Genomic DNA, 144,179 nt, shown 5'->3' on the forward strand with positions numbered 1-144,179 from the left:
ATACTTTGAAAAGCTTGAGTTATATATACGTTGCAGCCCTCTTTGCAACATAACTTAACACAGGACCTATAAAAGTATATCTGTGATATTTGAATTCTTTTACACATTCGCTATGAAATGGTCAATGCGATTTTTGCCAAAGCTCACTACCATTTGCAAGATGCTGTGAACAATCAAATCGCAACACTTTTTATAGTTGCTAACCTTAATAACACAAACGCAGGGTTTATCAAACTTATTCAAAAGTTGGTCTTGACATGGGTAACATTGTAGCTATTATTTTGCAATTTTCCTAAAGCAAAATGTTGCTCTAAATTGGGAGAGTATCTGCTTGCAGGTGGATTCTTTCCTACCGATTCAGCCAAAGCTCTGGTATAATGAGCTGAATTCCCACAGCAAAGACCGACGAATTGTACACCCAATTCTTTGCAGCGTTTACCGAACTTGACGATGTCAGCCCTGTTGCATTGCATACAGTCGAGGTTGATTGGGAAGAGTTTCTCACCTACAAGTAAAAGGTAAAAATAAAATCAAACATTTAACGTAAAACTATGTGCAACTTAGTAGTTCATACTTTTATTGCATTGTATTATTTGAGTCTATTGAATGACAAAAATGTGAAAAATATAATAATATTATGACAACTTTTTGATTTCTTGAGTTTGTTTTGACACATTAATGCTCCGTGTTAGTAATAATTTGGCCTTTAGCAGAGTTATTTCATTAGTTAGAATGCTGTGGCATAATATGTTGATGAATTGGAAATGTTTTAGTTTGTACGGGATGAAACAGCAGGAGACTTTGTAGTGTGTATAACAATAATAGCACTTGTGTAGTTGACCTTTTCATTAAAATTCTGCCCTTCACAAACTACCATTTGAAACACAAATAGACCTCTTCTGCAAAATGATGAAAATGCAGATACGACCTTCTTGTACATGTTGTAAGTAAATTAAATGATAATTATTCACAGAAGATACAACTCAATTCTTTGTGTTTCTGAATCTCAGTTTGGATCCTTGCAAAAAAAAAAAAATAAAAACACGTTTTTGTCTGTACACATATGTGACATGTCATGTCAAAAGGAGACACTTTTGGGCAGGATCGTAAATGGAGAAATAGCCAAAAATCTGCCCGGGTTGATTTTTTCACAATTTGGGTTTCTTGCGAATTTGTGATGTTATAAATGTTTAAAATATTGTCTGAGAGTTTCAGACCGGAATATAACTGACATCTTGTATTTTTGAGACATTTTTCAAGGTAATTCCTACTCTCAACATTGTCAATAATATTTTTAAAGGCAGATATCTCAATTTCCAAGTTTGTAATACCATAACTTACGAACTTAATATCTTCGATTAGGAATGTCGGATTTCATTGGGGAAAACGGCGTTATGGAGCAAAATATCTCTATATTTAAGATATGTAAAAACCTCGAAATTGATAACCTGCCCAAAAGTGTCTCCTTTTGACATGACACGTCACATATGAGACTTTTTATGCACATGGTCTTATAAGACATTATCAAATCTTACCAGGATATATTTTTAAATCACAAAGATGTAAAGATATGGTATTTTTTAAACATTTGTATTTATAACATTCGGTCGAAGCCAGACAAAGCCCAAGAGTGTTCAGATGCTACTAAATCAAAGGGATGCCAACCGAATATGACGAAACAGGGATATGAGAAGAGGTCCAATTTTAGAAGCAGGAGAAAAACCTGCGAGGATCGGTAACCAAACTCACATGTGGCAACACTGGGAATTGAACCCGGGTCACAATGGTGTGAAGCGAGAGAGAAGACCACTACCACTAAACGATATTTAGTTGAATATTTATTCGAGAACAAAAGCAATACCTGTCAAAGGATCCGTTAAAGCTTGGAAATTTGGTTCTTTCTCCGAAGTCCGGTATACCACAGGTAAGGCTGCTACGGGCACCTGTAGAATTATGGAGATACAAATCAATATGATCAATATATCATTAAACAGCACTATGTGAACGTGGTATGTAAACGCGCGATGGCATGGGATGACGCTGTAACCAGTGGCAAACATGTATCAAACAATTCGGTTGATTCATAATACGATGCGCCTCCAGCGGTTGCTGGGGAGAGGCCATTATATGCAGTGCGTCATGGGAAAAAAGCCCTCGTAATACGAATACAACACAGGAACTTTATGCCGTTGTGTGTTTAAATTTCAATACAATGATGTTACACGCCAAGTCAATGTTCTCTTATATAACTTCTCGTCTCGTACGTAAGTAAATTTCAAGCTTTAACTCTGTTGCCAAAGAACTGTTTTAGAATTGTTGTCCTGACCTCTTGCTTGAAACTCATATTTTCAAGCCTTTTCTATGGGGAGTTAAATGAATATTTTAATTCTAGGATTCCGTACGACCGAAGCGTATTCCAAAATCGGTCTAATAATAGATGTGTATTAAAAGTATGAAGCATGTTTTTCCTCGGTGAATTAACTGAAGTATCTTCTCAATCTCAATATTCTAGTTAATTAGAAGGATGCAGATGTTATGGATATGCTACATCATCGGCCATTTGATATGATTAGATGGTTTCATATTCTGCTGCTCAGAAATTTCCTGAAGGTAAATACTATTGCGTGAGTGAGACGCGGGCTTTCATGCGGGAAATATAAAACATAGTCTAGACTACGGCTTTTCCGAACGCAACCATGAACCATTTATTCAGAGGTAAATTTTGATGTTGTTACAATGAATTCAAAGTAATCATATTATGAAAACACCCACCGAGAGGAATACGACATTTATGCAGAGCCAATACTTATGCATTCTCTGGTTTGCAATAATTTCACGGTAATTAAGCTTAAAAGGCATCGTTAAAATGCCAAAATGCAGTCACAAAATATATGATATTGGTATATCACCAAAACGAATGGTAAAGTAGGTATGCGGAAAAGAGCTACATTAACCCTAAAAAGTACGTGCCCAAAGATTTGTCTTTGGTATGTCGCTTTCTTGAAATATCATCAAAATTCAAATTTGGATAAAACGCGCAAAAATTTAAAAAAAAAGAAAAAGAAAAAAAAAGATGAACCTTACAAAATAAATACGCATTCGCACTCGGCGGCACGGTGATTATTATCGCTGTGATGACTCGTTGCTTCCCCTCTCCAGTAACCCGTACTTTAAGTTTGCCCCTATCGGAGCCCTTAAAAGTGAAATAATAAAAAGTACCGTTACTACTTGTTTAAGTTCTTCTAACAAGGGCAACATAGTAGCCGGTCCACGGGCGCAATTGAGTCCTACGACATCTGCCCCTGCTGCCTCCAGTTGTCTCATGGCATCGGCAAATACTACGCCATCTAAAGTAGCTGGTTTGCCGTCTACAATTATACGATGTATTGCCATGTTGATTACAGCTGGCATACCTGCAATGATAATTGTGATATGTGTATCATTATGATTGAGCTGTCTTTTTTGTTTGTTTTGCAATTTATTTCTGTTAACAGTGTGCTTAGACTATATTTATAAATACGTATTTATAATACGCACGTGACCACTTCGGCGCCGCCATAACAGCTTGTACACATTAAGTCTGAAAGTAACCTTCGGCACAGCGGGTGGTAAACCTGTACATTTTGAATGCAAAGGCTGTAAACGACGCCAGATTGTGCAGCAAAATTGTCTATTTTGTTTCATTTTGTGATATTATTGTAAACGTTTCCGTCGATAATGTCCCCCCCCCAAAAAAAATGAATGTGTAATAATTTTGCTATTTAAGTTAGTATAAGCTTTGATAATATTTTTCTAAAAAGTTCCTCTCCTGTCCGAATATTGGTCAATATAGCATGAGGATTGGTGGTCGTGGTATGTCACGCCCATGGGTCACGTGCGTATTTATAAACACGTAATTAAAAATATAGTCGAAGGACACTGGTTATGATCTGTATGCCATTTCACATACAGATCATATTTTAAGCAATGATTGAACGACAGTCGATGAAGTTGGAAAGCATAAATTTCCATCGCGATATTTTCTATGCCGCTGAATAATTAACCATAATTATTTGCATTCGCAGTCTTCCTTTATTTTATGAGTGTGCTTTAATATGTAGTTGCCAGAAAGTAACACGAAAGTACAGACAATTACAGATCTACGATGCCAGGCACTATATCGTGGCCCTATATGAAGTGAAGAGGATTGGCCTATTCTTGAAGGGGTCGACATAAAACATGACAGAAGTAACTTCATACCTCCATCATTATGATGAAGTTAGAAAGTTAATCATGGCACTGCAACCACATCTTGCACATTTGACCAGATACAAAAATCTTTACCGAACGAATCTCATGAAACGCCGAGGAAACTGATCTCGTTGTGTATAATTATGTTATGTTTATATTAAACATAATTATTTTCTACCTTTTCCGTAAGTCTTGATACATTCCAATGCCACCATTGCTTCTGCTAAATCACCGTAAGTCTCTGCTATCATAAAATCAGCTCCTGCATCAACGGCCCATTCGATTTGTTCCTAGAAAAAGAACGCAGAGGAAGAGAAAAAAGATGAAGAAGAAGACGAAGAAGAAGATAATATTAGAAGACAACGACGAGAATAGTACACTTGCTGATTTTGGGCGCCATCTTGGATTTAAGGAAAAAATCGAGATGGCCCCTGGGCTTATTTTGTTTGTATTTTCCCAAGTAACATAAGATAAATTATAATAAACATAATAATTATGTGCCAAGTTTGGTTTTGGTAGAAAATTGCAGCAGTTTTTTCCTGGGATGTACCTGCCTATCATGCTTATACTATATAACTGTTCTTGAGCTGGCAGCATGAAAGAGACATGTAAAATAAATAGCACTGTACCTTAAACATTGCTGTCGCTTTCTGTTTCCATTCAGAGTCTTCGGGATTATATACCGTTGAATTAGAGATATTTCCCGCCATAAGTGTTCCCGTCTTGTCTGCAACCTCACGAGCTATCCTCAATGCTTCACGATTCATTTTCTCTACATCCTTCTCTCGATCGATCACTGCTAACTTGGCTCGGTGGGCATAATACTGTAAAAACACAAGAATCCAACAAATGTATGCTGTCAGAGAAAGACTTAGCTAAACATGAAAAAGAATAACACTTCCTTTGCGTTGTGTGGCGAATATACATTGTATTAATCATTTTTCAGCGTTATTGATAGCTAGCAATGTGTTGGAAATGCCGCCCTCTAATATAACTGTGTGCTATCATAATTTAAAACACGGTTATCTGATTAATTAATAGTGATATTGTTTTATGGGAACGAGATCTTTTGTCAAAGTCTGCCCTCAATTTGATGCAGGTATATAGCCTCCTTGAAAATTATTAAAAAAATATCGCGGGGAGTAAAAAGGTAAAGTTTTATTTTAGTAATAGGTTTATTCTGAGCCAAAAAGGAAACATTTGGTGCAAGTGTTTGGATTTTTTATCACATTCTTGTCAGCGGGACTTTCTTAAAATTCACTTGATTTTGGAAAGCTTACTATTAAAGGATTCCGTTTACCCTTCACCAGTATCCTAAATTAGAGAAATAGTGTTTATTATTAGAAGGATCATCCCAGCAAACACAAAAACGTTTTAAAAACGTTTTTAATAAGTTATATTTTGGCTTTTGGTTGACATAAAAACGTTTTAATTACATTAAAATGTCGGGACGTTTTGTATGAAAACACACTACAACAATATTTTTCAAATGTTTTCGAAATGTCTTTTTTGCAAACATTTTTGGCCAAATATTTTGTCAACACTTAAATCACATTATGTTTAAATATTTGCACTCAGCAAACACAGAAATGTTCTTAAAATGTATTTTTCAAAACGTTTTAATAACATTTAAATGTCGGGTTATGAAAACTTTTTAAAACGTTATTGCAAATATTTTGGGCAAACATTTTTCGCAAAATATTTTTTCAACCCCAAAATAACATTCTGTTTAGAATGTTTTGTATCAAATTTTCAAAAATGTTTTTGGAATGTTATTAAAACGTTTTATACCCTTTATATAACCCGACATTTAAACGTTTTCTCTAAAACATTTTTATTTGCTGAGCAGTAGATTATCAAAAAATGATTTTTAATGTTATGAAAACGTTTTATACCCTTAATATACCCTTTATATAACCCGACATTTAAACGTTTTCTGACAACCTTTCATAACCTTTTGCGAATGATGTCGAAAACGTTTTGTGTTTGCTGGGATATGTAGGGTTTTCGTGACCGCGAGACCAAAGGAAGAGTTAGAGGTTGATTTAGGTTCTTTGAGATAATAAAATACTAATAACATTAGCTATAATGCTCCTTTCAAAAGTGTGGGCCAACTCTAGAAGGGGTAAATCCATAATACAGGCGTCTAAAATGAAAAATGCTTAGATTACTGTAAAGAATTACGATTATGGTTACAGAGATTTAAGACAAAACGTGTCAAAGGTCAATCCCACAGGGCCAACAGGGCCAAAATTTTAAACTGCTTAAAACGTTTGTTTAATCATCCCCCTTAACAAGGGACTTTTGCTCATAGGACGTCATCGAAGTTCTGGTTTGTTCCCTCCCAAAGGGGCATTTTAGTAGGTTGTTAGTAGGCAGGTGTAGGAATTAGGTTTCTCCATAGCCAACTCATTGTGAATACTCTGGATATTATCACAGTTATGCATAGTATTAATCTGTGTACAATAGATTTTCACATGTGATCTTTTCTGTCACTGTACTTCCTCTGTAGTGCTAGCTTCCCAAGATTTTTACCCGAATCAGAATTGTTCAGTAAGTGAGCCCTCATTATAAGCATGTCTTTCAATAACATACGCATTCTTTACTTTTACTGCCACGATTTATATAAACACGTCACTTTTCAAGTCAAAACCTCTGACGAAAAGACCCTTATCATGCCTATATACCCTATCGAATAAACTCAATTAGAACGGTATAAATGGCAGACATGTTGGCTCTATGTTCTAACTGTGTACAGAAGAACAGGTCTATAGCTCGATTCTACAACCATTCATAACTATCTCATGTTTTATTGTAGTATCATGCGATTTGCGCCTTGGTACCTTACAGAGTGCCGAATTTTATTCAAACATCGACCATCGATGGTCTGTGATTTAAATAAGGGCGAGTGACGTAGTATTCGATAACGTCTATACTGGAATCATAAATTATAAGATCATGCTGATAGGACCTAGTGTAAATGTTCCAGGATATTATATTATCCTAGTAAGGATGTTATATTACGTATTATTAAATCGAATGAGCTTAAACTAACTTACCGTAAACGCCAGAACAATATCGCTGCCTGCGTGGACATATTCCTCATACTGTTGACGAATTAATTCTGGATGTTCAAGAACAACTTCTGGTACAAACGCACCGGCTTTTAAATACCCACGCCGTTCAAATTGAAACAAATAACCCTCTGCACAAACGAGTGTTTCTCCGCTTTTGAGACGCTCCAAAAGACCTTTGGTAGAAACAGTGATTAAAGATCATTATGAAACAACATAAACACTGATAAATGTTTACTAGTAGTCAGACTAGCCGGACATATAAAGCAGTGATATAATAGTATGACTCACAATATGGACAACTTCAAAGTTTGCGGCGTTATGTGCTAGTACACAAGATTAGACTTGACTATTTATTTACATTGTACAAAAACATAAAGACACATACCGTGTGTCAACCATAAAGTAGATCTTTTAAATAAGGAAAAAAATGTATATACAGCTCAAAGCGAAATGCAATGGAGGAATATATTATTGTTCCTGACACGCGGGTAATTTTCAGTAAAATATTAAAAAATATTAAATCGATTTCATTTAGAATGCAAATTGTTGATTTCGTGCGAATTTGCCGTTGTATTTTGGGTGAGATATTGTCCATTGAATGACGGGAAGGGAACCGCCGCCAATTTCACTCACATTATAAAATAATAAGTGCATGCACGATTATTACACGACTGCCTTAACTGTGTCAAGCAAAAGGGTAATTTCTGTATTTATCCATTTGCGGTCATAATTCTGTCTCAAATTTGTTAAAATGTTATTAAAGGTTGTAAACATACTTAAAATAAATATTAAGGATTCTTGATCATTTGATTAAATTCACATTAAACCCGAATACTTAAACAAGTGCAAACAAATTCCAAAAAACTTACGATTCTAACAAATGTCTGCACAAAGGGGTTTTGGTTAAGAAAACGGAGAATGCGCCAACATGGAAATCGAACCCGCGATTTTCCGCGCACTAGTTGACCACTGGACTATCGACAATTATGAACAGTCAGAGAACAATCATACAGCCTCGCGGTCGTTTTTCAAAAAGCTGCTAGGAACGTGAACATTGCTCTAAGACAAGCATTCGGCATGGCTGTGTATTGTCAGCATTTTGACTGGGGATGGTGATTTTTCTGTCACGCACTTCGTGCAAATCCCGGGTGCAAATCGAAACCCCCTCGACCAACACTGGCAATCTTACCTTTTGTTTTATTCAGGGCCATTTCAGCCTTCAAGTTCAATAATCGATGACGCAACCTCAATTTGTGTTAATCCCGGTGTTAATCAGCTGGAGTAGACCGAATGTGATGATAGGTAATGCATAATAATGTCAGTGTGTCGAGCCGATCCATATGATCAGCATTATAGTTATAAGCGATACGAGACTTTGTTGATATTAGGCTATTCCAGCTTATTCCAGTTCATATCCATATACCCCTATGGAAGACATGACCTAATCTCCCACACAGAGGGTGTAGATTTCAAATGGCGTCACACATTCATGTAAACCCGAATGAGATTCACATTCCCTGTGCGGAAGACGGGAGTCATGTATTCAATTTAGGGTGTATGGATTTCAGCTGGAATAGCCCATTAACATGATTAAGAGATAAATAAGACTTCAAGGTATATCGTCTGTCTACTAGCGCCTAATTGCCTAGTCATGTTTTGTAATTTTGAGAACAAAATATAAAATAAGATTCAAGCATGCATTTTTACAAACAAACAACATGTCATGTCGTGTCTCTTTATGGTTAACACAACAGCCTCGATTTCTGTTTTTTCCTTCCTGGCCTATGCAGTCAGCTACCTGCACAACCGATTCTTTTGTTCTGCAAGGCTCACTCAGTCATTTAATGAGGCAATACAAACGATCGAAATTGGTGTTGAAATGAGCAAAATTTTGAGTTACACCTTTTCAGTGTAAAAATTTTTTCTCAGCCAAATGAAAAGCAATAATTTTCATTTTTTCAGTAAATGGCTGGAAAAACTATAATGCTTGATACTGATTTTTTTAATCCTGGTGTTAAACTTAGGCCTGAAATTCAGTCATTTAGTGTAAGATATTCGATTTTTATAGGCTTCAGCTCGGCCCGCGAGCTTTTTCTTGGATCAACCTTTTAGCTTTTCAAAGTAATATAGTTCGCTAATGAAGGATTTTCCCCAACTTTCTAAAGCACATCACCGTGAGCTATATATCATAGTTTTGTCAGAATTTGCGTTTTGATTTCACCATCTTTCACTGTCGGCTGAAAAAATTTCTAAATCAACACGTGAAATCTAAAGGCTAGTACTAGCATTGTGGATCGATATCCCTGGGTTTAATAGGAATACCGGCATGGCTATAGTGTTGCCAGAACTTCAATATAGCAAAGAAATTCCCAGACCTATAGCGCTCCTACTGATCATGTTTAACCAGAACACCCAATTGGGGATTCAATCGCTGGTCGGGCAATTTGCTTTCAATGAAAAATTGACCTGGATAACAACAAAGGAAATATCGACTATTTCTGCTGGTTGCTCTCGAGATAAAAGTACTCACCATTGCCTACTTTTACTTAGTTTGACATTTTCTGAGCATGAATGGAAAAAGGGTAAAACAAAAACGGAAATTCTGACAAAACTATGAGATATAGACGCAGACGATGTGCTTTACAGAGGTGGGAAATATCTTTCTTTAGCAAACTATGTTAGTTTGAGACGCTAAAACATGAATTCCGTAAAAAGCTCGCAGGCGAATTCAAGGCCTATAAAAATCAAAAATATCACACTAAAAGACACAATTTGATGCTTAATTTTAACACCAGGATTTAAAAAAATGTATATCCAAGCACCAAGTTTTTAACTGACATTACTGAAGAAAAAAAAATATTGCTTTATATTTGACCGAGAAAATTAATTTCATAGCAAAAGGTGTATCTCTGAATTGTGCTGATTTTTACATGTATCGATCGACTTTTAGCGCGACTAAGCATTTCTAAAGAATTGGTTGTCCAGGCGGCAGACTGTATGAAGGAGAAAATAAATAAAATAAATAAATCACAATGCAATCAGTATGTAATCAGTCGATTAGCTGAACATATCATCAAGGCTATGACCCCCCGATATGACACTTCCTCATTTGCATATAGCGTTGTATTGTGCATGTTCATAATGCATGGCGAACGATTCTTGGAGGCCGTTTCTTATTCATATTTCCCCATTATAGGCATTATTAAAACCATACTTGACATGTATGTTAGCTAATATGTTAAGTAAAATAAGCCCAAGGGCCACGTCAATTTTCGTGAACGGGTCCGTTCCGATTTAAAACAGAATGGGTGTACACTAGACTCCGAAGTTTTCCGTTTTACGAAAAACGGGAAACAAACACAGAATCAGAGGAACAACACGGAAAATGAAATTTTTGTATGATGTGACAAAAATTGTTAAGAAATAAGAGTAATGATTTTTAAAAACAATCATGAGTTGTGTGTGTCAATTTTTATGATAAAAATACTGTTTAATAATACCGAAATAAATAAAGGTACATTATGAACCCGGTTACTATCCCTCCAAACATCGTAACAATCGGCCTATTATCGTGAGAATATTCCAATCAGAGCATTTTGCTCGCGACTATGATATTGAACAGTTTATTATATTGTGACAATAATCATTGTTTATAGGCTTTATTCATGAAACACGTTTACACATTTTACAACACGGATTACAACACGGAAATGGATTTTAGAAAACAATAAACTTCGGAATCTAGTGTACACCTAACAGTCGGGTATCTACCAGGTTTTAATGTGCATCCCCCCAGGACTCTACCAAAGCAACTTTTTAAGCTTCCTTTTATGGTCCTATAACACATTCAAGATGTTAACATATATTTCCTGGCACTCCGGCCATATTCAAGGTTAAAGGTCAACACAGTGGTCAATTTTCAAATCTGGTTAACAAGCACACCAAATTATTCCTCTCATTGCAAGGATTCAGAAAAAGTATAGTTTGACCTACCTGCGACGTACCGTTCTTGAGTTGTAAACAAAATGGTCAAATTTTGAGCGGTGGTCAGTTTTTTTGGCCACACAGGGGCAAAAATTAAAAATGCTCCGATTTCAACGCAAATGGTCTCAAATTGCTCGTCATGCAAAAGCAAGTCAAAAAAGGATATTTTTTTATCTTTTATTTTATTTGCTTCGTTGATTTCATGACATTATATATTTACATAACTCATTTGTTCTCACTTAACTAATTTCTGGCTTTACTGATTACTACAATATTTACTACATAAGCTTTCTGATTCTTAATTCAGAATGTAACAGACTGATCAAATCGGGATGTTTCCCGTAACGATATTTACTAATTGACAGTTTACTAACACTTATTATCTTATTGATAGTAGTATTACATTTTCCTGCATGGTAGTAACCAAAGATAACATCTGCTTGTGTGGTTTTAATTTTAACATTGTAGTGTTGCAAAATTATTTTGTCCACTCCGCTCCATATCTTTTTATTTTTTTTGCAACCAAAAAAAAAGTGTTCAATATAATCTACTTCGTTACATATTTCACATACATTACTTTGTTCTTTTCCTATTTTGTTAAGAAAGACTTTTGTTGCATAAATATTACTGGTTATTTTCCAATTCAATGTCATTAGCCTAGGTTCTTTTGTTGCCAGAATATTTTTCCAATTTTTGCTCCAATTGAAATTCATATTTTTGAATTTATTTTCCCAAAAGGTTTGACATATTGGTTTAGTCGAAATCTTTGATAACATAGCTTTCCTATATAATTGTGTGGTGCAATTCATTAATGCAACAAAAGTTTTTCCATCATAAAAGTATATGTCCTTGTTAATAACATTCTGATGTTTATTTTTGCATGTCTTTAAAATTGCTTGTTTTAGAGCTAAATATTGTATACAAACACTGGCTGGCTGTGGAAACCTACTTTTGATTTCGTCTAGTGAATGAAAGACACCGTTTTGATCATACAAGTCCGAAATACATATTATAGCTCTTTTAGCCCACTCCTTGTAATAAAATGTCTTACCCTTGCTAATTATACAAATATTGTTCCAAATAACTTCATCTCCCCAGTTTTGCACTTGGTTTTTGTCTTGAGTACTTTTTGTTGACAACCATACCTTGATTAGATTTCGGTAAAAAAAAAAGGAATTGTTTGCACTGTCTAAAATGCTTCGTTATTGACCAAATTGGCCATAAAGGTCAATCCCCCATTACAGCCTATTGACCACAACCTATGTTGTGACGTTTCCTAGGTAACGAAACATCCTACATGGTTACAACCATTCCTTATTTGACTTAGCAAGCAATTTGAGACCAATTTCGTTCAAATTGGAGCATTTTTAATTTTTGGCCATCTGTGTGGCCAAAATAACTGACCACCGCCCAAAATTTGACCTTTTTGCTTATAACTCAAGAACGGTATGTCGCAGGTAGGTCAAACTATACTTTTTCTGAATCCTTGCAATGAGAGGAATAATTTGGTGTCCTTGTTATCTATATCCAGAATTTCGGATTAATATGTCGCAGCGAAAACGCATCACCGGAAAAACACCCCCACTCATACACAGACAGGGACCGCTCATTATTTTAGTATAATAGATAGCTGCCAAGAGCAGTTCTTCACTTCTCATCACGGCACATCATTATGATTATGCCGACATATAGGCATATTTAATAGCATTTTATTATTCGTAAAACTGACTTTTTTCAGAAAAATTAAAGTTACTTTTGTCAGGACATCCCCGTTGTTTTAAGTGAACGAAACCTTCACGAACATCTAAGCCGCACGAAACGCGTTCTTAATTCTCGCACGTGTATTACGCGAACGCATTAGCGGGCGATCATTGAGAAATCTACAAGCGTGCTGCCGTTGCCTATCGGCGCGCTCACTGTTTTATATGACTATCCACTATCGTGTTATAATGTTTTGGTGAAAACCAAATTGCGTGTTTTCTTGACAAGATGCACCAACTGAATTAGAATGTATAACAATCAATACGGACTTCTATAATTGTACTTGTGGGTTAGGATAATGGATTAGCTTTATAGTTAGGAATTAGGGCTAGGTGAAGTGTTTAGGGCTGGGATTTTGGTGCGGAGGGGAGTCTTCAAGACATAAGTATCGGCAAATATTTAATCACAATAATTCTGTCTCTTTCTTTATAATGCTTATCTTTTTCCCTTTTTTCACTTTCTGTTCTCTATTTCTTTGCTTAATGTTTGACTAACAACGTTTACCAATGATACAAATCACTGCCTCTATCGCAGATTTAATCGCCGTATTCATCCAGGAATGAGGATAACTTTGTTCTCCCGCAAAGAAGAGCTCATTCGTAGGACGCACGATTGGCGCTAGGAATTTCGTTAATTGGTAAGGTAAGAAAATGGTGAATGCGCCAACACTATATGGATCCAGGCTCCATCTTTTAACAACTCCTTCTATATAAAGTTCTATGATATAATCACCATGAACTTTGGTAAGATCATCCAGAGCCTGAGACAGACATTCATCATCTGTGAGGCCAAGAAACTTATCGGAATGATCTCCTGCTGTGTAAGATGCTATGAGAACTCCGAGACCGGATTCGAACTCGTGACTTGGGTAATATATAGCGGCTGATAACAAGTCAGTTCTTGAGTGTCCTCCGCGTATACCTTCGTCTTTCCAAAAAGGCCTTTCAAAAACAAGGGCAATTTTGGTAGCTCCGACGTAATGGATATTACGGAATGCTTCACGTTTATCAGAATCTAGTTCCGGTGTGAATTTGATGAAAGCAGTCGAAGTAGCAGTTGCTGTGGTTAGCAGAAAGTCTCCTGATACTGGGACGTCTTTTCCTGAAGATCTATAATGTGCAACAACGGAGCCGTTACCGTGTTCTATATGATTTACTCTGGCATTGTAAATAATGTCGTCTTGTAATGCTGCAATAAAAGCTCTGGGAAGCAAATCAGTGCCTCCGACAATCTCATAATACCTGTGGAATAATTAAATAATAATTGTGTTGGTGTAGCAGAGAACATCACCAAGAGACAAAAATCATTCAAAAATGATCAGATAAAGGAGTCCTTCACCAACATACCTTATAGAAAACTCAACATTTTAGTGAGCAAAAGTACTTATTTGCCGAAATTTAATATGTGGCCTCTGGCCAGTGTTGAACATGTAAATGTCATAGTAGAGTTATGCTGCACAGCAAACATGATTCGACCTTTGGAGTACTTAAACTTGGTTAACAGGAAATTACTCCAGCAAAATCAATCGATAAAGTCTAGTCCATCCTCCAAATAGAATGATGGGCTGCACTTATGCCCAAATATGTCACTTGCCAATCAATATACCCACTTGAAATCCCCTGTCACTCTCCAATAACCAAAGTTATGGACAGATTTGGGAGTTGTTTTTGCTGTTATCTGTCATTTACATATCAGGGAGGTACGATCATTTGCAGATGCCCCACCTACTCAGTTTTTAGCCTACATGTAATGTATACATTATTCTTGATTGACAGCAAGTACAAAAAATATCCGTCAAGTGGTTTAGTTTAGTGGTAATGAGAGCGGTCCACAAAATGAGTGATAGTCACTAAAAGTTGCATTCGATTTACACAGGGAATTATGAAGGCCATGCCGTGCCCTTCCTTACCAAAACACAAAAGTACGAATAATTTAAAAACATCTAAATTAGCTAAAAATTTAGGACATGTTACAAAACTACATTTTCTAGAATTTCAGAGAGTACAAACAAATTTACCGGTTAGTTTTTACACACTGACGTTAACTAGGCAATGCCCTATACCTCTAACATCTCTGAGCACCGTGTATTGTGTATAGGAAAATGGACAGTAACTGCAGTATGTCCATTCATCTTCCGTCGGTTGCGGAGCAGAGGACCACAATATTGCTTCATATACAGCGATTGTTGACAAGTGCGGCTATTTGTTCGGCTTGAATACCTTCTTCATACACGTTGAATACTTATGTAACAGTTACATGGACGTTCAGATCTTCTTTTCCCATAAGTTGGACTGTAGAGAGCACGGAAGACGAAGATGTGCCCGCTCCAGGAATCTCAGTTGGCTATTCCTTATGCAATGGGTAAGAGGAGCAGTGTTGGTCATGGCATATACGGTATATGCTGGCATTTAAGACATAATGATATCTTCGTTTAATAATTAGCATAATAATGAAGCAATAGGTAGCAAAAGCGTAGAGTTTGCCTTCAATGTCCTGTGTCAATACCCCTGGTTCACAGCCATAGAAGAGAATGATCACACAGGTAGAGTATAATTCACTTTTGCAGACATGGATATTCTGGGACTTCTCTATATATGCTCCAGTTTCCAAAAAGCACATCATGCTAATGCCTTGTGTTTTTAGGTCACTTGCACCATGCAGATGCTATTTTGGAACAAAGATATTTGAAATCTGTCACATGGTTGATGAATTCACCATAGACTTGAAACGTGTTGGATTGGGATAATAGTTAGCAGTCAATATAATATGAGACCGAGATCTTCTTCTGCTAGCTGCTGCTGATCTTGTCAGCTGACCCTGTTCCGGGGGATAGTGGATTACAGTATAGGCAATGTCATCAGCAAAATTTAAGGGCTGGGGTATGAACGTTTGGACAGTATTTATTTTGGGACATTAGAGCACATCAGACATATCGAATTGCATTCTGAATACGAAGAATGTCATTCTGATATCAAATAATTTTGATTTTTGAAATTCGCAATTTAATACACATTTTATGGCAAATCATTAAAATTGATATTTTGGATATTTAACAGTACTTGAAGTAAACTTTATAAATCTGATGATTTATACTTAAAGTGTATGTAGGTGGGATGAAAAGCCGACGATCAATTGAAAATTTTGACCTTTCGTATTGAAGATATGGATTTTTTTCCCAAAACACCAAAAAAAAAGGTCTTTTGGGAAAAAATCCATATCTTCAATATGAAAGGTCAAAATTTTCAATTGACCGTCGGCTTTTCCTCCTGCTACATACACTTTAAGAATATATCATTAGATTTATATAATTTACTTCGAGGACTGTTATATATCAACAATTTGAAAAATATCAAATTTTTATAATTTGTCATAAAATTTGTATTATATTGTGATTATCAAAAAATGAAAATTATTTGGTATCAGAAAGACATGCTTCGTATTCAGAATGCAATTCGATAGGTCTGAGGTGCTCTCATGTCCCACAAAAAATACTGTCGAAACGCAATAAACGCTCATTTTAGATCCCTTAAGTCTTTTAACATTTTAGCTGTATAACGACTAGAGCGACGATGATGTGTTACATCTCCGAAGTCAAGATTGGAAGTAGTGGCCTTTGTTAGTAGACATGGTAGAAAGTACGATAAATAGGAAGGTAGTCAGAACATCACCCACAGAACTCCGGTGGAGATATTGAAAGGATCGGAGATATTTTCATCTACCATTACCGCACCTTTTGAGTTGTTGTATATGGTGCGCTTTATGGCGTTAACCACAGCTTCTGGTATTCCATAATGTCACTAAGAACATAACCTTTTGGTTAATGGAATCAAAGGCCTATGAATGTAACTGTAGGGGGAATCTGGTAATAATATTGGAAATCATCTATTATCCTTCAAAGAATGTGGAACTGCTGGGCACAATTAACATACATGATCTAAGATTCTATTTAGCAGGATCTTGTTGTAAACTTTGGCTTCACCTTGACACTGGGTTTTCTGTCTGTGCTCGAAGGATCAGGGATTTCCATGTTATATTACAAACACCCATCAAGTCGGCTAGTTTGAGATCGTCGATCTGCCTTTTTTTAGTGTAGCCGATTCATCTGATGTGTACGACTCATTCAAGCAGGCTCATCCATCTTTCTCTGGACTGTTTCGACTTAGGGACAAGATATCTTCTTTTTCAAACTTGCAAACTATTTGCAGACTGATAGTATCTCTGATGTGTAATGGGAGTAGAGTGGAGGGTTCCAAATCTGTTTCACAGTTAGATAATGTCCAATGGGCCCCATAACTAGCATTTTGTTATATACAGCCTGTCTCAAAAAGTGTGCAAGTGAAAAGCGCCCTCTTTGGCAATTAGAAAATACCGTTGTGACATAATGCTTACATCAACATCAAGGGCGTAGTCTTAGCTCTCAAATGTCGTTTGTTCTGTTCAGTTTGCTTGTTTTAATCTCGAAATATGCTTACCTAACAACGAAAGGGTAAAATTACAATTGTGCCACTTTTACTAGGGAAGAGGGCTTTACATGTAAATCAATGATAGAATCAATTTTATCAAGAGTTCCTTCGTGAAATCAAAAGAATGCATCAATTACACAGCAATGCAAAATTGTTCTTACTGTTTTTACTGTTTTTTCATGATACAGGTATAATGATTCTCTTTTTCCACTTACGACCAATTAAAAGATAAATAAATATTTCACATTCTGCTGTAAAATTTTAAAATATATGTGCATGTCAATGATTTTATCATGGTAAATACTGTTCTCTTTGTCACTCAAGACAAACCCTTTCGTGGTAAACTAAACATTGAACAAAACAAAACGGTTTTTGAGAGATAATTATATGCCCTTGACGTTGATGTATACATCATGTCACAATGGTATTTTCTAATGCCAAAGAGGACGCTTTTCACTTGCACAATTTTTTTGAGACAGGCTGTATATGGAAAATATCAGTAAGAAGACGGTGACCAATACTTACGTAATATTTGCTATGTAAGAATATATAAATTGTGAAACCCCATAATAGAAGAATGATTCTTTGCTGACCGCACTGATCATTGACATCGCTCCCCTTGAGAGATTGCCCTTTTCAACTAAGTATTCCTGCAATGTAAAAAAATCAAAGCAACTTTGCTACAGTTTTATTTTTTAAATTCACAGCATGCGAGAAAAACAAAATTAAAATGGAGATGAGAAGGTTTCAAAATGTATGTCCTTTTATAACTTCTCAAAACTTCCTGCCATTAATTATGGTCCATTTGGCTTTGGTGAGGTCAGTGTGTGCTACAGTGCTCGTAGTATTAGATCGCTCGCCTTGACTCAAATAACACTGAGCCATGTAAAGGCGGTACATCTGTATACGCGTGACGTAACTTCGAGAAAGAGCTGTGGAAGAGTCTTTCATGGGGAGCCATTCCATGTCAACTCCAGGGATGTGCACCGCAGCACCTCTTCAATTTTTTTTCTTTTTCTGTGTGGTGGTAGATATTGATGAGAAAGTAAAATCCTGAAAATTTGAGCTTCATACTCCATTTCGTTTTCCCGTGGCATCAATTTGAAATTTAGGGGTCAGCGTAAAAATGTGTCGCAACGCGAAATACGATGTTTGGAGGTCCATAAATGTATAAAGGGAACCCCCAAATCAGCAAACTTGTGACTCCTTTACTGTAAAAGATATAGGGCCCTCAAAATGCAACTTCGTCCATCCAGGACCAACTTAAGGGGTCAGAACTCCAAAAGTAAAAATAATTTTATGGTCCATTTTCAGTAGATAAGATACAATGTTTCTGAGTCAAGATTCTGCTTTTCTGGGTAAAAGTCACCCTAGGTGATACTTTTCAGCTTAATATCTTTTTCTCAAAGTCAAAATATGAGTGTTCCAAAACGCTACTAATTCAACGACGCAACTTGAGAGAGCAAAAAGTGGGGGCCTGGGCCAAATTTTGGCAAACCATATCTCCAAAACCGCTTGGAGTTGAGCATTCATTTTTTTCCATGTGTTCATTATGCTCATAGAGGTATGCTAGAAATGAGGGGATGACCACTGACCAACCAACCCATTTTGTTGATGTGGTTGGAATGACATATATGTGAGTAGGCAAACCTAACTGATGTTTTTAAAGCAAAGTCATCGAGTCCCAAAGCCAATATCTCTCAGAAATGTTGTCCAAGAACATATTTTAAACATACCTGAAGTTGATGGTGGGGCAAAATGTCTGACATTGGTTTTCAGGGGGGTCAAAATGTACAAAAAATGTACAAGTGGAGTTTTGCATGGGTAATATCTCAGCTAAAAGTATTCTAATAGGCTCAATATGGGATAAGAGTAATGTCCTATCAAAGGGCTCTGACTGGCAAAAAAATGGACCATAAAATTATTTTTACTTTTGTAGTTCTGACCCCCCGAAGTTGGTCCTGGATGGACGAAGTTGCATTTTGAGGGCCCTATATCTTTTACAGTAAAGGAGTCACAAGTTTTGTGATGCCAGATTTGAATTCTACACAAAAAAGTACCCCAGGATACATATTTTTCAAAGTTGCACAATATAAAGTAATACATGAATAATTATACAAAGTATAAGTTAAGCGAAATGTGACCGGCACATGAGGCGAGAAATAACCCAGGAGAGGAGAGGTTACTAGCACGTGCACTCTCAGCGTCTTGCTCCCATTGAATGGTAAGTTGGGCTGGGTGTTAATTGCACATTATAAAGTAACAAATAAACAATAATATAAAGCATGGGGTTTAAGCGAATGTGACCGGCACATAAGGCGAGAAATAACCCAGGAGAGGAGAGGTTACTAGATGGTAAATGGGCTGGGTTTAAATAATTGCACAAAGCGAATGGATACACAAAAATACAGCATTACTGATCCTGATGAAAATACATGGTAAAAAGATGCGTCTTGAGCTTGGACTTGAAAACGTCGACAGATGATGATTGACGGATTGCTTTTGGAATCTGGTTCCATAAATTAGCAGCAGCGAATGAGAAGGACCTAGCACCATACGATTTTGTAGATGGATTCGTTGTTACCAAACGACATTCAGAAGCAGATCTTAGCGTTCTGGTGGGTACGTAATGGTGGACAAGGTCAGTAATAAACTCAGGGGCCAATCCGTGAAGGGCTTGATGCCACGGGAAAACGAAATAGAGTATGAAGCTCAAATTTTCAGGATTTTACTTTCTCATTAATATCTACCACCACACAGAAAAAGAAAAAAAAAAAGAAAAAAAGAAAAATGTGTAGATCTTGCACGGTCCCATATTTTTTGGTGTTCAAATACATTTTTTTTCCCGATTTAATGGGCGTTGGAACAAAATCGCATGTCTGATTTGCTTTAACGCTATTTACATTCGCTTATTTTTTAAAGACAGTTGTATAAAAAGAAAAGATATGAATGTGTTTACTTAATGAATTAAAGTGATTCAATTCGTCGGCTGTATTCCATAGTGGCGTATAGTGATTTTTGGTCATTTTTTTGAAAATTGGCACATATGTTTTTAATGATGTTCTCTTTCATTTTTCTAAGTCTCATCAGTCAAAATTAGCTAATTAATTAGTAATTAATTAGTTAATTGTGGCGTACAGTTACAAAGTGAAATTTTTGTTTTCCATAGTGGCGTATCGACCATACGCCAATTTTTATACACATTTTATAATTATGAAATATAGGCAAAAATGAAAAAAATTGTATGTCATAGTGGCGTACACCTCTGTACATGTCATAGTGACGCCACTATGGAATACAAACGACGAAAAGTAACGCCATATGGATTACACGGCGACCGAGGTAGCGTAAGGTTAACGTTAGGTTAGGGTATTGTGTTTTGTTTGTTTTCCATAGTTTTTCCAACAGATAGATCGGTCTTCCTTTTACGCGCTGATTAACCTGTGTAACCAATCAAAGATCGTAATTGACAGTGACATCAGACGTGATAAATTCTTTTTATCCCTGTCTCTAATTATAGTCACACTGTAATGCTTTCCGATGCGCGCACTGTACTCCGCGCACACTCCCGTTGATACTCCGCGATAGCGCACCGCGAGCACACAATAGTGCACCACACGGACGGACACTCTGTGATTAGTATTATGATAGTTTGATTCAGGTACTACACGACAGGTACGACCGATTTTTTTTGGGGGGGGGGCACGGTGGCACAGCGATACAGGCTCTACTTCGCAATCGGAGGGTTGCGAGTTCGAGCCCGGCGCGCCGGGGCGGTGCCATCGTGTTGTGCACTTAGGCAAGGCGCTTTACCTCACTTGCCTCTCTCTACCCAGGGGTAAAATGGGGAGCTGTTAGAAATGTCCATTGAGCGCCGCCCAAAGGTATGAGCATGCCTTGGGCATTGTATGACAGCTGACATATTCTAATGACAGCGGAATAAATGTAAAGCGCTTTGATACATTTGAAAGGTGCTATATAAATGTCAACATTTTTTTTTATTGATTGTTTGGAATGGATTTATACATTACCTGGTGACTGTAACGATCGTAGTGGGTTAAACAATTAAGATCCACTTCACCACATCTGTAACAATCATCCACAATCTTCAATAGACAAAGTATATAAATTCAACGTTTAAAATCTGCAAAGCTTCCGAAAACTCAAATTAAAAGAAATTCTTAGAAATAAAAATGATGAACAACAATTTTAAAATGCTTCTTGGTTATGATAAGAAATCAAATATTTCACTCGCAGTTTGTCTTGTGGTTTCTGTGTTAGGGTAACAAAGCACCGGTATTGAAATGATGTGTTCCTAGTGTGACACATATTGCAAACACTGGCTGAGATAAAAATAAATTCTTTGCATTTCTTAGAGTCTCCCAGTAAAAATCATATGTGATGCATTCACACATACTTATACTGGTTATCGGTTGAATTCACCTTAATAATCATGCATCTCCTGCAGTCGCGAGACGTTAAATTGACGTGAATACACAGAACTGCAGACATTATAACGGCAACTCTCACTGAACATGAAAATTACCGTTCGAATCCGCATTGTAAAACAAAGGGAACGCATAAACTTCATTTCAGAAATGCTCAAAATACAATAAGTGTGATAAAACTCACAGACAGCTGGATGAGCCACGGTCCTTTTGTATAATTAATGTCAGAATACGTATAAATTTATGGGAAAGCTACTACCAAAACGTAAGTTATTTAATATCAGCAAATATAATAAACAATACAAGACATATATGACACGGACAGACTGGATAAACAGGCTTTCAAAAAGAACTCCTGGCCCACCAATGCGAGAGCATAGAAAAGGTCGGAACTGACCTGAAAATTTGATGCGGGAAAACAAATGAGGTAATAGAAGAAAGTATACACAGGGCCGGATTTACGTTTTTGGGGGTCCTGGGCCAGGCCAAAATTTGGAGGCCCCTAACGCACCGTGAGGAAGGCATGTGGCCAAATTTTACTAAGACATTTGCGCGCGAAGCGCACGAAAAATTTCAATTTTAGACTGTTTTAGCCCAAATTGAAGCTGAATTTTGCTATATAATAGGCCAGTGCGCGCGAAGTGTTACCAATTTACAATTTGTGTACCCTATTTTGGCCCAAAACATGGTGTTTTTCGGCTAAAATGGAAGATGCACACTGCACAGGGCAATTTTGGGGGCATCTGGCCCTATGGTAAATCCGGCCCTGAGTATACATGTAGGACATAAGAAATAAAGGTGGAGTAGTAATGAAGTGACACAACAAAGCTCAGATTGAGATTAAAAAGAAAATATTCAAGACACAGATCGAAAAGTAAGACGATGCGACACGTTAAAGGTGATGACGTCAGTAGAGTAGCCCTATGGCACCAGTTCTAAAATATACCAACCGCTTTCAATCCCTCAGAAGTAAGTTCGCCAGGCGTTTTTCCCTTTTCTTTAGAGCTCGTGTTGAAACCCAACACGTCAGGATTCTCATCAACTACAGCCGTCCTGATTTTCTTCCCATTTATGTAGTACCACGTATTCCCATCATGGTCAAAATAATTGTTGGTGGTAAGATTAAAGTGATTCACAAATGCGTTCACAAACCTGGAATGTGATACACGAAATTTAATATTTCATCAATGACAATAACATTTAATATGGTAAATGTTAAATAGGCTGATTTGGGAAGTATAAGTCTGACAGAAATACTACACACTAAACTGCCCTATTGCGACTTATGAATATTCATAGAAGATAACGGAATAGGCCACACCCCGTTTCCAAGACACATTCCGGCAATTTCCAATTTTACACCTGGGTGTTTCCTTTTTTTTGGCCCATTCCCTAACCTCAATATTCAATAGTGATCTTTCCCTTACTCATGTGTGTAAGATATTCTCATAGCTCCCATATCCACGTAGTATCTATCATCTTGATCTCTGTATGTATATATCCGTCCTCCAACACGATTACTTGCTTCTAGAATTGTAACCTGAAATAAGAATCATTGTTACATTATGTTAAATTGACCGGTGTTGACGCTTTTCCAATACAAATTACTTTTTCTACACTTGTTCTATTGGTGATATTGACATCTTTTTAAAAGTGCATAGCCTTTCACCAAGCGCAATTGAATTTAGGCCTTTATTAATCTACATAATATAATAAGGGCTTGTTTTGTTGTCCGAAACAGCAAATCCAGTAAGCGTTCTCAAAATTGGATTAAAGTTCAAAAAGAGTACATTATTTATCCAAATATTATGTCAACATTAATTTTTCTTGCATTAACAAGTTAGGTTAACGATAGATACTTTGCAACAAACCTTGTGTCCGGCATCTTTGAGTAGTTTTCCAGCAGTAAGTCCCGCAATTCCTGCACCAATGATGATAACATGTTTTGGGTCCGATGTTTTAGGTAATCCATTTTTTGCAATGTCAACAAGCGTCTCTGTGTAACGTGCTGAAGCGCACTTCTCTGGTATTGGTAATGTGTGATGCAACCTCCAAACGATTATTGTAACAACCAAAAACATCCCTAAACGTTTAAGAATAAAAGTACAGTATCAACTATCAAGTAACTTAAGTTCAACAGTTGACGATATAGTGTCTGTATTCAAATAGAAAGCGTATATTCCATAGTGAAATAACTTAGAGTCAAATATGCCGTATACTAGTATTCAAATAGAAAAAAGAAAGCATATATCCCATACTGAAATAACTTAAATCATCATCATCATCAGTCGGCTGCGGAGCATGCGACTACAAGCTTTCTCCAACTATTGCGATCTTGGGCAAGCGAAACACTTTTGTTTGGCTGCAGCATCCCTTCAGTATCTCACAGGAGGTGCTGGACATACAGTAAAATCGCTTGCCCCCCCTCTCGGCTTGCCAAAATTGCTTGCCCCCCCTTTCGGCTCGCCACAAATTTCTTGCCCCCCCCCATTTTACCCTCCCCCAGGGCTCATAATTATTGCACAGCCCCTAAGTACAGTGTGCGCAGCCGTCCCGGTTTCCTCTTCCCGTGTGGTGGAATATAAAGGGCATATTCTTTCACAGGCTCGTCATCTTCAAGACGCAGTATATGGCCGAGAAATTTGAGTTGATGAATCTTGACTCTGGCAACCAGTGGAGTGGTGTTGGTTAGATTGTAGATGCTTTCATTTGGAATCCGATCCACACGCTTGATGTTTAACATGACTCTTTAGCAAGATGTTGCAAAGGCGTTGATCTTGTTGTCCATGTCCTTGGTGATTACACATGACTCACATCCATACAGAAAGACAGTAACACACGGTGTCTCAAACAGCTTGATTTTTGTTTCGATTGGCAAGGATGGGCTTTCCAGTTTCCAGAAAGCTGCCCAGGCTAGTGCTTTTCTTCTTTTTAGGTTTCCAACACTAGAGCCCATCTTGGAACCCAAGTACTTGAAGTCTGCGACATGGTTGATGGTACTACCATATACTTCAAGTGCAGGTTGGGCGTTACAGTTTGCAGTTTGCAGTCTAGTCATATATTAACTTAAATATGCCGTTATGCTATGAAAGGCTTGAGAAGTCCAACAATATTGTGTCAATTTGTTGTCTCTCAGTTGAGCCCACAGAGGTCGGTATACACAAGAGTCGCATTAGTGAACATGTTCACGTAACCGCCTCAACTCATTTGCATAATTTTGGAGGTGGGCTGACCGTATTCTGATTCGTCGAACACCTAATTTGCATAGTTTTGGAGGTTTCCATATTTGGGTATACCTAATTAATTATTTATACCTCTACGTTGTTTACATAGTGACGTCATTAGAGCTGGTCACTTCGTCAAAAATCCGACGAACGAACGTTTGCAGTTTTCTTTTTATTACTGTTATATCGTGAAATACCATATAGCTGACGTGTTAGTCCAATATGATAGGAAAATATTTCTGGCGATTACCCCATGTTCACATTGGCTAAATAAGCTGTATTTTCGCTGGAAAGGGGCCGGGACTTGTCGGCCATTTTGTTTGCAAAAGGCGTGTTCTTCTCCCGCGTTACCCGGAAGTGGCAGCACCAGAACAAATGACGTCATTTCTGGATTTCAGCCGGAACGGTTACGTTCACTGCCGTGCATCAGTATACGCATCAGCGTATCTAGGTTTTACTAAAGTAAAACATCTTTGGTTGAGCCTAAGAGACACAAATTAGACATAAATAGACGCGCCACTCCTATCGCAAAACTGAGGACAGTGTGAGCTAGGGACCTTGTGTAAGAGATGGACTGTGTGCGTTAGAGTTACCTATTTAGATTTTTGTTTAAATTTTTACTACCGATTTAACCCAAGAACAACTGCATGGCGATGGTTCAAAAAATGACCACCATTCTAGATTACCTTAATGCCGCCTTGCTTATGTACCCGGGGCACTCAGCTGAAATGTTGGTAGGTGTGTGCGGCGCGGAGCGCCGAACTTTGGAAACTATGAACTGATTTTTGGCAAAATAGGGGCTTGATGAACTGAGATTTCAACATTTTTGATGGGTCTTGTGAACTAAAACTTGTGAACTCTTAACAGCCTGCCTATTGAACGCGTGTCGTCTGCGAAATTTCTTGGTGTCTGGCTGTCTGACAAGCTTTCCTGGAATCTTCACATTGATCACATATGCAGAAAAGCTCGCAAAATCATCGGCTTCATTCATAGATCTTCAGCATCCGTCGTTCTTTGTACTTGGTCTTGGTTCGCCCCATTCTGGAGTATGGTTGTACTACTTGGCATCCTCTGAACATAACCCTTACCAACCGTCTTGAGTCTACTCAAAAATTCGCCTGTCGTGTCATTCTTCAGTCTTGGAACCTCTCCCATGAGGACCTTCTCTTGGATTCCGACCTGCCTCTTCTCAGTAAGCGTCATGATGTTGCTTCTCTGTACGTGTCACTTATTTAAAATCTTTGCCAATCTTTGTTCTTCTCCCAACCCTTTCCAGCCTCATCCCAGACCCGGTCTACGAAACCTCAATTCCCGCGCTGTTCAAGTTCCTTTCCGTCGACTTTCATTGTCCCAGAGATCATTTTATCCGTTTGCCTCCTCCATCTGGAATTATTTTCCCGAGGAAATCCTTCAAATTGGCCATCCAGTCCCACCTCCTCTAACCAATTCACATAATTTATTTTTTGTTTTATTTTATTGTGTATTGATTAAAATGTATTTTCTAGTAATGTTTTAATTTAATGTAAGGGCAATCCTTCAATTTATTGTGTAATCAATATTGGATCTGCCTGGCCTTATAAATAAATAAATAAATAAATAAATAAATAAATAAATAAATAAATAAATAAACAAATAAATAAATAAATAAATAAATAAATAAATAAATGAATAAATAAATAAATAAATAAATAAATAAATAAATAAATAAATAAATAAATAAATAAATAAATAAATAAATAAATAAATAAATAAATAAATAAATAAAATAAAACACGTTTGGTTATGATGAAGTTTTAAAACACCTTCACAGTCAATAATGACATCAAGCAATTTTGGTAAGGTGATGGACCAAAATCAAGTGCAAATAGTACCTTGCTTTGTGTAAACTGGTGTAACTGCTTATCCAGAATCTCGGCCTTCACTTTACTGTCATTGAAGATAATTCCATAAAATGATATGCTGTCATTTCAAATGTGATTGAATTGAATTGTCAATTTTTGTATCAAGCTGAAGCTTGATGAAAGTACACAGCTGTTCAATTGAGGTCTCATTTCATGTTGAACGGTATTAGGTTTTAAAAAAATGTATGGAGTTATTTAAAAGGGTAGGTTTTCATTTAAAATGTAAATTCATTTGATTGAAGTGTAATTCTTTCAACCTATAAACAGCTGTTTGAAGTTCACGATCAAAAACATTAATATTACACTGTCAGAACCCTGGGTAAAGAACCGGTTGGGTAATAGGTTGTACCAAAGATTATGTAAATTTTACCCAATAATTGGGTTAGTTTCATTAATCTACCCAAATGTTGGATAACATCTTACCCAACCCATGGCGGCTGTTCATAATATTACCCAGCGCTTGGGTAAAATGGACTTTTACCCAAGTTGGGTAGATGCACCCATGTGCTATTTTACCCAATATTTTACCAAACATTTGGTAAATTACTGAATATAATCCACTGGTAGGTAAAATTTACGCAATGTTGGGTAAAATGTTTTACCCAACCGGCTTTTTACCCAGTGTCCTAACAGTGTAATCTAAAGTAAAAGTTGTAGGAGTTATTTAAAAGGGTATGTTTTTATTAAATGTAAATCTATTTTTAAAAATCGATTTACATATTTAATATATAAATCTATTTTTAAAATGCTTCCGAATGAGCAATTCATTTATGGCGACAGTATAATATAACTAAATGGGCCTTTAGAACAAAACTTGCATAAAATTGCATACAAGTACCTAGAATGTCATTAAGTATCTCACAGGTACGTAATATTCCACAAAATTGTGTAACATTTCACAAAGTGTCATAAGATTTCTGTAAAATTTAGTGAAACAAAGTTGCATAAGATATCGGGAAATTTATAAACATTTCGGGAAAGATGCTTAATGTAAATTGTTTTAATCACATAATTTGTTTTTAAAATTTCCTTCAATTTTTCCTGTTAATCCTGTTATTATGCGAACTTTCGTAAACTCCCTTGAGACATGGGCATGTAGTTATATCATACACCGAGCTATTGAAATTATTTACTAATCGTAGATCGACAAACATCGGTGTAGGTCTTTACAGTAAAGCCTGATATTAGTGGGAGCTAAAAATGGAACCATGTGCGCGGATTGAGACAACGAAGTTTTTATCATGCCTTTTTTGGGTATATTCGAAATGGCTTTCAAATGACCATTAATTGACATTTTAGAGGTCTGCAAACGAAATATATCGATTAAAGTGTGTACTTTAGAGTGTGCTGAATAATAGTTTCTGGGTCTGACGTCGGCTAAATAATTATGTGAAACTTCCGCTCGAGGTCTTTTAAGACAATTAAAATTGTTTTAAAAGTTTGTTCGGCTTTTATAAGCCGAAAATTATTCGGCTTTTGTTACTGCGCGCGTCAATAAAGTCCTAACTCACGCTCGCGTAAATTCACATAAGCGTGCGCCGGTCACACATTACGCAACGCACAACTAGCGTAATCATTGCGCCCAACTGCGTGCATACCATTTTATATCAATACACGGTGTTATGAGTCTTATTTTTTCCGCCTTATATAAACCGAACAAACTTTAATTGTCGCCAAAAACCATTTGTACTTTCGACTTTCAAGGGTACTGAATAAGAATTATTGGGTGGGTCCAACCTTGTAGAAAATACCTTATAACTCCCGCTACAGGGCGGTCTCATGTGAAATGTCCTTCTAAGCCCTATATTCTGCTTATGTGACATATTCATTGATTGAGGTCGATTTTCAAAATGGCCGTGAAAGTATAGCGAACCTTTTCTGTATTAGTAGGAACATTTTAGGTTTATATTTTAGAGAAAGCGAACCTTAGAACTGTAGAGATGAGGAACATTAGATATAGCGAGCTGGATGATGATTCGGAAAAAGTCGCTTCCTTGACAAAAAAAAATTGTTTCAATTGAAGGAAATATTATTCTGTTTTGATAGACATAAAAGATATCTCAATCCTAATCTTTAACCGAACTGGGGATAAAATGCCACATTGGTGTTTCGAAACAAGGCCCAGGTATGGCCTTTTAGGGTATTTTGTATGCTCAAACAATCAAAGCTGCGGTTTTAAAACAGGATAATATTATTTTTCAAATTATAACAAAATAAACTTATCTATTTAATCGGTAGTACTTCCTGTGTATACTCTGTGCTAATTCTTTACGTTCATCATGTACTATTTTTTAAATATATGCTGATAGTTCATTACTCTATAATAATAATAATACTACAAAAACTGTAAATAATGTTCGTTTGACTAGAACAAAGTGCTCTTTACTTACAAATGCTCTTCATAGTTGATGCTCCCGGATCTTCAAACTACTCAAAACGACCCGCAGGTTATATACACAACTATAGTACATGTAGTATTTTATCGTTTGCGACTTGTGACAGAATGTGGTATATACATGTAGAACTACAGAGTTATGTTAGAAAAGTCACGTGTATGCACTAGGTTTGCAATTATATATTCCGTTCCATCTCAGTGAATAATATGTTGCCTACCCGTAAAATGGAAGAGTAACTGGTAAATAATTATTGCAGGTTTTGACAATGGGCACAAATTACAACCACGCATCCCCTTAATATCCAAACACTCCACTTTTAAGCGAATGATCTCAGGTTTGGAAAATGGCCTAATAAGGATGTGAAGTTATGTACTCAACTAACATCACTCTTAACGTGGGTCTATTTTTCGGCGTAGTGGTAAAAGCCTAACATTTCCCGCCTATTAAGAGCTGATCAAACTATAATAACTTCCTAATTACGGTGTCTTCTCAACTGTTCCATAAATTATCGAGATTAATAACTCATGATTGATTAAAAAAATTTCACATATTTTTCACCGAGTTCGAATTTCAAATTCATAATAACCATCATCAATGCGCCGTGGTCTAAAAGAGATGGCGAGTTATAAATGCCTAATACTAATGTATATTACTAAAAAAATTATTGGGAAAATAAAGTGCATTGAGTACACTTTCATTTTTATGAGCTCTGATATTACACAGAATGTATGTTCATGAGGTAATACCGTAGAACCCAATAATCAGTATGCTTCAACTATATTTATAAATACGTATTTATAAATTCGCATGTAACCACCTTCGCGCTGCCAAGACAGCTGGTAGACAGTAAATCTCGAAGTGACCTTCCACATAGCGGGTGGTCTTCCTGTACATTTGAATGCAAAGGCGGTACACAAAACGAGATCTTGTTCAACTTAGCGAATATATTGTAAACGTTTTCGTCGATAAATATTTTTTCCATCGGCAAATACTTTCAAAATGTTGTTTTTAATAACATATTACAAATTCTGATCCCCCATGTGTAATAATATTAATTAATATTTAAATTTGATGATATTTATCTATCCTCTTTAAGGGATCCAAAATGAGCGTTTATTGCGTTTCGACAGTATTTTTTGTGGGACATGAGAGCACTTCAGACCTATCGAATTGCATTCTAAATACGAAGCATGTCTTTCTGATATCAAATAATTTTCATTTTTTAAAATCACAATATAATACAAATTTTATGACAAATTATAAAAATTTGATATTTTTCAAATTTTTGATATATGTGACCGTACAGCACGAATGAGCAGTAAATGTCCTCAATTGTATTCTGAGTTACAGTGTAAAATGGGCATGAAGGTCATATTCATAGGTATTTCAATTTGGTGCTACGTGTATCTCATTAAATGAGGTACACGTAGCACCAAATTGAGGTACCTATGAATACGACCTTCATGCCCATTTTACACTGTAACTCAGAATACAATTGAGGACATTTACGGCTCATTCGTGCTGTATCACATATTCAATCCTCGAAGTAAATTATATAAATCTAATGATATATTCTTAAAGTGTATGTAGCAGGGATGAAAAGCCGACGGTCAATTGAAAATTTTGACCTTTCATATTGAAGATATGGATTTTTTCCCAAAAAGACCTAATTTTTTTTGGTGTTTTGGGAAAAAAATCCATATCTTCAATACGAAAGGTCAAAATTTTCAATTGATCGTCGGCTTTTCATTCCACCTACATACACTTTAAGTATAAATCATCAGATTTAAAAAGTTTACTTCAAGTACTGTTAAATATCAAAAATATCAATTTTTAATGATTTGCCATAAAATGTGTATCAAATTGCGAATTTCAAAAAATCAAAATTATTTGATATCAGAATGACATTCTTCGTATTCAGAATGCAATTCGATATGTCTGATGTGCTCTAATGTCCCAAAATACATACTCTCCAAACGTTCATACCCCAGCCCTTAATGGCATGAGGATTTGGTCACGCATGCTGGTCTTGTTATGTCGTACCCAAGGGGCACGTGCGTATTTATAAAACGTATTTATAAATATAGTCGAAGGTAGCTGATAATCATTGTTTTCAACATTCTTAGCACACGAGTAATCTACAGCATGGTTAAATTAAACGTCATAATTTCAGACTTTTTAACTACAAATGAAACCAATATTATACAATCAAGATATTCTGAACAATGTTAATTTTTGTTATTCATATAATACTATTATTACAATTTGACTACAAACTTTATTAAATTACTTACTGGGCAAATTACCTTAAAAAATTAGAATAAATTGCTGTTGCCATGGAAACTGCCTCCTCTTGTAATTCTCCTAATAGCTTAAAACTAAATCAGTCTAGTATATATATCAATAATATAAAGTGTATACAAACCTTTGTAATGCAATAAATTATTAAAAATCATGAAAAGGGCAGGGGTTCTATTTTTGGCCCAAAATGCCCCAAAACAGTAAAAACATGGTCCAAATATCCATCTCAATAAATTGATATACTTGCAATGACACATATATCATTACAACAATCCCTTCCAAAAATTACATTTTTTGGTCAAAACTGGAAAAAAATCACCAAAACATTACATTTTCACTCAAACATCAAATGCATTGAAATTAGTGATGATTTTCTGGTAGATAGATAATAATATCCATGTGTCATTATCTATTCTGCACACTAAATATGAAGTTTCACTCTATATAGTTTCAGCTATTTAAAGAAATAGCTAGTTAAAAAACTTTCAATGGGGTGAATGTCAGGGCCGAATTTACCTTTTTGGGGCCCAGTGCCAGACAAAAATTGGGGTTCCTCAAACTCACCGTGAGGAAGTTTTCGTTATTAGGCATACGATTGACAGTGGCGGCGGGAGCATTACAAATTAGAAGACGAGCATAAATGTTACTATGACATTTGCGCGCGAAAAAATGTTAATTTCAGACTATTTTAGCCCAAAGTGTAAGTGAATTTTGCTATTGTACCCTATTTTGGCCCAAAAGCATAGTGTTTTTAGGCTTTAAAGGAAGACGTACATGGCAAAAATTTGGAGGCCCTGGAATCGGGCCTATCTGGCCCAATGATAACTCCGGCCCTGGTGACCGTTGCCTTGGAAATAGAATAGAGCGTGCGGGTCACACATTTGACTACATAGCAAAAAAATATTCTACAGACTTTGAATATTTTGCAATGTAATTTGTCAATTTCCAACATCTGTCTAAAGGCACAAACCTTTTCATGGGTCTGGCCTCTATTCTGGTTGTCCTGTCTATTAATCCCAATTACCATAAATTTTACATGTAAAATACCCATTTTAGTCAGACCGTTTGATGTTTGGATAACAACGTTTGGTAATCATGCAATTCACTGCATCTATCGCAGATTTAATCGACGTATTCATCCAGCCATGAGGAAAATTTGTGTGTTCACCTGCAAAGAAGAGCTCATTCGTAGGACGTACGATTGGCGTTAGGAATTTCGTTAACTGGTAAGGTGTGGCAGAAGCATAAGCTCCAATGCTGTAAGGATCCAAGGACCATCTTTTAACGACCCCTACTATATAAAGGTCCCTGATATAATCTCCATGAACTTTGGTGAGATCGTCCAGAGCCTGGGATAGACATTCATCATCTGTAAGACCAAGAAACTTATTGGAAAAATCTATTCCTGTATAAGATGCTATAAGAACTCCCAGACCGGATTCGAACTCGTGACTCGGGTAAAATATAGTAGCCGATATCGAATCAGTTATTGAGCTTCCTCCACGTATACCTTCGTCTTTCCAAAATGGCTTCTCAAAAGCAAGAGCAATTTTGTTAGCTCCGGCGTAATGAATATTGCGGAACGCTTCGCGTTTATCAGAGTCTAGTTCAGGTGTGAATTTGATGAAAGCAGTTGATGTGGCAGTCGCTGTTGTTAGCAGAAAGTCTCGATCCTGATATTTGGACATCTTTTCCTGAAGAGCGATAGTGTGCAACGACAGACCCATTGCCATGTTCTATATGATTCACTCTAGCGTTGTAAACGATGTCGTCTTGCAATAACGGTACGAAAGCTCTAGGAAGCAGATCAGTGCCTCCGACAATCTCATAATGCCTGTGGAATAATCAAATAACAAAATATTGTTGTAACAGCAAACGTAATCAACAAAAAAATAGTTATTTAAATATTGGCATTATTAACTTCTAAGTGAGTTTGGTTGGGATACGGATTTCACCCAAAGCTGAGCCTATTACAAATTAATCATACCCAATATAAAGCGTAAACACAGGCCAAAATATATTTTAAAAAAAACCCATTAAATATAATTCACAAAAGAAGACATACATTTTCTAAGAACATTAATTTTTCTTTCTTGAGAAATGTATATTGCGCAGTGTTAAAAGAGTGCCAGGGTGCGGAATTTACGGTAACAAAAAAAATCTTCTAGAACGAAAGGTACTTAAACTCATATTTTCCTGATTAACGAACAAAACTTTTTGATGTTTTTCAGAATTTACTTAAGGGCTGGGGTAGCGACGTTGGTCAGGGTAGCCCCTGTCGAAAAGTAAAGATGCCCTACACTCATTATCATGTGTGATAACTGCCATGGGTCAGTACATGCCATGTATACTCTTTTTTACTAACTTTTATATCTGGTCAGATTTTTGGGGCAAATTAGTGAAAAATCGGTTTTTGCACATTTTCATTAAAGAGAAATGTCAGAAACAATCGCTGTTGGACAGTTATTATACATACATACACACAAAATTTCAGTATGGTTTTAGCACCTGCGAGTTTTCCATTTAAATATTACACTTGAATTTGTCTTCCCATTTTGCTGTTTTCTGTCGGTTTTATGTATGTTTTCGCATTAAGAATCGTTTTTCACAATGACATGCTCAAAATTTTGGTCTGACCGTCGGCATTTCTTGCAAACATTATGCGCATTACAACCGAATTTTATTCAAGTCACTCTATGTGTATATTTTGGTTGCTACCGAAGTTTGCAAGTGATATAAACACAGTGAGACACATGTAAAAAAGCGAGAAAATTGTTTCTCGTAAATTGGCAGTCTAGATGTTTCGTGAAAAACGTCGGTTTCTGGGGTAATTCTGATATTTATACTCACATTGTTTTTCCTCAGAGTGCCTGCAGTTTAGATATTCCATTTTCTTCTGAAATAGACTATTTTTATAGTCTATTTTGAGTCAATTCTGGTAGAAAGTCGAGCTAGCTCGTATAATTAATATGGTTTTAAATGGCACGCCATTTTATTTATTCGTCCTTGACCCATGATGACACGTGATCTATTTTGAGGCAGAAAGTAATTCCTTATGACAATTCTACTTCAACTGTGCATAGTAAACCTAATTTTTATTGTTGCTTTTTGCAATATTTGCAAGAATTTAGAAAAAAAGACATTTTTCAGCCATTTTAAAGCCCAAAAGTATAAATATTTATTAGTATCATTACGTACGATCTCAGGTCACGTCCTATTAACGTCCTATTGCGCTTAGCGTGCACAAGTAATATGAATGAGACTACATAGTGGGAATTTCCCCACAGAGGTCAAACATGCGAAGAAAAGTTAGAGAGGGCGCACCACCAAAGCACTCCACGATCTATGTACCAGTGAAATTCGGTTAAAATAGTCCACCGCTTATTTCAGCTTGTTGCGGCTTTATTTTCTATAGATATTGTCAAAATTCGCTCGTTTTCAGCTCATTTGCTTCCGACAAGTGTCTGCATGAAAGAATCGGAGAAAAAATCCCAATATTTTATTTCAGAGGTGAAGTTTTGGCGCGAATTTGAACAACATCCGGTTTCAAAAATTGAGTGATTTTTAGGGTTAAATTTGCACCTTTTTCTTTGCGGCCAAATAGCAAAAAAGTAGATGGTCACCAATATATTCTGTTAAAAGAATAATATTCTACACGTGATAAGCTTTAATTTGATACCAAACTTTTGATCTATATTACGTTTTTGCAGTGACAAAACGCCATCCAAACGTGCGTATTTTCCTGTGTTATCAATGGCGCAATCATTGGTGGTGCGCTCTCTTATAAGCGGCTTTTAAAGTGTGTTGCTATGTACGCAAAAAAAAAAAAAAGAACATAGAATAAGGGCGGAAATCTTAATAAATCATTTTATTTCATTCGCAAATGCTTGAAATAACGTTTGTGATTAGTTTTAGCAATATATTTTTTTATTTATAAAAAAATACAAGTCTCTGACGTTAAGAAAAGCATCAAAAATCTACTTATATGAGCGCTTTTGCTATAGATTTATACCAAATCAGAATAACGTATAAAACTTGTATTTTTGCTTAAAATGCCAAAATAAAAGTAGGCCTAGTTTGAAGATAGAGAACGAGAGGGGGGGTAATTTGACTCAATTTTGTAAATAGGCCTATGTTTAAGGTATTCAAAATATTTGTACACACATAAAGTACTTTTCACAATTATAAAAATTAAAATTAAAGACTATCTTTTTGCATAAAACATTCAATTTTGTGTCCAACCTCTGCAAACTTCTGCATGTTGATAAACACGTTGAAATTTGGGTCGTTTGGTGATTCGGAGCTGATTTTTAGAGCCTCATTTCTTCCGAACGGAATGTCGCAGAGGGATGAAATCTTGGGAAATGACTAGAAACTGTCTCTAGTTTACTTCAAAATGTAAAAAAAAAAAGGATTTTGATAACTAATGACGTTTATAAGAGGGCGCACCACCAAAGCACTCCACGATCTATGTACCAGTGAAATTCGGTTAAAATAGTCCACCGCTTATTTCAGCTTGTTGCGGCTTTATTTTCTATAGATATTGTCAAAATTCGCTCGTTTTCAGCTCATTTGCTTCCGACAAGTGTCTGCATGAAAGAATCGGAGAAAAAATCCCAATATTTTATTTCAGAGGTGAAGTTTTGGCGCGAATTTGAACAACATCCGGTTTCAAAAATTGAGTGATTTTTAGGGTTAAATTTGCACCTTTTTTCTTTGCGGCCAAATAGCAAAAAAAGTAGATGGTCACCAATATATTCTGTTAAAAGAATAATATTCTACACGTGATAAGCTTTAATTTGATACCAAACTTTTGATCTATATTATGTTTTTGCAGTGACAAACGCCATCCAAACGTGCGTATTTTCCTGTGTTATCCAATGGCGCAATCATTGGTGGTGCGCTCTCTTATAAGCGGCTTTTAAAGTGTGTTGCTATGTACGCGCATTTTACAAAAAAACATAGAATAAGGGCGGAAATCTTAATAAATCATTTTATTTCATTCGCAAATGCTTGAAATAACGTTTGTGATTAGTTTTAGCAATAAATTTTTTTATTTATCCAAAATACAAGTCTCTGACGTTAAGAAAAGCATCAAAAATCTACTTATATGAGCGCTTTTGCTATAGATTTATACCCAATCAGAATAACGTATAAAACTTGTATTTTTGCTTAAAATGCCAAAATAAAAGTAGGCCTAGTTTGAAGATAGAGAACGAGAGGGGGGTAATTTGACTCAATTTTGTAAATAGGCCTATGTTTAAGGTATTCAAAATATTTGTACACACATAAAGTACTTTTCACAATTAAAAAATTAAAATTAAAGACTATCTTTTTGCATAAAACATTCAATTTTGTGTCCAACCTCTGCAAACTTCTGCATGTTGATAAACACGTTGAAATTTGGGTCGTTTGGTGATTCGGAGCTGATTTTAGAGCCTCATTTCTTCCGAACGGAATGTCGCAGAGGGATGAAATCTTGGGAAATGACTAGAAACTGTCTCTAGTTTACTTCAAAATGTAAAAAATGGATTTTGATAACTAATGACGTTTATAAGAGGGCGCACCACCAAAGCACTCCACGATCTATGTACCAGTGAAATTCGGTTAAAATAGTCCACCGCTTATTTCAGCTTGTTGCGGCTTTATTTTCTATAGATATTGTCAAAATTCGCTCGTTTTCAGCTCATTTGCTTCCGACAAGTGTCTGCATGAAAGAATCGGAGAAAAAATCCCAATATTTTATTTCAGAGGTGAAGTTTTGGCGCGAATTTGAACAACATCCGGTTTCAAAAATTGAGTGATTTTTAGGGTTAAATTTGCACCTTTTTTCTTTGCGGCCAATTAGCAAAAAAAAGTAGATGGTCACCAATATATTCTGTTAAAAGAATAATATTCTACACGTGATAAGCTTTAATTTGATACCAAACTTTTGATCTATATTACGTTTTTGCAGTGACAAAACGCCATCCAAACGTGCGTATTTTCCTGTGTTATCCAATGGCGCAATCATTGGTGGTGCGCTCTCTTATAAGCGGCTTTTAAAGTGTGTTGCTATGTACGCGCATTTTTACAAAAAAAACATAGAATAAGGGCGGAAATCTTAATAAATCATTTTATTTCATTCGCAAATGCTTGAAATAACGTTTGTGATTAGTTTTAGCAATAAATTTTTTTTATTTATCCAAAAATACAAGTCTCTGACGTTAAGAAAAGCATCAAAAATCTACTTATATGAGCGCTTTTGCTATAGATTTATACCAAATCAGAATAACGTATAAAACTTGTATTTTTGCTTAAAATGCCAAAATAAAAGTAGGCCTAGTTTGAAGATAGAGAACGAGAGGGGGGGGTAATTTGACTCAATTTTGTAAATAGGCCTATGTTTAAGGTATTCAAAATATTTGTACACACATAAAGTACTTTTCACAATTAAAAAATTAAAATTAAAGACTATCTTTTGCATAAAACATTCAATTTTGTGTCCAACCTCTGCAAACTTCTGCATGTTGATAAACACGTTGAAATTTGGGTCGTTTGGTGATTCGGAGCTGATTTTTAGAGCCTCATTTCTTCCGAACGGAATGTCGCAGAGGGATGAAATCTTGGGAAATGACTAGAAACTGTCTCTAGTTTACTTCAAAATGTAAAAAATGGACTTTGATAACTAATGACGTTTATAAGAGGGCGCACCACCCAATCACTCCACGATCTATGTACCAGTGAAATTCGGTTAAAATAGTCCACCGCTTATTTCAGCTTGTTGCGGCTTTATTTTCTATAGATATTGTCAAAATTCGCTCGTTTTCAGCTCATTTGCTTCCGACAAGTGTCTGCATGAAAGAATCGGAGAAAAAATCCCAATATTTTATTTCAGAGGTGAAGTTTTGGCGCGAATTTGAACAACATCCGGTTTCAAAAATTGAGTGATTTTTAGGGTTAAATTTGCACCTTTTTTCTTTGCGGCCAAATAGCAAAAAAAGTAGATGGTCACCAATATATTCTGTTAAAAGAATAATATTCTACACGTGATAAGCTTTAATTTGATACCAAACTTTTGATCTATATTACGTTTTTGCAGTGACAAAACGCCATCCAAACGTGCGTATTTTCCTGTGTTATCCAATGGCGCAATCATTGGTGGTGCGCTCTCTTATAAGCGGCTTTTAAAGTGTGTTGCTATGTACGCGCATTTTTACAAAAAAACATAGAATAAGGGCGGAAATCTTAATAAATCATTTTATTTCATTCGCAAATGCTTGAAATAACGTTTGTGATTAGTTTTAGCAATAAATTTTTTTATTTATCCAAAATACAAGTCTCTGACGTTAAGAAAAGCATCAAAAATCTACTTATATGAGCGCTTTTGCTATAGATTTATACCCAATCAGAATAACGTATAAAACTTGTATTTTTGCTTAAAATGCCAAAATAAAAGTAGGCCTAGTTTGAAGATAGAGAACGAGAGGGGGGGGGTAATTTGACTCAATTTTGTAAATAGGCCTATGTTTAAGGTATTCAAAATATTTGTACACACATAAAGTACTTTTCACAATTAAAAAAATTAAAATTAAAGACTATCTTTTTGCATAAAACATTCAATTTTGTGTCCAACCTCTGCAAACTTCTGCATGTTGATAAACACGTTGAAATTTGGGTCGTTTGGTGATTCGGAGCTGATTTTTAGAGCCTCATTTCTTCCGAACGGAATGTCGCAGAGGGATGAAATCTTGGGAAATGACTAGAAACTGTCTCTAGTTTACTTCAAAATGTAAAAAATGGATTTTGATAACTAATGACGTTTATAAGCGGCTTTTAAAGTGTGTTGCTATGTACGCGCATTTTTACAAAAAAAACATAGAATAAGGGCGGAAATCTTAATAAATCATTTTATTTCATTCGCAAATGCTTGAAATAACGTTTGTGATTAGTTTTAGCAATAAATTTTTTTTTATTTATCCAAAAATACAAGTCTCTGACGTTAAGAAAAGCATCAAAAATCTACTTATATGAGCGCTTTTGCTATAGATTTATACCCAATCAGAATAACGTATAAAACTTGTATTTTTGCTTAAAATGCCAAAATAAAAGTAGGCCTAGTTTGAAGATAGAGAACGAGAGGGGGGTAATTTGACTCAATTTTGTAAATAGGCCTATGTTTAAGGTATTCAAAATATTTGTACACACATAAAGTACTTTTCACAATTAAAAAATTAAAATTAAAGACTATCTTTTGCATAAAACATTCAATTTTGTGTCCAACCTCTGCAAACTTCTGCATGTTGATAAACACGTTGAAATTTGGGTCGTTTGGTGATTCGGAGCTGATTTTTAGAGCCTCATTTCTTCCGAACGGAATGTCGCAGAGGATGAAATCTTGGGAAATGACTAGAAACTGTCTCTAGTTTACTTCAAAATGTAAAAAAATGGATTTTGATAACTAATGACGTTTATAAGCGGCTTTTAAAGTGTGTTGCTATGTACGCGCATTTTTACAAAAAAAACATAGAATAAGGGCGGAAATCTTAATAAATCATTTTATTTCATTCGCAAATGCTTGAAATAACGTTTGTGATTAGTTTTAGCAATAAATTTTTTTTTATTTATCCAAAAATACAAGTCTCTGACGTTAAGAAAAGCATCAAAAATCTACTTATATGAGCGCTTTTGCTATAGATTTATACCCAATCAGAATAACGTATAAAACTTGTATTTTTGCTTAAAATGCCAAAATAAAAGTAGGCCTAGTTTGAAGATAGAGAACGAGAGGGGGGTAATTTGACTCAATTTTGTAAATAGGCCTATGTTTAAGGTATTCAAAATATTTGTACACACATAAAGTACTTTTCACAATTAAAAAAATTAAAATTAAAGACTATCTTTTTGCATAAAACATTCAATTTTGTGTCCAACCTCTGCAAACTTCTGCATGTTGATAAACACGTTGAAATTTGGGTCGTTTGGTGATTCGGAGCTGATTTTTAGAGCCTCATTTCTTCCGAACGGAATGTCGCAGAGGGATGAAATCTTGGGAAATGACTAGAAACTGTCTCTAGTTTACTTCAAAATGTAAAAAATGGATTTTGATAACTAATGACGTTTATAAGAGGGCGCACCACCAAAGCACTCCACGATCTATGTACCAGTGAAATTCGGTTAAAATAGTCCACCGCTTATTTCAGCTTGTTGCGGCTTTATTTTCTATAGATATTGTCAAAATTCGCTCGTTTTCAGCTCATTTGCTTCCGACAAGTGTCTGCATGAAAGAATCGGAGAAAAAATCCCAATATTTTATTTCAGAGGTGAAGTTTTGGCGCGAATTTGAACAACATCCGGTTTCAAAAATTGAGTGATTTTTTAGGGTTAAATTTGCACCTTTTTTCTTTGCGGCCAAATAGCAAAAAAGTAGATGGTCACCAATATATTCTGTTAAAAGAATAATATTCTACACGTGATAAGCTTTAATTTGATACCAAACTTTTGATCTATATTACGTTTTTGCAGTGACAAAACGCCATCCAAACGTGCGTATTTTCCTGTGTTATCCAATGGCGCAATCATTGGTGGTGCGCTCTCTTATAAGCGGCTTTTAAAGTGTGTTGCTATGTACGCGTATTTTACAAAAAAAACATAGAATAAGGGCGGAAATCTTAATAAATCATTTTATTTCATTCGCAAATGCTTGAAATAACGTTTGTGATTAGTTTTAGCAATAAATTTTTTTATTTATCCAAAATACAAGTCTCTGACGTTAAGAAAAGCATCAAAATCTACTTATATGAGCGCTTTTGCTATAGATTTATACCAAATCAGAATAACGTATAAAACTTGTATTTTTGCTTAAAATGCCAAAATAAAAGTAGGCCTAGTTTGAAGATAGAGAACGAGAGGGGGGTAATTTGACTCAATTTTGTAAATAGGCCTATGTTTAAGGTATTCAAAATATTTGTACACACATAAAGTACTTTTCACAATTAAAAAATTAAAATTAAAGACTATCTTTTTGCATAAAACATTCAATTTTGTGTCCAACCTCTGCAAACTTCTGCATGTTGATACACACGTTGAAATTTGGGTCGTTTGGTGATTCGGAGCTGATTTTAGAGCCTCATTTCTTCCGAACGGAATGTCGCAGAGGGATGAAATCTTGGGAAATGACTAGAAACTGTCTCTAGTTTACTTCAAAATGTAAAAAATGGATTTTGATAACTAATGACGTTTATAAGAGGGCGCACCACCAAAGCACTCCACGATCTATGTACCAGTGAAATTCGGTTAAAATAGTCCACCGCTTATTTCAGCTTGTTGCGGCTTTATTTTCTATAGATATTGTCAAAATTCGCTCGTTTTCAGCTCATTTGCTTCCGACAAGTGTCTGCATGAAAGAATCGGAGAAAAAATCCCAATATTTTATTTCAGAGGTGAAGTTTTGGCGCGAATTTGAACAACATCCGGTTTCAAAAATTGAGTGATTTTTTAGGGTTAAATTTGCACCTTTTTTCTTTGCGGCCAAATAGCAAAAAAAGTAGATGGTCACCAATATATTCTGTTAAAAGAATAATATTCTACACGTGATAAGCTTTAATTTGATACCAAACTTTTGATCTATATTACGTTTTTGCAGTGACAAAACGCCATCCAAACGTGCGTATTTTCCTGTGTTATCCAATGGCGCAATCATTGGTGGTGCGCTCTCTTATAAGCGGCTTTTAAAGTGTGTTGCTATGTACGCGCATTTTTACAAAAAAACATAGAATAAGGGCAGAAGTGTTAATAAATCATTTTATTTCATTCGCAAATGCTTGAAATAACGTTTGTGATTAGTTTTAGCAATAAATTTTTTTATTTATCCAAAATACAAGTCTCTGACGTTAAGAAAAGCATCAAAAATCTACTTATATGAGCGCTTTTGCTATAGATTTATACCAAATCAGAATAACGTATAAAACTTGTATTTTTGCTTAAAATGCCAAAATAAAAGTAGGCCTAGTTTGAAGATAGAGAACGAGAGGGGGGTAATTTGACTCAATTTTGTAAATAGGCCTATGTTTAAGGTATTCAAAATATTTGTACACACATAAAGTACTTTTCACAATTAAAAAAATTAAAATTAAAGACTATCTTTTTGCATAAAACATTCAATTTTGTGTCCAACCTCTGCAAACTTCTGCATGTTGATAAACACGTTGAAATTTGGGTCGTTTGGTGATTCGGAGCTGATTTTTTTTAGAGCCTCATTTCTTCCGAACGGAATGTCGCAGAGGGATGAAATCTTGGGAAATGACTAGAAACTGTCTCTAGTTTACTTCAAAATGTAAAAAATGGATTTTGATAACTAATGACGTTTATAAGAGGGCGCACCACCAAAGCACTCCACGATCTATGTACCAGTGAAATTCGGTTAAAATAGTCCACCGCTTATTTCAGCTTGTTGCGGCTTTATTTTCTATAGATATTGTCAAAATTCGCTCGTTTTCAGCTCATTTGCTTCCGACAAGTGTCTGCATGAAAGAATCGGAGAAAAAATCCCAATATTTTATTTCAGAGGTGAAGTTTTGGCGCGAATTTGAACAACATCCGGTTTCAAAAATTGAGTGATTTTTAGGGTTAAATTTGCACCTTTTTTCTTTGCGGCCAAATAGCAAAAAAAGTAGATGGTCACCAATATATTCTGTTAAAAGAATAATATTCTACACGTGATAAGCTTTAATTTGATACCAAACTTTTGATCTATATTACGTTTTTGCAGTGACAAAACGCCATCCAAACGTGCGTATTTTCCTGTGTTATCCAATGGCGCAATCATTGGTGGTGCGCTCTCTTATAAGCGGCTTTTAAAGTGTGTTGCTATGTACGCGCATTTTTACAAAAAAAACATAGAATAAGGGCGGAAATCTTAATAAATCATTTTATTTCATTCGCAAATGCTTGAAATAACGTTTGTGATTAGTTTTAGCAATAATTTTTTTTTATTTATCCAAAAATACAAGTCTCTGACGTTAAGAAAAGCATCAAAATCTACTTATATGAGCGCTTTTGCTATAGATTTATACCAAATCAGAATAACGTATAAAACTTGTATTTTTGCTTAAAATGCCAAAATAAAAGTAGGCCTAGTTTGAAGATAGAGAACGAGAGGGGGGGGTAATTTGACTCAATTTTGTAAATAGGCCTATGTTTAAGGTATTCAAAATATTTGTACACACATAAAGTACTTTTCACAATTAAAAAATTAAAATTAAAGACTATCTTTTTGCATAAAACATTCAATTTTGTGTCCAACCTCTGCAAACTTCTGCATGTTGATAAACACGTTGAAATTTGGGTCGTTTGGTGATTCGGAGCTGATTTTTAGAGCCTCATTTCTTCCGAACGGAATGTCGCAGAGGGATGAAATCTTGGGAAATGACTAGAAACTGTCTCTAGTTTACTTCAAAATGTAAAAAATGGATTTTGATAACTAATGACGTTTATAAGAGGGCGCACCACCAAAGCACTCCACGATCTATGTACCAGTGAAATTCGGTTAAAATAGTCCACCGCTTATTTCAGCTTGTTGCGGCTTTATTTTCTATAGATATTGTCAAAATTCGCTCGTTTTCAGCTCATTTGCTTCCGACAAGTGTCTGCATGAAAGAATCGGAGAAAAAATCCCAATATTTTATTTCAGAGGTGAAGTTTTGGCGCGAATTTGAACAACATCCGGTTTCAAAAATTGAGTGATTTTTTAGGGTTAAATTTGCACCTTTTTTTCTTTGCGGCCAAATAGCAAAAAAAGTAGATGGTCACCAATATATTCTGTTAAAAGAATAATATTCTACACGTGATAAGCTTTAATTTGATACCAAACTTTTTTTCTATATTACTTTTTTGCAGTGACAAAACGCCATCCAAACGTGCGTATTTCCCTTTGTTATACAATGGCGCACTCATTGGTGGTGCGCTCTCTTATAAGCGGCTTTTAAAGTGTGTTGCTATGTACGCGCATTTTTACAAAAAAACATAGAATAAGGGCGGAAATCTTAATAAATCATTTTATTTCATTCGCAAATGCTTGAAATAACGTTTGTGATTAGTTTTAGCAATAATTTTTTTTTATTTATCCAAAAATACAAGTCTCTGACGTTAAGAAAAGCATCAAAAATCTACTTATATGAGCGCTTTTGCTATAGATTTATACCAAATCAGAATAACGTATAAAACTTGTATTTTTGCTTAAAATGCCAAAATAAAAGTAGGCCTAGTTTGAAGATAGAGAACGAGAGGGGGGGGTAATTTGACTCAATTTTGTAAATAGGCCTATGTTTAAGGTATTCAAAATATTTGTACACACATAAAGTACTTTTCACAATTAAAAAATTAAAATTAAAGACTATCTTTTTGCATAAAACATTCAATTTTGTGTCCAACCTCTGCAAACTTCTGCATGTTGATAAACACGTTGAAATTTGGGTCGTTTGGTGATTCGGAGCTGATTTTTAGAGCCTCATTTCTTCCGAACGGAATGTCGCAGAGGGATGAAATCTTGGGAAATGACTAGAAACTGTCTCTAGTTTACTTCAAAATATAAAAAAATGGATTTTGATAACTAATGACGTTTATAAGAGGGCGCACCACCAAAGCACTCCACGATCTATGTACCAGTGAAATTCGGTTAAAATAGTCCACCGCTTATTTCAGCTTGTTGCGGCTTTATTTTCTATAGATATTGTCAAAATTCGCTCGTTTTCAGCTCATTTGCTTCCGACAAGTGTCTGCATGAAAGAATCGGAGAAAAAATCCCAATATTTTATTTCAGAGGTGAAGTTTTGGCGCGAATTTGAACAACATCCGGTTTCAAAAATTGAGTGATTTTTAGGGTTAAATTTGCACCTTTTTTCTTTGCGGCCAAATAGCAAAAAAAGTAGATGGTCACCAATATATTCTGTTAAAAGAATAATATTCTACACGTGATAAGCTTTAATTTGATACCAAACTTTTGATCTATATTACGTTTTTGCAGTGACAAAACGCCATCCAAACGTGCGTATTTTCCTGTGTTATCCAATGGCGCAATCATTGGTGGTGCGCTCTCTTATAAGCGGCTTTTAAAGTGTGTTGCTATGTACGCGCATTATTACAAAAAAAACATAGAATAAGGGCGGAAATCTTAATAAATCATTTTATTTCATTCGCAAATGCTTGAAATAACGTTTGTGATTAGTTTTAGCAATACAATTTTTTTTATTTATCCAAAAATACAAGTCTCTGACGTTAAGAAAAGCATCAAAATCTACTTATATGAGCGCTTTTGCTATAGATTTATACCAAATCAGAATAACGTATAAAACTTGTATTTTTGCTTAAAATGCCAAAATAAAAGTAGGCCTAGTTTGAAGATAGAGAACGAGAGGGGGGTAATTTGACTCAATTTTGTAAATAGGCCTATGTTTAAGGTATTCAAAATATTTGTACACACATAAAGTACTTTTCACAATTAAAAAATTAAAATTAAAGACTATCTTTTTGAATTTATCATTCAATTTTATGTCCATCATATCTAAACTTCTGCATGTTGATAAACACGTTGAAATTTGGGTCGTTTGGTGATTCAGGAGCTGATTTTTTAGAGCCTCATTTCTTCCGAACGGAATGTCGCAGTGGGATGAAATCTTGGGAAATGACTAGAAACTGTCTCTCGTTTACTTCAAAATGTAATAAAATGGATTTTGATAACTAATGACGTTTATAAGCGGCTTTTAAAGTGTGTTGCTATGTACGCGCATTTTTACAAAAAAACATAGAATAAGGGCGGAAATCTTAATAAATCATTTTATTTCATTCGCAAATGCTTGAAATAACGTTTGTGATTAGTTTTAGCAATAAATTTTTTTATTTATCCAAAATACAAGTCTCTGACGTTAAGAAAAGCATCAAAATCTACTTATATGAGCGCTTTTGCTATAGATTTATACCCAATCAGAATAACGTATAAAACTTGTATTTTTGCTTAAAATGCCAAAATAAAAGTAGGCCTAGTTTGAAGATAGAGAACGAGAGGGGGGGTAATTTGACTCAATTTTGTAAATAGGCCTATGTTTAAGGTATTCAAAATATTTGTACACACATAAAGTAATTTTCAAAATTAAAAAAATTAAAATTAAAGACTATCTTTTTGCATAAAACATTCAATTTTGTGTCCAACCTCTGCAAACTTCTGCATGTTGATAAACACGTTGAAATTTGGGTCGTTTGGTGATTCGGAGCTGATTTTTAGAGCCTCATTTCTTCCGAACGGAATGTCGCAGAGGGATGAAATCTTGGGAAATGACTAGAAACTGTCTCTAGTTTACTTCAAAATGTAAAAAATGGATTTTGATAACTAATGACGTTTATAAGAGGGCGCACCACCAAAGCACTCCACGATCTATGTACCAGTGAAATTCGGTTAAAATAGTCCACCGCTTATTTCAGCTTGTTGCGGCTTTATTTTCTATAGATATTGTCAAAATTCGCTCGTTTTCAGCTCATTTGCTTCCGACAAGTGTCTGCATGAAAGAATCGGAGAAAAAATCCCAATATTTTATTTCAGAGGTGAAGTTTTGGCGCGAATTTGAACAACATCCGGTTTCAAAATTGAGTGATTTTTAGGGTTAAATTTGCACCTTTTTTCTTTGCGGCCAAATAGCAAAAAAAGTAGATGGTCACCAATATATTCTGTTAAAAGAATAATATTCTACACGTGATAAGCTTTAATTTGATACCAAACTTTTGATCTATATTACGTTTTTGCAGTGACAAAACGCCATCCAAACGTGCGTATTTTCCTGTGTTATCCAATGGCGCAATCATTGGTGGTGCGCTCTCTTATAAGCGGCTTTTAAAGTGTGTTGCTATGTACGCGCATTTTTACAAAAAAACATAGAATAAGGGCGGAAATCTTAATAAATCATTTTATTTCATTCGCAAATGCTTGAAATAACGTTTGTGATTAGTTTTAGCAATAAATTTTTTTTTATTTATCTAAAATACAAGTCTCTGACGTTAAGAAAAGCATCAAAATCTACTTATATGAGCGCTTTTGCTATAGATTTATACCAAATCAGAATAACGTATAAAACTTGTATTTTTGCTTAAAATGCCAAAATAAAAGTAGGCCTAGTTTGAAGATAGAGAACGAGAGGGGGGGGGGGGGGGGGTAATTTGACTCAATTTTGTAAATAGGCCTATGTTTAAGGTATTCAAAATATTTGTACACACATAAAGTACTTTTCACAATTAAAAAAATTAAAATTAAAGACTATCTTTTTGCATAAAACATTCAATTTTGTGTCCAACCTCTGCAAACTTCTGCATGTTGATAAACACGTTGAAATTTGGGTCGTTTGGTGATTCGGAGCTGATTTTTAGAGCCTCATTTCTTCCGAACGGAATGTCGCAGAGGGATGAAATCTTGGGAAATAACTAGAAACTGTCTCTAGTTTACTTCAAAATGTAAAAAAATGGATTTTGATAACTAATGACGTTTATAAGCGGCTTTTAAAGTGTGTTGCTATGTACGCGCATTTTTACAAAAAAAACATAGAATAAGGGCGGAAATCTTAATAAATCATTTTATTTCATTCGCAAATGCTTGAAATAACGTTTGTGATTAGTTTTAGCAATAAATTTTTTTTTATTTATCCAAAAATACAAGTCTCTGACGTTAAGAAAAGCATCAAAAATCTACTTATATGAGCGCTTTTGCTATAGATTTATACCCAATCAGAATAACGTATAAAACTTGTATTTTTGCTTAAAATGCCAAAATAAAAGTAGGCCTAGTTTGAAGATAGAGAACGAGAGGGGGGTAATTTGACTCAATTTTGTAAATAGGCCTATGTTTAAGGTATTCAAAATATTTGTACACACATAAAGTACTTTTCACAATTAAAAAATTAAAATTAAAGACTATCTTTTTGCATAAAACATTCAATTTTGTGTCCAACCTCTGCAAACTTCTGCATGTTGATAAACACGTTGAAATTTGGGTCGTTTGGTGATTCGGAGCTGATTTTTAGAGCCTCATTTCTTCCGAACGGAATGTCGCAGAGGGATGAAATCTTGGGAAATGACTAGAAACTGTCTCTAGTTTACTTCAAAATGTAAAAAATGGATTTTGATAACTAATGACGTTTATAAGAGGGCGCACCACCAAAGCACTCCACGATCTATGTACCAGTGAAATTCGGTTAAAATAGTCCACCGCTTATTTCAGCTTGTTGCGGCTTTATTTTCTATAGATATTGTCAAAATTCGCTCGTTTTCAGCTCATTTGCTTCCGACAAGTGTCTGCATGAAAGAATCGGAGAAAAAATCCCAATATTTTATTTCAGAGGTGAAGTTTTGGCGCGAATTTGAACAACATCCGGTTTCAAAAATTGAGTGATTTTTTAGGGTTAAATTTGCACCTTTTTTCTTTGCGGCAAAATAGCAAAAAAAGTAGATGGTCACCAATATATTCTGTTAAAAGAATAATATTCTACACGTGATAAGCTTTAATTTGATACCAAACTTTTGATCTATATTACGTTTTTGCAGTGACAAAACGCCATCCAAACGTGCGTATTTTCCTGTGTTATCCAATGGCGCAATCATTGGTGGTGCGCTCTCTTATAAGCGGCTTTTAAAGTGTGTTGCTATGTACGCGCATTTTTACAAAAAAACATAGAATAAGGGCGGAAATCTTAATAAATCATTTTATTTCATTCGCAAATGCTTGAAATAACGTTTGTGATTAGTTTTAGCAATAAATTTTTTTTTATTTATCCAAAAATACAAGTCTCTGACGTTAAGAAAAGCATCAAAAATCTACTTATATGAGCGCTTTTGCTATAGATTTATACCAAATCAGAATAACGTATAAAACTTGTATTTTTGCTTAAAATGCCAAAATAAAAGTAGGCCTAGTTTGAAGATAGAGAACGAGAGGGGGGGGTAATTTGACTCAATTTTGTAAATAGGCCTATGTTTAAGGTATTCAAAATATTTGTACACACATAAAGTACTTTTCACAATTAAAAAATTAAAATTAAAGACTATCTTTTTGCATAAAACATTCAATTTTGTGTCCAACCTCTGCAAACTTCTGCATGTTGATAAACACGTTGAAATTTGGGTCGTTTGGTGATTCGGAGCTGATTTTTAGAGCCTCATTTCTTCCGAACGGAATGTCGCAGAGGGATGAAATCTTGGGAAATGACTAGAAACTGTCTCTAGTTTACTTCAAAATGTAAAAAAATGGATTTTGATAACTAATGACGTTTATAAGAGGGCGCACCACCAAAGCACTCCACGATCTATGTACCAGTGAAATTCGGTTAAAATAGTCCACCGCTTATTTCAGCTTGTTGCGGCTTTATTTTCTATAGATATTGTCAAAATTCGCTCGTTTTCAGCTCATTTGCTTCCGACAAGTGTCTGCATGAAAGAATCGGAGAAAAAATCCCAATATTTTATTTCAGAGGTGAAGTTTTGGCGCGAATTTGAACAACATCCGGTTTCAAAAATTGAGTGATTTTTAGGGTTAAATTTGCACCTTTTTTCTTTGCGGCCAAATAGCAAAAAAGTAGATGGTCACCAATATATTCTGTTAAAAGAATAATATTCTACACGTGATAAGCTTTAATTTGATACCAAACTTTTGATCTATATTACGTTTTTGCAGTGACAAAACGCCATCCAAACGTGCGTATTTTCCTGTGTTATCCAATGGCGCAATCATTGGTGGTGCGCTCTCTTATAAGCGGCTTTTAAAGTGTGTTGCTATGTACGCGCATTTTTACAAAAAAACATAGAATAAGGGCGGAAATCTTAATAAATCATTTTATTTCATTCGCAAATGCTTGAAATAACGTTTGTGATTAGTTTTAGCAATAAATTTTTTTATTTATCCAAAATACAAGTCTCTGACGTTAAGAAAAGCATCAAAATCTACTTATATGAGCGCTTTTGCTATAGATTTATACCAAATCAGAATAACGTATAAAACTTGTATTTTTGCTTAAAATGCCAAAATAAAAGTAGGCCTAGTTTGAAGATAGAGAACGAGAGGGGGGGGTAATTTGACTCAATTTTGTAAATAGGCCTATGTTTAAGGTATTCAAAATATTTGTACACACATAAAGTACTTTTCACAATTAAAAAAATTAAAATTAAAGACTATCTTTTTGCATAAAACATTCAATTTTGTGTCCAACCTCTGCAAACTTCTGCATGTTGATAAACACGTTGAAATTTGGGTCGTTTGGTGATTCGGAGCTGATTTTAGAGCCTCATTTCTTCCGAACGGAATGTCGCAGAGGGATGAAATCTTGGGAAATGACTAGAAACTGTCTCTAGTTTACTTCAAAATGTAAAAAATGGATTTTGATAACTAATGACGTTTATAAGAGGGCGCACCACCAAAGCACTCCACGATCTATGTACCAGTGAAATTCGGTTAAAATAGTCCACCGCTTATTTCAGCTTGTTGCGGCTTTATTTTCTATAGATATTGTCAAAATTCGCTCGTTTTCAGCTCATTTGCTTCCGACAAGTGTCTGCATGAAAGAATCGGAGAAAAAATCCCAATATTTTATTTCAGAGGTGAAGTTTTGGCGCGAATTTGAACAACATCCGGTTTCAAAAATTGAGTGATTTTTAGGGTTAAATTTGCACCTTTTTTCTTTGCGGCCAAATAGCAAAAAAAGTAGATGGTCACCAATATATTCTGTTAAAAGAATAATATTCTACACGTGATAAGCTTTAATTTGATACCAAACTTTTGATCTATATTACGTTTTGCAGTGACAAAACGCCATCCAAACGTGCGTATTTTCCTGTGTTATCCAATGGCGCAATCATTGGTGGTGCGCTCTCTTATAAGCGGCTTTTAAAGTGTGTTGCTATGTACGCGCATTTTTACAAAAAAAACATAGAATAAGGGCGGAAATCTTAATAAATCATTTTATTTCATTCGCAAATGCTTGAAATAACGTTTGTGATTAGTTTTAGCAATAAATTTTTTTTATTTATCCAAAAATACAAGTCTCTGACGTTAAGAAAAGCATCAAAATCTACTTATATGAGCGCTTTTGCTATAGATTTATACCAAATCAGAATAACGTATAAAACTTGTATTTTTGCTTAAAATGCCAAAATAAAAGTAGGCCTAGTTTGAAGATAGAGAACGAGAGGGGGGGGTAATTTGACTCAATTTTGTAAATAGGCCTATGTTTAAGGTATTCAAAATATTTGTACACACATAAAGTACTTTTCACAATTAAAAAATTAAAATTAAAGACTATCTTTTTGCATAAAACATTCAATTTTGTGTCCAACCTCTGCAAACTTCTGCATGTTGATAAACACGTTGAAATTTGGGTCGTTTGGTGATTCGGAGCTGATTTTAGAGCCTCATTTCTTCCGAACGGAATGTCGCAGAGGGATGAAATCTTGGGAAATGACTAGAAACTGTCTCTAGTTTACTTCAAAATGTAAAAAATGGATTTTGATAACTAATGACGTTTATAAGAGGGCGCACCACCAAAGCACTCCACGATCTATGTACCAGTGAAATTCGGTTAAAATAGTCCACCGCTTATTTCAGCTTGTTGCGGCTTTATTTTCTATAGATATTGTCAAAATTCGCTCGTTTTCAGCTCATTTGCTTCCGACAAGTGTCTGCATGAAAGAATCGGAGAAAAAATCCCAATATTTTATTTCAGAGGTGAAGTTTTGGCGCGAATTTGAACAACATCCGGTTTCAAAAATTGAGTGATTTTTTAGGGTTAAATTTGCACCTTTTTTTCTTTGCGGCCAAATAGCAAAAAAAGTAGATGGTCACCAATATATTCTGTTAAAAGAATAATATTCTACACGTGATAAGCTTTAATTTGATACCAAACTTTTGATCTATATTACGTTTTTGCAGTGACAAAACGCCATCCAAACGTGCGTATTTTCCTGTGTTATCCAATGGCGCAATCATTGGTGGTGCGCTCTCTTATAAGCGGCTTTTAAAGTGTGTTGCTATGTACGCGCATTTTTACAAAAAAACATAGAATAAGGGCGGAAATCTTAATAAATCATTTTATTTCATTCGCAAATGCTTGAAATAACGTTTGTGATTAGTTTTAGCAATAAATTTTTTTATTTATCCAAAAATACAAGTCTCTGACGTTAAGAAAAGCATCAAAATCTACTTATATGAGCGCTTTTGCTATAGATTTATACCAAATCAGAATAACGTATAAAACTTGTATTTTTGCTTAAAATGCCAAAATAAAAGTAGGCCTAGTTTGAAGATAGAGAACGAGAGGGGGGTAATTTGACTCAATTTTGTAAATAGGCCTATGTTTAAGGTATTCAAAATATTTGTACACACATAAAGTACTTTTCACAATTAAAAAATTAAAATTAAAGACTATCTTTTTGCATAAAACATTCAATTTTGTGTCCAACCTCTGCAAACTTCTGCATGTTGATAAACACGTTGAAATTTGGGTCGTTTGGTGATTCGGAGCTGATTTTTAGAGCCTCATTTCTTCCGAACGGAATGTCGCAGAGGGATGAAATCTTGGGAAATGACTAGAAACTGTCTCTAGTTTACTTCAAAATGTAAAAAATGGATTTTGATAACTAATGACGTTTATAAGAGGGCGCACCACCAAAGCACTCCACGATCTATGTACCAGTGAAATTCGGTTAAAATAGTCCACCGCTTATTTCAGCTTGTTGCGGCTTTATTTTCTATAGATATTGTCAAAATTCGCTCGTTTTCAGCTCATTTGCTTCCGACAAGTGTCTGCATGAAAGAATCGGAGAAAAAATCCCAATATTTTATTTCAGAGGTGAAGTTTTGGCGCGAATTTGAACAACATCCGGTTTCAAAAATTGAGTGATTTTTTAGGGTTAAATTTGCACCTTTTTTTCTTTGCGGCCAAATAGCAAAAAAAGTAGATGGTCACCAATATATTCTGTTAAAAGAATAATATTCTACACGTGATAAGCTTTAATTTGATACCAAACTTTTGATCTATATTACGTTTTTGCAGTGACAAAACGCCATCCAAACGTGCGTATTTTCCTGTGTTATCCAATGGCGCAATCATTGGTGGTGCGCTCTCTTATAAGCGGCTTTTAAAGTGTGTTGCTATGTACGCGCATTTTTACAAAAAAAACATAGAATAAGGGCGGAAATCTTAATAAATCATTTTATTTCATTCGCAAATGCTTGAAATAACGTTTGTGATTAGTTTTAGCAATAAATTTTTTTTATTTATCCAAAAATACAAGTCTCTGACGTTAAGAAAAGCATCAAAAATCTACTTATATGAGCGCTTTTGCTATAGATTTATACCCAATCAGAATAACGTATAAAACTTGTATTTTTGCTTAAAATGCCAAAATAAAAGTAGGCCTAGTTTGAAGATAGAGAACGAGAGGGGGGGTAATTTGACTCAATTTGTAAATAGGCCTATGTTTAAGGTATTCAAAATATTTGTACACACATAAAGTACTTTTCACAATTAAAAAATTAAAATTAAAGACTATCTTTTGCATAAAACATTCAATTTTGTGTCCAACCTCTGCAAACTTCTGCATGTTGATAAACACGTTGAAATTTGGGTCGTTTGGTGATTCGGAGCTGATTTTAGAGCCTCATTTCTTCCGAACGGAATGTCGCAGAGGGATGAAATCTTGGGAAATGACTAGAAACTGTCTCTAGTTTACTTCAAAATGTAAAAAAATGGATTTTGATAACTAATGACGTTTATAAGCGGCTTTTAAAGTGTGTTGCTATGTACGCGCATTTTTAAAAAAAAAAAACATAGAATAAGGGCGGAAATCTTAATAAATCATTTTATTTCATTCGCAAATGCTTGAAATAACGTTTGTGATTAGTTTTAGCAATAAATTTTTTTATTTATCCAAAATACAAGTCTCTGACGTTAAGAAAAGCATCAAAATCTACTTATATGAGCGCTTTTGCTATAGATTTATACCCAATCAGAATAACGTATAAAACTTGTATTTTTGCTTAAAATGCCAAAATAAAAGTAGGCCTAGTTTGAAGATAGAGAACGAGAGGGGGGTAATTTGACTCAATTTTGTAAATAGGCCTATGTTTAAGGTATTCAAAATATTTGTACACACATAAAGTACTTTTCACAATTAAAAAAATTAAAATTAAAGACTATCTTTTTGCATAAAACATTCAATTTTGTGTCCAACCTCTGCAAACTTCTGCATGTTGATAAACACGTTGAAATTTGGGTCGTTTGGTGATTCGGAGCTGATTTTAGAGCCTCATTTCTTCCGAACGGAATGTCGCAGAGGGATGAAATCTTGGGAAATGACTAGAAACTGTCTCTAGTTTACTTCAAAATGTAAAAAAATGGATTTTGATAACTAATGACGTTTATAAGAGGGCGCACCACCAAAGCACTCCACGATCTATGTACCAGTGAAATTCGGTTAAAATAGTCCACCGCTTATTTCAGCTTGTTGCGGCTTTATTTTCTATAGATATTGTCAAAATTCGCTCGTTTTCAGCTCATTTGCTTCCGACAAGTGTCTGCATGAAAGAATCGGAGAAAAATCCCAATATTTTATTTCAGAGGTGAAGTTTTGGCGCGAATTTGAACAACATCCGGTTTCAAAAATTGAGTGATTTTTAGGGTTAAATTTGCACCTTTTTGCTTTGCGGCCAAATAGCAAAAAAAGTAGATGGTCACCAATATATTCTGTTAAAAGAATAATATTCTACACGTGATAAGCTTTAATTTGATACCAAACTTTTGATCTATATTACGTTTTTGCAGTGACAAAACGCCATCCAAACGTGCGTATTTTCCTGTGTTATCCAATGGCGCAATCATTGGTGGTGCGCTCTCTTATAAGCGGCTTTTAAAGTGTGTTGCTATGTACGCGCATTTTTACAAAAAAACATAGAATAAGGGCGGAAATCTTAATAATAAATCATTTTATTTCATTCGCAAATGCTTGAAATAACGTTTGTGATTAGTTTTAGCAATAAATTTTTTTATTTATCCAAAAATACAAGTCTCTGACGTTAAGAAAAGCATCAAAATCTACTTATATGAGCGCTTTTGCTATAGATTTATACCAAATCAGAATAACGTATAAAACTTGTATTTTTGCTTAAAATGCCAAAATAAAAGTAGGCCTAGTTTGAAGATAGAGAACGAGAGGGGGGGGTAATTTGACTCAATTTTGTAAATAGGCCTATGTTTAAGGTATTCAAAATATTTGTACACACATAAAGTACTTTTCACAATTAAAAAATTAAAATTAAAGACTATCTTTTTGCATAAAACATTCAATTTTGTGTCCAACCTCTGCAAACTTCTGCATGTTGATAAACACGTTGAAATTTGGGTCGTTTGGTGATTCGGAGCTGATTTTAGAGCCTCATTTCTTCCGAACGGAATGTCGCAGAGGGATGAAATCTTGTGAAATGACTAGAAACTGTCTCTAGTTTACTAAAAAAAAAAAAAAAATGGATTTTGATAACTAATGACGTTTATAAGAGGGCGCACCACCAAAGCACTCCACGATCTATGTACCAGTGAAATTCGGTTAAAATAGTCCACCGCTTATTTCAGCTTGTTGCGGCTTTATTTTCTATAGATATTGTCAAAATTCGCTCGTTTTCAGCTCATTTGCTTCCGACAAGTGTCTGCATGAAAGAATCGGAGAAAAAATCCCAATATTTTATTTCAGAGGTGAAGTTTTGGCGCGAATTTGAACAACATCCGGTTTCAAAAATTGAGTGATTTTTAGGATTAAATTTGCACCTTTTTTCTTTGCGGCCAAATAGCAAAAAAAGTAGATGGTCACCAATATATTCTGTTAAAAGAATAATATTCTACACGTGATAAGCTTTAATTTGATACCAAACTTTTGATCTATATTACGTTTTTGCAGTGACAAAACGCCATCCAAACGTGCGTATTTTCCTGTGTTATCCAATGGCGCAATCATTGGTGGTGCGCTCTCTTATAAGCGGCTTATAAAGTGTGTTGCTATGTACGCGCAAAAAAAAAAAAAAACATAGATAAGGGCGGAAATCTTAATAAATCATTTTATTTCATTCGCAAATGCTTGAAATAACGTTTGTGATTAGTTTTAGCAATAAATTTTTTTTATTTATCCAAAAATACAAGTCTCTGACGTTAAGAAAAGCATCAAAATCTACTTATATGAGCGCTTTTGCTATAGATTTATACCAAATCAGAATAACGTATAAAACTTGTATTTTTGCTTAAAATGCCAAAATAAAAGTAGGCCTAGTTTGAAGATAGAGAACGAGAGGGGGGTAATTTGACTCAATTTTGTAAATAGGCCTATGTTTAAGGTATTCAAAATATTTGTACACACATAAAGTACTTTTCACAATTAAAAAAATTAAAATTAAAGACTATCTTTTTGCATAAAACATTCAATTTTGTGTCCAACCTCTGCAAACTTCTGCATGTTGATAAACACGTTGAAATTTGGGTCGTTTGGTGATTCGGAGCTGATTTTTAGAGCCTCATTTCTTCCGAACGGAATGTCGCAGAGGGATGAAATCTTGGGAAATGACTAGAAACTGTCTCTAGTTTACTTCAAAATGTAAAAAATGGATTTTGATAACTAATGACGTTTATAAGAGGGCGCACCACCAAAGCACTCCACGATCTATGTACCAGTGAAATTCGGTTAAAATAGTCCACCGCTTATTTCAGCTTGTTGCGGCTTTATTTTCTATAGATATTGTCAAAATTCGCTCGTTTTCAGCTCATTTGCTTCCGACAAGTGTCTGCATGAAAGAATCGGAGAAAAAATCCCAATATTTTATTTCAGAGGTGAAGTTTTGGCGCGAATTTGAACAACATCCGGTTTCAAAAATTGAGTGATTTTTTAGGGTTAAATTTGCACCTTTTTTCTTTGCGGCCAAATAGCAAAAAAAGTAGATGGTCACCAATATATTCTGTTAAAAGAATAATATTCTACACGTGATAAGCTTTAATTTGATACCAAACTTTTGATCTATATTACGTTTTTGCAGTGACAAAACGCCATCCAAACGTGCGTATTTTCCTGTGTTATCCAATGGCGCAATCATTGGTGGTGCGCTCTCTTATAAGCGGCTTTTAAAGTGTGTTGCTATGTACGCGCATTTTTACAAAAAAAACATAGAATAAGGGCGGAAATCTTAATAAATCATTTTATTTCATTCGCAAATGCTTGAAATAACGTTTGTGATTAGTTTTAGCAATAAATTTTTTTATTTATCCAAAAATACAAGTCTCTGACGTTAAGAAAAGCATCAAAATCTACTTATATGAGCGCTTTTGCTATAGATTTATACCAAATCAGAATAACGTATAAAACTTGTATTTTTGCTTAAAATGCCAAAATAAAAGTAGGCCTAGTTTGAAGATAGAGAACGAGAGGGGGGTAATTTGACTCAATTTTGTAAATAGGCCTATGTTTAAGGTATTCAAAATATTTGTACACACATAAAGTACTTTTCACAATTAAAAAAATTAAAATTAAAGACTATCTTTTTGCATAAAACATTCAATTTTGTGTCCAACCTCTGCAAACTTCTGCATGTTGATAAACACGTTGAAATTTGGGTCGTTTGGTGATTCGGAGCTGATTTTTAGAGCCTCATTTCTTCCGAACGGAATGTCGCAGAGGGATGAAATCTTGGGAAATGACTAGAAACTGTCTCTAGTTTACTTCAAAATGTAAAAAAATGGATTTTGATAACTAATGACGTTTATAAGAGGGCGCACCACCAAAGCACTCCACGATATATGTACCAGTGAAATTCGGTTAAAATAGTCCACCGCTTATTTCAGCTTGTTGCGGCTTTATTTTCTATAGATATTGTCAAAATTCGCTCGTTTTCAGCTCATTTGCTTCCGACAAGTGTCTGCATGAAAGAATCGGAGAAAAAATCCCAATATTTTATTTCAGAGGTGAAGTTTTGGCGCGAATTTGAACAACATCCGGTTTCAAAAATTGAGTGATTTTTTAGGGTTAAATTTGCACCTTTTTTCTTTGCGAAAAAAAAAAAAAAAAAGTAGATGGTCACCAATATATTCTGTTAAAAGAATAATATTCTACACGTGATAAGCTTTAATTTGATACCAAACTTTTGATCTATATTACGTTTTTGCAGTGACAAAACGCCATCCAAACGTGCGTATTTTCCTGTGTTATCCAATGGCGCAATCATTGGTGGTGCGCTCTCTTATAAGCGGCTTTTAAAGTGTGTTGCTATGTACGCGCATTTTTACAAAAAAACATAGAATAAGGGCGGAAATCTTAATAAATCATTTTATTTCATTCGCAAATGCTTGAAATAACGTTTGTGATTAGTTTTAGCAATAAATTTTTTTATTTATCCAAAATACAAGTCTCTGACGTTAAGAAAAGCATCAAAATCTACTTATATGAGCGCTTTTGCTATAGATTTATACCAAATCAGAATAACGTATAAAACTTGTATTTTTGCTTAAAATGCCAAAATAAAAGTAGGCCTAGTTTGAAGATAGAGAACGAGAGGGGGGGGTAATTTGACTCAATTTTGTAAATAGGCCTATGTTTAAGGTATTCAAAATATTTGTACACACATAAAGTACTTTTCACAATTAAAAAAATTAAAATTAAAGACTATCTTTTTGCATAAAACATTCAATTTTGTGTCCAACCTCTGCAAACTTCTGCATGTTGATAAACACGTTGAAATTTGGGTCGTTTGGTGATTCGGAGCTGATTTTTAGAGCCTCATTTCTTCCGAACGGAATGTCGCAGAGGGATGAAATCTTGGGAAATGACTAGAAACTGTCTCTAGTTTACTTCAAAATGTAAAAAATGGATTTTGATAACTAATGACGTTTATAAGAGGGCGCACCACCAAAGCACTCCACGATCTATGTACCAGTGAAATTCGGTTAAAATAGTCCACCGCTTATTTCAGCTTGTTGCGGCTTTATTTTCTATAGATATTGTCAAAATTCGCTCGTTTTCAGCTCATTTGCTTCCGACAAGTGTCTGCATGAAAGAATCGGAGAAAAAATCCCAATATTTTATTTCAGAGGTGAAGTTTTGGCGCGAATTTGAACAACATCCGGTTTCAAAAATTGAGTGATTTTTAGGGTTAAATTTGCACCTTTTTTCTTTGCGGCCAAATAGCAAAAAAAGTAGATGGTCACCAATATATTCTGTTAAAAGAATAATATTCTACACGTGATAAGCTTTAATTTGATACCAAACTTTTGATCTATATTACGTTTTTGCAGTGACAAAACGCCATCCAAACGTGCGTATTTTCCTGTGTTATCCAATGGCGCAATCATTGGTGGTGCGCTCTCTTATAAGCGGCTTTTAAAGTGTGTTGCTATGTACGCGCATTTTTACAAAAAAACATAGAATAAGGGCGGAAATCTTAATAAATCATTTTATTTCATTCGCAAATGCTTGAAATAACGTTTGTGATTAGTTTTAGCAATAAATTTTTTTTATTTATCCAAAATACAAGTCTCTGACGTTAAGAAAAGCATCAAAATCTACTTATATGAGCGCTTTTGCTATAGATTTATACCCAATCAGAATAACGTATAAAACTTGTATTTTTGCTTAAAATGCCAAAATAAAAGTAGGCCTAGTTTGAAGATAGAGAACGAGAGGGGGGTAATTTGACTCAATTTTGTAAATAGGCCTATGTTTAAGGTATTCAAAATATTTGTACACACATAAAGTACTTTTCACAATTAAAAAAATTAAAATTAAAGACTATCTTTTTGCATAAAACATTCAATTTTGTGTCCAACCTCTGCAAACTTCTGCATGTTGATAAACACGTTGAAATTTGGGTCGTTTGGTGATTCGGAGCTGATTTTTAGAGCCTCATTTCTTCCGAACGGAATGTCGCAGAGGGATGAAATTTGGGAAATGACTAGAAACTGTCTCTAGTTTACTTCAAAATGTAAAAAAATGGATTTTGATAACTAATGACGTTTATAAGAGGGCGCACCACCAAAGCACTCCACGATCTATGTACCAGTGAAATTCGGTTAAAATAGTCCACCGCTTATTTCAGCTTGTTGCGGCTTTATTTTCTATAGATATTGTCAAAATTCGCTCGTTTTCAGCTCATTTGCTTCCGACAAGTGTCTGCATGAAAGAATCGGAGAAAAAATCCCAATATTTTATTTCAGAGGTGAAGTTTTGGCGCGAATTTGAACAACATCCGGTTTCAAAAATTGAGTGATTTTTTAGGGTTAAATTTGCACCTTTTTTTCTTTGCGGCCAAATAGCAAAAAAAAGTAGATGGTCACCAATATATTCTGTTAAAAGAATAATATTCTACACGTGATAAGCTTTAATTTGATACCAAACTTTTGATCTATATTACGTTTTTGCAGTGACAAAACGCCATCCAAACGTGCGTATTTTCCTGTGTTATCCAATGGCGCAATCATTGGTGGTGCGCTCTCTTATAAGCGGCTTTTAAAGTGTGTTGCTATGTACGCGCATTTTTACAAAAAAAACATAGAATAAGGGCGGAAATCTTAATAAATCATTTTATTTCATTCGCAAATGCTTGAAATAACGTTTGTGATTAGTTTTAGCAATAAATTTTTTTATTTATCCAAAAATACAAGTCTCTGACGTTAAGAAAAGCATCAAAAATCTACTTATATGAGCGCTTTTGCTATAGATTTATACCCAATCAGAATAACGTATAAAACTTGTATTTTTGCTTAAAATGCCAAAATAAAAGTAGGCCTAGTTTGAAGATAGAGAACGAGAGGGGGGGTAATTTGACTCAATTTTGTAAATAGGCCTATGTTTAAGGTATTCAAAATATTTGTACACACATAAAGTACTTTTCACAATTAAAAAATTAAAATTAAAGACTATCTTTTTGCTTAAAACATTCAATTTTGTGTCCAACCTCTGCAAACTTCTGCATGTTGATAAACACGTTGAAATTTGGGTCGTTTGGTGATTCGGAGCTGATTTTTAGAGCCTCATTTCTTCCGAACGGAATGTCGCAGAGGGATGAAATCTTGGGAAATGACTAGAAACTGTCTCTAGTTTACTTCAAAATGTAAAAAATTGGATGTTGATAACTAATGACGTTTATAAGAGGGCGCACCACCAAAGCACTCCACGATCTATGTACCAGTGAAATTCGGTTAAAATAGTCCACCGCTTATTTCAGCTTGTTGCGGCTTTATTTTCTATAGATATTGTCAAAATTCGCTCGTTTTCAGCTCATTTGCTTCCGACAAGTGTCTGCATGAAAGAATCGGAGAAAAAATCCCAATATTTTATTTCAGAGGTGAAGTTTTGGCGCGAATTTGAACAACATCCGGTTTAAAAAATTGTGTTATTTTTTAGGGTTAAATTTGCACCCTTTTTTCTTTGCGGCCAAATAGAAAAAAAAGTAGATGGTCACCAATATATTCTGTTAAAAGAATAATATTCTACACGTGATAAGCTTTAATTTGATACCAAACTTTTGATCTATATTACGTTTTTGCAGTGACAAAACGCCATCCAAACGTGCGTATTTTCCTGTGTTATCCAATGGCGCAATCATTGGTGGTGCGCTCTCTTATAAGCGGCTTTTAAAGTGTGTTGCTATGTACGAAAAAAAAAAAAAAAAAACATAGAATAAGGGCGGAAATCTTAATAAATCATTTTATTTCATTCGCAAATGCTTGAAATAACGTTTGTGATTAGTTTTAGCAATAAATTTTTTTTTATTTATCTAAAATACAAGTCTCTGACGTTAAGAAAAGCATCAAAATCTACTTATATGAGCGCTTTTGCTATAGATTTATACCAAATCAGAATAACGTATAAAACTTGTATTTTTGCTTAAAATGCCAAAATAAAAGTAGGCCTAGTTTGAAGATAGAGAACGAGGGGGGGTAATTTGACTCAATTTTGTAAATAGGCCTATGTTTAAGGTATTCAAAATATTTGTACACACATAAAGTACTTTTCACAATTAAAAAATTAAAATTAAAGACTATCTTTTTGCATAAAACATTCAATTTTGTGTCCAACCTCTGCAAACTTCTGCATGTTGATAAACACGTTGAAATTTGGGTCGTTTGGTGATTCGGAGCTGATTTTTAGAGCCTCATTTCTTCCGAACGGAATGTCGCAGAGGGATGAAATCTTGGGAAATGACTAGAAACTGTCTCTAGTTTACTTCAAAATGTAAAAAAATGGATTTTGATAACTAATGACGTTTATAAGAGGGCGCACCACCAAAGCACTCCACGATATATGTACCAGTGAAATTCGGTTAAAATAGTCCACCGCTTATTTCAGCTTGTTGCGGCTTTATTTTCTATAGATATTGTCAAAATTCGCTCGTTTTCAGCTCATTTGCTTCCGACAAGTGTCTGCATGAAAGAATCGGAGAAAAAATCCCAATATTTTATTTCAGAGGTGAAGTTTTGGCGCGAATTTGAACAACATCCGGTTTCAAAAATTGAGTGATTTTTAGGGTTAAATTTGCACCTTTTTTCTTTGCGGCCAAATAGCAAAAAAAGTAGATGGTCACCAATATATTCTGTTAAAAGAATAATATTCTACACGTGATAAGCTTTAATTTGATACCAAACTTTTGATCTATATTACGTTTTTGCAGTGACAAAACGCCATCCAAACGTGCGTATTTTCCTGTGTTATCCAATGGCGCAATCATTGGTGGTGCGCTCTCTTATCTATAGCGGCTTTTAAAGTGTGTTGCTATGTACGCGCATTTTACAAAAAAACATAGAATAAGGGCGGAAATCTTAATAAATCATTTTATTTCATTCGCAAATGCTTGAAATAACGTTTGTGATTAGTTTTAGCAATAAATTTTTTTATTTATCCAAAAATACAAGTCTCTGACGTTAAGAAAAGCATCAAAATCTACTTATATGAGCGCTTTTGCTATAGATTTATACCAAATCAGAATAACGTATAAAACTTGTATTTTTGCTTAAAATGCCAAAATAAAAGTAGGCCTAGTTTGAAGATAGAGAACGAGAGGGGGGTAATTTGACTCAATTTTGTAAATAGGCCTATGTTTAAGGTATTCAAAATATTTGTACACACATAAAGTACTTTTCACAATTAAAAAAATTAAAATTAAAGACTATCTTTTTGCATAAAACATTCAATTTTGTGTCCAACCTCTGCAAACTTCTGCATGTTGATAAACACGTTGAAATTTGGGTCGTTTGGTGATTCGGAGCTGATTTTTTTTAGAGCCTCATTTCTTCCGAACGGAATGTCGCAGAGGGATGAAATCTTGGGAAATGACTAGAAACTGTCTCTAGTTTACTTCAAAATGTAAAAAACTGGATTTTGATAACTAATGACGTTTATAAGAGGGCGCACCACCAAAGCACTCCACGATCTATGTACCAGTGAAATTCGGTTAAAATAGTCCACCGCTTATTTCAGCTTGTTGCGGCTTTATTTTCTATAGATATTGTCAAAATTCGCTCGTTTTCAGCTCATTTGCTTCCGACAAGTGTCTGCATGAAAGAATCGGAGAAAAAATCCCAATATTTTATTTCAGAGGTGAAGTTTTGGCGCGAATTTGAACAACATCCGGTTTCAAAAATTGAGTGATTTTTAGGGTTAAATTTGCACCTTTTTTCTTTGCGGCCAAATAGCAAAAAAAGTAGATGGTCACCAATATATTCTGTTAAAAGAATAATATTCTACACGTGATAAGCTTTAATTTGATACCAAACTTTTGATCTATATTACGTTTTTGCAGTGACAAAACGCCATCCAAACGTGCGTATTTTCCTGTGTTATCCAATGGCGCAATCATTGGTGGTGCGCTCTCTTATAAGCGGCTTTTAAAGTGTGTTGCTATGTACGCGCATTTTTACAAAAAAACATAGAATAAGGGCGGAAATCTTAATAAATCATTTTATTTCATTCCAAATGCTTGAAATAACGTTTGTGATTAGTTTTAGCAATAAATTTTTTTATTTATCCAAAAATACAAGTCTCTGACGTTAAGAAAAGCATCAAAATCTACTTATATGAGCGCTTTTGCTATAGATTTATACCAAATCAGAATAACGTATAAAACTTGTATTTTTGCTTAAAATGCCAAAATAAAAGTAGGCCTAGTTTGAAGATAGAGAACGAGAGGGGGGGGTAATTTGACTCAATTTTGTAAATAGGCCTATGTTTAAGGTATTCAAAATATTTGTACACACATAAAGTACTTTTCACAATTAAAAAATTAAAATTAAAGACTATCTTTTTGCATAAAACATTCAATTTTGTGTCCAACCTCTGCAAACTTCTGCATGTTGATAAACACGTTGAAATTTGGGTCGTTTGGTGATTCGGAGCTGATTTTTAGAGCCTCATTTCTTCCGAACGGAATGTCGCAGAGGGATGAAATCTTGGGAAATGACTAGAAACTGTCTCTAGTTTACTTCAAAATGTAAAAAATGGATTTTGATAACTAATGACGTTTATAAGAGGGCGCACCACCAAAGCACTCCACGATCTATGTACCAGTGAAATTCGGTTAAAATAGTCCACCGCTTATTTCAGCTTGTTGCGGCTTTATTTTCTATAGATATTGTCAAAATTCGCTCGTTTTCAGCTCATTTGCTTCCGACAAGTGTCTGCATGAAAGAATCGGAGAAAAAATCCCAATATTTTATTTCAGAGGTGAAGTTTTGGCGCGAATTTGAACAACATCCGGTTTCAAAAATTGAGTGATTTTTAGGGTTAAATTTGCACCTTTTTTCTTTGCGGCCAAATAGCAAAAAAAGTAGATGGTCACCAATATATTCTGTTAAAAGAATAATATTCTACACGTGATAAGCTTTAATTTGATACCAAACTTTTGATCTATATTACGTTTTTGCAGTGACAAAACGCCATCCAAACGTGCGTATTTTCCTGTGTTATCCAATGGCGCAATCATTGGTGGTGCGCTCTCTTAGATCACTCACATCATGATCATCATCATGCACTAAACATGGCAATTCTTTCCTACTTTTCTGACTGTTTGCTGCTCAAATTTGTTGTCCAGTTATCCGTGAATGTTAGTCCCTATAATCATTCAATGGAATTATTTTGCCTAGCTATAGCATAATGTTCAAACAAGAATCACAAACGTTGCGATCAAAATTCGGCAGTCTTTATCATAGTTATTATAACATGTATAACCACACCAGAGAAGATGTTATAACCATTAAGACACATCGTTCGTACCCCGGCGCACAAAGACAAGGTCAAAAGGATGCAGAAGAAACAAAAACTTCAACCTGAACCAGGTAATGTTTGATTTTAATATAAAGCATGAAAATGAAGCCAGTTATGAATATGTGTACTATTGGGGCTGTGCTGTGTGCAATATGGGGCGGTGGGATTTCTTTTGGAATACCCTACCTACCACTGCAGATTTTCAATGTCATCTTTTATGAACGACCCATACACATACACTGTGAATGTAAAAAGATGGTACCAGGGTATTCTAAAAGATGGCAGGCGGTGCAATAAATTGTGAGCCCCGATTTCCAAACGGTTGCCAAAAATCGCTTGCCCCCCTCTCGGCCCGCCAAAAATTTGCTTGCCCTCCCTCCCCCGGCCCGCTAAAATATCTTTGCTCCCCAACTTTACACATGTCAAATTTTTGGGATCCCAATTTGCAAACCTTAAATGGCCTAGATCATGTTGCGAGTGCAGCGTGCTAGAAAATTTGCATATTAAAAGCGTTTGGTACTTTTTTTTTTCCTAAGCCTTTTTAGAGCGTTTTATTTTAAAGCGGCCCGGCATGAATATGTGCCAAAATCGCTTGCCCCTCCCTCTCAGCTGGCCAAAAATCCTTCCCTTCTTGGCTCACCAAAATTGCACCCCCCCTCGGCCTGCCAACAAATCTTTGCCCCTTCCCCTTTGCACATGCCACATTTTTGGGTTCCCAATTTGCAAACTTTTTTCTCAGATTTATAATTACATGATTAGCGAGCAGAAAATTGTACATTTTTAAACGTTTCTGTAGTGTGTTGCTATTTTAGCATGTGTAATTTAAAGGGTGCTCTGTAAATGTATGCCAAAATTGTACCTCCCCCATTCCCAGCCAGCCAAAAATTGCTTGCCCTCTCACCTTTTGGCTCGTTAAAAACCCCCCAAAAAAAATATATATACGGTACCCTCCCTAAAGGCTCATAATTATTGCAAAGCCTCTAAGTGCAACTTATGCATTCCCAGGCTAATAATAATATGATAATGGATTTATGGGGAAGATGTTTATTTTGTCAAGACCGTAACCATGATTCTTTGTGGGGGTGCTGATTCAGGGGGGGCAATTTTGTGGAAGTAGACTTTCTTCCAAAATTTTGACCAAAAAGCTTTAAAATCGCTTGCAAATTATTACATTTTGGGGCTTTTTGTATACTTTTGCAAATTGGGGGGCTGCACCACCCGCACTCCAGTCTAGCATAAAATTGGGCTCTGAGAGCTTCATTAGTTTACGATAGAGAACACTAAAATATCAAAAGCGGTAGGTGGTAAGTGCAGTCATTTTTACTCATGCGTTTCATGGTTTCAACACAGGAGAACTTTTGTGTTTATGTCAGAAATTTAGCAAAATATTGTGACAATTATTTTACTTGATCTTTTCGAGCAAATGTTGCCTATTTCGAGAAATTCAAAATATTTTGGTTCACTTTTCTCGCTGTAATCAACATTTCCCACAGATTGAGCAAACTTAGTGGCAAATTGAGTCATATACCCCTTTGTGCACATTGATTGAAACCAAAAATCACACTCAGCAGAGTTTTTTTACAGTCGTCAGTCGGTCAGGTTAAGGGGTACTACACCCTGGCCAATTTAGTGCTTATTTTTGCATTTTTCTCAAAAATTATAGCGCATTTGATACAAGTAAGATATGTATATGTTAGGGGCATACAAGGACTACAACTACTGCACTGAAAATTCAGCGACTCAAGGCAAGTAGTTATTGATTTATTGATCAAATACTGGTTTTCCCTCATTTTTGACTGTAACTCCACAACTGTTGTCTGTGCTGAAATAAAATTTTCAGTGCAAGAGTTGCAGTCCTTGCCCCTATAATATACATATTACTTGTCACCAATCAATGCGCTCTAATATTTGAGAAAATAAAAAAAATAGGCACAAAATTGGGCAGGGGTGTTAGTACCCCTTAGACAAACTCACCTATATGTTAATTTCTCGCATCACAAACATTGCATTTAGGCTAACACATGGAAACCCTTTGTTTGGCAATATAAGCAGTTTGGTCGGGAATTAAAATTTTGAGTTTCATTTTGATAATGCTGGCAATATTTTACACATTACACTGAATCGCATTTGTTTTGTATCTCAAATGCAGTTGCTGACATGGACACAAGCAGTGATGAGGATGTACTCCCAAGGAAAAAACATCTACTTGCATATAACGGTTAAGTATTTGTTCAACTGAACAGCCACAGCAGCACTCCAAAGATGTGCTGTCACATATTTGCATTGTCTGCAACAAAGTGAAATACCCTGCCACAAAGGAAGCAGATTGAGATGCCAAGGGGCTCTGACATCTTGTACTTTCATAAGGACAGAAATTGACGAAAGCCGTAGATGACAAATCATAGCAAAGACTGAAGGTGCATGCAGCAGCTTACAGGACCGGACAAACTGTGTTGTGCTAGTGGTTTGAAGTATCATGCAACATGCTACAGGGATTTTATCCCATGTTAATTACCAACTCAACTTCAACTCCCAGGAATAATGTACATGTAGAGTATACTTTGTAGATACAGCAATCCAGCTGTTTATGTTTGTGAATTCATGTGTTCAAGAGAAAGTCATAAGAGCCTCAAAGACTCAAAAGTTGAATAAACTGTTAAGTAGAGCAGGTAAAAGAGACAGACAGAGAAGATATTTCTTCTTATAAAACAACAATAAAGGCTGCAGCAGACATTTTCAGTTCACAGCTATGCCGTGTAAAACCACATCAGCACAACTGAAGTGAAATGGTGTATATGACGCTTTGTTGATGACTGGCTTTATGATGAGTGTCAATAGTTAAGGAATTGCAGATTCTAAGTGAGACAATTCAGTGTTCTTCAAGTGATGTAAACAGACTCGGAGACATTAATTATGTATTATATTTATAGGAAGTTTATTGACATTTGACACACTGCTTTGGATAACCATGAACACATTTCAATTTTGATACTTGGAAGTGTATGATTACAGACATCAAATAAATGTCAGGGCCGTCTATTCTTCTATTATTCACCCCCCCCCCCACACACACACCCACCAGGGGAGGAAATAATTTGACCCCTTTGAGGAAGAATTTGGTTTTTTCAAAGAAAAAAAAGCTAGTTTCAAGGAAGATTAAAATAAAATGAATTATTATGTTATGGAGATGGGCTATGTAATTGGATTGGCTGGCAGTGACCGCTCTACAGGGTATGCAAATTATCAAGTGTCATTTAGGAAAGAATTATAATGGATTTATATCATTTTATACATGTAGCAGTCTGTGGCTTTTAACCATCCCCATCAACAAAAAATAATGATTTTGTAGGAAAACCAGGGAATGCTTAAAACAGGACAGTTGGTCAGTAATTTGTCCTCGCCTGGGCAATAGTGATCACTTATAATAATAATAAAGAGCCTACATATACCCCATTGTGGCCTGCAGGGGCATGTACACCATCCGCAATAATAAAAACATGTAAAAAGGGTAGTATTCCGCAGGTACTGAGGCATGTTACATGGGTAGTACACACAAGGTGCTACAAAATTACGGTTGCATTTGACAAATTTCAATTTGCATAATCAATTAGGGCCACTAATTAGAAAAGTTGATTAGGGTCCTAATTATTTTTATGCAAATTATGGAAATTTGCCAAATACATCCATAGGTTTGTTGCATTTTATGTGTATAGCCCATGTACCAAGTTTCAGTACTACCATACCTCTTATAATTGTATCTGAAAACTTTACTTTGCATAATTCATGCATATATAATGAAAAAATTACCTGACAACACTTCATGCCAAAAATAAAGAAAATTATAAAAAGAAAGTTGTTGCCAATTTGTTGGTTTTGTACCATTTTGACAGGCCATATCTTGAGAACCGAATGTCGATTAAAATCAAAATTTCAGTTTTGTAATCAGGAGAGCATGGACTTTTAAATTAGAAAAAAATCTATATAATTAAGCTACTTGCAGTTCGCCATTATGCACTATGAGGGGAGAGCCTCGAACTGGCAGCATACATGAAAGGAAGAATTATGTAACCTTACACAGAACGTTATGACTAGTTCAATTCCCATTCATGTATGCTGCCAGTTCGAGGCTCTCCCCACATAGTGCATAATGGCGGAACCGTGCAAGTAGCGAATAGTGTTACCTTAGTTAAAATGTATTGAATAAACGTTTTAAGAACATTTTTGTGTTTGCTGGGAAACATTGCCCAGAGGTTTTTTTAAAGATGTGTCTCAATTTCACTTAATTGTTGACCAAAGTGAGAGGGGTGGACCAAATATTTTCTCCTCCATTTTTTTCCGTAGTAAATACTTCTTATTACCACTGACTCGTGCCCCCACCTGCCCCCCCCCCCCACTAGCTATGGCTATATAATAACATGGTTCATTGAACTTCATTCTCATATTTGAAGGGTATATTTTTGTTGTATATCGCTACAAGATGAAAATAATTCTCAGGTATATCAAATCATTTTTAAATGAACATGTACGTTTTCAAGATTTTGTACACATTACACTTTGCACTTTCAATTTCAAACGTCCAACTTTAAGGGGGTACTACACCCCTGCCAAATTTTGTGCCTATTTTTGCATTTTTCGCAAAAATTATAGCGCATTGGGGACAAGTATTAAGATATGTATATTATAGGGGCAAGGACTACAACTAATGCACTGGAAATTTTATTTCAGCACCGACAACAGTTGTGGATTTACAGTCAAAAATGAGGGAAAACCAATATTTGATCAATAAATCAATAACTATTTTCCTTGAGTTGCTGAATTTTCAGTGCAGTAGTTGTAGTCCTTGCCCCTATAATATACATATCTTACTTGTCACCAATGCACTATAATTTGTAAGAAAAAATGCAAAAATAGGCACAAAATTGGGCAGGGTGTAAACCCCTTAAGGTTGGTCTGAAACCTGGAATTATGGAAACTTTCGGGCCTCTAAATTGTTGGTCTAAAGTATATAAAAGTATACATATTTAGAATGGCAAAGACTTGATAAGTTCATCTGTGAGGTCAAATGTGGGCCAAAATGCCATTTTTCGTACATCGTAACAAAAAATTCTTGGGCCAAAATTTTGTTTTAAATTATTAATATTTAAAAACTTGAATTCAAAAAAATTAAAAAAACGGGTCCTAGACAGGCCCGTCACGCTAGGGGGTGCGGGGTGCGACCGCACTCCCCAAATTTGCAAAAAGTATACAAAAGTCCCAAATTTTAAGAATTTATGAAGATGCGTAGTTGAAATAAAAAAAATCAGGTTTTTACGTTTTTTGGTCAAAAAAGGTCCAAATTTGGGGAAAAAAAGTCCACTTTTCACAAAATCGCCCCCCCCCCTTTGGAAAAAAGTCCACTTTTTCAAAATCAGCACCCCAAAAAAAAAAATCCTGCGCACGTTGGGCCTGGTCCTAGATATTTTAAATTTTTTATGGCGCTGGATAGTACATTACCCGGGAGATTACCCCACTGATCTCTAACCAATGTCTGTGGTTCACATACATGGATAGGCCTCCCAAAAAGCATTTTTTCAGAAAGAAAAGTTGTGGTAGATTTTTGTTTTGCTATTAAAACCAGCTACATGTGTATATGACCTATAATATAATAATAAAGGAATCATGGGTTTTCATTTGTGTAGTTTCATTTTTTTTTTTTCGCCTCCAAAGGCAGATTTTTTTATTTTCAATTTTAATGTATACTTTTATACAAAGTTGGTTGGGGAATTTTTTTTTACTCATCAGTGAGGCAAAATTATTTTTTTCGTCTCACTAGCGGGTGAAGTTGTTTTTTCGTCTCACTAGTGGGCGAAGTTTTTTTCTTCAAAAACTCCCATGCCCCCTGGAAATCTAATGGTGTGCCCCTTACCAACATCGTAACCTTGATATCGTCTTCTTGACTGACCTGTATTCAGGGAATACTGAATTCCATTACCCCCTCAGTGACTCGAGAATGTAGGCCTACTATTTTCCCTCTGCCTTCAGTCTTGGAAAATAGTAGACATATACTCTCCAGATCACCTTGGGGTAATAATTTGCACACTTTCTATCATGAGCAGCCAATATTCCCACCATCCACTTGGTCATTGGGCTATTCAGTTGAAATCCACACTACCCCTGTGGAAGATTTAGCCAAAGTCTTCCACAGATGGAGTATGAGTTTTCGAATAGAATAGACAGTTGGGTAACTTCCATTTGAAATACTCACTCCATCTGTGGAAGATATAGGTAAAGCCATAATGCAGGGGGTGTATGGGTTTCAAAATGATTAACCCTGACCAATTACATTTGAAAAACATACTCCCCCCTGTGGAAGGTATTTCCAAAATCTTCCACAGGGGTAGTGTGGATTTTAACTGGAATAGCCCAATATGAAGATATGACCTTAATCTCCCAGGGAGTGTGAATTTCAATTGTGGTTACCTGAATTCGGCGACTCCACTTGAAATCTACATCCCCTGTGTCAAAGATTAAAGGTCATGTATTCCATAGGGGGTGTATGGATTTCAACGGGAATAGCCCATTTGGTGTATAACAATGTGTTTGAATAATAACAATGAAAAACAGACACTTTATCACAAGTTTGTACTTAATCATTAATATCTTTTATTTGCTAAATAAAGTTATCTCCATTTGTAATAAATGTGTTTGTTGAATATAAATTACTGACATCATTTGCCACTTGTATTGTATTATATCATACTGTTATAACATGACAGTGCCGAATAACAACTTACTAAATGTATAACTATAAAGCGTCCCCATTTGTTGAATTGCTTCCCGGGAGTGTTTCAGTTGATGCTTGAATTGAGATCAAGTTTTTGTATTGTTTTATTATGTCAACAGACTCACCACAGGACTAGCGTAGATATCGAAACAATATGAATTTAAAGGAGTATTTCGTGATCCTAGCATCCTCTTTTTATGACATTTTTCAGTACATATCCACGGAAAAAGCATATTCCCAAAATTTCAGTTGATTCCGATATTGCGTTTGCGAGTTATGCATGATTACATGTATGTGTATTACACTGCTCCATAGACAATGTACGTTGTAATTTCGTTCTGGTGCACCAGAACGAAATTCAAATTTCACGATATCTTTGCTAAGCTAATTAATCTGCAAGAAATATTTTGTACATAAACATTATGTAGCCAGAGGTTTCCAGTGATATAAAAATCTCAACTTTTTTTTGAGAAAAGTGGGGGATGAGGCTGTGGATCACGAAATGCCCTTTTAATACACCCTTGATGCCATTTTCCAAAAAAAAATGCTATGTCTCGGAGCTTGCAAACATTTCAAAATCCAATGATTTCAGATTTCAGTTCATATGCACTACAAGTTGTCATATTTGGCTGAGAAATAGCACTATTAATCTAGGCTATGGAGCCATTTCAACAACACCTCTCATTCAGTGGGAAAAGGTCATTGAACTTTGCACTTTCAAACTTGATCATAACCCATTTAAGGGGGTACTACACCTCTGTGGTAAATTTGTGACTATTTTTGCATTTTTCTCAAAAATTAATAACATATACTGGTAACAAAAGTTATGTATATTATTGGGGCAAGGAATTCAATTACTATACTGAAATTTCAGTGAATCAAGACAAGCGGTTCAGTAAATATGATACTATAGAAATGAGGTACATCCTAGCGGTACATGTACCTCATTTTCTATCACAAGTATCGAACCGCTTGTCTTGTGTAAGCACCCAAAGAGCTAATTAGGTTGAATACAATACTTGCACTTAAAAATTATGAATGATTAGAGTTTTGCCTTTTCACAAAGAAACAAACAACTGAAAAATGGCCATTACGGGCAAAACCTAGGTGGTACTACACCCCTTGATAAATTTGCGATTATTTTTGCAATTTTCTCTAAAAGTAATAACACACTGGTAACAATTAAAAGTTATGTATATTATATATGGGCAAGGAATCCAGTTACTACACTGTAATTTAAGTGACTCAAGACAAGCGGTATGTATTGATGATAAGAAAAGAGGTACTGCTAGAATGTACCTCATTTCTTAACATATATAATGAACCACTTGTCTTCAATCACTGAAATGTCAGTGAAGTATTATACATAACTTTTGTTACCAGAGTGTAGTAATTTTTTAAGAAAAATGCAAAATTAGTCACAAAATTTATCAAGGGGTGTAGTACCACCTTAAAGCCTTCAATTTATAATGTACATCAAGGCTAGGTTTAGGTGTAAGTAACATTAAAGGAGGCTGGTCAAATTTCATCGCATGATATTTCCACCATGGATGAATTATCTTGAAGTTAATACTACTGCCTATACCTCTCGGGACAGAATATTCCTTTGTTGCTACATCATAACACAAAAATACGGTACTTTTTTTTATCTTGAGACGACATTCCAGAAACATTTTTTTAATTTTTTTGATATCGGCCTTATTAACAAAAAAATAACTTAATAAATTTCACATGCCAATATGCACAAAATGATGCATAAAATCAGAGTCTCCGGCAATCATAGCATTGTGCCTTATAATTATATGTTAGAAAAATAATTATGAAGCATGAATCGCATGCTTTATTTAAAACAAACTCATATTGACTATAAAAAGCGAATAAAACAGTCAGCTCTCAACACGCGATATTCAAAATTCCCGCTGAATCTGTCCAAGTGCAATGACATAATGGTTATTTGTACCGGTACTAAATTGTCATTACACTCAACAATTTCAGCGCCCAGGAATTTTGAATATCGCCGCTGAGAGCGGGTGTTTTAATCGCTTTATGGTCACGAAGAGTTTGTTTTAAATAAAACCATGTGATTCGTGCTTGATAGTACCTTTAAAGATACTTCAATGTAGGCCTAGTTCACCTGTCAATCAAACTCAGAAACAGTTTGTTTGTATACATTTTTTCTTGATGATTGAAATTTCTATCGGGAAACAGCATGCCCTATGGTTAGTTTTTTACCTTTAAACATACAAACTCTCTCAAAAGTTAGGTCTTAGTAATAGGAAACTAATGCTAGAAAACAATTCCTAGAAAAGTTGCCCTTTTCCTTCCTAAAGTTCAGACATCATTGGCCATTGTCTCTGATTGTGTGCTTTTAAAGTTAAACATATCACAGGCCGTGGTGAGGATTGACAGGATCGTCAGATGGAAAATAGTTCACTCATTTCTGACTATCATTATGAATACATGTTTTTGAAGCTCCTAAAAAATTGGTTAATGCAAACCATGCAATACAAACAAAATGCCCTTTAATATGATACATGCAGAGAGCAGCATGCACTTTGCTCAGTGTGCTACACTATGCAGTATGCTCTGTGTGATACAAAAATACACAATTACTTTACTATCAACAATAGCATTGACATAACTACACAAAAGATACAGAAAAGGGATATACAGGGTGTAACAAAAAAGTTTACCATCAACTTTTGCTTGTAAAGTTGACCAGGTGCATATAGCCAGGATATGTGGCTGCTAAGGGGCTGTTATTTTCTTCGGGCAGGGAGGGCACCTATGTTTCAGATGGACATTTTATTTTTAAAAAGACCATATATATACAATACATAAAAAATATTTCGTATAGCCCCCTCACGAAAACTAGTGCATAGCATTTGTGCTTGCTCAATTAGCATTTTGTGCAAATTTTAGTGCACAATTTGTTGCCGTTCTTTTTTTATGGACCTTTTCATTTTACATGTAAAGTCTATGGAGATTAATATTAGAGAAGGCTGTTAATTAATGGATGCTATAGCCTCATTTTAGGCTATTTGAAGAACTTACAAGTTCATAAAAAATGGCAACAAATTGTGTAATAAAATAGAAAATGCCACTTGAGCAAGTCCAAATAAAAATACGTCTGGAGTGGGGGCTATAGCTAAAACAAAAAAATGTCCTACACCTTAGTGGTTATGAAACAAAGGTGAGGGGGTCATGAATATGTCACTGAGCAGAGCCGATTTTTATGAACCCCTTCCATCGTGGGCTGAAAATTTTGTGACCCCCTATCTTTGGCGGAATATTTTGATGACCGCCTTTTTGTACGCATACCAGAGACAAATTTCCAAAAAAAGTTAAGAAATGTGTGTTTGATGGAAAGGTGTACACAGTACAGAAACATTATTTTGTCATTGTAACTAAAGATTGCAAAATTTGTGATGGAAAGTGTAAATGTGCTCGTAGGGCACCCACATTTTTTTTTAAAGTCACACACCCTTTCACTCGTTTTCAGAGAAGAACGGCAGCCCTTGCTCAGATTGACGCGAATGCCCTGTTAATGAGCGACATACAAGGAGCTTTGTTTGCGCAGACCAATGTCTAAGGTGCGTAATCGGCCAATCAAATTATCACGTCTGTAGTTATGTTTGTCAGACGATTGAATCAGCCAATCAGAATCAGTGGCGTAACTACCGGGGCAGAGGGGGCAACGTGCCCGGGCGCTACCCTTAAGGGGGCACCAAATTGACCAATTCAGCATTGATTCTGCGCCTCCAAGCGATGAAAGTCAAAATTTTCAGCACAAAATCAATTGAAAGAACATTTTAAGACCGATATTCAACTTCTAGTAACCAAATTAATTAGTGGTAGGCCTTATTTGTCCAAAATTTTGCGCGTCCCGCGCGCAAATGTTTCACAAATTTCCCGCATCTAAGATATTCTGGGGGTGTAGGGGCGCAAATTTTGTTTCTTGCCCCAGGCGCTACCAAACCTAGTTACGCCACTGATCAGAACCCTACTACCGTGTTTACACTGTGCCCACTCTCAAAATGTAAACAAGTGCCATCTTCTTTGAAGGAAACTGTAGTAATTATAACCTCCTTTTTGGTGTAAAAATTATGACCCTCACTATTTTTGGTATACAATTTGTATGACCCCTAGTATATTCATGACCCCATTCTGAAGAAAATGACAGCCCCCTAAATGCACAAAAAATTGTCTTTTATGCAAAGGTCATTCAGCACTTTTGAGCCAACCTGAAGCATTCATCCTTGTTCACCTTAACTGATATTGGAGGTCAAGCTTCACCTCGATCAGCTTACTTTTTGCTCACAAATTTGAAGCCAACTTTCACTATATAAAGTGTTCTGTTGGGCTAAGCTTCACCATGCATCCAAAAGGATTTTCATTGTCTCACCATTTATGCGTTCAATTTGTCACCATGCATCGGTTCACGATAATAATGCCTGAAAGCGAAAGCCAAGTTTAACCTTAATCATCTGAATGCTTTTATTAGTTCAAGCTTCACCCAGAAGTTCATTTTGATAAGTCTAAACTTAATCATCGTAAAGCGGTATCCAAGAAGAAGAAGAAAATAGTGAAGCTTGACGTGGCTTGAGGAGGGTACTGAGTTCCAAGATTCACAATGATGCCCACATTAATGTCTTCTGGATCTTCTTATTGTGGGATAGCAACCCCTGTAAACATGGTAAATGTATTCCTTATTTTTAAGATGCTCACTTGGCTTCTGTAACAGTATCCACATCAAGTTGTGAAGCAAGTGTGTATGCTGTGGATAGAAAAAAATATGATTATTATTGACATACCTCTGTTGAAATGTTCTCATTCCTAAAACACTATTACAATGTACCAAATCGTTGTATATAGTATCTTCAATTAATTGTCAACAAGAAATCAAGGGCTCAGGGACATAACATCTTAACTCAAAATTGCTAGTTTGAGTGCACAAACCATGATGTAGATCTATATGATTTGTGTACAAAATTTTCATATTAAAATCTCATTTTCATCACAATGATACTGTGGCGTATATTGGGGGTGCCACCAGTGTTCGAAATATGCCTCAAAAAGTTACCGGCCAGCCAACTAGATGCCAGTCAGAAAAGTTACTGGCCAGGCCAAAAAGTTACAGGCCAATGGCCGGCTGACCGGCCATATTTCGTCTAATTTCGAATGCTGGGTGCCACCACCAGTCCCAACCTTTCCCTGGTTCTGGAGTAAGGTGCATCTCATGTCAAGCAAATTTCTTGTCCCTAGTCTCAAAACATGCCATTGGTCAATATATTACTGCATACCAAATTTAAAATTATTCCAAAATCATAATAGGGGCCTCCGTGATGCTGAAATTGTTGGTCAATGACCATACCCTAATGTTAATGTTAGAAATTATTGCTGCCTTATGCATTTTAGTTCATGCAGTTAGGACTATTAATGAATAAAGATGTTAAAAAAGCATACTTGTCTCAAAATTAAACATAAGGGAGCTATCTACAAAGACCAAGTTTATGTAAACACAAATGGCTGCCTTGTGCTGTCTTTACTGTGTAATTGTGAAATTGCTAAAATATTCATAACTTTCCTATTTGTGCTAACTTTGACCTGTTAGGCAGATAATATTACTACAGACTTGAGATCACACACTTGCATCTAGACCTTGCTCAATTTGATGAGACAACACACACAGGCCTGATGAGCTCGAGGGTAGCCTTGTTCAAGGCCGCTTAAGATTTCCTCCCTGCTTGAACTATTTTTGGGCTCGTGAAGTCAGTGAGGGCTACAGATTACAGCTATTAATGACCGTGCGTATGCTGAAAAATTGAACTTGGGCTCAGTCTACAAACCGCCAAACGGCCTTGTCTTGCCATACAAGCTCGCAGGCTCAACCCGAGTTTGATTGTTCAACTTAATACACATGATTATAAGCAGCCACAGTCTGTGATGGTCATATCATGGACAGGGTTGTAGCTAGGATATTTTTAGTGCTGGGTGGCATTTGATGAAAATCTTGCATATTTATTTATTTATTTATTTATTTATTTATTTCTTATTTAACCTGGGGTGACCAATCAATGCACTGGCATTGTTCTCCCTTGGTTCCCAGGTGGAAATTGTTTGCCAAAATAGACCAAATTCTTAACTAATTCAATAAAATGGTGCAATTTTGGCCTCTGAGTGGTGGGCTCCAATGCTAAAATTGGAGCCGAGTGATAGGCTCCAAAACCGATTGGTGGACTCTACCGCTCACCACTGCCCACTGTAGCTACATCCCTGATCATGGACTTGCCAAGCCCAAAAGTTGTGATAGGATTCAAGTGCTGGTCATGAGGGAGGAAACTTAGAGGGCTAGCCAGAGGGCTGAGGTTCTTCAAATCTTGAGATTGGATATCTTCGATTGGCACTGCAGGAAATCAGAGCTGGGTTTTACTCCATGCTCAACGCTCATTGAGGGCATTAATGTCATTGAGTGATGCTTTGGTACATGTATGCTTCAGAGTCTCAACATTCTGGGGGAAAGGAAATCAGGACCATATTGTTTATCTCTGGAATATGAAGTGTGATCCAAGGATTATGCACATTGCACAGCTAGATCAGCAAGGGCTGCAGATGGAGTCATTTCTGTAGACACTGATGAGGGTTTCCCAAATCCAGTTCCAATAAGGCATATATATGTGTCATGATCATTTACGTCATTCTGCTTCATACTTTGTCTTTCATCTGGCCTAGCATCTACAATGCTCTAGAATTTTAAACTTCTGAGTTTGCTCACCACTACCTACTGCAATGCAATCCACAACTTCACGATATAAACCACCTCTGCTGAGAACTCCCATCTGAAGATTTGAAGAATCTCAGCCTCTTTAACATATTGGGTGCTGTGACTGCTGTCTATTCAAATTGAGCAAGGTCTATAAATGTGCAAGTGTGCGATCACTCTTCTGTAGTAGTATCAGCCTAACAGGTCAAAGTTGGCACGAAAACAGTAAAGTTATGTATTCACAATTACACAGTAAAGACAGCAAATGGCAGCCAATTTTGTTTACATAAACTTGGCCTTGTTATTTTTTGAGTAAGACTGTTATTTTGATCATCTTTTATTCATTGATAGTAGTTAGTACTAAGTTACTAACTACATGAACAAAATGCATAAGGCAGCAGTCATTTGTAATGTACACAATGCATGAATAAAATAGCTGCCTTATGCATATGGTATGGCTATTGACCCCCAAAACGACTTTGGAATAATGTTAAATTTGCAATGGGGACAAGAAATTTGTGTGACATGAGGTGATGAGGGGCACGAGATGTACCCTATTCTGGAGCCACTGATTTTGTTTCTAGATTTGTGTAACTGCATTTCACAAAATGACCAAGTGATAATTTTGACAAGTTGGTACTTTCACAGCTTTGGGGCACATCCATTTTGTATCCTTGCCCTTGGCGCACAACCCACTAGCTACACCAGGCAACATAAAAAGAAACATATATACGGGAATAGCTGTTCTTACCAACAATGGCTGGTGTGTGTCATTCATGGTCTTGTTTGATCACATCTAATCCTGTTCTGCCCCACTGTAAAATCATCCATCAATCTTCTACATAGTTTTGCAAATGTCTTCTCCATATCCAGTGTACTTGGAAAACCATGCCTGGAGTAAGCTCCACCATCTGGAAGTAGTAAAACAGTTCAGTATAATTATAACACTTACTGGCAAAGTTCATGGAGATTGAATGAAAGTTAAAAAATTGGCTCAAATTTATTTAGCTGTCAACGTCACAGGTAGCCTACAGGTACTGTATTCACCATAATTAGTTCCCTTCTCCTAATAACCACCCTTAAAGAAACTTTTGAAAGACAGCTGTACAACTAAATTCATCAAATGTCTAAATAAAAGTATACCTCAGTTCTAAACAGTGGTGGCACTACTCGGGGCAGGGGGCATTTGCACGTAAAAAATAATTTTATTAAAGAACATCCATGGATCACTTCGCAGGGTCTTAGGCAAGATTTGAAGGTTTGGGTGTGTAAATTGAAAAAACTGGGTGTGTAAATTTAAACATTTGTGTACAAAGTATAGGCCATGTGGGCAAAAACTGGATGTGTACAAATTTGGGTGTGTAACATTTGCTGGCTGCCTAAGCCCTGCAATCAAAGAAATTAATGTTGGTACACTCGGGCATACTAAATGTAAATCGCCACCCCTCTCCCCCAGTTCAATGTTGATGAAAGCACTTTTTCCATTGGGCTCTCCAGTCTCCCCAACATTGATTGAGGGGGAATGGGGGAGGGAAGGGGAAAGGAGAAGGTATGTACTTCTCATCAAACATAGTTATACTAATTTCACTTAACTCTCAGAGCGGCAATGAAGAGTTCCAACATATTGTCAAGGTGTACAACTATTAAATTCCTTGATTGTAGCTTCCAAGACTATTTGTGGTACTATTTGTGATTTATCCTCAGAATGGATCAAATAAAAATCAAATCAAATGCCTTGATCAAACTTCAGCCAGCAGGAATATCTCCAAAAGTCTACATTTCAATTTTTTATTCACGATTTAGCAAAGGAATATACTATAGATAATGCATGATGTATATATCGAATTATCGATGATGTATTTTATTGACACGAATGACTTCATTGACATTTTATACAGGTAAACTATGCCCTTCCTGACTGCCATTCTGCCCTTTTTATGTCCTCTACCAACGGCTAAAATAGTACAAAATATTGCACAAAATGGGGTCATTTGCACCTCAAATTTTAAAAATCGATAGCTTCACAGGGGGGGGGGGACTCCCCTCTGGCTCCCCACCCCAGGTGCTAAAGCAGCCATTGAGTGGCACTTTGCTGTTTTCTTTTATTTCATGTGGCACTTCAACATATTTGAGGAAGCCTAATCTACATGATACTACTTGTTGTGAACGCAGCGAGCAGGAAATTGGCAAAGTGTTTCCGTAACTGTTTTCCTTTATAAAGCCATTTTAGAGTGTTTTATTTTAAAGGCGCCCCTTACTTGATAACTCTAGCTTCGAATTTCAATTTTTTTTTGCGCACGATAGTTACGCATTCGATACTAGAGTGCATTGCTAAAATGTTTTTCGGTGGGACAGCGGTGCAATCTTTTGTTATATTTATTCTGTTTAAATGTTGAAATTTGGATGAAAGTTATTTTGATGAGTTACTACAGTACGGTATCTTTTGAGCAAGATTTGCCTATTTTGAACAGTCAAAAATTTTGCTAAAATTTAATTTTAGCAAAATTTTTGATGCGATCGTCTGTCGTGATCAGCTGTGTAATTTACTATTTTACTTCTGAACTTCCATTGCTTTACACGGTACGTGTCATGCTCCAGCGAATCCGACTAGATTTTGAATGCAATGGTCTCTAGAATGTGAAGCTATCGGTGAACAAATTCTTGGCTATCTCTTCTCGAGCAAGGCACCCATGTTTGCCAAAAATCACTTGCTCCCCCCCCCCTCGGCTCGCCAAAAATTGCTTGCCCCACCCCTTTCGGCTCGATAAAAATTTCTTGCCACCCCCCCATTTTACTGCCAGGAATTTTTATAGGGCATTTATTTTGAAATAATTATTGCACAGCCCCTACGTCAGAAGTAGGTATAGTGCAATAGATAGAACAGTCCCCGGCATGCCCGGGAACAGCCCCGACCGAGAGAATGCTAAATATAAAGTTATCATGTTTAAGCTTACCCATGACATGTTGTTACCCGGGGCCGGGCTAAGTTACTAAACACACGTCACACACATTTTTAGACTGAAGTACTTACTTATAGGTGATAGCTGCTAACGAAGCCTCTTTCTTTCTCCAGGCATGCCAGCCAGGATATCAGTAAAAGTAATATTAGTGGATGAATTATTCACTAGAAAGAATAAGATGACTGGAATTCTTCTTCGCATGTGTGTACATATACCTATCCAGCTGATCAGCTGATTCGTTGATTAGTCTCCCACCAGTCGTAAACCAAACTGGTTACGGCATGTATAGCAAGTCAACATTGCCATAAAATCGTTTTAAATTGAAAGAGATGAAATTCCCCTCAAATTCGCATTTTGAAAAGGAAAATTTTAACTTTATCTGGCTGACCTGATAGCTTATGATTTTCTTAAACAAAATATGGCAAAAAAAAATTTTTGGAAAATTTTTTTGAGGGGCCTTGGACCACGCCCATTCCACCTCCCTTAATATTGTTGCAAATTGGTCAAATAAGAGACAAGCAAACAGCAAATGACTTTTTCGGCAGATGAATTCTTAACCAGATACAGACACATTTTACGCGCGAAATTAATGTAGGATATGAAAAATATATCTAGCCAGTAATTATCCAATTAAAACACAAGAAGCCTTTTTATGGTATATTGATACTTAAGAAATCCCACACCGACAATATTGTGTCCAGTATTGAACTGCTGAAGATATAAAATTTCAAAATGTTGTAATCAAGATGGGCCCATACATAGCGTTTCTTCATTTATCGATGGGAAATATTAGCATAAACCGAACTCAAGACTTATAGACCAGTGAAAGTGTTAAGAAGGTAGACGAAAATAACTTACGAGTCAGTACTTAATGTGTAGAATACAGTTTCTGCAACCCCCTGATACCACGATGTTCCTCTGCTGACCGCACTGATCATTGAAATCGCTCCTCTTGAGAGATTGCCTATTTCAACCACGTATTCCTGTAAAGTAATCAAATCAAACCAATCTAAATCAAAGTCATGTCAATTTTATTTCCAACAACTTTAAAACAAGACCATCAAATTTATAAGGCTTTACACGGATTTATACCACATAATCCTTAACACAAAAGACATGCTCCAAGGATTAAGTTTAGTATTCTAATGTAAACTGGTTCTAAAGTTAGATTGAGCTTATCAAAGTCCACCGGCCACTGTGATTTGCTTGTGTTTGCAATCCTGTCAAAGTGATGATGTAACAGGATTAATTATCATGATGAAGATAATACAATTTTGAATAGATCGCCCGGCACTACAACGTTCACGCGGTACATATGTATTGAGCAAACATGTCAAAGAAATGCTAACTACTCGGACCTGTAAGTGTGGCTGTCAAAAGGTGGATTTATACATTACCTGGTGACTGTAACGATCGTAGTGGGTTAAACAATTAAGATCCACTTCGCCACATCTGTAACAATCATCGACAATCTTCAATAGGCAAAACGATATGTAAAATGTATTTGTTAAAATATGTAATGCTTTCGAAAACATAAATTATGAATACAACGATGAGAGTAGCTCTTTGACAGTCTCTTGATTCATGATGCTCTAAGGGAGTACAAAAATAATGTTATATACATAATTTGATACATATCGGAAACATTTCTTGAGCCTGTAAGAACCATACCTGAAAGTTCACTCTTGACCGTGATATTCGGACCGTGGATTATTTCTGAGTAATTAATAGAGGGACAGGTGATTCACTCTATCATTGAAAAAATTATTTGAAGAAATCAAACTCAAGCCCTTGGAGTAAAAATTGGAGTCTAATGATTGACAGACACAATTTTAATCAATGACAAAAAATATTTTTGAAATCAATCGAATCCGTAAATATGGCACCTCTCGCTTTTTTTTTAGGTCAAGGCTGTTTTTACTATTATGAGCTATTTCACGTCAAAAAAAACTCCAAAGAGTTTGCTTTCGAATGATGTCATGAGGTAGTAAATTTTAAAAATGGTCATTCCATATTCACAAACTATGTTAATTTTATGTAAACAAAAGGCTCAACACAGCAGAATGAGATTTATGTTTTATATTATACTTCTCCGTCCAACGGTCTCCGTGGCCTAGCGGTAAAGACCTGGATTCATCAACAACGAAGTAACTGGTCGCCGATTCGAGTGCCATTGAAGTCGCGAAACTATTTTTCTTTTGCATTTCGAAATTAGTCACTTGTCGGTAAATTATGAATAGGTACCCTTAATATTCTTGAGGTTGTGGTATTAATCATGTCCCGGAGACGCTAGACACGAGTTTCAGGTCTTGCGTCTCCATTCGCCGTAGAAGAGATGATATAACAGGATTAACTACCAAAGTAATATGTTTAAATAATTTTTGAATATATCGCACTGCACTAGTCGTTCACGCGGCACATCTGCATTGAACCATAGATGTCAAAGAACAGGAATAAAGATCTGGATCGTAATTGTATAGAATATTGGTAGATGTGGCATTTAAGACAGAAACATCACCATATGCAAAACAGGTGATGGGTGCAACCTGTGTATAGTGTAGGGCGATATATGCGAATTGTGATTAGCACAACCTCTCTATTATGTTTTAGATCGGTAATGAATACAGGTGCATCGACCCCATACCAACCGGTTTCAATGCCTCAGAAGTAAGTTCACTGGGTGTTTTCCCCGTTTCTTTAGAACTAGTGTTAAATCCCAAAACATCAGGTTTCTCATCTACTACAGCCGTCCTTATTTTCTTCCCATTTATATAGTACCACGTGTTCCCATCATGGTCAATGAAATTGTTGGTGGTGAGATTGAATTGTTTCACAAATACGTTCACAAACCTGGAATATAATAAACGGAATTTTCCTTTTCACCCATATTTAATGTCAACAAGGGCTATGATTACTTGTTCAACAACTCTTCCTATACCTTAGTACAGGAGCCAACTGTTGTTAAACCGTGATGAACCCACACTTTTACTGTAGCGTATACGCGAACGCGAGCGAGACTACGCGTTACGCGAGAGCGCGTAAAATTCGCCATGCCTAGAACCTTTGTGCGTATGCCAGCTTACAAGTTGAATTCAGTATTTTTCAGGTAGCGGCTAAACATTGCCGTTTTATTCTGTAGTTTTATTGCTGATATCAAAAGAGAAATCATCGAAGTTTTTGTAAGGCTGAGTGGCAATGATTAACTGACATTCCTCGTAAAATAATAATCGTGAATTATACGATACTTAGCTTCTTTTCGTTGTTGAAAGGGATTCAATCATGTTTCACCGTTGTTCATCACCGTTTAACAACTCGCGTCCGGCGCGTCTGCGTGGTTTACTACGCGGCCGCATCGTTGTTAAACGGCGATGAACAACGGTGAAACATGATTGAATCCCTAAATCAATTAATTAAAACGATAGCGTCGCTATTGTCGGTATTCAGTTAGAAAAGTATAGTTGTAGTACTGTACACATACACGGTGTTTTTTAGGAAAATATTTTTGCAAATTATAGTTTTCTGTGAGTTATGAGCACATAGCAGTGTTATCATGCGCTAGATTGAGGGACTACTTTGTTATTGCAATGGTGATCTACAATAGCTACCTTTGAAATCACTCAAAAATAGTAAGAACATGAAGTTAGGTGGCAAAAATGTAGTCTCATTTATTCGACACAAATGATTTAAATATTAATAAACTTAATCCGCACAGCATCGTATCGGATTGACTAATTTTACACTAAAATAGCAAATAGTCGTACTCATGTGTGTAAGGTATTCTCATAGGACCAAGATCCACGTAGTATCTATCTTCTTGATCTCTGTATGTATATATCCGTCCTCCAACACGGCCACTTGCTTCCAATATTGTAACCTGAAATAATTTAGGAATCACTTATTTTTCGATGTCAACATGCAATACAATACAGACACCAACATTTTCAATTTGACGCCTATTAGGAAATTAAGACTACATAAGCGCAATATAGCAAAATCGAGGAAAAAAAAAGGTCAGTATTTTTTATTTGACAGTCGTTTTTTTTGTATCGAACGAAAGCTAACACTTCCGCCTAAGAACACTCTTTGTCATTAGTCAACAGATGACGCAATTCAATATTTATAGCAACGCAAATGTGAAAAATCTGCTGAAAACGACCTATTCAAGCAGACTTTTGACCAAAATGTAGATTTTAAAAGTCAAAACCTCAAGTGTTCCTTATAATATTTTTCAAATTTTGTGTCATTTAATGAAAGAGCATCCTTATATTATTCATACACTAACGTCATTAGAATGAGCAGTGGCCAATTCTCTTTAAATTGCACATCTTGTGCAAAAAGTTACCGATTTCGCCTGTTTTGTCATACGGTTGTAAATTCAATGAACTATAACTTTGCTAAAGAGCGCTTACAAATTGACAAAATTACAAGTGGGAGTTAAACTTGTTTTTGCAATAGAGGTTATCCACGTTACTCATGTGTGACTTCTAACAAAAGGCGCTGGTTCCCGTAGTATTCCTCATTCAAACCAATTCAATGCACGACCTCGGAGTTATACTTACATGACTTTGGCGGGCTATTTTGAAACAGTCATGGTTGCACATGCAGGTACTTCTTTTGAAAATCCTAAACAAGGTATAGCAGTCGCTGATAGGATATGCAGCTTATAGAACACGGATAGCCTCTATAGATATCCCCTTAGCTAATTTTAGGTCTCTTTTAATCTTTTAAAAACTCTCCCAAGTGCATTATATTAATGGCTTGTTCTAAAGATTGCAAACTTTATATTCATCGAATTTCAAAAGACAGAGTAAAAATTACATTAAAACCGCATCTTTTGCTGTACGGGTCGTTTTAAACAGGCATTCCAGTAGGTTTTCACAAATTGGTATTGAAATTCATAAAAAGTATATTATTTATGTCAAAATTGTTACATTATGTGGACTGGGCACTCTAAAAAACGCATTAGGTATAAGTGCTATAACTTTTTGATTATTCATGCAATATATACAAGGTTCCTGAAAACACTCACCAGAGCAAACCCACATTTGTTGCCTAAAATTATTTGGAACGCACTATAGAAAAGGGAAAAATCCAAATTTTGACATTTCAATCGAGGAACAGTGTGTTAGTTTTTTGGATATTGTCCTGAATTTTTAATTATCGACCAAAAATTAACAAACTTGTCATAGAATGGAGTATCTAGATTACAAAAAAGAGCTACATTTTGTTTCTCCTTTTTCTACATTGTGTTCCAACACATATATATGAGGCAAAACTTGTGATTTTCTGCAAAATGTTTCTTTTTACCTGTGTTTATAATTTCCTAGACTACCTTTGCTAATAATGTACCGTACTTTTATATATTTATGAGAGTGCGCAGTCATTTTAACTAGCTAGGTTAACAGCACATTGCAACAAACCTTGTGTCCGGCATCTTTGAGTAGTTTTCCTGCAGTGAGTCCTGCAATTCCTGCACCAATGATGATGACATGTTTAGGCTCTGATATTTTCGGCAAGCCATTTTTTGCAATATCAAGAAGAGTTTTTGTGTAACTTAGTGAAGCGCACTTCTCTGATCTCGGTAATGTGTGAACAAAGTGTAACGGCCAAAAGGTTATTGTAACGACCAAACTCAACCCTGAATGTTTACAAATGAAAATACAATATCATGTAATAGTATTTATGTTGAACAGTTAAAGATGTAGTGGGAGATGTGGGATAGGCTAATTGTGGGATAGGCTTTTTACGACGGGAATTCATAACAGTTAATAGTGGGTTTTTATCGGGTTCGCCGTCGGACAAGTTTAGAACTGTCAAGCTTCGCCAGGAGTAGCTCTAACTTCTTCAGGACAAAAAGGGAGTATTCAAAAAGACAAAAACCGAGAGGAAAGGATGAAGATAAAGTACCAACTAGTGTTCGCAAGAAGAACTCGTTCAAAGGACATTGTAAAGTCATCTAGAGACATCGTTGCCAATACTACCGCGATGTCTGATTTCAAGTCGACTTTCAAAGCGCCGGAGGCTTTCACTAAGAGCAGTACCAAAACTAGGTATGTATAAACTACAACCAATTTGACGAAATTAGTACTTTGCCCTCTCTACTCCTGATGTCAGAAAAATACAAAACAGATTTTGTTTTAATAAAAAGAATACTATTGTTTTGCCAGGTAGGAATGATAATCCAATCCTAATCATTTAGTCTACTGAACTAGGAATACAATTCCATATTCAGTCAGTTTGTCGAAAAGGGGCCTTTCTAGGCTGGCTTGTATGCTCAAACAATCAAAATATTACAGACACATCGACACATCACATATAATCTGTTTACATTATAATGTTTGACTCCTAGACCCTATCAATTATGTTTAGTTTGACTATAACAAGTGCTCTTTACTTACAAATGCTCTTCATAGTTGATGCTCTTAGATCTTCTAACTACTCAAATGAACGGCCTGGTTATACAAACCTAGTACATGTAGAATTTTGTCGTTTGCTGTATCAAAATGATTGGAACCCATCAGTTTTCATTGATAATGGATGAGTCTGACACGCCAAAATTTAACATAAGATACAAATAATGTGTAGATTAATTATATAACAATGATTATACTACACATTTCAAGAGTATCCAGTGTTGCATTTCTAATAGGCAATAGACACCAAAACTGATGGGTGCCATTAATTTTGATACAGCCTGTAGTATAATAGAGGTTTGAGTTATTCTAGTAACGGAAAAGTCACATGTTTATAATAGGTTGGCATTTCCTTTCCATTTGACTGATTAAAGTAACGTCAATATTCAAAGACAACTGACTTAACTGTATTAAAGGGAGCGTTCAGAAATACCTTGGCGGAGTTTGGAAAACTTTTTTATTCATGTATAAAAACTTTTCTTCACTCCCTCCTTTGCAAACCAGCAACCTTTTCGATTGACTTGTGTGTGAAATCGCCATTTCGTTTACTATTTTATTGTTATCTATATAAATAAAAGGAAGTTGTACAAAAATGTTGGCTCTTTCTCGCAACAAGACCATGTTATTGTTCAACTCCAAAAGTGGAACACTTAGTCATCTTTATATTTATATTTGGCAGCTAGCCCAAGCTTCCTGGAAGTATTATGCATTGAACAACTACATAACCAGTAATGTTAGTAAACAGAGCTTCATGTAGGTTATCAGGTCATTCCTCTTTTATGTGTGATCTGCACATATCCCAGCAGATATCTATATTTCCCTCTATTGCCCAAGAAGTTGAAACAGTAGAGGAATTTTGTGTTAGAGCAGGGATGCAAGTCAGAGTAGTTGCCTGTACTGATAAAGTAATCTGTCTCCATATTCAATAATTATGTGTTGAGGTTCATAATAATGTGTACCTAAATGTTAATTCAATAATTTAAAATGAGGCAATCATTTTGATAGGATCATAGTGTTTCAGAGGGGGGTCCGGGTATAAAATTGGTTTCAGAGGTGGCCTGGGCAAGGGGGAGGGAAATATTTTTTTTATTACATTACATACCCCAGTATAAAATGAGGGCAATCATTTAGCCCCAACAATAGTGTAGACAGGATCATAGTGTTCAGAGGGGCCCCACAGTGGGAGGGGGACAAGGGGTATATAAATTTGTTTCAGAGGTGGCCGGGGGGGGGGGGGGGGCAAGGAAATATTTTTATTATTAAACGCATCCCAAAAAGAAAGTATCCAGTTTGATTTTGGTTCATAAATCAAAGATGGGGTCTTAAATCAAGACCCACCATAAGTATGTTACAGATGAATTTATTCCGCACAGTTTGTTACCTCATTTGTCCAAATCGATGCAGAATTGATGACAGGATGACTCTTTGAATGCAATCACCTTTAAAAGTTGCAGTAAATTCCTATTGATTTGGTCCTGCTACTCAATATGGGTAGCGATAGATCAAGAGCATGCGTCGCAGATGTCTGGCAGTCATTGATGCAGCAGGAGGACATACCAGATATTGACTGTGAAGTGTGAAGGGTAAAACATTGAGGAAGGAGTAAAAGAGTATCTGTATTGAATAAAACACATGAAGTGAAGTCAAACAGTCTTAGACCGTCTCTGTTATTGTGTACCTTTATGAAGAATCTTGAGAAGCAGGAAACCCAGCAACAATAGGGATTATTGCAACTTTTAAAATTGGGGTGATTGCAGTTAAAAGATCACTGTGTCATCAATTCTGCATCGAGTTGGACAAATGAGATATCAAACTCTGCGGAATAATGTTATCTGTAACATACATTTGGTAGGTCTTGATTTAAGACCCCATCTTTGATTTATGGACCAAAATCAAACTGGATACTTTCTTTTTGGGATGCGTTTACATTACATAACCCGGTATTATTTTACATTTCAAATGTTGTACCTGTTATAATATAAAACAAGATAAACATGCCTTTATGCGCATAACGGGGGGGGGCTTAACCCACCACTAATTGTAACAGAAACCATTTAATCACCATTCATTTTCGAAAAGTATATTAAAGAAAACATCAAAATTCCCAGTAGTAGAGCATTGCCTAATTTATATAAATCCAAATGGCCGCTTAACGCGCTTATGCAGGGGTGGAATTTCAAAGTTGGTCAAATCTTGATTAAAAACCATACTAATATCTTGCTCTCATCATATTAAAAACTCGGAAAATGTATCGGTTGAACAGTCTCCGACATACAGTTCTTGAGTTATAGGCAAAAAGGCTAAATGTCAAATTTTGGGGTCCACAGTCGTTTACAATAGACATATGTGCCAATTTTAATCCAACTGGTCTCAAATTGTTCCTTTGGCAAAAATGAATTAAAATGAGGAAAGAGAATACATTGGTATGATTTTGTAACAACAATTGACCAAATTTGAAATTTCACCCCTGCATAAGCGGCCATTTTGGATTTTGGAGACACTGTTCCACTACTTGGACTTTGGGGGACTTTAATATAGTTTTCTGGCATGAATGGTGATTAAAATGGTTTCTGTTTTTATTAGTGGTGGGTGATTTTTAAAATTTGATTGGCCTAAATATAGTCGAGGAAAATTACAGTGTGAAGTTGGGTACTACTGCACAGCAAAGAGTGTGTAGATTCAAAATCAGTCGGGATCCAAAATGACATCCGCGAGCAAATTGAGTTATTAAGGTCAACTATCACATAAGGGGATACAATTTTAAAATGCTTAAATCAAAGTATAAAATAGCAAAACCTTTCTTTGTTTGGGTCCTGATGAGATCAGAGATAAAGGTCAAAGGGTAAAACCAAGATTGTACTTGGGTAAAAGTTTCAAAATGCTCCATTTGCAATGAAATTGGTCGCATATTATCCGTCTTGACAAAATAAAACACAAACATATAGTTTGCTATATCTACTGAGTCTAGATTTTATGCTCTGAACTGTCAAGGTTATATTGTGTAGGATATAGGGTTGTTGAAGTCGGACCGAGAATAAGATGAGTCACACAATTACGCATATTATCAGTCAAAACAAATTAAAACGAACAAACAAAAGCCATACGTTCTTTCATATGGTTATTGAAGACTTTATATGTTAAACACATATTTTGATTTTATGATATGTCCATTTATAACATCTGTCCATAAACGTGTCAAATACACAGACGTCTCCCTATTTAAGGGATCTAAAATGAGCGTTTATTGCGTTTCGACAGTATTTTTTGTGGGACATGAGAGCACCTCAGACCTATCGAATTGCATTCTGAATACGAAGCATGTCTTTCTGATATCAAATAATTTTCATTTTTGAAAATCACAATATAATACAAATTTTATGACAAATTATAAAATTTGATATTTTTCAAATTTTGATATATAACAGTCATCGAAGTAAATTATATAAATCTAATGATATATTCTTAAAGTGTATGTAGCAGGAGAAAAAGCCGACGGTCAATTGAAAATTTTGACCTTTCATATTGAAGATATGGATTTTTTTCCCCAAAAGACCTAATTTTTGTTGGTGTTTTGGGAAAAAAATCCATATCTTCAATACGAAAGGTCAAAATTTTCAATTGATCGTCGGCTTTTCATCCCACCTACATACACTTTAAGTATAAATCATCAGATTTATAAAGTTTACTTCAAGTACTGTTAAATATCAAAATATCAATTTTAATGATTTGCCATAAAATGTGTATTAAATTGCGAATTTCAAAAATCAAAATTATTTGGTATCAGAATGACATTCTTCGTATTCAGAATGCAATTCGATATGTCTGATGTGCTCTAATGTCCCAAAATAATACTGTCCAAACGTTCATACCCCACCCCTTAAGGTTTGGATAACAACGTTTGGTAATCATGCAATTCACTGCATCTATCGCAGATTTAATCGACGTATTCATCCAGCCATGAGGAAAATTCGTATGTTCCCTAGCAAAGAAGAGCTCTTTAGTAGGACGCACGATTGGCGCTAGGAATTTCGTCAATTGGTAAGGTGTGGCAGCGGTATAAGCTCCAACGCTGTAAGGATCCAGGCTCCATCTTTTAACGACACCTTCTACATAAAGTTCTATGATATAATCACCATGAACTTTGGTAAGATCATCCAGAGCCTGAGACAGGCATTCATCATCTGTAAGGCCGAGAAACTTATCGGAAAAATCTTCTCCTGTATAAGACGCTATGAGAACTCCCAGACCGGATTCGAATTCGTGACTCGGGTAATATATATTAGCGGATATTGAGTCAGTTATTGATTTTCCTACACTTATACCTTCGTCTTTCCAAAATGGCCTCTCAAAAGCAAGAGCAATTTTGGTAGCGCCGGCGTAATGAATATTGCGGAACGCTTCGCGTTTATTAGAATCTAGTTCCGGTGTGAATTGGATGAAAGCAGTTGATGTGGCAGTCGCTGTTGTTAGCAGAAAGTCTCCTGATATCGGGACGTCTTTTCCTGCAGAGCGATAATGTGCAACGACAGACCCATTGCCATGTTCTATGTGTTTGACTCTAGCGTTTTAAACAATGTCGTCTTGCAATGATTGTATAAAGGCACCAGGAAGCAGATCATTGCCTCCGACAATCTCATAATAATGCCTGTGGAATAAATTACATAATAAATACTGTTGTAACAACATCAACCAAGACATAAATTATTCAAGGGTGTAATTTCACCCAAAGCCGAACCTAATAACAAATTGATCCCAAAACCGAGCCTAATAATGAATTGATCGTACCCCAAATAAAGCATAAACATAGGTCAAAATATAATTAATAAAAAGCATAAAATATAAGTTGCAAAATTGATTGCAAAATAATCATTTCCAAGGAACATTTTGCACACTATAAAAATTTCTTCTGGAACAAAAAGTACTTACAGTTATCTTTTTGTGTTTCACAAACATACAGGGTGTCCCAGAAAGAATTGTATCGTTTTATTTGTTTGTGTATTGCTTGGCACAGGCGCCGGGTAATTCAAACTCATACATGTACTTATACTAATATAGCACTATATTTATAGATGCACACATGTTCTGTAGACCGAGATACAAGTTATTTCTTATTATAGTACAAGATATTTTTAATATAAACTTGGGCAAACAATGGCAGGTAACTACTAAGGTAAAATTTTGTAAAAGTCTATATACCGGGTCATTTTCAATTTTACACTACAGCACAAAATAAAGGTTAAATTTTGCATGTGTTTACCCATTTTCTAATTTAAACTAGGTGAGGCATATGGACAGTCACCCAAAATGGCAAAAAAACTGGACGGCTGCTATATCAGACTTTCCAAAACATGGGAAAAGAAAACCCAGGAAGGCGATATCCTAAAGGCCTTGACATGAGAGTTGAGTCTCCAATAACAGTGATGCAAGTCAGGGGGCCATTTATACATTTCGAGGACACCATTTGACATATTTATATTGCATATGTAGGGGGGTGTTTTGGGTTGGTTTTAGGGTTTAAAATCTTCTGGGGTGAGTCAGCAAAACCAGCAGCAACTTGACGTAATTTTATGAGAAGTTTACACAACTTTGGGCAACTTTGCATAACTATGGGCAGCTTTGCGCAACTTTACAAAATGTTTAGGAAACTTAATGCAACTTTCCGCAACTTTGTAAAATGTTTCGGCAACTTAATGCAACTTTGCGCAACTTTGCAAAATGTTTAGGCAACATAATGCAATTTTGGACAACTTTGCAAAATATTTAGGCAACTTAATTAAAGCAACTTTGCGCAACTTTGCAAAATATTTATGCAACTTAATGCAACTTTGCAAAATATTTAAGCAACTTAAAGCGACTTTGCGCAACTTTGCAAGATATTTAGGCAACTTAATGCAACTTTGTGCAACTTTGGTCATTTTTGACAATTTTGGATGAAGTTGAGCAACTTCCCCTGTGACATGGGGCCTTACAAAAATCGAACACTTGGTCATCTTAATATGACTTAAACTATAGGCTACTTTATTTGTCATGAAATGAGAGATACATTATAGTAGTTTATTTGATTTGGTCGGGGTTTTGGAATAAATTTACAGACAACACTGGCAGTCTTATTATCTCTAGAAATACACTTTGACAGCTAGCCCAAGCTTCCTGGAAGTATTATGCATTGAACAACTACAGAACCAGTAATGTTAGTAAACAGGGCTTCATGTAGGTTATAAGGTCATTCCTCTTTTATGTGTGATCTGCAAATATCTATATTTCCCTCTATTGCCCAAGAAGTTGAAACAGTAGCGGAATTTTGTGTTAGAGCAGGGATGCAAGTCAGAGTAGTTGCCTGTACTGATAAGGTCGTATTCATAGGTACCTCAAGGTAGTGCTACATGTATCTCATTTTGATAGCGCTAGTCAAGCACCTTTTAAACCAATCAATAATCCTATTGTTGAAAATGATAATAAGCTTCTACCTATGTCTATAGAGTTCTTAAATAGCTCTAGTCTTTGTTTGCTTTGGCTAAATCCTGTTCAAGTGATGGGTTACAATTAAAGCATTGTATTTTGTCTAGGTATGTATAACCAACAATTAACAATGAGAGGACATTCCTGAACCTCGTTGACTTTGGGATGATTTGAAATGACCGTCAATTATGACTGTTTGATATTTATTACCAGCAATGTGGGAAAATTGACCGGGGCCGACTTTACGGCTCATTCGTGGTGTACGGCCACAAATACTTCCTACTTTGCAAACAGAAACCTTTCCGAATGACTTGTCAAATCGGTTTTGATTGTTTTTTGCTATAGACCTGCCCTTTAAGACGAGTGGTGTCCTCGAACCACAGCAGCACGCCATATCCTTCGGTCCATATCCGCCATATCCTTCTGTCAGATAGACATGTTGGCAATGGCATATAAGAAAAAGTCTTGGAGAACTATAGAAGTAAAAATGAATGTTAATCATATGGAAAGGTTTCTATACAAAAACGATTCTCTTATAAACCATCATGCGCACAGTTTCCACCTCGATACACCTGAGCACACACTTTCGACCAAGAGCTGTCAAGCAAGCAGTGATTGTCTCCACTACAGTCTTTGATTACACTGCATGGTTGAGTGTATAGAATCGAAGAGCTGTGGAGCTTCTAGCTGAAAAATGGGCCTCTTTGATTGTTTTTTGTTGAAACCTCAAGTGTTCCCTTCATCCAATCAGATTTTTTTAAATATCAAACGAAAGCTAACACTTCCCCCTAAAACACTTTTCGTCACTAGGTCAACAGATAACGCAATTCAATATTATAGCAAGGCGAATGTGATAAATCTGTTGAAAACTACCTATCCAAGCACATTTTTGACCAAAATGTAGGCGTTCCTTACAATATTTGTCAAATTTTATGTCATTAAATGAAAAAGCACACTTACATTGTCCATATACTAGCGTCACTAGAATGAGCAATGGCCAATTCTCTTTAAATTGCAAATCTTGTGCAAAAACTTACTATTTTCGCCTGTTTTGTCATACGGTTGTAAATTCAGTGAACTATGACTTTGCTAAAAGAGCGCTTACAAATTGATATGTTACAGTGCACTGATACAAGGCACCTATGATTACAACAAATTTATGAGTATAAAGAAATTAAGTGATCCTTAGTAATCCTAGCAATGTTATAATCCCTTAATAACCACATCCCTCATTGTTTCAATGATTACATTGTGTAACATCGGTGGATTCTACTATAATGCACTTGGTGATCATCAGTTGCACGCGATCTACGAGGTTAATGTTTTACGTCACTCACCCCGGAAAAGAACTCGACAGGATAAAGGCGGAGTTATCTTTTTTTATTACATTACATTACATTACATTACATTACATTACATTACATTACATTACATTACATTACATTGCCGAAGTTGCAAATAAACGTTTTGCTCATTCTGGACCCCTACATTAATTTTATTAGCTTACATTATACCCATCTATACTCTTTGGAAGAGAATGAGTGCCCAATATACTAAACGTTTGCATTAAATTTATCATTGTTGTGCAATGTAATAATCTGTCCGCCTTCAGTGCATCGTGATTTTTATTTTCCTTCCTCTCTCAATGTTCTTACAAATGTGGTAGTATTTAGCGACAGCATACAGCTTTAAAGTGTAAAGGCTATAGCCTTCTAATATGAGAATTATCCTCTCTAGGTGAGTTTGAAAATAGGGCGGACTTGCCCCGGTCTCCCCTACACGGAAAGATTTTTTTTTTCAAATCAACTTACCAATGACCTTTATTTTTCATCTGGCTCCTAATGTCTATACTACATATCTTCCACTTTACCCCTTGACTTTGATTTTTACAGTCTGTTGTCCAATAACTCTTAACAATTATATTTCACATGATTATGACCTCTTTTAGTAATATACCCAGTGACACGCTATTTTACAGTATTGTATCCAATGACCTCTATTTTGTCAGGTTTTGTACCAAATCTCCTTTTTCCCCGAAAATATAATTTTCATCGAAAGGCCCCCACTTTAGTATTGAGAAATGTCCGCTCTTCCGGGCTCAAAACCAATATCCAAACAGTGTAAAAAAGCCTAACAGGTTTAAATTGGGGTGTAAGCCTTATCGATGTATAAAATGGATACGGGACCTAGACTTCCCGATTAGAGTTAAGGTTATGGTTTAGTATCAGGGTGCGGAAACCAGAAACCCTTTGCAATCTACCTCATCAAGCGCTAGCAACAAGACATAAGAAGTAAAATAATATTTAAAGACAATGCTTTTGCTCTTTTACTTCATTTCTCTTTCTCGATGCTTCTTTTGCCCAACTCTTCATCCCTAGGGAAAGAAAAAGCGTCTAATACCGGTTGCAATGTCCTTGACTAAGTTGACAGAAAGTACTTCAAGTTTGTCAACTAAGGTTTTGATAAAGTAATGATTCTCCGTATTTTCCTGTTTAATGTTTGGGGAACGACGTTTGCCAATAATATAATTCACTGCCTCTATCGCAGATTTAATCGACGTATCCATCCAGGCATGAGGATAACTCGTATGTTCTCCGGCAAAGAAAAGGTCATTAGTAGGACGCACGATCGGGGCTAGGAAATTAGTTAATTGGTAAGGGGTGAAAATGCAATAGGCTCCAATGCTGTAAGGATCCATGCTCCATCTTTTAACGACTCCTTCTATATAAAGGTCTTTGATATATTCCCCATGAACTTTCGTGAGATCGTCCAGAGCTTGAGACAGACATTCATCATCTGTAAGACCAAGAAACTTATTGGAATGATCTGCTGCTGTGTATGTTGCTATGAGAACGCCCAGCCCGGATTTAAACTCGTGACTTGGGTAATGTATAGCGGCTGATATCGAGTCAGTTCTAGAATTTCCACCGCGGATTCCTTCGTCTTTCCAAAATGGTTTCCTAAATACAAGAGCAATTTTGGTAGCTCCGACGTAATGAATATTGCGTAATGCTTCGCGTTTATCAGAATCCAGTTCCGGTGTGAATTTGATGTAAGCAGTCGATGTGGCAGTCGCTGTTGTCAGTAAACAGTCTCCTGATATTGGGACATCTTCTCCTGAAGAGCGATAATGTGCAACGACAGACCCATTGCCATGTTCTATATGATTCACTCTGGCATTATAAATAATGTCGTCTTGTAAAGATGGCACGAAAGCTCGGGGAAGCAGATCAGTCCCTCCGGCAATCTCATAATGCCTGTGGAATATTATAATTACACACCAGGTGTTAAAATTATAATTATTGAGCAATGGTGCATATAATAGTTTAAGACAATTTTACCATAAAATTCATGCACCGTAGAATATAATTATGTAAGTAAAAATGCTAATTCCGTTAGACAGTCCGTGGTTTATCAATAGATGGCGCTACCTCTGTACACTAATGTGCTGAATATGAGGTTTCTAAGACCATTTGTGACGTGCTTAGTATAGTATATATTTTAGTAGGGGATTTGGGTTGCAGAATACATACATAATTCAAAATAGGCAAATGTGAAAGACATCTTATACCAACAATTGCACAATTTTGTAATGTTTTGTTCGAAATGGACCCATTCATAGCATTTCTCTATTTATCTATGGAAATTTGTAGCACAACAGAAGCCAAGCGTTTTTAAAGTAGGAAAACACTTACGAGTTGTTACTAGTTGCTATGTTGTATACAGTTTGTGCAACCCCATAATAGAACGTAGATTCTGCGCTGACCGCACTAATCATTGAAATTGCTCCCCTTGAGATTTTACCCATTTCAACCAAATATTCCTGAAAAGTAACACAAAGCAAATGAAAAAATAAAACAAATCATATATAGGAAACTTGCCATTTGGTCTAATACCATTTGTAAGTGCCATGCAAGTTCAGTCAAAGTTGTGTATAGCGCCCTGATGCATAGAGTGCAGTCCCGGGGATCACTCACTACTTGACTTGCTACGCACCCGTGTCCAAGAAAAACGTCTAAAAGGGTATGTTTTTCACCACACAGCGGCGTCGACGTCTTTTTGAAAAAGGGGTACTTTTTCAGAAGGCATCGCCATTTAGGGGTCCTTTTTCAGCCAAATCCTTAGACGTTGAGGGTTAGTAATATTATTGTTTGAGTGAGTTTGCACTAATTTGATAAAAATCACCACTTTTTAATTGATTCTTGTTACTTTTGAGCATGTTTTCTTCAGTATCTATATGTCTGCAACATCAAAAAGACACCTTGGGTATCAAATTACCTCATTTCCCTGTTTACACCACTTAGGGTATCAATATAGATATTTCTCAGTTGACTCCATTTAGGGTATGGTTTGTGCATGTGCTACGCCATTTAGGGTAGGATTTTGCATGTGTTTCGCCATTAAGGGGTGCAATTTGGTTATGTGAAAATTCGCCATTAAGGGTGCATTTTTGTGTGAGAGTGACCCCCGCGAGTGCAGTTCGATAGATCAATAATGTTCAATAGATCAATGCGGATCGATGCATTGGCTGTTCGGGGCTCTCTACTCGGTAACTCTTCAAAACATATGTTGTCCTATTGTTTACAGAAACTGTTTTTCCATCGTTATGTTACAATAAATGTTAAAAGAAACGAACAAGACAACTGCTTTGATAACATTAATTTGAGAGTGGCATCGATGGAGACGTGTCTAGAACGAGAACTAAGAAAAATGGTGAGAAATTATGAATCAGTCTGTGGGGTTAAGATCAAGCATGTTTAGGGTGACGAATTCGTGGAATCAAGCAATCGGACCCTACATTCTAAGTTAAAAACTTTACAGCCATGAGCCATGCCAGTATTGTAATTCTGTGAAGTAGGATTTGCGTCATCAAAATAAAGGTCATGTCTTGTGAAAAGAGTAATACCAGTTCGCATAGCCATAGAACATACAGAAGTAGTAGGATTGGTAAGCTTACAAGTAAGACTAAAACAAGCAGAAATGGCACTAGCGTGATAAGAAGACGCAATAATCCAAGCAGCCACAAGAAAGGCAGAATTGCAATGCCGTGCCGAAGCATTAAAGCAAAAATTAGCACTATAAAACGAAGAGTTTGAGAGTAGAGGAAGCCAAATTACTGACATTAAATGATCTGCAACCACGAGGGTCATTTTCGTCAAGTTGTGCCTCTTCCGTAGACCTCCGAATCGGGCACGATGAGAATAACGTTGAGAAGGTTGAGCAATGGTTAAGGGTTAAAGGTACCGAAAGCCAAGCAGAACCAACGGCGGCTTAACTTGATGGCAGCAAGACATGAACGCGACAAAGAAACAAGTCCAATGCGTCCAGATATTCCTGTCCTAGTAACAGAACCGGTTGCGGTGGCAGTCAATGTCAATAAAAGGTCAACGCCGTCATCACCTACCCATGACCATGAAACGGTTCAAATGCCAATAACATCAGTCAATGTCAATAAAGGTCAATGCCGTCATCACCTGCCCATGACCATAAAACAGTTCAAATGCCAAAAATGTCAGTCAACGTCAGTGAGAGGTCAATGCCGTCATCACCTGCCCATGACCATGAAACAGTTCAAATGCCAAAAATGTCAGTCAATGTCAATGAGAGGACAATGCTGCCGACACCTGCCCATGACCATCATGATATGTCTAAGATATCAGTACCTTCATGTAGGAGTAGTGCTACAGATATGCATGTAAATAGTGAGCCAACAGATAATCTGACAGCAATACTACAAAGTTTAATCGAAGGACAAAGGGAGGCAACACTACCTTTGCCACAGGTAGACTCTTTCGACGGTACGGATGTGATAAAATATCCAACGTTCACAAAGAACTTAGGAATACTAGTGCAAGGCACAGCCAGACCAGAACGAAAGATGGATTTGCTCATGCGCTTCACAAAGGGCGAAGCGCATGAGCTCATCAAAGATTGCATATTATTAGAAACTCCAGAAAAGGCTTATGACAAAGCAGTAGACCTACTAAAGGCAGAGTATGGTCATCCTGCCATACTAGCAGCTAAATACAAAGAAAAGGCAGAAAAAATGGCCACGTATCACCAGTGGAGATAAAGATGGCATGAGAAAATTCTCAATATTTCTCAGAAATTGTGTCCATGCCAAATATAATAATTATGACATGACCCACATGGATAACTACGAGTTTCTTAGAATACTGGCTGAGAAATTACCTGTAGCGTTACAGCAACAGTGGATCAACCAAGTGGGAAAGTACAGAGACAAAGAACAGAGATCTCCAAATTTCGAGGACTTGGAGAAATTCGTGGCGCGACTCTCAAGAAATGAAAATGACCCACGAATTACAGGACTTGGTTATCAGAGCCGCACAATGAAGACAAAGGTAGACAGCGATAAAGGTGCTGCGAAGAAAATGCATTCGCCACTTTCACTACACCGACGAAGAAGGTCGCTGCTCATGTGGGCAATCAGAAGTCAGAAGATCAATGTATGTTTTGCCATGACCGGAGCCATACATTAGACACATGCAAGAAAATACAAGCCACTAAAACTAGCAAAGAGATCATAGAGTTCCTCAAGTCCCAAAGCCTATGTTTTGGCTGCTTGAAAAAAGGATCACATGTAAGCAAAGACTGCAGTAAGAAGCTGAAATGCAACAAATGTAGCCGTAGACATCCAACGATACTGCACAGCGAAGACTGGGTTGCAGGAAACTCTTCATCAAAGACAATCAGTTTTGCAAACCCAAGAGATGCAAAAGAGAAGAAAACAACCACCAATGTTACCAGTGCAGGTGGCAGATGTGAGACAGGGGCCGGAACACCAGATATTGTACCCTGTATTGTACAATCCCGGCGGACTGGAAAGTGTGTAAAGACCTATGCGTTCTTTGACAATGGTTCCGACGCAGTTTTTTGCATGGACAAGCTACGTTGTCAGCTCGGCTTAAAGGGGAAAGGTGTCACATTACCAGTGCATACTATCCTGGATGAGCAGATGGTTGACGGTCGCTTGCTAGATGATTTGAGTGTATGTGTGGGGAGACCAGAAGATATAATTACAGATCAAGATATCAAAGAGTTCCAGCACCTGAAAGATGTAAAATTACCTACTCTACATGTAGAAGACGAAGCTGAAGTTGGACTTTTGATTGGCAACAATGTGCCAAAGGCAACCGAGCCGTGGGATGTAGTCCACTCAGAAAACGGTGGGCCATATGCCTACAAAACACTGCTCGCTTGGGTAGTAAGTGGTCTAAATAGACCAAATAGGGCAGTGTCTGCCAACAGGATTATCGTGGGAGGCGATATCGAACGAAGACTAGTAGAAATGTATAACCACGACTACAGTGAAACACTAGCCCAAGAAGAGACGGAATGGTCAGAAGAGGACAAAACGTTTATGGACCTGATGGCCAATAAGATCACAAAGGTTAATGGACACTACCAGATGCCATTGCCACTACGGGATGAAAACATTAAATTTCCCCATAATCGCCTAATGGCGGAACATAGAATGGCGCATCTGAAAAGACGCTTCAGTAAAGACCCAGTATTTAGAAAAGAATACACAGAAGTTATGCAGGAGACCATCAATAAAGGCTACCCTGAAGAAGCTCCAAAGATAAACACAGACATTGATGGGCGAATGTGGTATCTCCCTCATCATGGGGTATATCACCCAAAAAGAAGAAATTGAGAGTAGTATTTGTCAGCGTTCAAGGATTCTCTCTCAATAAGAACTTGCTTCAGGGGCCTGACTTAATGAACTCATTAGTTGGAGTGGTCTTAAGGTTCCGACAAGAACATATTGCTATCATGGCCGACATTCAAGCAATTTTCAACCAGGTTAAGGTCCCAACCAAAGATAGGGACTTACTACGCTTCCTGTGGTGGCCTGACGGCGATTAGAAGAGTTTCGAATGATACCGTGCAGACGAATGTCTATGTAGATGATTGCCTAAAATCTACATCTTCCGAAGAACAAGCGATACAGCTCTTACAAAATTTCATGGAAGTCTTGAAACAGGGTTGTTTCAACCTCACCAAGTGGGTGAGTAATAGTCAAGCCGTAATGCAAACCATACCATCCAGCCACAGGGTGAAGACAACTAGTAGCCTAGATCTTGGTGAGAGTACACCCAATCAGAAGGCGCTGGGTATGATGTGGCTAGTGGAGTCAGATGAACTTGGGTTCAAAATTGAAATAAGGGATCGACCACCAACTCATCGTGGAATATTGTCGGTAGTCAGTGCTATTTATGATCCTCTGGGTTTCATCTCGCCAGTTATACTGCCAGCAAAGAGGATCCTTCAGAGTCTCTGGGAACTTCAAGTCTCGTGGGATGAACCAATCCCAAACCTGCAAAGAAAACAATGGGGCCGGTGGCTGAACAGTATACCTCAGATATCAGCATTCACAGTCCCAAGATGCTTTGTGCCAGTCGAGTTTGGAAAGCCAACTTCGGTGCAGTTACACCACTTCAGCGACGCCAGCGAGATAGGTTACGGTATGGTATCATACCTGCGGTTCACCAACCAGCGAGACGATGTGCATTGTGCTCTAGTGCTTAGTAAGAGTTGTGTGGCGCCGTTGAAGCAAGTGACGATACCAAGATTAGAACTGACCGCAGCTACAGTAGCAGTGAAGATAAACCATATGATCCACAAAGAGCTGGAAATACAAATAAATGACACCATCTTCTGGACCGATAGCACCACAGTGTTGCAGTATATCAGAAGTGAAACTAAGAGATCAAGACCTTTGTCGCCAATCGCCTGGCTATTATCAAAGACGGATCAACGCCTAGTCAGTGGAGATATGTTGCAACCTCGTTGAATCCAGCTGACGATTGCTCGAGGGGTTTACCAGCCAACAAGTTTCTTGAGAATGAAAGATGGATTTGTGGTCCACAATTTTTGTGGAAGAGAGAGGCTGAGTGGCCACAAAATGAATCATGTGAAGAAACACATAGAGACGATTCGGAAGTAAGGAGAACAAGACTAAAAAAATCTGACATGAATACTGCTAAAGTAGAAGAAGAAGAAAGGAAAGCAGTAAAAGCGGAAGACACAAGTTCTGCTAAAATAGAAGAAGAAAGGAAAGCAGTAAAAGCGGAAAACACAAGTTCCGCTAAGAGAAGATGAAATGAGAGCAGTAAAAGTGAAAAGTGAGTACCGCTAAAGTAAAAGAAGAAGAAGAAAGGAAAGACCTCTGAATTCATAATCCTGAGGTTCCATACTATCAATATACATTGGTTTTAAAAAAGTTCTTTCAAGGTAACCCAACTCATTTTTTGTAGGCTTGGGGCTCTGACTAGTAAAAGCGGAAGACACAAGTTCCGCTAAAGTAGAAGATGAAATGAGAGCAGTAAAAGTAGAAGACATGAGTACTGCTAAAGTAGAAGACATGAGTACTGCTAAAGTAGAAGACATGAATACTGCTAAAGTAAAAGAAGAAGAAGAAGGAAAGAAAGCAGTAAAAGCAGAAGACACAAGTTCTGCTAAAGTAGAAGAAGAAGAAAGGAAAGCAGTAAAAGCGGAAGACACAAGTTCCGCTAAAGTAGAAGTAAAAGCAGTAAAGGAAAACATGAGTACTGCTAAAGAAGAAGAAGAAATGGAAGTACTAGAAGAAGAAATGAAAGTACTAGAAGAAGAAGTCCTCCAAGATGATGATGACCCAGAAGTAGAGGTGGCAGTGAATGCAACTTTCGTGAATGATCAAGAAAATCCTGTTGACAAACTGCTGAATCACTTTTCCCAGTGGCACTCCCTAAAGAAGACTGTTGCTTACCTGTTAAAAATAAAGGGAATACTTTTGCAGAGAATCAGGAAGAGGAATACTCTGGCTAAGAAAAGGGAAGGAGAATTGAAGCAAGCTCCGCAACCTAGTCAGTTCCACCTGTCAGTAGCAGACCTCAAGAACGCCGAAGAAGCCATTGCTCAGTATGTCCGGCGGAGCACATTTGCAAAGGAAAGTGTTAGAAAACCTCAATGATCAAGCGAGCAAACGCAAGAAGAGCGTGGTGAAGTCAAGCCCTATTTACCGGTTGGATCTTGTACTAGATAATGGCATCTTAAGGGTAGGAGGACGCCTGAGTTTAGCAGACATATCCTTAGAGGCCAAGCACCCAATCATCTTACCAAAGAATACAGTAGTGTCAGACCTAATACTCCAAGACATCCATCAAAATTCAGGACATAGTGGGAGAAATCAAATGTTGGCAACTCTGCATGAGAAATTTTGGATCATCAGTGCTAATTCATCAGCAAGAAAGATGATAAACAAATGTGTAATATGCAGACGCCAAAGAGCTAAAGTGATGGAACAGAAAATGGCCAATCTTCCTGCAGACAGAATAACCCCTGAAGAACCGCCCTTCTCCAAAGTTGGCATGGATTTTTTTGGACCGTTAGAAGCACGGCAGAAGTATGGTGAAAGGATATGGAGATGTGTCTTACTTCTAAGGCCGTTCATATTGAAAAGGCGAACTCATTAGACACAGATGCATGTGTAAATGTAATTAGAAGATTTATGGCACAGAGAGGTCAGGTAAAGGAAATACGTTCTGACAATGGAACCAATCTTGTAGGTGCTGAACGAGAGATGAGAACAGAAATCAATACTTGGAACCAAAGCAGAATCCATGATAGCATGCTACAGAAGAATGTGGATTGGATCTTCAATCTCCCAGCTGGTTCACACCATGGTGGAATATGGGAGAGACAGATTAGGACCATCAGAAAACTCATGTGTGCTATTGTGAGAGAACAGACATTAACAGACGATAGTCTCCATACTCTGCTGTGTGAAATAGAGTCCATACTTAACAACAGACTAATAACAACAGTCCCTGGAGAGTCTACTGATCCCGGATTACTGACACCCAATCATATACTGTTGCTGAAAGGCGATATGAATTTGCCTCCTGTAGTCACCGGAAAGCTGAACCAGTACGCTAAAAGGCGATGGAAGCAGGTCCAATACATCTGTTTTGGCGAAGGTGGACTAGAGAGTATCTCCCGCAATTACAAGACGGCAAAAATGGCTCCGCCCAAATAGAAATGCTGAAGTTGGAGATATTGTGTTGGTGATAAACGAGTCAACCCCAAGAAATATGTGGCCACTTGGCAAGGTGGTAGAAACATGGCCAAATCGAGATGGATTCATTCGACGAGTTCGTGTAAAAACCAAGAACAGCATTCTCACTAGACCAGTAGACAAGCTATGCCTATTGCTTGAAGCGGATATTCCAGATCAAGAGACGACAGTTGTGTCATCAAGTTCCAAGGAGAAATCAACACCAAGTCAAGTCCAGACACCTGCAGATACCAGTACCAGTGCAACTAATGTGAACAGTGATCAGATTGACAAGACTCGAACCAGATCAGGAAAACATGTTCAGCCGAGGAAGCTTCTCAACTTGTAAATAAAGAATGCAATAATGAACAGTAACCTGTGCAAGTTTAATGAAGCAGCGAATCGGCTGCATATAGAGAACTGGAGTTCTAGCCTACCAATGACTTATATTATTGTATCAGCTTACGTTAATTTGCCACTTTTGTGACATTTGGGTCACACAAGCTTCGGAACAGCTGATTACAATCAAATGACTTGCAGTGCACTTGATCAGGTTACGTTAATTTGCCACTTGTGCGACATTTGGGTCACACAAGCTTCGGAACAGCTGATTGCAACAAAATTAGAGAATAAAAGATAGGATTTTGTCTTTTGCCTATCCAATATCGTGTCATAATGGATGGGCTGGCCAATATTTTGGGTAGTGGATGCCGGCGCACTACTGCGCGCCCTGACTAATATCACTATCAACTATTGTGAGATATTATACACCAGAAAACCAATCAAATTACGTGAATTCTTTACAAGACTCACCCAATATAAGATTCATGGATTAATGGATTCGTTTCAACATTCTCTTGTAAGTTATTTGGTAGTTCTACAACGAATACAAAAATACAGAAATATTATAGGCCTAAAAGGTTGTGAGGGCTAAGCTTCTGCCGCTGTTTAGTATCCAGGCTGTATCAAAAGTGTTGTTACCCACCAGGCTGTTACCGGGGCTGTTACATCGAAATGCAACACATACAAGATCCTTCTAATTTGTAGATCAAGTGTTACGACAGGCCTTTAAACTACAGTAAGCCAAAGAATTAATGTATCAGCTGTGTTCATCCCTGTATATCCTAAACAAGAAATAATTCGTTGGTCGAATCAAATCCATTAGTAACCAGAAACATTCTGGAAATTATGGTTTATAAAATACATGTACTTAAGATAACTGAAGAAAGTACAATGCACTTCGAAAACCTCCATATTTTTTTTTATCTCGTTTCCACTTAAGCTCACTTACTAGTTGCTTTACCATGTCAATTAAATACTTGATCTTGACAATTTTGTTATGACTGTCCTCTATGATGTAAAACGCTGTGTAAACGTTGTAGGCACGGTGAGCATGGTACTGTGTCAACTCCAGGTAAATAATTATTTTAGTACCGACGTGAAACTAACCAATATAAATACGCCCTGCAGCGAATCACGTGGAATTGAAATCACACCGTTAAGTGCCAGTTAACAAAATAAGCTGAATTTATATACCTTACTCCGTCGCTCCGGGCCGTCGCTGAGCGACGATCGATTGCTATCATATGGCCGACGATGTAGTATAAACTCAGTCTTGTGATATATTGTTCCTTTGTATTGATTGATCTTTCATTTGGTTTGGTCTCTTTTTATTTCATGTGCGACATACCAAAATGGCGGATCTACCATAGCGTTACACATGGGTCAATTTTGAGTCGGTACTCTTTGGGTATAATCTCTTTGGTCATTTCAAAACTGAGGTGTCAAGTAATTTAAATGTTTACTTTTTTACCAAATACATGTGCTTGCCCATAAATCGAAAAATGAATATCACCATTTTAGACATGTTCTTCGATCAACTCCAATTTTCTAACGTTGATTGTATAGATCTTGTCTTCAAGGAAGAGATTACCTTTGTTCGGCGCTGAAAAGAAAAGACAAGCCTTATTTCAAATATTGAAGACGATGCCAAAATCTGTAACGATGAGATCATTATTAAACAAAATACTTCATGAATGCTAAAAATTAGTGCCAACAATACATTGATATCATCTTCAACGGAACTGAACTGTCTCAGTTAGATTATTTGGTGCTGAATAGAAAAAGGCAATGGTTCATTCAAATTATTCAAGATGAAGCCAACTTTTATCATATATAACATCCACAACGATGAGATCATTATTTAAACAAGATGCTTTACAGATTCAAAAATGGGACCCAACGATGATATCATTATGTTACAAGATACTTTACAAATGCCGAACGAAAATGCATTCAACGATTTCATTGACAGTCTTCAATGGCACTTGCGTGCTCGGCAATAGGATAATTTAAGGTATGTTGAAAATAAGGTTAAAAATGAAAGTTTTTCAATTGGTCCAATTGTTTCGAGCGAATCACAGCATCTGATGATTTGAATTTTTTCATTGTGTAATGCAAACAAAATTATGCGTTAGAAAAGTAAGTAAATGTAAATCCATTGAATTGAATTATAATTTTAAAAAATATAAATAGCTACCGCTCATTGAAAGTACACAGCTGGTTCACAGATGTAAACGGTATTATGTTTAAAAATGTTAATCAGAAAAGAACATGGTTGGAGTTATTAACAAAGGTATGTTTTCCTATAAGGATGTAAATCCATTTAATTAAAATTGTAATTTTGTTTTTTAACTACAGCTCAATGAAAGTATATGGATCACAGATGGTTTACTGACGTCAAGTTAAACCGCATTATGTTTAAAAATGTTAATAAATAAAAACATGGTTGAAGGTATTAGGAAGGATATGGTTTCATATAAAAATGTAAATCCATTTAATTATAATTGTAATTTTGTTTTTCAACTACGGCTCAATGAAAGTATATGGATCACTGATGTCAAGTTAAAAAAATGGTAATCAAAAGCGAAAATGATTATAGCAAGAGTTATGTAGAAGGGTAACTTGCTATTTCAAATGAAACTTGATCTTTGATCCCATATGGATTATGTTGATGAAATTTCTTAACGATCACATAAAGAATGAACCTTTGTCTTTCTTGATACCACATACTTGATTACGTAACATCATCAGTATCAAATCAAATATATTGCAAAATTACCAAAAAAAGGAGGGTCTTTTAAATTGTAGTGAAGGTACGTGTTTAAAATATCAGAGAACACGCGTGGGAAATATGTCTAGTTTTGTGAATTAAGAAACATCTTTTATTCTCATTCTTATTTAGTTTTAATGTAATTTTTGCGAGAAAAACTGCCTTTTTTCAGAAAAAAATAAAGTTACTTTTGTGAGAACATCCCCGTTGTTTTAAATGAACGAAACCATCACGAACATCTAAGCCGCCGAATCGCGTTCTTAGTTCTCGCACGTGTATTACGCGAACGCATTATCGCGCGATCATTGAGGAGCAACAAGCGTGCCGCCGTTGCGTGGCGGCGCGCGCGCCCTGACTAATATCACTATCAACTATTGTGAGATATTATACACCCGAAAACCAATCAAATTACGTGAATTCTTTACAAGATGCACCAATTGAATAAGAATGACTTATAGTGCACCTTTATTAGCTTACGTTAATTTGCCACTTGTGTGACATTTGGGTCACACAAGCTTCGGAACAGCTGATCACAAGAAAATGACTTGTGCACATATATCTGCTAACATTAAATTGCCATTCATGTGACATTTGGGTCACATCAGTTTTCGGAACAGTAGATATGCACTAAATGCACTTAAAAAGTATTTCAAAGGAGCCTGGTTAACAACCTGAAGAAGTGAATGATGGAATCCTTGCATCTGATGCCAGATATGGATACACATGTGTAATTGTGCCTACCAGCAGTCATCAACAACCAGAACAATCCTCGGTGGTATTGGAGCTGTGAACTATTATGGAGGACAGATATTATATATGCTATAATGAGTTGTAATGTTTGTGCACATGCAACCCCTTGAGTTCATCAACTATGGAAATGTTTCCCGCGAAGTAGGGTTTCGTGAAAATTTAAGTCAAGTAACCATATTGAACTACAATATGTGCAGCCAAAATGTTTGAGTTTGCCTATTTAAGCTACCCCTGGTAAAAAGTCAAGCTAGCCAGCAAAGCCCAGCATGTTTAAAATCATCTCCGTTTTGCCACCCAGCAGGTTTCACAATTTGTCACTAGTGTGCCATGTAGTTATTTCATCAGCAAATTCTAATGCCATGTTTGCATGCGCACACATTTATTTGGTTTAAGGCATAAATTGCCATGTTTGCGCCTATAGCTGTGACTGTCGGAAAGTTAAAAATTTGGCACAGCCAGTCACATGGGCTAACTAGCTTAAAAGATCTCACTATTATTAAAGTGAAAATAGAGGCAAGTTACAAACTATTGCGCTGCTGAAGATTTTAGTGCGGAAATGCCAACTCCATTCAAATGTACATGTAGTTGGAACAGTTTGAACATGTATGTTCAGTCTACAGTTGAGCAAACCACAAGTTGTGCTACAGATTTACCTTCATAAGTGGACAAGGGAACATTAGTTAGAGAATAAATGATAGGATTTTGTCTTTTGCCTAGCCACTAGCCATAATATCCAATATTTTGAGTAGTGGATGCCGGCGCAGCCGGTATCCACTACGATACAAATATTGGCCACCCCATCCATTATGACACGATATTGGATAGGCAAAAGACAAAATCCTATCTTTTATTCTCATTCGTATTCAGTTTTAATGTAATTTTTGCGAGAAAAACTGCCAAAAGTTACTTTTGTGAGGACATCCCCGTTGTTTTAAATGAACGAAACCATCACGAACATCTAAGCCGCCGAATCGCGTTCTTAGTTCTCGCACGTGTATTACGCGAACGCATTATCACAAGCGTGCCGCCGCCGTTGCGTGGCGGCGCGCGCCCTGACTAATATCACTATCAACTATTGTGAGATATTATACACCAGAAAACCAATCAAATTACGTGAATTCTTTACAAGACGCACCCATTGAATAAGAATATTGTATAAATGTTTGTTTATGTTTAGTATTGTTTACACACAAAACAATTTTGATTTTGGAAACTTAAAATCTACAAAATTGTTGTGTATTGTTAATGGTTTCTAACCCCATTAGTATTCCAAGATTTGAACACTTCAGGATGATTTGGTGTAATTGCACTTTCAGTCATGTTAGTGCAAAATTTCAAGTTGTAAGAAATTGCAGTGCATATTTACGTTTCGGTCTGGTTGTTTTTTAAAGAACTTCCTTTATTTACCAAATCTTACTGAGTGTTGTGGATGTTCAAAATGGGAACATAATTTATTTATCCTTGGAATTACTCAGTTTACCGCTAATCTCTTATTCTAGATGATTTAAGAGAGTTTGTTCAGTTCAAATTCATCTCATCCTAGATTTGAAACTTTTCAAACTACCAAATTTGTGTCAGAGAGTTTTGATCCAAAATTGAGTTGAGTGCCACCTTTGGAAGTTAAAATTTGGCATGTAATTTTATTTGGAACTTACAACTTCTTGGCACATGTGTGTTAATTTCTAAGCAAATTCAGGGTTTTGATCTTGAAATGTTGTGTCTCTGAACACTTTAATGTTGCCTGAAAAGTATTTTTAGTCCAAGAAGAAGTCAACATGTGCATTATGTCTAGCCATGTAATCACAGTTTTTATGACTGAAGTCACATTTATGGATGAACAATGACCACACAGTAATATAATTGAGTCAGTGAATCTAAGTGCACAGAATAAGTTTATTCCAGATTCATTCTTTTATTATGGAAGCTTCATACATACACTGTATACATACATTGTATTTTGTTGTGTATAGGAATCAAGACATATAATTTGCATACACTGTAATTTGTTTGCGTAAAAATTACTGCAAAATTACTTGTTCAAAAATTTGGCAGTTAAAATGCTAGAAAGGAATTGTCAAGTTCGGAGCTCCTCACTTTGGACAATTAGTCAAAGTTCAGTCAAAGTTGTGTAAAGCGCCCTCATGCATACAGTGCAGTTCGATAGATCAATACTGTTCAATAGATCAATGTGGATCGATGCATTGGCTGTTCGGGGCTCTCTACTCGGTAACTCTTCAAAACATGTATTGCCCTATTGTTTACACAAAGTTTTTAACCGTTTTCCATCGTTATGTTACAATAAATGTTAAAAGAAACGAACAAGACAACTGCTTTGATAACATTAATTTGAGAGTGGCATCGATGGAGACGTGTCTAGAACGAGAACTAAGTAAAATGGTGAGAAATTATCAGTCAGTCTGTGGGGTTAAGATCAAGCATGTTTAGGGTGACGAATTCGTGGAATCAAGTAATCGGACCCTACACCACTATTAATACCCATTTCGTCTACATCCAATTGGTCTAAACGCGTGAGTTCCATTTTCAATACTTCCAGTAATCATTTGATCCAATAACCATTTGGTCCAATAACAAGTTAGACCAAAGACCATTTAGTCAAATAGCCAATGAGTCTGAAAATGTAGTACAATAACCATTGTGGTCGTATAACCACTAAATCTACAAACTTTTGGTCTAAAAATCATTTACTAAGCAATAATATTGGTCTACTAAACAATTGGTCTAATAGCACGTATGAGTTTGTTTAGGCGCAATAAAAAAAGGTGAAAATACAAATAGTACTAGATTGCTTGAAATGTATTACCTTACCTGGTGACTGTAACGATCGTAGTGGGTTAAACAATTAAGATCCATTTCGCCGCATCTGTAACAATCATCGACAATCTTGAATAGGCAAAATATATAAATTCTACTTTAATCTCAAAGCTTCCAAAAATCCAAATTAAAAGTTCAAACATTGACAGTTGGAATGTTGTGCTCGAAATCATCTCCCGTAGACGCGAGACGTGTAAGTGCCGTGTATACACACAACCGCTGAGTATGTAACGACAAATCTGCAAGCAGGTAAACACGAAGGTTAACGTTCGAATCCGCAAAGAACGGCTGCTGAATTCATGAGTGTAAATGGGGGGGAGGGGTGTGAGATAAATCTCCCCAATATTGTTCTCCAGGCGAACTGGTTTACCTTTTGCACCAATCTTTTTCGCGCGATTTCCATAAACTTGTAATGTCGCCAAAAGGTGATGGAATCACTATACTTCAAGAAATGTTTTCAAACCCCATAAAATATACGCCACTGTTGCTGATTCTTTGTAAAAAAAAAGGTATTACATAAACTTGCACCAGTTTTTCGTCTCACGTCTCCGTGATTTGATTGGTGTAACCTCTTTATTGTGTTTCAGTTTTAAAATAGATACATTAACTCCATAATATACCAACCGGTTTTAATGCCTTAGAAGTAAGTTCACCGGGTGTTTTTCCCTTCTCCTCAGAACTCGTGTTGAAACCCAAAACATCAGGATTCTCATCGACTACAGACGTCCTTATTTTCTTCCCATTTATATAGTACCAAGTGTTCCCATCATGGTCAATAACATTGTTTGTGGTGAGATTGAAGTGTTTCACAAATGCGTTCACAAACCTGGAATATGATACACGGAATTTAATTTTCATCAGTAGAATAATATTTAAAACAATGATAATAAGCATTGACTATCACCACAAAATCTTTCTGAAGTTAAGGAATCTAAAAAAGTAATCAACATTTTTGCCGCAAAAATTTCGTGAAATCTCTATATGTGTACATCCATATCAAAACGACGCACTTGTCGGCTGCTACATATGTCTCATTTCACAAATGAGACAAATACCAGACTCATCTCAAGTGGAGGTCACTTATAAATCATCCCCAAGTCACATGGTTTGGGAATTAGAACATTACCAAGTTAACCATGTGACTTTGGGATGATTTGAAGTGATTTCTGCTTGAGATAAGTCTGATATTTGTTCCCAGCTATTATGTGAAATGAGACACATGTAGCAGCCGACAAGTGCATCGTTTTGATATGGATGTACACATATACGTAAAGGAGATGGCATCTCCTTTATGTAGAGATTTCACCAGACTACACAACTCATAGTACCGCCGCAGGTAAAACGCCTTCACCAACCATTCACCAAAGGATATCAATTCTTTATCAAATTACTACTCCCCATATCAGATAATAAAATATGTTGAAGTAAAATTCCCATATGTACTTAAATGTTAAAATAGTTTTTGCTTGTTTTAATTTTTAATAAATTTCATTTCAATTTCTAAAAGCATTTTCCAGGGTTCATGCTTCACACCCTATCTCTACATCCCCACATACCACAGAAAAAACAACCCCGAATTCTCCCATTTCCTAAGTGTCCCTCGTCTTGCTCAACCAACTGTTGATCGTTCCCTTACTCATGTTTGTAAGATATTCTCGTAGCTCCAAGATCCACGTAGTATCTATCATCTTGATTTCTGTATGTATATATCCGTCCTCCAACACGGTTACTTGCTTCTAGTATTGTAACCTGAAATAAGAATCGTTAATTCAATAAAATAAAGACACCAAGAACTTTTAAGCTGCGCTAACAATGTACTACACTTAACACAAATGACCATACGGGTATGCTCCCCCGGAAAGACCCCCTTTTTGGATTTCGCAGCTCCGAAAGACCCCCTATATTTGACCAAAATAGAGCTCCGAAAGACCCTTGATTTTGATAATGTCAGCTCTAAAAGACCCCAAAATTGCTCATTCCTCATATTTCTGGGTTTTTCAGGCGATTTTCAACCAGGAAGCCTTGATTTTGACTGTTCGCAACTCAAAAAGTCTCCCATTTTACTTGTTCGCAGCTCCAAAAGACCCCCTTTTACCGGTACGCAGTCAGCTCCCAGAGACCCACCACCTCAGAATTCCGGGTGAACATACCCACCAAAAATTTGATGTGCCCCCCTTTTTTTTTTTGGTTTTTGTTTAAAAGCACCTGTTTTCCCACATCAAGTTGGTGTAACTTCTTTACAGTACGGTTATATACTATTATGTCAAAATTCACATTATTGTTTTCTGCATTATACAAGCTATCCTTTTAAAACAAACCTTGTGTCCGGCATCTTTGAGTAGTTTTCAGCAGTAAGTCCCGCAATTCCTGCACCAATGATGATGACATGCTTAGGCTCCGATGTTTTAGGTAATCCATTTTTAGCAATATCAAGAAGAGTCTCTGTGTGACGTGTTGAAGCACACGTCTCTGGTATTGGTAATGTGTGAACCAAGTTTGACTTCCAAAATGTTATTGTGACGACTAAACACATCCCTGAATGTTTAAGAATAATACAGTATACATGTATACTATTTAAGTTGAACATTTGAAAATACATTATAATGGTATTCAAAAAGTGTTTCCAAAGAGAACACTTTCAAAGAACATAATAAGGACATTCAAAGACATCGCTGCCAATACATGTATCATATACTCTATAAAAGTATGGTCTTATAAAAGTCATGCCTTTTCGCCAGCGCATAGGGCGCTGGTACCTAATTCTGAGATGGGGTTTGTGTACACTAAAGATTAGCTAAGATTATAGCCTTCTTCTATTGGTATGAATTATTTTTTTACTTCTCGTGGTGGAAATGTTTTTGATGTCTGCTAATTCGATTTGCAAGGAAAAGAAAGTATGTTTTGCCGTTTCAACGAACGAAAACGATTGAGTATTGCCAAAGTTATGTTTGAATTAATTATGACTTAAAAAGTTATCATAGGTTAGGCCTACACATATAAACATAAACTTGTTCAGCAATCAGCATATCAAAAAAATGACATGGTCAAAGCGGTGGAATGATCAGGAGGTCATATCAGTGGAGCATAGCATGATGTTTGGTTGCCTGTGAGTGCATAATTGATATGTTGATAACAGATCTAATAATGTTGTGGAATCAAAATCTTCATTATATGGACCACATTGAAGTCAAAGTAATTATCTATCCTATCCTGTATCGTTTTATGGATAAAATTGACTCAAAATGTTATTGATGATATTATTGCTATCTTTAACATCAGTTTTGTTTTTTCAACGGGAAAAATCCGATTGAAAATAAAGTTTTTAGTGGCTAGCTATAATATTGAACAATATATCCCATATTTTGACATGCACTTATAGAAAATTGTCTTACTTTATAAATGATAAATACTGTAAAATGACACATAACTAAAGTGAGGCCAATTTCTATCTTTTTATTTGATTCATAAAATTACATTCAACAAAATGATTGAAGACTGAGAAAACACACAATGCAGACTACAGAATGGAGTAGGTAAGATGCCATGTCCATAGCTTTGCAGGAGTTTCGGACTGACAATCAACACATTCAAAAAATACAGTTTAAAAGTGAAGATTGTAGTGAATGATCAGTCCTTTATCATGTGCTTGCCACTATCTACTTTATAGTAAACTATACATTGCGAAATAATATAAAATTATTTTAAAATAAAATGTGCATGTAAGTTGAGTTAACATATAGCGAATTAACTAACAACTGCAGTGTATTTCTTGATTTTTATAATAAGCATGGGTAAAAAGCAGTAAAGACAAAAATACAGAACAATTTGGAGTAATGAATTAAAGAGTTGACAGGAGTTATAGGAGTTAATGTGTTTGCTGTTTCAGTGTGCATGTTCTCACCATTGATGGTTTGGTGAACTGTCATGTAACATGGATGTAAGCGTGATCCTAAAACATGCCTTTCACGGTGACCCAAACTATTTACAAGACCTCTTCTGCATTGACGCTGGCCTTCCCTTTTAAAGGGAATTTTTATTAAACAGTATTTATTGGCCTAGGCACAATCCTATTAATCATGTTTAGTTCCAGTAGAACAAGTGTTCTTTACTTACAGATGACCTTCATATTTGAATCTCTTGGATCGTCAAACTATTTAATGAGTGGCCTGGTTGTATGTAGTTATGTCGGGCATATACTCCTTTACAACTTGCGACAGAAAGAAGAAGAGCTGCAAAGTTAACCTGTTTAACGGAAAAACTCAACTGTATGAAATAGGTCTACATTGTGATATATTTTATGCTATTTGACTGAGTAGATAAAGGTCGATGTCCAAAGACAACTGAACTGTTTGACAACGACCTACTTCCGGTACGATAATAATAATGATAATGATAATAATAATAATAATAATAATAATAATAATAATAATAATGATAATAATAATAATAATAATTTAGAGGTTTAAACCTTTGATCACAACACAAAAATGTGTGTACCTGGAATTTTCAGTCGACACTTCGACTTTCATCAGCAGACTGGCAACTCAATTCAGAGGTCAGCGACCTTTCGGACACTTGACCCCAAAATCGGGTCGTACACTCTAGGTAGCTTGTATCGGCCCCGTCTCTGTTCAGCGATGGCTGGTTCATTCTGATATAGATGGCCTCCTTCACACCACGCTCAAAATATCTGGGTTCCTTGTCCAGAATTTGAACTTTGTCCAAGTCTATGTGATGGCCGGGAGACTCGATGTGAATATGTTGGGAGACCTCAGACGAGGTGGAGCTGGGGCGACGGTGTTCCAAAAATCTAGTGCGAAGTGATCTTTCTGTCTCGCCGATATAAGATTCGGAACACTGACCCTTACGGGTTTGTCCTTGGCATGGAATAAAATAAACCGGCCCAGCTATGTCCTTCTTCTCGGTTATGTCTTTTGGGGAAACAAGCAGTTGTCTTTGCGTTTGGGTAGGCTTGAAGCTCGCTCTTATCCCGTAGGTGCCAAAAGTTCTTCTAAGCGCCTCGGATGTACCTTTTATATAAGGCAAAACCACTTGTCCCTTTGTCTCAGTGTTAGTCTCACGATTGACTTTTGCTGCGTCTTTCTTGTCTTTCTTTGGTTTAACAGCTCTGTCAAAAGCCCAATTGTGACGATGCAATCAGCCCGGTGATATAAAGTTTGAATGACACCAAGTTTGTGTTGGACAGGGTGATTAGATTGAAAATTCAAATATTGGTCCGTATGAGTGGACTTACGGTAGATCTTAATCTTAAGACTCCTGTCTTCTTTGATCACAGTGTGGGTGTCTAAAAACGCGAGGGCGCCATCTTCTTCACCTTCTTTCGTGAACTTGATATCAGTGTCCTGGGCATATTGCTTCTTTAATTTTGTGTGCGTATCATCCACATAACGATACCACCTCAACGGTGGGTGGGGTGCTGATTTTATTGCTTTTTGTTCAAGATCTTCCATGTACAAATTGCAGACGATTGAGTTCCAGGTACGCAAATTTTTGTGTTGTGATCAAAGGTTTAAACCTCTAAATTATGTTTACTACCAACACAGATGAACTTTTATTCTAAAATAATAATAATGATAATAATAATGATAATGATAATAATAATAATAATAATAATAATAATAATAATAATAATAATAATAATAATAATAATAATAATAATAATAATAATAATAATAATATGTTTTTGAGCACCAGACAACAAAAGCAAGTTCACCAAGCGCTTTACAAAGCAAACATACATGAAAGCAAGAACACACACATTATTAAAAAGTACGAGCTGTACGATGCCTCAAAGTAAAAACAAGGTTACAATACCTTAAAATTAAGTACAATAATTATACTTAAGTATGTTTTACAGTTCTGCAGAGAAGTGATGCTGCGAATGTCTGCAAGCAGAGCATTCCAGATGGTAAGTGCAGCTATACTGAACGATCTGCTGCCATATGTGACGGTTCTGTGAATGTCCGGGCGCTTAAGAAGATGTGCAGATGAAGAAAGAAGTGTGCAAGAAGGATTATGGCGAGAAATGAGTTCATTGATATAACCAGGAGACATTCCATGATGACTTCTGAAATTCATGAGAGCAATTTTGTAAGTGGTTGAGGACTGGGCTGATATGATCGTATTTAATACTGCGTGTAACGAGTCTAGCTACTGCATTTTGTGTCTCTGGAGCTTCTCAATATTTCATTTGCGGGTAGTCCGTACAATAAGCTGTTGCACAAATCAAGCCGCGACGAAACAAACGCATGGACCAGTAGCTCGATGGAATCGCGATCCAGGTACTTAGCAAGCTTATAGATAGCAAACGAAGCTGCACTGACAACTGCTTTAACATGATTCTTCATGTCCATTATAAGATTAAAGATAACTCCGAGATTTTTGGCGGAGCAACTGATGTCGATGAGAGACTCACCAATCGACACCATCGGAAATGGAGGTGAAATGTGAATGCATGAATTTTGAAGAGTCATGAATCACCTCAGTCTTAGAGTCATTAGACATGAGCTTGTCACCAATACTCCACCACCAACGTACATCAGATATGCACCTCTCCATCAGATTATGGATCCTCAGTATTACCGACAATCTCTTTATGAAGGAATTTGGGCAGAAATCGTATTACCGCCAATCTCTTTATGAAGGATTTTGGGCAAAAACCGCACAAATTATGGGGTCGTTGCATTAATGACAGGATTGTGATCATCAAACAAGGCCAAATTGATCTTTTTACTGACCACATCAACTTGCAATATCCTTCAATTAAATTCTCTTAATAGGACGGTATCTTCTACCCACAATAATAGACAATTTGCTCGTTCGAAATCGCGTCGACAAAATTCGCAAGCTATTCACCTCATTTCATCTGTACTAAATTAAAACAAAAATGGATTCTATGGCATGTGCGACAAAAGGAGAGATTTTGCTATGTTTTCCAATGCTTCTAATGTCTTCATACTTTGGACTAGTTTCAAGTTTCACGTTTCATATAAATATCGGAAAATCGCTGATACGTAGAATTGAAGAGCTCTGTTTCAAAAGCCCTTACATCCACTTTTGGAATTTAGTTATTGGCATGATAGTGTGGGTCAAAATACACATTTTGGTGGTTGTTTGATCTTCATACCACTTTCCCTTCCGGAGATATCGTATATTTCCCGTTTAGGAAATCTTAGGGATTTCTGGAAATCTGAACATAAAATGAATATAGAATTGTTTTGTTTTATTTTTTTCATGTATACTAGTAGCATGTAATGTTCTTTACCTATTAAAACCAAAGGGAACTGTTTTTGGTCACTGTTTTTGAAAAAATTATTTTAATTAACAAAAGGTGTAGCTTCGGAAATACTCAAAAACTGCCATTTTCCCGAATTTAATTAAAAATTAAAAATTAAATTTTTTTTTGATTTTGAAAGCATTAGTCAAGTTACATAAAGTAGTGCAAACAAATGGGCTCAAATATGGTTGCAAAGGTGGTGTCTAGAAAAGGGGTAAATTTATTTTGTTGCAAAAGCCCTTACAGCCACAAAAGGTGCGACATAAAAGATATAATAAAATAAATAAGAAGGCTTGAAAATGGTACCAAACCTATTCTTTTAGTTTCTATTCATCAACACTTTATCCAAACACAAATTTAATAAAATTGAACCAGTAATACCTGAACAATAAAAAAAGCTGTTTTTCTCAAAAAGTCAAAAGTGGATGTAAGGGATTTTGCAACAAACCTCTTCATATGTTCGTTTGAACAATCCACTGTGACAAACAAATAGGCGATGTTCGGACTAATGGAGTTGCCCATTGCGCACACGTGATCATGTTTTTACAATTGTCCCCGTAATTTCAAATCAAGAAGCGGTTAAGCAGAATTCGTGAAGCTTAATTTTTTATTGTGATAATGTTCTGTTTGTCAAGTTTCATCAAACAGTTCTCTGACAACTTTCACACCCTTTCAACCGTGATACCTGTAACAAGAGCGGTTATCGCAAGATTGCCTTTGGTCAAGTAACTTTGAAACAAAGGCCGGGAAATTCTTTATAATGGTTTGAGGAGAATTGTTTTCGTTCGATATAAAAAAAATAGGTGAAAAAATGTCTACCAAAAAGCGGTCTAGGTTATAATACTAATGTATAATGCTAGCTAGCTTTTGGGTAATCCCAATATACATAGGTCTACTTTTATTGTACATACTGCCCTCCCATGGCAAAAGGACCTAATTACCCAATTGATTTTGAGATAATGATTGATTAAAAGCGTGCTCAGCCAGCATTGACTTGTACATGGTAACCCATCCTAATTTTCGTATTTAGTGTTTACTGGTTAGAATAGAAGTGTTTCATGTTTTTAATAGGTAGATGACATGATAAATAAACTTACTCAAATAATAGAGACATCATACGACACAAAGTTTAATATGACGAAGAAAAAACTGTTATCGCCTTTAAAACTAGGCCTATAATCAGGCCCGTACGCAGGGGGGGGGGGCAGGGGGTATACTTCTTCCCATATTGGCAAAAGTATACAAAAAGTGCCAAAAAATACAATTTGCGAGCGTTGCGAGTAAAAAAAATCATATTTTTGTGTAAAAAAGGTCCAAATTTGGGGAAGAAAGTCCACGTTTCACAAAATCGCCCCCCCCCCCGGAAAAAAGTCCACTTTTTCAAAATCAGCACCCCCCAAATCATGCGTACGGGCCTGCCTATAATATTTCTAGTTGGAAACGTGTCTTATATTATACATGTATAGAATCGTTTATTGATAAATATTATTTCTATAATGTCTTTCAATTGCTTCACAATACGTTTAGAAGATTACAATCGATATATCCATACCATGTACCATTAATATATGAAGACCTTGTTTCCAAACCATGTGAAGTCCACAAACACATGTTTCTGATTTACCTGTGCAATATTGCAATAGGGATGGGATAAACTGGATTGCCGCCGTAATCTCCATCTAAATATAATGGTGTACAAAAGCCTTTGTAGCCTACTCCCATCACCCCTGTGCAATATATTCCACACAGTTGCTTCGAGTCACAACCACCCGACTAGAGCAGGGTCACAAGGTAATCTGGTCATCCCACATAGTAAGAGCGAGTCGGCTAAGCGAACATTTACATCCAGAGGCGTGGTCTCTTTTAATTCATTGCCAACCCAGGTTAAAGTACCATTACCTCATACACTAGGCCGTTTCAAAGCGATGTGCAATTAAATTATTTAATTATTCAGGTTGTTGCATGATGGTCGGCTGCAGTGCGGACTCTGTCTGCGGGCTGTCTTAGAAGCCTGCCCACATTGCTGCACTGCAGCCGACCAGCACAGATGTGCTTCCTCGGTGTGTTCATATATGATGTTATTTGTTAAATCCTTGGTATGTAATTCTTCTGTATGTATTTAATTTGTATTTTTGATGTATTTTGTTTGACCCCTGGACCAGACTGGAAATCAGTGTGGACCACTGAGTTTGTTCCCCAGGCAAAATAAGATCTAATAATAATAATAATAATAATAATAATAATAATAATAATAATAATGCTATAGGTATAGTAATTTCAGTTGGATGTACCATTACAATGCAAACAGTGGATGGATGCACAGTAACAATACTGTGTGAGGCCTTTGGTCCCCAAATGAGAACAATAGTCTGCATATTGTTATGCAGCATTGTTGCGGTTAATATTGCCTTGTTGATGGTACAACTCATTGTTGCTAATGTCAAAGTTTTAAAGAATTATTTGATTTTCCAAATATATCAGGTCACCTTCCTTTAAGAGCCTTTGAACATACAACTTTCAAGTTACAAGTTTGTTTTGACGTGAGACACATTGTATGCGTTTGTATCTAATTTGCCCAATGCATAATGTTGGTCCATATTAGGAGAATATCTGCTAGCCGGGGGACTTTTTCCAAGTGATTCAGCTAGTGACCTTGTCAAATGAGCGGAATTACCACAGCAAATACCAACGAATTGAAGGCCCATTTCCTTACAGCGTTGGCCAAATTCGTACATGTCATCTCTGGTGCAGAACATACAGTCAAGGTTGAGTGGGAAGAGCTTTTTACCTAGCAGAAACAAATATGACAACGTATAGAGTAATTAAATCTGGGAAAAGGTTGGCAACACATTCAACAGTCAAGGTGGGGGAGGCTTACCTTACCAGGGGAGCGACATTAATACTCTAAAGTAATTACGCAGACTAAACTAATAGCTACTAATCAGGGGAAAAGCTCGACTGCCCCGTAGTCCACTTGCACATTGTGCATACTCTGGATATTGTATTTAAGCTTAAAACTCTGATTTAATTAATGTGTGCACAATTGATAGATTTTCACATCTGATCTTTTCAGTCACCCTACTCCCTCTGTTTGTTAGCTTCCCAAGTGGACTACTGACTTTGAATTGCGGTTTACATGCTTAACACGGCTGTCTATGAGCTTCTATGGATGAGATTGTCGGAAATCTGGCCTACTAAAATTGGCCATGATGTAATGCATCTTTAAATGGATCTGGCTTGTGATTGGTCGCCCAGATCTCGTTATGGTTTAAATCCTCCGGGTACCGGTCATTACCATTAATAACTACATGGTACACATTATGCGGCCTTTGTGTTGTGTAATTGCATAAACGCGTCAGTAAGTGCATGAGCGCGTCTTGTATTTGCTTGCGATTAAATTTGATTGATAAACAAGTATGATTGACAGTGTGAGTATTAGGGACTTTGCCCGTTCAAAATCCCGTTTAAAATTGAAAGTCCATAGTCGATTTTTAACCTGGAATTTCGCGATTAATAAACTGGCAGATTCTTAAATCAGAATTGTTCAGTATTGAAGTGCCAATACAATAACATTATGATATGTTGCATTCAATAATATAAGCCTACGTACACTTTACTTTTACTGTCACTAATATAATTATATAAACTTTTTCATAACAATTTTATACTAGTATTTTGATGTAATAAATATCAGTATAATTTCGAGTTCAACTGAATGCTTTCATCATGATTAACATTAATAACATGCTTTTATTTATCAAAAATTGACTATGGCATAGGAAAAGCCTATTATAAAACCTAACATTACAAGGGTGAGATGATTTCAGCCGTATGTATTGTAGTGTATTGGGTGATTGTTTTGAGTTAGCATCTAGCCTTCCTAATAGTGGAACCAATGAACACGGGCCTTACACCTCAAAAGATAAACTAGAATTTGTTCCATTAAATTCGTTCTCTGATGTTGTAATATACAAATTGTTCCTCTCATTGCTAGGAATAAAAAATCAATCGTCATATTGCACTTGAGTTATGGAGTAAATATTGTCAAATGTCAAATATCTCATGCACAGAAGCCAAATTTCATCATAATGCACGATTCAAGCGAAATCAGTCTTAATATGAATTAATTATATGTTTGAGATTTCTTATGGTAATGGATGTAATTTGAGACCAGTTTCGATAAAATCGGACCATTTTTTAATTTTGACCTCTGTGTAATGAAATTTTTGACATTTGCCCTATTCGACCTTACAATTCCTGAAGCACCGTAGAAAAATATTCCCTGTAATAAGAGAAACAATTTGAGATACCTTAAAGCATGATGGGAATATTTTTAAGTTTTGGCCCCACTGTGACATTCGACCCTCGTGCACTAGTGGAAATTGTAAAATGAGAATAGAGAGTTCCCGTGTTTTCAAGCGGAACGGACTACAATAGTGTTTATAACGTGATTCGCACCGCCGTATTCCTCATTCCTTTGATTTGGTCAATGACCCTATTGGTGCTACATTCTACAAAATAACATTTGCTAATTATTGCGCGAGTGTTGGTATTCTGAAAATTGTAAACGGAGTTTAGGTTTCCCTCCAAGATGGCGGGTAACCCAAAACACGGGAACTCTCTATTCTTTCAAAGCGATGAGAATTGGACAAAACTATGAGAATTAAAATTTTCTCATCCAAATGAATGAGAAATACTAATTCACCTGTCAACAACCTGTCACAGATGGTCGTTTGACACTGAAATTAATGTAAACTTCAATTTTCTCATAAGGAATTATTATGATTACTTTGTTTTGATGCAAAACACCTACATTGCGTTAATTGTGTCCAAATAGGTGAATGTAAAATCTAAAGAAGCCATAACCAGTATCTTGAGACTTTGCTAATTTTAATTTATAATATCACGGATTTCATTATTGATCATAATTTTTAAAAACAAATATAAATCGATAAACTGCGCCGTCGTAGGTGCCATCCGAGATTTTAAAAAGGGATAAAGAACAAAATTTTAAAGGAAAATAAAATCGGCGACAATTGGACTCGAACTCTAGACCTCGTGATCGCAAGGCAGTAACGAAACCATTACACTGCAGTAGGGCCGTTGTCAGTCGTGCAGAGTTATTTATAATAAGAATAACAGGTTGATGGCCGAACGGTCGACACAAACAGTGTTAAAAGAAATTTATGTAATTTTCTTTATTTAAATTGTGTCCACCGTGAGAAAAGTGCACGAATCAAAATTCCAAGTTTATTTTCTAAACCCTAAATACATTGCCAACAAATATATTCGTAGTAAACCGATACAATTATATCTATTTGAGACGTTTCAGTTCAGTTTTGTATTACGCCACGGGCCATACGTACATTGAATAACTTAATATACATTACAAATCGATTAAATGTTCATAGAGTTCCTCGTGTTACAGCGTTAGAGGATCTGACTTGTAAACTAGGCTTTATTATTGAGGGTCATGGGTTCGAATCGTCTGTAGTGCTATTTTTTTATTATTGTTACTTTTCCTCTTCTCTTCTATAAGATATGTTTAAAACCTTTTTTATCTCAACTTACTTATTCAATTTATACAACTGCATTATTGGTATATATTTATACCAAAGATCTATGAGTGGATTGGAAGGTGAGCGGGTCTTTTGGTGAATCTCAATTCTTTCTTTCTTTCTTTCTTTCTTTCTTTCTTTCTTTCTTTCTTTCTTTCTTTCTTTCTTTCTTTCTTTCTTTCTTTTTCTTTCTTTCTTTCTTTCTTTCTTTCTTTCTTTCTTTCTTTCTTTCTTTCTTTTTCTTTCTTTCTTTCTTTTTGTTTCTTTTTTCTTCACATTGCCAATTTACACTTCTTCTGTATTGCATAATTATTAAAATGTATTTATATGAAATATTAAATGAATAAATCTTGATTGATTGATTTTCTATTTCCATGTATCAATGCTTGGGTTTTTTTTCAACATGTTCAATTTTGGTGTTTTTTTAAATATATGTTATTATAGAAATGCAAAGGCCTAATAACTGCATATGCATATTTCGCAACTTCGGTTCAATAAAACCGTCCATATGAAGTTCGCCATAGGATATTTTATTTGTATAATTTCCAGCCTATTTTGAATCCCCTCCCTCCCACACCAACCAATGTTGGAGCAAAGATATACATGATATAGCACATTAAAAAAATGCGGTGTTTGGTATACAACATTGAATAAGGGGCGGGGGGGTCATTGAATTGTGGATGTGTCACAGCAAATTTGCACTTGATTGTAGCTATATACAGAATACAGAACGTCAGGATGACGGTTGAAACTTAAATTTCCTCATTTAAAACAATGTGACAGGTGGTTGCCCGGGGTGGTTGACACGCTAATTAGTATTTCTCATTCATTTGGATGAGAAAATTTCAATTCTCATACTTTTGTCCAATTCTCATCGTTTTGAAAGAATTCTCATTACAATTTTTCTACTAGTGGTGGGCATAGAAAACATCTCAGGTTTAAGGATGCTACAAACATTGGTTCCACTAATGTAGGAAGATAAAATCCCAAACCTACAGCGCTATGCACTATTTATCTTAAACGCAGATAGGCCCTGCATCGAATATAAAATAATCCATAAGCTGGAGATATTGGAGAGTATATTCTTGCTCATCTTAAAGACCATTTCTATAATTGGAAATTTTCTGCGATTCTTTTCACGAAATCCTGAGGTTGCTGAATATTTTGTGAAAATTACGACTGCAAAACTTGCCTGTTCGAGGATCGGTTAAAGCTTGAAAATTCGGTTCCTTCTCCGTTGTACGATACGCTACAGGTATTACCGCTATCGGTATCTGTAATCGTTAATTTGCAAGAGCAATAAAATATTCAAATGAATACATGTTGATGATTAGTTAAAGGATTCTTTAATAATTGGACTGAATTTTTTACATCTAATTGTCATTCGTAAACAGTATATGGCCAAAGACGAAGTTGATTATTAGCATTATAATCCAACTCCTGTTTTGAGTTTTCAAATAATCACCTTTATCGCCTCTTTGAGTTTCACTATGAGCGGCAGCATGGTGTCAGGACCTAGGGCACAATTTAAGCCGACTACATCTGCTCCTTCAGTCTCCAATCTTCTCAACGCTTCTACCAATTCAACATTATCAAATGTAGCAGGACTATTGTTCACCATGGCCCGATGATAGGCTATGTTTACGACGGCTGGAAGACCTTAAATAATGATGAAGATAAGTATAATACTACTATTAATAATAATGATAATAACAATAATAACTGCTCCCCTTGAACACTCTTGACCTTCTTAAAAAAAGTCCTGGCCACGTCATGCCACTGTCCCAAGTAGGCGGACGATATTATTAGGGGGTGATGTTTTTATGTATGGTGCGTATCTGTTTGGGTGCATTTATTGTTAATGCAGTTTAATTTGCTCGTCAACTGAAACTCAAAATTATCCCTGCAGCTGAAATTGTTTCACCTTCGTGAGGTCGTGTGACGTTCATTGGTTACCGATTGCCTGAACCAATCGGGTGCCTCGTTCTCTGTCAGCAGGACCAATTACGGGCATGCTTACTCTGGGCTTTGTTTGTTTGCTAGAGCTCATTTTCTGCCAGAACGTCATTGAGATCGGGAGCAGAATTCTTTTCTACAACGAATAGGCCATTATCAGTCAGCTTAAAGCTTCACATGAATTAAATTGTGACGGTACGATGGACAGTTCCGGACGTTGTTTGCATAATTTTGTATAAATTAACTGTGGCTGATGGGCAAGAGTGTATTGGAATATTATGGGCGATATCATCGAAATCATACGATTCATATTAATTAGGTAAAGAAACGAAATAGTTGAGACAAGAGGTACATACCTTTTCCGTATTTCTTGATGCATTCCAATGCTAGGGAAGCTTCTTCATAAGCGCCGAATGTTTCCCCAATGATGAAATCAGCACCGGCGTCAACAGCCCATTCTATTTGCTCCTAAATAAAGATGAACGAATGATCGAACGAGTGAGTGAATGAATGAATGAATAAATGAATGAATGAATAAATGAATGAATGAATTAGTGAATGAATGAATTAGTGAATGAATGAATTAGTGAATGAATGAATGAATGAATATAAGAATCAATCAATCAATCAATCAATCAATCAACCAATCTATAGTGATTGAATGAATCAATCAATCAATCAATCAATCAATCAATCAATCAATCAATCAATCAATCAATCAATCAATCAATCAATCAATCAATCAATCAATGATGATTGTATTACTCCATTAGCGGTAAGTTAAATTTCACGTGATTTTAAGCCAAGTACACACTAATACAACAAAGCTTAAACACATAAATATTATAAGTCTCATTTAAAAAATATGACTTATCAATAATCGTGTTAATTCATTTGCTCTGAACGAAAAAATGTTTTATACTAAGTACCTTGAACATTAGGGCGACCCTTTGCTTCCATTCCGGATCCTGCGGATTATAAAGGGTTGTGTTGCAAATATTTCCTGCCATTAACTTGCCAGTGTCGTTTGCCACTTCCCGGGCAATTGTGAGCGCTGTGCGATTAAGTTTTTCGATATCCTTTTCACGATCAATTATTTCCAGCTTAGCTCTGTGGGCGTAGTACTGAAAACAAAATCACATTGTAAATCTATTAAAGAATCGGATAGCAACGTTTCCACAATATTTTTGTGGGACCTGAGAGCACACCAGATTCATTTCTTTTCACAGAATATCAGAGTATATCATTCATATACCCAAAGCGTTCAACCGGGTTCCAAAATAATGATGGCTTCTTTGCCCCATTGCACTTTTTCTTTTTACTAAAACGTTGGTAAAATATGACTGGTTTGTTTATGGAGTCTGTACTAAACCCCAATGACCAATGAGCACCGCTGGGGTCAGACATGTCAGAGGTCTTATCTCGGAAAACATCCTTTAAACTTTACTTTTACGGTGGACGTCTTTCTCACGTACATGAATGATCTCCGTAACGCGGTCTTTTTAAAATAACAAAACAGTGCAAGACCAAAGTACATGTATACCGGCATATTAAAAAACATTTAATCAATGTATATATAACTGTACCATTTATGATAAGGTTCAAAGTTTAACCAATAACAGTTCATACAAATAAAATGTAGTACTGACTTAAAAATACAATATCGAAGCTTACCGTAAACGCCAGAACAACATCGCTGCCTGCATGAACGTATTCCTCATACTGCTGGCGGAGTAGTTGTGGATGTTCAAGAACAATTTCTGGTACAAAGGCGCCAGCTTTTAGATACCCACGTCGTTCAAACTGAAACAAATAACCCTCTGCACATAAAATAGTTTCACCATTTTGAAGCCTGTCCAGAAGACCTAGAATCGAATCAAATTGAATGTAAAACACATGTACATCTATAATCATTAATCTAAAATACCAAATATTAACACTTAACATAATTCGCCCATTTCCACGTTTCCGCCTCCCTCGATCTGGCAGCATGGGAATTGACCCATATAACATAATTCTTCGCTTAATTTATGTCGTCTATCATGGGCGAATATAGCGAATTGTATTAGCTTTATTAACATGTTCAAATAACACAAAAACTTGTTTTTGCACCACGTTTTTATATACTTAAGATATAAAAAACTTATCCGCCGGGAGGCCACTAAAGAAAAACAAACGTCAACACGCGTACTTATTGATTGAGCATGTTGGCTCAGTGGTTAAGTGGTTAGGCTCATAATCATACCCCAGCAAACACAAAACGTTTTAAAAACGTTTTAAACAAGTTATTTGGGGTTTTGGTTTGGGTAAAAACGTTTTAATAACATTAAATGTCGGGTTATATGAAGGTCATGAAAACGTTTTGAAACGTTTTGTATGAAATCACACTACAACGATATTTTCAATAATATATAGTAAAATTGGCACAGATGCCACATTATGAGCATTATAAGGTAATTCTTTTATACCCGACCATTACTTCATTGAGACGTTAATGAAACTTCAGTTAATAAAAACTAGAATTGAATTACATTTGGATACCCCCAAAATAGTAGCCAACCCGGTATAGTCACTTCCGACCGTCGCATTACAATTTTGTGTTATATTCTCCATTGTTGAATGACCCTGTCACCTTGACTCCACTTCCCAATTACGTAGTTCCATACCGGTATTCAGTCCTTTTTGTTATGAGAGTTTAAAATTAAATACTTTAAGGTCCAAGGGGTTAGGTTGTTTTTGGTTACACACTTTACCAAACGAGCGAGGTGTTATAACCCCTACATGTATTATGTATATGCTTTTCTTTTTCAGTACGACGGCAATTTCGTGACCTCTTTTGTTCGACAGGTGTTACGTAACACAATGTTGAAAATTTAGCCGGCAAACGCGTTTTAGCAAGATATCTGGGTACTGAACGGTATAATTACATTTCTTAATATACTTCAAATTTAAGCTTACCTTTAACTTTCTGTGCCATATCTTCAGTTAAGAGCTTTAAGGTTGCCAGTTGCCACCTGCTGCCTTTGTACACCAAAGTTCAATCACAAGTTGATTGTTAATCGGTTTGCTACTGAAAAAACCGCCTAAATACTACAAAATTGTTATGTCTATTCCTTGTTCGAGACGTCAGATATACATTTTGGTACGCACAGCAGTGACTGGAAGTTGAATTGCACTTTGCACTGGATTGATGTATTCCCGGGGACGTACACCTATCATGCATGATTATAAAAAATCTTCTTGTGCACTTGGCCATGAACAATGTGAACCGCAAATAATAAGGGACGAACCATTAGATATTATCGGGGGGGGGGGGCTAGGGAGTGAGTTAGTGTCTGACAGATGGAGTGAGTTAGTGTCTGGCAGATTTGGGCCGCTGAAGGCTGAGGAATTCTGTTTTTCCCTGCCTTTGAGGGCAATTCGGCGGCAAAGTTGTCTTTTTCAAATTTTAATGTATACCTTTATCAACAAAGGCAAGGGACTGGTATATCGATATGCTTGTTTGATCCCCGTGTAACCACTACACTGTTCAATAGCCTTACTGTGATGTGGCGGGAGCATAATACGAGCCCTGAGCATAATATGATGCGCGCGCATACTGCCAGGGAAAAAACAAAATTATGATGGTGCGTGCATGTGCATACTGCCAGGCATTGACGTCAGAAGTCAACTCATTTATACACAGTTGAGTATGGGTTTTTTTCGTACTCATCAGTGAGGCATTTTTTTTTCATCTCACTTGCATGGTCAATTTGTTTTCGTCTCACTGGAGGGCGACATTTTGTCCCAAAAAACTTCCTAGCCCCCCCCCCCCAATGATGGTGCGTCCCTAATGTATGGCCAAGCACCAAGGCATCACCAAGCAACGAGTATTCATCAGTATTGGCGGAAGCATGCAAATTTAGGGGGGGCTCGATGTGCGAGCATACTTTATTTTGTTTTTCGTGCTAAAAAGGAAGATGCACATTGAAATTATTGATTGATTTATTTAACTAGAAATGCTTATCAAGTTCAGTCAGTTTAATGTCAATCGCCATTAATTCGTTATTCAGTAAAATATATAGGACGCACCGCGGAAGTTAGGTACATGTTGCCTATTGGGGTCGGCGAAAGGGCGGAGTGCATTTATAGGGAACTCATACAGCACAAATAGCACAAGCGTAAACAAAAGAGAGTTCGTGTAAGTGCCGACAAGTTGGGGCGCTTCGTCGACGCTCTGATGAGCAATGTCGCCGGGTTCGAGCGCTGTACCCGCGTCAGGTGAATTCAAGTACGCTTATGGCAAAGACATGGAACATTTCAATCTATGTGTTTATTAACCCAAACACCCAACTCTGCTTTTTCCTATCGGAAATTAAAGAAGAAAAAGTAGAGAATATGAAGAAAGAAGTCACTTGGTACCCCCGAGACTCGAACCTTAGACCCCCGCATGCCAAGCACACGATCACCGACCACACGGGTATAACGCTGCCCCGGGCAGCGATTCCGTGAGCATATAGCACTTAGGGTGATTACGTCATCGCAGACCCTGGGAATCACGCATGCGCAGTGGTTTTCATCGTGGTATTTTGTGGTGTTTATGGGTGTTAGGGTTAATCTATGATATTTGACTTTACCTATGAAATATACAGAATAGCAAAACGCATTACAACCATTAGAATTTCAGACATATCTGATCATTCTTTTCATTATCTTACCCTTTGTCCCCTGTTGTTGTCCGTATCTGTTATGTATTGGTTGTGTCATGTCATTGTCCCTTCTCGTTTGAATTATCATATTTAATTATTTGGATATGGGTCACATGTCTAATTTGTACTGTTCTTATATCACAAATACAACCTTGCTCGGATTACAATTAAAACACAAGATCCATTATTATGCATTCTTTTGATGATAATTAAAGCAACGCGAAATCAAAGTTTATTTCTAAACGAATTAGGTTCTTCTGTGAAGTTATTGTCATTTGTAAACAAAATATATCCTTCTTGGTTCTTTATTATTTAATTTTATATTAGCAACTTTGTAATTGGGTCGTGGTGAAATAACCTGAAATTGAAATACTGAAACCCCTCTTGGGTCCATACACATTTTATCATGACAAGAAATATCTTTAAAAATGACAAAACATTGGATAAACAGTGCAATATCAATTGTACATTTAAATTAATATATTTGACATATCTGTAGCTACATCCCAGCAAACACACAACGTTTTCGACATCATTCGCAAAACGGTTATAAAAGGTTGTCAGAAAACGTTTAAATGTCGGGTTATATAAAGGGTATAAAACGTTTTAATAACATTCCAGAAACATTTTTGAAAACTTGATACAAAACATTCTAAACAGAATGTTATTTTGGGGTTGTTTGCCCAAAATATTTGAAAACGTTTTCATCACCTTTATATAACCCGACATTTAAATGTTATTAAAACGTTTTGAAAAAAAAATTAAGAACATTTCTGTGTTTGCTGGATGCAAATATTTTAACATAATGTTATTTAAATGTTGACAAAATATTTGGCAAAAAATGTTGCAAAAATAGTTTACAATAACATTTTTGAAAACATTTTAAAAATATTATTGTAGTGTGTTTTCATACAAAACGTTTTAAAACGTTTTCATGACCTTTATATAACCCGACATTTTAATGTTATTAAAACGTTTTTATGTAAACCAAAAGCCAAAATATAACTTATTAAAAACGTTTTTAAAACGTTTTTGTGTTTGCTGGCATGTAAGACTGTCCCGGTGCAGGGTTTACTCTCGTACGAATGAGCATACAAGAATGTGACGCAAACATGGATCGCATTTTCGGCTTTTTTTAGGCTGATTTTGGAATTATTTTTTTCTTCAAAATTGGTATACACGGTTTTCTTTACAATTTGGAACAGTTGTAAAAAGTCAGATAATTTGTGTTAAATTTGGGCAATAACCTTGACTTTGGTATATTGATGAGTCCAAATTTCTTGTATCGTGTACAAGGTGCTCCTGATTACTTTCAAGGCCTTGTATTTAAAAACAATTGGTTAATACATATCAATCCACCCGTTCACTACGTTCTACTACTCAAAATTTGTTGAGTGTCCCAAAGTGCAATACAAAGTTTTATGATGAGAGAGCTTTTTGTAATGCAGCTCCAGTCTTGTGGAATAACTTGCCTATACAACTCAGATCTGCAGATTCCATCAATCATTTTAAGAGTATTTTAGAAACTCACCGTTTTACCAATGCATTTAGTGATGTTTCTTAAACTTTTAAATTTGTACTTAACCTTTTAACCTATTCTCATCTCAGCTGGTTCTGAGTTTTATATGGGTATCGGTTGTATATTATTTGATATAGTTGAAATGTATCTGTGCAATTAATCTTTGTAGTTTTGGTGTTTAAAAAAAAAAAAGCGCAGTGATTTATAGTGCGCTACGCACAGGCACAACGCCTAGACGTTGATCCACAAGCCTCAGCACACTTTACAGGTTGTCGCTGACCACTATGGCCCCACATCATTCCATAAACCATTAAACAACAATTCAGGGACTTTGCTGCTTCAAGAGCGCACACCCTAGACAATCCACAAATAACCATCGCAACCAGGATCAGCTCCCCGAGTTTCGTACGGGTTACAACGAGACAAATTAGCAGTGAGTTCCTTGTCCAGAGGAATTTCAAGCTAACTCAATTTTTCCACGAGAGCGTACTAGGCACCGCCAGGGTTCGAACCCGCAACCTCTCGCACCATAGTCGAACGCCTTAACGATTGAGCTAACTTGACTGCTTTTTAACATATTGTAAAGCGCATCATGCGCATTGAGATTTTGTATGTAATTGGCTATATAAGAAATACATATTATTATTATTATTATTATAAAAATTGTATATTGATGGGTACATTCAAATTCAAATGCTTAGCGGCACGTACACCCTACATAAACCAAACTGGCTTATATAGATTTCCAAAAGGTTAACTACGCTTAAAACTAGAAGCTGGATTATTTTTATAAACATTAAACACCAGTCAAATTTCCTCCATAGTTTGTTATAGTTTACTGTCCAGCAACAAGTGGAAATACTTCTTTTGTACTGTAATCGCATAGCTTTTCGCTCTTTCCAAACAGATAATGGTCATACATATTGACCGAGTATCTGGATGCCGGTGGCTTTCTCCCAAGTGCTTCACAGAGTGCGCGAGTATAATGAGCAGAATTTCCACAACACAGGCCAACGTACTGAATACCCAGTTCCTTACAACGAAGACCGAAGTTGAACACATCCTCTCGTGAGCTGTGAGCACAGTCTAGATTGGCATAGAACAGTCTTTTACCTGTACGAGATAAAAGAATCATTTTCAAGTTCTACAACATTTTCCCGGACTCTGTGTAGGCTATGTGAAAAATAAGTACAACACACTTTTACCCACACATAAAAAGACAGCACAGACATACATTAAAAACTCATTCAGTGATCCCAGCGCAAGTGTAAAAAAATTAAAATTATTTATATATTGATTAAAAGTGAAGGCTAAGTCATTCAAATTGTCATTTGGTATTTTTGAAAGGAAAATTGGGCAAATGAAGAAAACAGCAGTATTGATGAAGTTAATTTGTATACTGTCAGTATATAAATTACAGATTCATGTAAATGCCTTATGTTGTCTTAAATACACAGCTTTGGGCTGAACCACTAGCAGGCTGACAAATGACAAAGGTACCAAAATCTGAATTTTGATGATTTTTACGATCATTCGGATGTGCAAATCACTGAATGGGCCTTCAAGGTATCTACCTGTTTTGGGGTCTGTCAAAGACTGAAAGTTGGGCTGAGCCTCAGTTGTGCGATAGAGTACAGGCAAAGCGGCCAAAGGAGTCTGAAAAGGAATCACATACAAATAAATAGCAAACATTGACCAGAAATCAATTCTATTTGACTAGATAATCGTAATAACCCAGCAAACACAAAAACGTTTTAAAAACGTTTTAAATAAGTTATATTTTGGCTTTTGGTTTAGGTAAACACGTTTTAATAACGTTAAAATGTCGGGTTATTTAAAGGTCATGATAACGTTTTAAAACGTTTTGTATGATAACACACTACAACAATATTTTTAAATGTTTTCAACAAATGTTATTGTAAACTATTTTTGCAAACATTTTTGCCAAATATTGTATCAATACTTAAATAACATTATGTTAAAATATTTGAACCCAGCAAACACAGAAATGTTCTTAAAATGTTTTTTTTCAAAACCTTTTAATAACATTTAAATGTCTGGTTATATAAAGGTCATGAAAACGTTTTTAAAACGTTATTGAAAATATTTTGGGCAAACATTTTTCGTTTAGAATGTTTTGTATCAAGTTTTCAAGAATGTTTTTGGAATGCTATTAAAACGTTTTTATACCCTTTATATAACCCGACATTTAAACGTTTTCTGTAAAACATTTTTGTTTGCTGAGCAGTAGATTATCAAAAAATGTTTTTAAGGTTATGAAAACGTTTTATACTCTTAATATACCCTTTATATAACCCGACATTTAAACGTTTTCTGACAACCTTTTATAACCATTTGCGAATGATGTCGAAAACGTTTTGTGTTTGCTGGGAAGTATCTTATCAACCCAGCTGATCTTTGTGGGTTTTGATTGAATGGAACCGAATTTGTAGCTCATACGTACAATTCAAAACTTCTACACTACCTTTAGGTTGAGTTTCTTGATTTCTTCCATGATTGTTAGGGTAGTTTCTGGTCCTCGTGCACAGTTCAACCCTAACACATCGGCACCTGCTGCTTCAAGGCGAGGGAAGCAATCCGTAAGAAGTACCCCATCTAGGGTAGCTGGTTTACCGTCTACTTTGTGAAGATGCCAAGCGAACGTCAGAACCACGGGTAAATCTATACGGAAATCAAGAATTATATATGTTCGTTTGGGTCGTGTTCGAAGTTCGTTACTTTGTTTTTTCGTTGCCATACTTCGTCTTCCTTTTGTTTTCATTCATTTTTCCTTATTTCCTATTTACATGTATCGAAAATTCCACTTCATATAAAGGATTCAGTACGGTGCGTGTTATATTAAAGCCTGAAATTTATTAAAATTGTGAAAATAAAAAAGGAAATATTCATGTATTCGGAACGAATGACAACACACATACTTATGGATCATACTATTTATAAATGGGGAATCCATCGCATTTTTTAGATAAAAGGGTTAGATAAAGTATTAGATAAATAGTGAGAAACAGACCATTATCAGAAATAATGGGCGTGTTGTTCAGGCCGGGTGAAATGTTAGTTGGTTTGAGGTTGAGACCCTTGTTTACCTTTAGCATACTCCTTGCAAATATCAAGAGCCAATTTTGCTTCTCCATAGTCACTGAATGTTTCGGCTACAATAAAGTCTGCCTTATACTCCACTGCCCATTCGACTTGCTCCTGCAGATGTAATAAACAGATGAGACAGAATAATTCATCATCATCGTTAGGTAATTTAAATAAATTATACATATGTTTAACATGTTTAATTATTTCACATATTACCCAAAATAGAGATTTGTTGGTTTCTTTGTTTAAAGGGTCGCTTTGTGCGGAGCCAAACTTGGGTCCTGATGGGACGAGGCTCTACCAAACGTCTCGCGCTCGTCTCATTAGCTTTTGAGGACAGAAACAGAAGACAACTCCCAACGAATCGTTAAATACCTCTCACGACCTGTTTTTGATGAGCTAAATCACAATCCACAATATTCTTATTGTAATGTCGCTTTAAACTTATTGCTTATTATACGACGCCCGTTACCTTGAACATTGTTTTCAGTCTCTCGTCATTCTCCGCATCGTTTGGTTTATAAGCGTTTGTATTACAGATATTTCCCGCCATTAATGTCCCCGTTTCATCAGCTACGTCACGTGCCATGCGCAATGCCTTGCGATTCATCTTCTCAATGTCGTCTTCACGATCAATCAGTGACATCTTTTCACGATGTGCATAATACTGCAATAAGAAGCAGAATATCGAATTATCACATCTCTCAGCCTCGTCCTTCGTGTTTATATTTTTCATTAAGCCTCAACGTGAGATGAACTACAGTATTATAACCACAATCAAAATGATGCATCAAATCTAATCATCCGTCTGAATCTCACATCATACGCTTGTATTAATTTTAGAGCGCCTTTCGTCATTAGTACCACAACGTGATTATAGAAGACAAGAAGAAAGCTTCCAAGTCTGCACCCATTTGTATTTGTATTCTTTTGACTACTGAGGACGACATATCACTATTTTACAGTGCGAAGCCGGCCCGGGGGTGGGGGCACTCATGTATAAAAGTTGTAAGCAGGCGCGTGAATTGACTTCCAAAAATGACCCTAAGCAAGGATGTCGAAAATTTGTGAAAATAACCCTAAACAAGGATTTTACTCAAATAAAAACACCCTAAGTGAGGGATTGGTTTGAAATTTGCCCCTATTGCGTGTGTCGCTACAGTGGGGTAGGCCCTACAGTGATATTGGTAAGCTTAAAATTGCATTGGCGCTATTGAAGCTGGCTCCAATTTTGTTTTAAATCTGGTTAGTAAAATTGCTCAGAAAGCACTCTTTTGTGCCGAATTACTTGGTAAATGTGTCACCACTAATATCCGTTAATTGGGTAATTTTAAGAAACTACCCTAAGCGAGGATCGTCCTTAAAAAAACACCCATTCTTTTAGTAAAATGAGTGTTTATCGTCTTACCGTGAATGCTTGTACAACATCACTTCCTGCGTGCACAAATTCTTCATATTGTAGGCGAACCAATTCCGGATGCTCGAGAACTACTTCAGGAACAAAAGCTCCAGCTCGAAGATATCCACGTTTTTCAAAGTTAAAAAGATATCCTTCAGCACACACAACAAATTCCCCGTCTCGGAGACGTTCCATCAAACCTAAATGTTAAGGGTATAATAAAATGGTTAGTGAGATTCAGGAACTGATTTGAAATCACTGAAAAGGGGTAAAAGGGCAAGAATTTCATATTTTGCACATGTTACATGTATACAATGTGACCGTACACCACGAATGAGTCGTAAAGTCGGCCCGGTCAGTTTTTTTTTATTTCGTGTTTAGAAAATATATATCATAAGCTTCAAATTATGGTATATCATTTGACTTCAAACGATATCCAGAAGCGGGGTTATGGTTTGTTGAACTTGAACAAAATGATCCTTTTTCGATTCTACATTTGTCTCTTTTCCCACATTGCTGGTAATAAATATCAAACAGTCATACTTGGCGGTCATTTCAAATCATCCCCAAGTCAACGAGGTTCAGGAATGTCCTCTCATTGTTAATTGTTGGTTATACATACAATGCTTTGTAACCCACCACTTGAACAGGATTTAGCCAAAGCAAACAAAGACTAGAGCTATACGCTGGCGAAGTTGTGTATTAATTGGATTAACTACCATAGCAATAGGTGAAAATAATTTTTGGATATACCGCGCTGCACTGGTACGTTCACGCGGTTCCTCTGCATTGAATCATATCATACTGATAACTCGCACCTGTAAGATTAGTAACTTTGAAAAGACCTGGTATTGTATTCAATCAGAGTCATGCACAGGTGATGAGTGCAACCTGCTTGTAGTGCAGCGCGATATATTCAAAATTGTTTTCACCTATTGCTATGGTAGTTAATCCGATTTATTACGTCACTTCGCCAGCGTATTTAAGGCGACGCGATCTTCTGTTGGTCGAAGCAAAAAAAAAATCGATTTTCATTAATTTGTCTAAATCAATATTGAAAAATAACACTTCAATGTTTTGCAAAAGATCATTCTACAAATCATATTCTTTGAAAACTTGCTTGTTTTATTGTTGCCTACAAAAGTATATTCGCAAGATGCCGTGAACTACAAAATCGCAACATTTTAAAATAGTTGCTAATCTTAATACTTGACAAAATTTTCCCTTTTTTTTCAAAATTAGGCTGAACTCCAATTAAAACCATATAGATACGAATGAGGGGTCCAGGTCTTGTTGGGGTGCTTATCGTTTACACAGACCATTTGCACTTTCAAATACATTTTAAGGGAGTACTACACCCCTGCCCAGATTTGTGCTTATTTTTGCATTTTTCTTTCAAATTATAGCGCATTGGGGACAAGTAAGATATGTATATTATAGGGGCAAGGACTACAACGACTGCACTGGAAATTTTCTTTCAGCACAGACAACAGATATGGAGTTACAGTCAAAAATGAGGGAAACCAATATTTGATCAATAAATCAATAACTACTTGCTTTTAGTTGCTGAATTTTCAGTACAGTTGATGTAGTCCTTGCCCCTATAATATACATATCTTACTTGTCACCAATGTGCTATAATTTTTGAGAAAAATGCAAAAATAGGCAAAAATTTGGCCAGGTGTGTAGTACCCCCTTAATGTTTATCAGAATCAACACGGGAGACTTCATTATTCAGCTGCTCATGGAATAAAGTTCAGTTGGAAGCAGGAAGAAACCGGTTTGCACAAATCAATGCTTCTATTATTATTTTGTTATAGAATATCGGGCGCTGCGCCAACGATTTTATCATGATGAATATTCGCGCATGCACCGTATGATACTCTCGTCCACGTATGTTACGGCTGCCTTCGCAAACAGCACGAACTCGCAAACCAGTTTGCGAGTTCGGTCTTTGGCGACGGACACGCAAACTTTATCGGGTAAGGAGAATATAAGATGCAATCATAAGTATCAACATTGCACTGATTTAATATAATGGACATGATGGATATTATTCAAGGTCTTATTAAGGGCGCAGTACACCAAATCACTATGTATTGCAATACGGTTTATATAATAATTATGCAGTGGAGTGGGGATATTGGTGGGTGTGAACAGGGTTGGTAGGCCTATATATGTATATATGGGGGGGGGGGGTATTATTTCATAGGGGCTGTGCAATAATTATGAGCCCTGGGGAGGGTAAAATTGGCGTGGCGGGGCAAGACATTTTTGGCGAGCCGAAAGGGGCAAGCATTTCTTGGCCGGCCGAGAAGGTAATCCATGTATTCCAGCCGTTCAAGGTACCTATGAATAATTAAGCAGATGACGTATTTACCAACTCTGAGGACGTAGTGTTTCGTCTGTTTTGACAAATACAACTATGTTTGAATGTCAATCCAAAGATAATATTCAATTTATTATTTATTATTACTACTGCTCTTATCATTCATTATTATTATTATTATTACTATTATTATTATTTATTATTTATTATTTATTATTTTTTATTTATTATTATTATTATTATTATTATTATTATTATTATTATTATTATTATTATTATGGACCGTTCACAAACACTTGTTGGGGGGGCTAATGCAAAAAGGGGGGGCCCGAATGATGGCGATGACAATGATGACTCGAATGATGGTGATGACAATGATGATGACTTGAATATATCATGAGGTGATTATGATTTATGTTTGTGATATTATAAATGATTGCTATGATGATGATGATGATGATGTACGTGGATGATGAAGATTCCGATGATGGTGTGGATGATCGTGATGGGCATGATATGACTCTGATGATAATGATGATGCGGATGATGATGATGATGATGATGATGATGCTGCTGATGATAATGATGCTAATGATGATATATTGATGATGCATGCTGCTGTTGATGATGCTGCTGATGATGCTGCTGCTGCTGATGATGATAATGATGATGCTGATGATGCTAATGATGATGCTGATGCTGCTGACGATGATGCTGATGCAGATGATGGTGATGATGTTGCTGATGACGATGTTGATGTTGATGATGCTGATGATAATACTGATGATGCTAATGATGATGATGCCGATGATGGTGATGATGTTGCTGATGACGATGTTGATGATGCTGATGAAGCTGATGCTGATGATGATACTGATGATGCTAATGATGATGATGCCGATGTTGATGCTGCTGCGGCTGATTATGCTGCTGCTGCTGATGATGATGCTAATGACAATGCTAATGATGCTAATAATGATGCTGATGATGCCGATGATGCTGCTAATGCTGATGTTGCTGATGATAATGCTGATGATGCTGATGATTATGATGATGATGCTAATGATGCTGCTGCTGCTGATGATTCTGATGCAGATGATGGTGATGCTGATGATGCTAATGCCAATGATGATGCTGCTGCTGCTGATGCTGCTGCTGATGATGATGTTAATGATGATGATGCTGATGATTCCAATGCTGATGCTGATGATGTTGCTGATGCCGATTCTGCTAATGCTGCTTGTGCTGATGCTGCTGCTGCTGATGATGATGATAATGCTGATGATGATACTGATTATGATGATGATGATGCTGATGATGCTATTATGATGCTGCTGACGATGATGCTGATGCAGATGATGGTGATGATGTTGCTGATGACGATGTTGATGATGCTGATGAAGCTGATGATGATACTGATGATGCTAATGATGATGATGCCGATGATGGTGATGATGTTGCTGATGACGATGTTGATGATGCTGATGAAGCTGATGCTGATGATGATACTGATGATGGTAATGATGATGATGCCGATGCTGCTGCTGCTGATGCTGCTGATGATGTTGCTGATGCCAATGTTGGTGCTGCTGCGGCTGATTATGCTGCTGCTGATGATGATGATGCCAATGACAATGCTGATGATGCTAATAATGATGCTGATGATGCCGATGATGCTGCTAATGCTGATGTTGCTGATGATGCTGATGATAATGCTGATGATTATGATGATGATGCTAATGATGCTGCTGCTGATGATTCTGATGCAGATGATGGTGATGCTGATGATGCTAATGCCAATGATGATGCTGCTGCTGCTGATGATGCAGTGAATTCTCCTAACAATGCCTTCTATTGAACTTAAAACGAACTGTCTAAGAAAGAGGGCAGTATACTATTTGGAGTGGGAAGTTTGCGTTCCCGTCCAGTTTGCGTTTACGGCCTTCACACACGTATGCATACCTATCAGAATGGTCGACTGCAGATCAAACGGCTAACGCTTTTTCAATGGGAAATGAACTTTGCTGCTTGGATGATGTCACGATGAGGTTATCATTTATTCCGTATTGAAAAGCGTGTTCCGACGGATCTGCACTCGACCGGCCTCCTATTATACTTTGACCATACCAATGTATACTGTATTCAGCTCTTAAGGGTAGACGAGGTAATCGATTTGTTGGTCGAAGCAACCAACAAATCGATTGTCATTATCTAAATCAATAATATTATTGAAAAATAACACTTTGATGTTTTGCAAAAGTGCATTCTACAAATCATACACTTTGAAAACTTGCTTAATTTATTGTTGCTAATGAGTCATGTACGTTTTACAAAAGTGTTAACTTGTTGTTTCAGCCCTTTTTACAACATAACTCAAGAACCACAGGACCTACAAAAGTATAACTGTGATATTTGGATTCTTCTACACGCTCGCTATGAATTGAGCAATTAATGCAATTTTGCCAAAGCTCACTACCATTCGCAAGATGCTGTGAACTACCAAATCGCAACAATTAAAAAAAGTTTCTAACTTTAATAGGTGGTATTCATAACATTGTGGATTGAGAATGGCGTACACACAGCTCTGCGCAGCACCTAAGCGAACTGCGCTTTGCGTAATGTGTGACCGACGCGTGTTTTTGTGATTTTACGCTGGCGTTATTTGGGACTTTATTGACTCACACAGAAACAAAAACCGAATAATTCTCGCCTATTACGAGCTGATCATAGTACAAGTCCTTTATTGTTGGAGAATAATCAACTTGGCACTGTAGAAACAATTCTAAGCGAACAAACATCCATATTATTACATAGTCTTACCTTTAGTTGCTGCCATGATGTTGGTGTATTTTATCTGTGGGCAATCGCTTGCTCTAATTCGCTTCGTTCTGCTCACTGAACTTTCCTGGGTACATTTGCGGTGCCCGACAAATATGCTTTAAACAAACGTCCAGGGGTTACACTTGTGCATGGAAAAAGCTCAAATTTATCAGTCGACGTTTCACTTAGCATAGATCAATAACCTCACACTACAGTAAAAAGTTCATCAGAATTAGCCAAACGTCTGTGAAAGAATGAACACTGCTGCAAACAGCTCTATTCGATCCGACCGCTATCGTATTTCCATACTTCACAAAACGAAACT

The 144,179-nt window shown here is 36.2% G+C and overlaps 10 protein-coding genes across 10 annotated transcripts; 3 read left to right on the top strand and 7 right to left on the bottom strand.

Moving 5' to 3' along the window:
- Positions 1-214: 214 nt before the first annotated feature.
- On the bottom strand, positions 215-8,540 carry LOC140156315 (betaine--homocysteine S-methyltransferase 1-like). Its single transcript, XM_072179296.1, has 7 exons — positions 8,497-8,540; positions 7,290-7,480; positions 4,860-5,054; positions 4,409-4,520; positions 3,220-3,413; positions 1,862-1,943; positions 215-505 (listed from the first exon to the last, which is right to left on the bottom strand). The coding sequence occupies exons 1-7, from the start codon at positions 8,516-8,518 to the stop codon at positions 240-242; spliced, it is 1,062 nt and encodes a 353-aa protein (XP_072035397.1). The 5' UTR covers positions 8,519-8,540; the 3' UTR covers positions 215-239.
- A 4,525-nt stretch (positions 8,541-13,065) lies between these two features.
- Positions 13,066-30,576, bottom strand: LOC140156317 (L-amino-acid oxidase-like). The gene is made up of 7 exons (XM_072179297.1): positions 29,479-30,576; positions 23,835-24,046; positions 23,391-23,503; positions 22,914-23,115; positions 21,547-21,621; positions 18,041-18,165; positions 13,066-14,293 (listed from the first exon to the last, which is right to left on the bottom strand). The coding sequence occupies exons 1-7, from the start codon at positions 29,489-29,491 to the stop codon at positions 13,543-13,545; spliced, it is 1,491 nt and encodes a 496-aa protein (XP_072035398.1). The 5' UTR covers positions 29,492-30,576; the 3' UTR covers positions 13,066-13,542.
- A 634-nt stretch (positions 30,577-31,210) lies between these two features.
- LOC140156933 (L-amino-acid oxidase-like) lies at positions 31,211-89,246 on the bottom strand. Its single transcript, XM_072179974.1, has 7 exons — positions 88,954-89,246; positions 87,976-88,193; positions 86,317-86,429; positions 85,204-85,405; positions 83,953-84,027; positions 83,414-83,538; positions 31,211-33,619 (listed from the first exon to the last, which is right to left on the bottom strand). Exons 1-7 carry the CDS (start codon positions 88,964-88,966, stop codon positions 33,394-33,396), a joined length of 972 nt encoding a protein of 323 aa, XP_072036075.1. The 5' UTR covers positions 88,967-89,246; the 3' UTR covers positions 31,211-33,393.
- An 8,120-nt stretch (positions 89,247-97,366) lies between these two features.
- LOC140156318 (L-amino-acid oxidase-like) lies at positions 97,367-99,246 on the bottom strand. The gene is made up of 2 exons (XM_072179298.1): positions 99,123-99,246; positions 97,367-98,684 (listed from the first exon to the last, which is right to left on the bottom strand). Exons 1-2 carry the CDS (start codon positions 99,233-99,235, stop codon positions 97,802-97,804), a joined length of 996 nt encoding a protein of 331 aa, XP_072035399.1. The 5' UTR covers positions 99,236-99,246; the 3' UTR covers positions 97,367-97,801.
- A 2,650-nt stretch (positions 99,247-101,896) lies between these two features.
- LOC140157732 (uncharacterized) lies at positions 101,897-103,105 on the top strand. Its single transcript, XM_072180979.1, has one exon. It carries the CDS (start codon positions 101,897-101,899, stop codon positions 103,103-103,105), a length of 1,209 nt encoding a protein of 402 aa, XP_072037080.1.
- A 375-nt stretch (positions 103,106-103,480) lies between these two features.
- LOC140157733 (uncharacterized) lies at positions 103,481-104,245 on the top strand. The gene has a single exon (XM_072180980.1). It carries the CDS (start codon positions 103,481-103,483, stop codon positions 104,243-104,245), a length of 765 nt encoding a protein of 254 aa, XP_072037081.1.
- A 1,605-nt stretch (positions 104,246-105,850) lies between these two features.
- LOC140157734 (uncharacterized) lies at positions 105,851-106,468 on the top strand. The gene has a single exon (XM_072180981.1). It carries the CDS (start codon positions 105,851-105,853, stop codon positions 106,466-106,468), a length of 618 nt encoding a protein of 205 aa, XP_072037082.1.
- A 6,685-nt stretch (positions 106,469-113,153) lies between these two features.
- LOC140156319 (L-amino-acid oxidase-like) lies at positions 113,154-117,520 on the bottom strand. The gene is made up of 5 exons (XM_072179299.1): positions 117,294-117,520; positions 115,499-115,715; positions 114,817-114,929; positions 113,805-114,006; positions 113,154-113,249 (listed from the first exon to the last, which is right to left on the bottom strand). The coding sequence occupies exons 1-3, from the start codon at positions 117,304-117,306 to the stop codon at positions 114,917-114,919; spliced, it is 243 nt and encodes an 80-aa protein (XP_072035400.1). The 5' UTR covers positions 117,307-117,520; the 3' UTR covers positions 113,154-113,249; positions 113,805-114,006; positions 114,817-114,916.
- Positions 117,521-122,740: 5,220 nt separating this feature from the next.
- Positions 122,741-131,198, bottom strand: LOC140156934 (betaine--homocysteine S-methyltransferase 1-like). Its single transcript, XM_072179975.1, has 7 exons — positions 130,950-131,198; positions 129,666-129,856; positions 128,921-129,115; positions 128,348-128,459; positions 127,501-127,694; positions 127,228-127,309; positions 122,741-123,265 (listed from the first exon to the last, which is right to left on the bottom strand). The coding sequence occupies exons 1-7, from the start codon at positions 130,966-130,968 to the stop codon at positions 123,000-123,002; spliced, it is 1,059 nt and encodes a 352-aa protein (XP_072036076.1). The 5' UTR covers positions 130,969-131,198; the 3' UTR covers positions 122,741-122,999.
- Positions 131,199-132,645: 1,447 nt separating this feature from the next.
- Positions 132,646-144,112, bottom strand: LOC140156935 (betaine--homocysteine S-methyltransferase 1-like). Its single transcript, XM_072179976.1, has 7 exons — positions 143,855-144,112; positions 138,715-138,905; positions 137,779-137,973; positions 137,306-137,417; positions 136,684-136,880; positions 135,773-135,854; positions 132,646-135,311 (listed from the first exon to the last, which is right to left on the bottom strand). The coding sequence occupies exons 1-7, from the start codon at positions 143,868-143,870 to the stop codon at positions 135,034-135,036; spliced, it is 1,071 nt and encodes a 356-aa protein (XP_072036077.1). The 5' UTR covers positions 143,871-144,112; the 3' UTR covers positions 132,646-135,033.
- Positions 144,113-144,179: the final 67 nt, after the last annotated feature.

The sequence above is a fragment of the Amphiura filiformis genome, chromosome 7, assembly GCF_039555335.1.
Source record: "Amphiura filiformis chromosome 7, Afil_fr2py, whole genome shotgun sequence".
Classification (NCBI taxonomy): domain Eukaryota; kingdom Metazoa; phylum Echinodermata; class Ophiuroidea; order Amphilepidida; family Amphiuridae; genus Amphiura; species Amphiura filiformis.

Coding starts and splice junctions, on each gene's coding strand:
- LOC140156318 (XM_072179298.1), bottom strand. CDS start 99,235: ATGGGTAAAATCTCAAGGGGAGCAATTTCAATGATTAGTGCGGTCAGC. Junction 98,685..99,122: donor ATAGCAACTAGTAACAACTC/GTAAGTGTTTTC, acceptor AATATTCCACAG/GCATTATGAGATTGCCGGAG.
- LOC140156317 (XM_072179297.1), bottom strand. Junction 21,622..22,913: donor CTTCTGAGGGATTGAAAGCG/GTTGGTATATTT, acceptor TGTCTATTGAAG/ATTGTGGATGATTGTTACAG. Junction 18,166..21,546: donor ACGATCGTTACAGTCACCAG/GTAATGTATAAA, acceptor TTTACATTGCAG/GAATACTTAGTTGAAAAGGG.
- LOC140156934 (XM_072179975.1), bottom strand. Junction 129,116..129,665: donor ATGTTGTTCTGGCGTTTACG/GTAAGCTTCGAT, acceptor TTTTGTTTTCAG/TACTACGCCCACAGAGCTAA. Junction 123,266..127,227: donor TTTAACCGATCCTCGAACAG/GCAAGTTTTGCA, acceptor TGTTTCTGCTAG/GTAAAAAGCTCTTCCCACTC.
- LOC140157734 (XM_072180981.1), top strand. CDS start 105,851: ATGGAGATGTGTCTTACTTCTAAGGCCGTTCATATTGAAAAGGCGAAC.
- LOC140156935 (XM_072179976.1), bottom strand. Junction 137,974..138,714: donor ATGTTGTACAAGCATTCACG/GTAAGACGATAA, acceptor TTCTTATTGCAG/TATTATGCACATCGTGAAAA. Junction 136,881..137,305: donor TTGCAAGGAGTATGCTAAAG/GTAAACAAGGGT, acceptor ATTTCCGTATAG/ATTTACCCGTGGTTCTGACG.
- LOC140157732 (XM_072180979.1), top strand. CDS start 101,897: ATGTTTTGCCATGACCGGAGCCATACATTAGACACATGCAAGAAAATA.
- LOC140156315 (XM_072179296.1), bottom strand. CDS start 8,518: ATGGCCCTGAATAAAACAAAAG. Junction 4,521..4,859: donor AAGCGACAGCAATGTTTAAG/GTACAGTGCTAT, acceptor TTCTTTTTCTAG/GAACAAATCGAATGGGCCGT. Junction 1,944..3,219: donor AACTTAAACAAGTAGTAACG/GTACTTTTTATT, acceptor ATAATTCTACAG/GTGCCCGTAGCAGCCTTACC.
- LOC140157733 (XM_072180980.1), top strand. CDS start 103,481: ATGCAAACCATACCATCCAGCCACAGGGTGAAGACAACTAGTAGCCTA.
- LOC140156933 (XM_072179974.1), bottom strand. Junction 85,406..86,316: donor AGAATACCTTACACACATGA/GTACGACTATTT, acceptor ATTATATTCCAG/GTTTGTGAACGTATTTGTGA. Junction 83,539..83,952: donor ACGATCGTTACAGTCACCAG/GTAATGTATAAA, acceptor ATTACTTTACAG/GAATACGTGGTTGAAATAGG.